This window comes from Carcharhinus amblyrhynchos, chromosome 10 (genome assembly GCF_965287045.1).
Source record: "Carcharhinus amblyrhynchos chromosome 10, sCarAmb.v2.hapA, whole genome shotgun sequence".
Lineage (NCBI taxonomy): Eukaryota > Metazoa > Chordata > Chondrichthyes > Carcharhiniformes > Carcharhinidae > Carcharhinus > Carcharhinus amblyrhynchos.
Genome location: NC_137333.1, coordinates 37,973,814 through 38,117,992, shown reverse-complemented (window position 1 = coordinate 38,117,992; position 144,179 = coordinate 37,973,814). Strand labels below are relative to the sequence as shown.

At 42.6% G+C, this 144,179-nt stretch overlaps 1 protein-coding gene across 1 annotated transcript; it reads right to left on the bottom strand.

Annotated features, from left to right (window-relative positions):
* Positions 1-26,425: 26,425 nt before the first annotated feature.
* On the bottom strand, positions 26,426-98,081 carry LOC145349484 (uncharacterized). Its single transcript, XM_080198020.1, has 5 exons — positions 97,955-98,081; positions 35,866-35,989; positions 35,725-35,782; positions 34,969-35,652; positions 26,426-26,774 (listed from the first exon to the last, which is right to left on the bottom strand). Exons 1-5 carry the CDS (start codon positions 98,079-98,081, stop codon positions 26,760-26,762), a joined length of 1,008 nt encoding a protein of 335 aa, XP_080054146.1. The 3' UTR covers positions 26,426-26,759.
* Positions 98,082-144,179: the final 46,098 nt, after the last annotated feature.

Below are 144,179 nucleotides of genomic sequence, written 5' to 3'. Positions count from 1 at the left end.
TCATGATTCTGTCACTCGTTTCATTTGTCAATTTATGGAATAATTGAGAACAATTAAACCACAAATGCCGGGGTTTCCCTGACTCAGGTACCTTCAGCTAGTCACAGTATAATGTGATTCTGGAGCATTTTGGTGTTGTGCAAAACTGTAAAACAGGGAATAACAGATCCACAACCCATTTGATATCTCTCCCAGTTTTTAGTTCTATTGAAACCAACATAAATTAAAGTCAGAGGAAATGTAAAACAGGCTGTCAATTCACAATGGTAAACATCTCACAAAAAGTCAAATAATCTCAACCTTTTCTTCAAGATATACTCCAAAAAAAAATTAAGTATCTCTCCCAGTGGTAACATATGTCTAACCAGAGGGTTGAACTTATGAAAAGTCCTGTTTTCATAAGCTCAAGAGGAGTTATCTAACTTCACTCAATGGGGTTTTATAATTGGCTTCAGCACAGAGACTACGGAAAAGAAAGTCACTCCTTTTTCTCTCCCAGTCATTATCCATCAACACTTGAAAGGACAAGTGCGAGGACTTTGAACAAAAACAGGAATTGGCCCAGCTCAGTCAAGTTGCCATTGACAAATACTGTCTGGACTCAAGCAAGGACAGTGGTCAGTTGTATGAGATATAGAGGGCTAGTGAAACCCAATCCCTGAAAAAATGGGAAATGAAAAATACTAATGAGAGAGAATAAACGTGTTTCTTGAGGCTAACATACATTGGTGGCAACTGACTGACTTTGCAGCCTCTGTAGTGCACTGTTCTGTTAACATTACACACCCAAACTTATTTTTAACAATGGAAACAGAAAATGCTGGAAACATTCAGCAGGTAAGCAGCACCTGTAGAAAGAATTAGAGTTAATGGGCCTGATTTTACCATTTTGATTGTAAGTGCTGAATCTGGGAGTCTTTCAGATCTGAATTTTAGACCTGTTCTCAGGCACCCTCGTATGCACTCTGAATCATGCTGCAGAAGCCTGCGGGCGGGGCTTATTGCACCTAAAACACTGCTGCTCTGATTGGAGTCTCAAATGCGCATGCTCAGTAAAAAAATAGAAAAGTGCTCCCCTGCCACATCGCTCCTCAGCCCAATAAAGCCTCTCCTTGGTCCCCACAGACATGGCCCCACCCCACATCATAACTGTTCCCCTTATCCCCCCTCCCTGCTACCCAGACTGACCACAGCTCCCTGCCCCCCTTTGCCACCCTGCCCCTCTCCCCACCAGAGAGCCATCTGACCTGCCTCCTTCCCTCCTCACCAAAGAACCATCTGACCCATCTCCCTCTTCCCCCACCCTAACCAGACAGCCATCTGACCTGCTTCAGTTGAAGTCTTGCATTCAGTTTCGTGTGCCACACTTTGGGAAAGATGTGAAGACATTAGAGAGAGTGCAGAAAAAATTCACAAGAATAGTTCCTGGCATGAGGAACTTCAGTTATGAAGGTGTATTGACAAAGTTAGGACTGTAGTCCTTGAGTTGAGAGGAGACTTGATGAAAGTATTCCAAAATCATGAGGAGTCTGGACAGAGTAGATATTGAGAGCCTGTCCTCATTTGTTAAAGGATGGAGAATGAGAGGGCACAGATTTAAAGTAATTAGTAAAAGAAGGGAAAACCTTTCCATACAGCGAGTGGCTAAGGTCTGGAATACTCTGCCTGAGGTTGTGGTAGAGGTAGTTCAACTGAAGTACTGAGAAGAGAATTAGACTGTTATCTGAAAGGAGAGAATATGTAGGATTATGAGGAGAAGGTAGGAGAATGGAATAAGGTGTGCTGTGCTAATGGCCTCCTTCTGTGCCAGAACAATTCCGTGGATATGGAATCAATCATTCCATATGTCATAATTTGGCCATAAAGGCATTTCTGAATGTTACTGGCTCTTCTATTCTTGATGTGGAGATGTCAGCGTTGGACTGGGGTAAACACAGTAAAAAGTCTCACAACACCAGATTAAAGTCCAACACGTTTATTTGGTAGCAAAAGCCACTAGCTTTCGGAGTGCTGCTCCTTCGTCAGGTAAGTGGGAGTTCTGTTCACAAACAGGGCATATAAAGACACAAACTCAATTTACAAAATAATGGTTGGAATGCAAATCTTTATAGGTAATAAAGTCTTAAAGGTACAGACAATGTGAGTGGAGACAGCGTTAAGCACAGGTTAAAGAAATGTGTATTGTCTCCAGACAGTTAGTGAGATTTTGCAAGCCCAGGCAAGTAGTGGGAGTTACAGATAGTGTGACATGAACCCAAGATCCCGGTTGAGGCTGTTTTCATGCGTTCGAACTTGGCTATCAGTCTCTGCTCAGTGACTCTGCGCTGTCGTGTGTCATGAAGGCCGCCTTGGAGAACACTTACCCGAAGGTCAGAGGCCGAATGCCCATGACCGCTGAAGTGTTCCACAATGTACATTGACATGTCATTGATGAAACAAACATCTTGCCAAGGCCATCTCCACACCCCCACTTCTTGCCTTCAAACAACTGCACAACCTCAAACAGACCATTGTCCGCAGCAAACTACCCAGCCTTCAGGAGAACAGTGACCATGACACCACACAACCCTGCCACAGCAACCTCTGCAAGACATGCCTGATCATCGACGCGGATGCCATCCTCTCACGTGAGAACACCGTTCACCAAGTACAGGGTACATACTATTGCAACTCGGCCAATGTTGTTTACCTGATACGCAGCAGGAAAGAATGCCCTGAGGCATGGTACATTGGGAAAACCTTGCAGACACTATGACAACGGATGAATGAACACCACTCGACAATCACCAGGCAAGACTGTTCTCTTCCTGTTAGGGAGCACTTCAGCAGTCACGGGCATTTGACCTCTGATCTTCAGGTAAGTATTCTCCAAGATGGCCTTCAAGACACACGACAGCGCAAAGTCACTGAGCAGAGATTGATAGCCAAGTTCCACACACATGAGAATGGCCTCAACCGGATCTTGAGCTCATGTCACACTATCTGTAACCCCCAAGACTTGCCTGGGCTTGCAAAATCTCACTATCTGTCCTGTCTGGAGACAATACACATCTCTTTAACCTGTGCTTACTGCTCTCTCCACTCACATTGTCTGTACCTTTAAGACTTGATTACCTATAAAGATTCACATTCCAACCATTATTTTGTAAATTGAGTTTGTGTCTTTATATGCCCTGTTTGTGAACAGAATTCCCACTTACCTGATGAAGGAGCAGCACTCCAAAAGCTAGCAGATTTTGCTACCAAATAAACCTGTTGGATTTTAACCTGGTGTTGTGAGACTTCTTACTGTCTTGTGTTCCTGACAGGCACATGGACATCTGGTTTAACTACATATTAGCAAGTCTTGCACTGATCATTATCATTGGCTGCCTTGTCACATCCTTTTGATAAGTTGTGGTTTGGACCTGGCCACCATCATCAAATTCACTGATCGACAATTTTTCCACAATTCTGAATGTAAGGAAGAAAAATCTTTTTTTTCTCTGCTCCCAGCAAAACAAAAATATATTATTTCAAGACTGACTCGATTTGTCTTTGCAAAATCTTGACAACTGGAATGAAGCTTAATGAACAGTTTCAATTCTTCAGCCAGATCTTCCAGAGAAGGCTCTTTAAGTGGTTTGATGTCCAGTGCCATCCTTCGGGAATCAATTTTCATAACCCGCCCTCACGCATTCCTACCTCCACCTGCAATGACAATCCAGTCCATGGTCATTGCTGTAGTGCAGTTGATCTTGCTTTATCTTCATCATCAGCTTTGTCTACTCTTGCCTCTTCTTCTTTCAGAGGATCATCATCAGATTTAGTTTTAGGTCAACCCAGTCCTTTGCATTCTCAGCCTGTTCTCCACATGCATTTTCCTTAGCTGTTTCACTGTGCCAGAGACCCAGGTTCAATGTCCAGTTTGGGTCACTGTCTGTGTGGAGTTTGCACATCCTCTAGGTGCTCTGGTTTCCTCCCACAGTCCGAAAGACATGCTAGCTTGGTGCACTAGCCATGCTAAATTCTCCCTTAGTATACCCAAACAGGCGTTGGAGTGTGGCAACTCAGGAATTTTCACAGTAACTGCATTGCAGTGTTAATGTAAGCCTACTTGTGTCACTAATAAATAAATGAATTTGGATCAGGGGTTTTTGAAAATTATTTTGTTCCTCTTTGGCTGCTTCTCTGGCCTTTGTAGTATGGTCACAATTCCTTTGTTTTTTACTAACTCCAGCATATTGTATACAGGTACTGATATATGTGATTACATCATTCATTATGCTGGGCTACAAATTGTTTTGGTTCATGTAACATAATTTTTGCAGATAAATGCAATCTACCCATTCTTTCATGGATGTCCTTTAATAGCTCTTCGCATCTACTTTTGGGAGGAGTAGTCTGTATGTCTCCAGTTGATGCAATAAGTCGTGTGTCCATGTAGTTGATGTTGCGTAGTGATTAATTTGTTTATCACCTTATGCTTTCAGCTGTCACTGCAATCTAGTTGCAGTACAGCTATCATGAAAGGGAAGTCCAGTGATTAAGCCTCTCCTGCCAGTGTGTAATCTCTTCATCAGCAACCTCTATGTTGTGTGTCTCATGGTGACATATGGTTTCTCAAGAGCCCAGGATAAGTTAGAGGTGACTTGGAGGAGCTCTAGGATCCCAGACATGTTGCATATAAGCCCATTGGTCTCATTATGCGTAGGTGGTCACACACCAGACCCTCCCCCATCCCCACCCATGGATAAATAGCCCCCTGCCTTGTGGGTGTCTCAGGAGAGAAGAAGGCTAAGAGAGTAAACCCCTGCAGAAAACCTGGAGTGGATTCCCATAACTGGTAATTTGTCATCCAACATGTAGCCTTCTGGCAACTTCTGCTGCAGAGGTGGTATTAAACAGTAATGGTTTTATCCTTTCTTTTGGACAATATATGAAAAGCTAAGAGGGGGACCCTATTGCTTGTGCAATTCAGGGTTTCTGTTAGATTTGCCCAGGCCTGTATCCTGGAAAGGACACACCAGCTTTGTGGATTACATTGGCAAAACATGGAAAGAAACAGTTACTGGTTATAAGATCTTGCTCAACTGGCATTGAACATGAGTACCAGGGGTTTCTGCAGATGGTGGAGAGATCATCACCCCTCATTGCTGCCTGCCTCAAGACAACCAGTCAGTTTGCTGCTGTTCCCCCACAATCTACTTCCTTCAATGTGTGCTTGGAGCTTAGAGTCTCTTTTTGACAGGCAGGTTGTTAATCTCTGCGTTAGCAAGACAAACTCAACAAAGAAGACACAGATCTTTTACATTGCAAGCTGGAATGTAAGGACCATACAAAGTAGTCCCACCAATGATCTTCTGCAGGTTGATGCTGCACGCAAGACAACGATGATCAATGAGCTTACATGGCTCAATGTGGACAATGCTGTACTGCAAGAAACCAACTCACTCATAGATTCCTCAGAGAGAAACACTACACGTTCTTCTAACAACAGAAAACCCAAGAGGCATTTGAGGATGGAGTGGGTTTGCAGTAAAAAAAAATTCACAATGATTGAACAAACAGCTCATTGCTTGTCAACACATGCAGGCCCCGTTAATCTCATATATGTAAACCCTGACACCTACTTCCATCCCAGATGTGAAGGATCATGAAGTATTGATTGTTCCTTCAGCACCAAGGGACAATACATAGCTAGGGGACTTCAAAGCAAATATGGGTACTGACTACACAACTTGACCAACATACATAGGGCACCAGGAAATCGGCAATGAAAATGGACAGAGGTTGCTGGAGCTAGGCTTGTTAGCATGAACTCTGTGTGATGAACAGCTACTCCCAAATCAAGCCATGTCACAAGGCATCCTGGAGACATCCAAGGTCATGACACTGGCACCAGCTAGTTATCATCGCCAGATGTACCACCCTCAATAATGTCCTCACCACTCATAGCTATCACAGTGGTGTAACAAGGTCAAGTTTTAGCCAATGAAACCATACCATTCCTTGCTGCACCACTGACCCAGAAAGGACCCAAGAGTTCTTCAACATTTCTGATCAGACTCTTTCAGACAACAATGCCCAAGGCTGGAGTACAGTGTCAAAGTGTCACCACACCATCTACAATTCTGCACTCACTGCATATAGGAAAAGAGATCAGAGGAATGCAAACTGGTTTTAGGCTTTATGGATTGAAATTGAGCCTCAATCACAGGGAGAGCCTTCATGAACCAGAAGCAAGTCCCCAGCTGACTAGATGCTCTCAGAACTGTTTGGCACTGCACAAATTAATACTGCTTGAAGCTCTGCAACAGCACACAATCTGCTGCTGAATCCAAGAGTGCAAGAGGTACGAAGGAATCAAGGAGGCAACAGATCCAGCAGCAATCAGATCAGTCCCCTTGAGGACAAAAAATATGATAATCACTGAACCTAGCAAGCAAGTGGAAAGGTAGGTGGAGGACTACCTCAAACTCTACACAGTGGAAAATATTGTCACTGAAGAAATTCTCAGTACCATTGATGGAGTGGTTGGGTAGAGAGTCCACCGCAGTAGAGTTCAACAAGGCCATTGACTGTCTTGCCAGTGTTAAAGCTCCCCTAAAGTATGGCATTCCACCGGAATTCCTCAGAAGCGGAAAACCAGCATTGCTGCAGCATCTCCATATGTTTGCTGAAAGAGAAAGTTTGTGCCTCAAGACATGGTAATGCCAGAAATAGTCACCTTATACGAAAAGCAAATAGGATCACAGTGAATATAACAATTACTGAGGCTTCTCCTTGTTAAATATTGAGGGGACAGTCTTTGATTGCATTGCTCTGAGCAGACTGCAGATGCCGGCATCACGCATCTACCTTGTGTCTCAGTGCAGCTTCAGAACTAGCAGATGTACAGCTGTAAAGATTTTCTCACTTAGCAGTTATAGAAGTATTACGAACAGCGAGACCACTATACCTTGTCTTCATAGACCTCACCAAGGCCTTTGACTTTGTCAGTTGAGGTGAACTCTTTAAACTGCTGTGGGGAATAGGCTGTATTCCTGGACTCCAGAGCGTCACATTGTCTTTCCATAAGAACATGCATAGATTCATCAGTTACAAGAGTGTATCATTGGAGGCTTTCACAATCAGCAACATGATAAAGCAGGGGGGCATCCTTGCATCAACTCTCTTTGGCATATTTTTTCCATGCTGCTATCGTACACTTCCAGCAACTCAAATGAGGATGTCCACATTCTTTAAAAGTTTTATTTATTAGTCACAAGTAAGTTTACATTAACACTGCAAGAAGTTACTGTGAAAATCCCAGAGTCACCACGCTGTGGCACCTGTTTGGGTACACTGAGGGTGAATTTAGCATGGCTAATGAACCTAGCCAACATGTCTTTCGGATTGTGGGAGGAAACCAGAGCACCCAGAGGAAACCCACAAAAACAGAGGGAGAACATGCAGATTCCACACTGACGGTGACCCAAGCTGGGACTCGAACTTGGATCGCTGGTTCCATGAGGCAGCAGTGCTAACCACTGTGCCACCACACTATCTAATTCATGCCAGACATGATGGCAAGTGTTCAACTTGGTAAGACCGTGCACCAAAACACAGTGCATAAATCATGAGTTGCTGTGTGCTGATGAGACCACACTGGCATCTGACACAGAAGTTCACATGCAACAGCTTGTAGATCCAGGATCTGCAAGGAATTTGCATTGACAAACAGCATCAGGAAGATGTCAGGAGATTATGGGGCAGGTGATAAATATTCCACTAATATTGACAACCTCACTCCGGAGAACATCAACAGCTATTAAATATCAATTACCAGAAACCTGTCACTTAATGCCACAATCAGCATCAGGGTTGCCAAGACCACAGTTGAGGAACTGTGTGTGGACCAACAGCAAACTACCCAAAAATACAAAGCTCCTGTGTATCAGACTTGTGTTCTCTGCAGCCTTCTTTATAGCAGTGAGTTTTGGACAACTTACACAAACCAATAGAGTGGCTGTACAGCTTCCACCTCTAATGCCTCAAATGAATTTTGGGCATCTCCTAGCAAGATGGGGAGGTGATGGCCTAGTGGCTAGACTATTAATCCAGAAACTCACCTAATGTTCTGGGGACCCAGGTTCAAATCCCATCATGGCAGACAGTAGAATTTAAATTCCACAAAAATGTCTGGGATTAAGAATTTACAGATGACCATGAAACTATTGTCAATTGTCAGAAAAGAACATCTGGTTCACTAATGTCCTTTAGGGAAGGAAATCTGCCCTCCTTACCTGGTCTGACCAAACTGACTCCAAACCCACAGCAATGTGGTTGACTCTCAACTGCTCTCGTGCAGCTACGGGTGGGCAATAAATGTTGGCCCAGCCAGCAATGACCATGTCCCATGAATGAATAAAATTAAAAAAAGAGAGTGCTGAATATGGAAGTACACAAGTGTGCAGGGATCCCCAGAATGTTTGTCTTCCTGAGTCAGTAATGAGTCTGTTGATTGGGTCATGTGAGCCAAATGGATGACAACTCCAACCCCAAAGACACATTCTCGACTTGCTCTCAACCAACAGATCACCCAAGTCTGTGATACAAGGATACTCTGCAACTTAACCATGATCGAGTTGATGCAAGAGAAGTTCTTGCTGCTGATTAGAGTGCCTGGAGACAAGCAGTCAGGTAGGGCATGGAAGGAGCAGAGGGCAAAGGAATGACCAGATGACGGCAAAGAGATTCACCAGAAGGAAAACCCCAGTTGACTTGGGGTCAACCCTGTTCATCTGTCCCAGCGTGGGAAGGGCTATCGCTCACAAATCAGTTTCTACACACACCCAAATTGACAGTGATCCATATAGAAGTGACATGCACCTTGGGTGTAATCCATCATCTCCCAAAATTGGCAGTTGTCTTTTTAAAATATGTTTTAGCCTGTTCTGATTGTGTATAACCTTCTGTTGGTAATTAATTTATAAGGATTCTCCTTCCAACAGCTTTCTATTTGTCCATGTTGCCACTTTGGATTTGGTGCCAAACCTGTAGTAATTCGATGTCTCCTTCACATTTAATTGGCTCCTGTGGGTCTGAGTATGTCATGGGCCTATTATCTCTCCCTGATCTTGCCACAGTCATACATTCTATCCTTCTGGCTATCTGAGATTCTATATTATGTGCTCTATCTTCTTGTTTGGTATTCCTTTTTTCTTTTCCTGATCCTCTGGTGTTTGTTTCATTGTAAATGTCTTCAATAAGTGCCCTATGTATGTCCATTGTGTGCAGGATTTTATAAGCTTCCCTTTGGCATTAGTTATTTATAAGGGCTGTACAATCTCTGCAACTGACACTACCATCTGTATCTTTAATGTGGCACTGTTGTTATCTCTGACTGAACTAATTCTTACTTACTCTATTGGAGAGGAACTAAGCAATTCACAAGCATATGATTTTCCTGGTGGATGGATAGTTCTACTCTTCTTTTGTTTCTTAGTGAAGAGTAGTTTATTGTATCTTTCTTATACACCCCTTACCTTTTGTTAATTATCTGACTGAAGTTTTACTTGTTTGCAGAATGCATACTATTCTTTAGTTACCCAGACACCACTTTAAGGTCATATTTAATTTTCTAAATCAAAATTGTATAAATATATAATCTCTCTTTAGCCAATGAGAAAAATGAGTATTTGTTCCCAAATCCTTTTTTATTTATCTAATGCTTTTAACAATTAGCCTATATCATTTTAGATAATCAATTAAATATGGTGGCTTGATAGGTATAGAACACATTATTAGACTATATAAGACTCACAAACCCGCAACAATGAGTAGGTTTTCAGTTGCTGCTGTTCTCTTTTTTGCACCACAATTTCTCTTTTATCTTGCTCCTCTCTTTTACCCTGTCTTCCTCCACATGAGCTCATTTATTTTACATTGTATCCCACCCCCTTGAGATCCTCCTGCTTCTTTATATCTCCCCCCTTTTCTTTGAGATCTCTCCCAAGTTCCCTGGACCATAGCTGTTCTCATCCCTCTGCCTCAGATCCCATGTCCGACCTGATCCCTGCTGACTGCTTCTTCACCACAAGCAAGAAAATGGGGTCCAGACCTGCTGTGCGACCCATCACTCATTCACTTTTCCCATCAGCCCAATCCATGTGACATCTCTATGCAACGTAGCCACCATGTGCCATTTGCCAAAGTATTTAACTGTGCGTGCAGAGTCATTAAAAGATACATTTTAATTACAATGAGCACTGTTGGTCTCATTGTTATTCTTACAGACGATTATAGCCCTATATCTTCTGAAATTTTAATGTTAAATAGAATAATCTAACAAAGCTATATTGGTTGTTTTGTGGATCATGTATTTAATCATATATATTTTCTCTTGACTTTATCTCTTCACTCTCACACAACTGATATAGGATGATATTGCATGTACTTTTGGACCACCAGAGTAATGTTTCTTGGATAGTCCTGGTCTCCTATTCTTTATCTTAATAAAGTGCTTTATTATATCTCCCTGTAGCCCTTTTATTAATGAGCAATATAGAGTTAAAAAAGAACAAATCTGAACTGCATCTAAATGATACTGCATCACTGCTCTTAAAAAATTGTTTACCAACCCAATGTCACAGTAAGCTCTCATGCAATGATGATAAATCAAGGGATTTAATTACAAAATGTTTTCTACTCAACATTCATCTTACATGAAAACAGAAAATGTTGGAAATACTCAGGAGGTTAGGCAGACTCTTTGGAATGAGAAACAGAATTAAGGTTCCAGGTCAATGACCTTTTCCCAAAATTGGAAAATTTAGAGATGTAAAAGATCTCAAGTAACAACAGAGACTGGGGCGGTTCTGGTATCTGCAGGTTTTCTCCTTGGAGGTTCTATTTGCATTTCTCATCCGCACATATCTTCAATCGCATTAATATACATTACATCATTTGTTCTTTTCTGATTCTTTATTGCTTACCAGACTTTACTTATCAGATTCCTGAAAAATAATAAACACCTTTCTGATGGGTTAACATGGGTCCATATCTCTCCAATAGTTTTCAACACACAAAGTAAGTAGACAGCCATAATGACTATTCCCATCAATTTCACATAGAAACATAGAGATTGAAAATTAATTTATGGAGGAACTATCAAAAAGAGGTAAGTCTTATAACATAATTCATTTTCCAATACAGTATTGGCTATCCGAACCTTCCTCCAGAAATGTGGTTTTATTCCCATCCATTCTTAGCAGATGTTCAGTGCATTCTTACACACTGATTCTTTGAATTGAGCGAACGCAGACATAACTTAATATTTACTCCTGCCATGCAAATGGCTAGTCCACAATAACTGTAAATAAACACAAATAGTAACATCTTAACATTAATTTACTCATCATTCAAATATGGTGGCTAGCGATTTACTAACTTAGTGCCAAGTTTTAGGATTTGTGTTATTTTCTTTGTTCGTATGTTAAATAACAGATTTTGTTAGTGAATGTTTAGTTAATTTTGAGGTAATTATTTTCTCAGGAAATAAACTTCCCTGTTTGCAAGTGTCTAGACTGCTAGTAATTATTAAATATTTTTAACAGCAGTTGAGAACTAACCTGATCCTTAACAAGCTGTGAATTCTGTTTGAGAGATTGTCTGGCAATTTCTTGTTAATGTTCTAACGGCCTTGGCTCAAGAGGAACCCCTTCACCTTTGAGTCAGATGTGGGATGAAATCTTACCAAAGAAAATAACAGAGTGTTGTTTCCGGCAAGAAAACCAGCATGTTTCTCTCCAGAGAAACCAGTTGGTTTTCTCTCCAGATCTTACAACAATCTGCCAAGAAAATCAAAGTGTTGTGTTTCAGTAATTATGCAGGGGAATGGGCCCTCAGCGCACCAGCAAAACCCCTCTTCTCAGAGATTGGATCAGAACCTGAGTAAACCTGCCCCGTAGCCCATCACAGAGGTTTCGGGGACTCCCCTGCCTACAGCCATGATCTTCGACCTCTTCCCCCCACCAATCATCAGCACTTTCCCACTTCTCCCATTCCCCCTCAACAGCCTGAACCTGCAGCTAACTCTCTGCTCCTTCTCCCTCATCCCTACCCCATGAATATTTCTGACATCCCCAATCCTCCATCCCACTGGGGCCTGCCCCTGGTAGGTTGGCACTACCAGGTTGGCATGGTGCCAACCTGTGCCAAGGGGCAATGCCAGGGTGCATTGCTAGGCCGCCATGTCCCTCTCCCTGGCGACTAGACTTACCTTTATGATTCCATGTCTGGGTGAGTCTGGTGTCATGTCAGCACCCACTGAACATCCAGTGGTGCAGGAAGTCCCAGTGAGAGCACTGACTAATGACATGTAATGTTTTACAATGAGCTTTCAGTCTTTCTTTCAGGGAGTTAATTACCAGCTTGGCAGCATTGTAAGCTCTGAGCAAGGTCAACATGTATTTATATAGTGCCCTCAACATCATAAAACACCCCAAATCATTTCATAGGATGTTATAAAATAAAATTACCCACTGAGACATATAAGGGGATCTTAGAGCAGATGGCTAAAAGCTTGGCCAAACAAGAGAACCTTAAAGAAAGCATAGGGAGGCACAGAGGTACAGAGAGAGAATTCCAAAGTTTAGGACCCAGACAGCTCAAGGCACAGCCACCAATGATACAAGAATTAAAATCAAGGATATTCAAGAGGTCAGTGTTAGCTGAGTATAGATATTTGAACAGTTGTGGGTTTGTAGGAGATTACATAGGTAGGGATGGGCAAGGCCATGGAAGGATTTGTTAACAATTTTTAAATTATAGCATTGTTTGACTAGAAACCAACGTTGGTCAATGAACACAGATGTTAGGTGGATGGGGCTAGGTGCAAATGAGGACATGGACAGCAGAGTTTTGGATGGCCTCAAGTTTACAAAGGATAGAATATGGAACACCAGCCAGATCTACATTAGAATAGTCAAGTCTAGAGGTAATAAAGGCATGAATAGAGATTCAGGCAAGTGAAATAAAGCAATCATAAATCTGGGCGATGTTACGGAAGTCAAAATTGGCCATCTTGGTGATGGCAAAGATATGAGGAAACTCATCTTGGGATCAAATCTGACACCAAGTTTGCAAAATATTTGGTTTAATCTCAGACTGTTGTTAAGGAAAGGGATTGAGTTTGTAGCTTACAAACAGAGTTTGGAGTGGGAACTGAAAACAATGGTTTCAGTCTTCCCAAAATTTATGTTAGTTAGGCAGTTGCATAATTTAGCAATAGAGCAGGAATCAAGAGAGGTGATGGTGAGGTAGAGCGAGAATAGAAACATGGTAGGATGATTCAAGCATAGAGTTTCAGGGAAGGTGAGCATGGATTTAAGAGGAAACAACTCATTCAAAGATTTAGGAGCAAAAAAGGGGCTTGGAAATCAAATAGTAGTTTGCAAGAACAGTGGGGTCAGCCATTGGTTTCATGAGACAAGGGTTAATGATGCAAATTTAAAGGAGGGAGGGTAACACCTGAAGAGAGGGAAAACCATCATTAGCCAACATGGGCACCAGATGGGGAAGTTGAATGGCCACCAATTTAGTGGATATAAGTTTCAGAAGGTCCTGCATTACATTTGAGCATGGCAGAAGTGAATATTAAGTTATGTTTGCATTAGCTCAGTGCATAAGAATGCACTTAACTCATACCCCGGAGACAACAGCACATAATCAATGTTAATACTTCAGGGCTACACTGTCAGAAGTGCCTTCTTTCATATGAAACCTTAATCCAAGGTTCCATCAACCTTGTCATATGGATATATAAGAACACCCAAGGCAGTATTAAAAGAAGAGTGTTCTCCCCAGAGTCATGACCAGCACTTTTCTCTCAACTAACATCACCAAAAGAACAGAATAACTAGCCATTTATCACAATGTTGTCTCTTTGGCCTTGCTACAGTAAGTTTCAAAATAATTCAAAGGATACAAAAGACACAGTCTAAATGTAGATTCTTACATTTTTTATATGTTTAAACAGCTTGCACAAAGTCCGTAATTTGCGCTGAATATCTGCAACAAACTCATACTTCTATTTTACAACTATACCTATCTAAAAAAGCAGATTTCCAGATATTCCGTAATACATCACTGGGTGGATATATCAACCTTACACCAATCTGCTCCTACCTTTCTTCTTTTTAGATTTATGTATTATTAACTAAATGTATTCACCACTGAGGGCATATCAGAATTTCATTAAATCAGTGTCACTTATAACAAGGAAATTTGTGCTTGCATATACATAAGGCAGTTATACAAAATTTTTGCATGTAAATGTTCTAATTTTCAACAAGAAAAGTCCCAGATGGATTATATAACATGTAGTGGTACAGCTCTCCAGATAGTGCTGTCGTTAGTGCTGAATACATATTTAGAGGTGGATTGTTCCACAGATGGTCCAAAAAAAGTGAAAGAAAATTCCCAGAAAGAATCCCAGAACAGGCAGCTGCCAAAGGAGGCATCATTCAGATGAAGGTATCTTAGGTTATTAATCTATTACCACTTAACATGAGTTCAAAAGTGGAAGTATAACTTAGAAGCCTGATTAGCAATCTGACTCCTGAGTACATTATATCCAGAATGATAGAAATACTTCCAATGATTTTTTTTTTGCCATCAACAGGACTACCTTCGATCAAATGCGTACTTAATATATCCTATCCAAGAACTATTTAAGCTAAGCCCATCAAAAGACTGGCAACTTCCCAAAAATCCAATACTTTTACAGTGAGCTATTTCTCTTATGAACTTCATTTGGATAACGTTTAAGTAATTGCTGTATTCAGGAATGTTTGGAAGAATAAATTAACAGATTACTACTACTGTTAGCTGTCAGTTTTCTAATTCTAAACTTTTAAATATATAACTAATATAAAATGGAATCTATGATAAATGGGTTATTCGCCGATCTGTCAATCTTCATCTTTAACAGTGGACTACTGAACATCTTTAGAATTTTGACAAGAATTAAAATAAGTTCTGCTGAAGATTCTTTTTAACAGTATTTGTTGTACAAGTCTAAAAGAAGCACAAGCAAGATTAGTGGTAAGCGTTCTTTAGAATTGTGCATTATGTCCAAGACTTCTCAGAAACCCATGAATAGGAATGGTCTCCAGATATTAGAGGTACAAAGTAGTATCTTGACCTCACTTTCAGAGTCACGATTATTAGAAGCAACACTGCACTGACATGAAAAGAACAGTATCTCAGTGAGCAGCTAAGGCCTCCTGTGTGCTCTCTGCTGGCAGCGGGAGAGTTTTCCCACCTTATTGGGGTTCCCACATCATTGGGAATGTCATTATAGCAAAGTTTACCCTGTACAGATCACTGGCATTGTACATGTTTTCAAATCTTTCTTGAACGGCCTTTTCTTTGCAATGATGGCATGACTGATACTTTGGAAAGCACTGTACAGCTACATTATTTGTGAGACTGCTTTTTTGCCTGTATGGAGGACTGCACAAGGGTTTTAATTAATAACAACAGCTTATACTTATATAATACCATAGCAAAATGACCATAGTTGCTTTATTGGATCCTAATCAGACAGAAATTGAAACTGAGCCAAAGAAGGAGGCATTAAAGAAATGTTTGGTCAAGGAGGTGGGTTTTAAGATGCACCTTAAAGGAGGAGATAGAATTGAAAAGATTTAGAGATGGAATTCCACAGCTGGATGCCTATACAGCTAAAGGCACAGTTACTAGTAGTGGAACAAAAGAACTAGGGTTGCACAGCAGGACAGAATTGGAAGAATGCAGCATTCTTGTGTGGAGTTTTAGGGCCAGAGAAGGTTGTAGGTTTAAACACAAGGATAAGAATTTTAAATTTGAGGCCCTGATGAACTAGGAGGCAAATAACATAGGCCAGAGTGCATAGGGGTAATGGGTGAATAGGAATAAGTGTGACTTAGACTTTGGCCATCGCATCACTCACTAAGGTCAGTTTTGCCTTATCCTGACATTAACTGATTGGTAAAGGTCTAAAAATGGAGTTAGTAACCTATGACTCCATTAACACTGACTTTGCAGCCTGCATCATTTTGAAAACTCTGCTGTCACAAGTCCAAAATGTGGAGATGCCAGCGTTGGACTGGGGTAAACTTCTTACAAGTCCAAAATACCCACCTGTTTTAGATGACAGATGTATTAATATGGAAATTTGGGGTCTGTGATGTAGATAATTCTACAGGGCTTTCAAAAATAATCTTGGCTGATGCAGCTCCAGAACCTTCCCTTACTTTATTGGCAGCCACACCTTGAATGCTCAATTCAGTGAACTGCTTGTCTGACCCTCACTTGTTGTTTTAAATGAGTTCTAGGCCTCAAAAGCTGTAGGGACCTCTTTAGTTTTAGGATAGCCATCCAGTGCACACAAAGTCAAAATTCACCCCACTGTGTGCCAGATTTGATTTTCCGCTTTCTAAATTACTGTCATACTTATCCTGCAGTCAATCACCTGAAACAGGTGGTTATTTTTGGGCACCAACAGTAGGCTGTTTCCAAATTAGAGTTGGCTGAAAAGTCAGTGTTCACAGGCAATCAACCCCATTTTGATGCTGTTACCAGTGGTAGTTTTAAAGCAAGTGGAGTCAGACTCCAATGGATATAACCATCTTCTGAAATACTTCTGCGCTATAAAAGTGCACTTAGTCAAATGAAAATAACACACTCAGTTGGACCAGAAGACTACTTCTAGCAGACGATAGCTGTTTCATTTTCTAAATGATTTTGTCAAATAAAATTTTCTCAGAGCAACTGTATTCCTTACTTTGTGTAGCTTTCAATATGTCCATGACCCTGTTAATAGAAAAGTAACAAGGGTGGGGGAAAGCTTTTTTTCTTGATGAGTATGTGCAACAATACATTAATGGACTTGAAATGAACAAGGGTACAAGGACATCAAGTTGTATAACTACAATAAGATTGCACTGTACCCTGAAACAATTTCAAATCAACATGTTTTTCTGGCAGGTTAGAAACAATTACATGAGTTTTTATTTACTTCTGTCATTACCATGAATAACATGAAGAAAGGGGTATTTGAATTTGAAGTGACATAAGAGCAATGTACAAGTCATTTTCTTAAAAAGAATTATCTATATCCTCAGCACCCAGAGAGTTGTACAAGTTCTCATTGTCTGCTAGAACAGATCTCTGCAGTTAAAACCATCTTCTGTTAATATAATTATTGCAAAGCTGCAAGTATACAGCTAATTACGCATCAGTATAAGCCATGTTGACTATGCATTATTGAGCATTATAAATCTGGTATTTGGTGCAAGAATGCACTAAAACCAAGAGGTGTACAAATTTCACAGAAGGGCAAATCCACACCAAGTTGAGTTTGCATTGGTAGCAGCTGTGCAAAATTGTATTTTAATATTACTCAAATGTGAACTTTTACAGAACTGAAACATTCATATGTTATGAACATTCAGTGTTCTCACATTTAAAAAAACCTATGTTCAGAGGCAGACATCTGCCCATGCAAGAACTCATTTGTAATGAATTAAATTACAAGGACAGATTGTATGAATCTGGCTTGATTTCTTGAGTATAGAAGGTTGATTTGTGATATTATTAAGGTGTTAGGGTGACAAAATGATTTGATATATAGTTAAAAAGAAACAATATTCTCTTGTGGAGATCCCCTTAATCACAGGGCACAGTCTTAACATTAGATTTAAGCCATTCAGGAGTGAAATCAAGATGTATATTTTCACACAAAGGGCAGAGAAAATCTGAAAATCTCTCCACTGAATCTTTCTGGATATGTACATATGAGAACAAATGGTAGAAAAAAAAGTTGGTATCTGAGCAGCAGCCATGAAAATTCTGGGAGTGGGAAAATAACTCAACAAATCTCCAAGACAAATAAAGTAAAATAAAAGCTTGAAAATTCCACTTCAATCTCTGCAGGATTGAAGCAGGTGTCAGAGGTCCAATTAAACATGCATATGTTAACTGTTAAACCACTTAAGAACATAAGAACATAAGAAATAGGAGCAGGAGTAGGCCATCTAGCCCTTTGAGCCTGCCCTGCCATTCAATAAGATCATGGCTGATCTGTCGCGGCTCAGTTCCACCTTCCCGCCCTCTCCCCATAACCCTTAATCCCCTTTCTTATCAAAAACCCATCAACCCGCGTCTTAAAAATATTGAGCGAGGCAGCCTCCACCACTTCAACGGGCAGAGAATTCCAGAGATTCACCACCCTTTGAGTGAAGAAGTTCCTCCTCAACTCCGTTCTAAACCGCCCCCCCTTTATCCTGAGGCTGTGCCCTCTAGTCCACTGAGCGGGAAGAGCCTCTCCACCTCTATCCTATCCATCCCATTCAACATCTTATACGTCTCAATGAGATCTCCCCTCATTCTTCTAAACTCCAACGAGTACAAGCCTAGTTTATTCAGCCTCTCCTCATAGTTCAACCCCCTCAACTCCGGAATCAGCCTAGTAAACCTCCTCTGCACTCCCTCCAAGGCCAAAATATCCTTGCGTAAGTGCGGTGATCAAAACTGCACACAGTACTCCAGCTGCGGCCTCACCAGTGCCCTATACAGCTGCAGCAAGACCTTCCTACTTTTATATTCAATCCCCTTCGCTATGAAGGCCAGCATCCCATTCGCCTTCCTGACCACCTGCTGCACCTGCAGGCTGGGTTTTTGCGACTCATGCACAAGGACCCCGAGGTCCCTCTGCACCGTCGCATGCTGCAGTTTTTCGCCACGTAAGTAATAGTCCTTCCTACCATTATTCCTACCAAAGTGGACCACCTCACATTTGCCAACATTAAATTCCATTTGCCAGTTCCCGGACCATTCGCCCAGCCTATCTCAATCCTTCTGCAGACTCTCCACACCCTCCGCACAATTTGCCGTTCCACCAATCTTGGTGTCATCAGCAAATTTCGACACCATACACTTGGTTCCCTCCTCCAGACCATCTATATAAATGGTGAATAGCTGAGGGCCCAGCACCGACCCCTGGGGCACTCCACTAGTCACCAACCGCCAATCCGAATAGCACCCATTGACCCCACTCTCTGCCTCCTATTTGACAGCCAATCCTCTATCCACGCTAACACCCTACCCCCAACTCCATGCCCCCTGACCTTGTCAAACGCCTTCTGAAAATCAAGAAAGACCACATCCACCGGCTCTCCTCTAAACACCGCCCTAGACACATCCTCATAGAACTCCAATAAATTCGTCAAACACAACTTCCCCTTAACGAAACCGTGCTGCATCCGCTCTACCAAACAATTCTCCTCAAGATGCCTCGCTATTTTCTCCTTGATCACAGATTCTAACATTTTTCCTACAACAGACGTTAAACTAACCGGCCTATAATTCCCCGCCTTTTGCCTGCCACCCTTCTTAAACAACAGTGTAATATTAGCCATTTTCCAATCTTCTAGCACTTCCCTGGAATCCAGCGACGTTTGGAAAATAATCACCCAGGCATCCACTATCACCTCCGCCATTTCCTTCAGAACCCTTGGATGCATTCCATCCGGTCCTGGGGACTTGTCCACAATCAGCCCCTCCAGTCTGTTAAGCACCGCCTCTCTAGTAACAGTAATGTCATTCAGGCCCGCCACTCCTACCATCTTTCCATCGCTAACACCCGGCAAATTACTCACGTCCTCCTCCGTGAAGACCGAAACAAAAAAGTTATTCAGGGCCTCAGCCATTTCCCCATCCCCTACCACTAAGTCCCCCCTCTCATCCTCTAAGGGTCCAACGTTCTTTCATGTGAAATTAAAACAGAAAATGCTTAGGCTTCATGTCAATGACCTGTCATCAGGAAAACTGTGACTGTCAAAAGTCTCTATCATTTGGCATCTAAGTGCACTAAGGATAGGTTTCATCAACCTGAAAATTAACCCACTTCTTCTCTCCACAGATTTCTCTTGACCTGCTGAGTATTTCCAACATTTTCTGTTTCTGTTTAAGATTTCAAGCATCCACAGTATTTTGCTTTTGGTACCTTTTATATAATTTGATCCCTATTAAGAACTGATTGAGTTCCAATTGGAAGGTGTGCAAAGATAGAACACACCACACAAGTCAGTAACATGTGCCAAAAGTTCAATTTTCTTTGGCAAAAGGAAAACAACCTAACGTGTAGTCTAACTGTGCAGTTTAAATGTGAACCACCTGGTCCCCCCTAGTTAAAATAATCTATCAAATAATCAAGGTAATTTTGTTTTATTATTTTATTATTCATAAGCCTTAGCATACCAGAAGCTTTCCAGATTTTTATAACTGACTTGACGTTGAGCTTGGCAGGAGAGCCACTGAGAGGATGGTTCCCTTTTTGTAGGAAATCTAGAAAGTGGAGACACAGTTTCAAAATAAGGGACTACCCACTCATTTAGACTGGAATTTCTCCACTCAAAGAGTTGTGAATCTTTGGAATTCTATACCTCAGAAGGTTCTGGATATATGAAAACCTAATAGGCGTGATTTTTCAGCCAAGCTCGCCATGGAACAGGAAAATCCTGCTCAATAGACCTTTCCATGGTCTGCCTTTCACCCACTACAATTCCCATGGCGGGCGGAACGAGAAAATTTATCCCAATATATTTAAGACTGAGATAGATAGAAAATCAAGGAATGTGGAGAGCAGTTAGAGGAAATAGAGTTCAGGCTTAAGATCAGCCAGGATCATACTGAATGCCAGAGCAGGCTCAAGGCACCATATGGTCTACCTTAGCAGGTCTGCCAGCATCTGTAGACAAAAAAAGCAGAGTTAATGTTTAACTAATGACTTCAGCTCTGAAGAAGAGTCATCCTGGATTGAACATTCTGTTTTTTTGCCCACTGATGCCGCCAGACCTGCTGAATTTTTCCAGCATTTTCTGCTTTTATTTCAGATTTCTAATGTCCACTGTATTTTGTTTTTGTTTATCATATGGTCTATTCCTGCTTCTATTTCTTATGTTCTTATGTTAAATAAAATGTGTGTATAATATAATCCCAGCTCACCAAGAAAAATACTACATCTTGGAAATCTGAAACGAAAATAGGAGATGCTGGGAATACTCATCAAGTTAGGTAGCATCTGATTTCTGATGAAAGGTCACAGACCTGAAATGTTAACTGTGTGGGCGCGCACCAAGACCAGAAATTCCTACCTGAGGTCAACAGACCTTTAAATAACCCGTTGAATTTTCTGTCCCTCCTGCTACAATTCCCATAGCGGACTGGGTGGTAAAGTTCCACTGTGTTTCTCTATTCACAGAGGCTGAAATTTGAGTATTTCAAATACTTTGTTTTAGTATCATTCTAGACTTCTATGTAGGCATGAACTTTGCAGACCTATGCAACTCCGATAATAGCAACATTGAAAGGAGGTGCCGTGGGTAACATCCCTACCCCTGAGCAAAAGGCTTTGGGTTGAAGTGCCATCCTCGGACTTGATGGCAGTGAAAGTTGTATTTGTGGCATGGCCAAGCAGGTTGATTGTTAACCTGTATAGCTCCAGTACACTTGTATCAGGCATTAAAAGTGGGGACATGTCTCTGGTTAGCCACCACAGCTCTGAGACAAGTATCATCCTTGCTTCAATGGATGCAGAGAAAAAGTAGTAACCTTGAACAAACAATAATGTACAAGTGTTCCATTTGAAGACTTTTTAGGAGTCTGCTGCCTTTTGATTAGTACAGTATCTGTCAAATTGGGTATAATAAAAATGAAAAACATTTCCTTACCTCTTGATAAGACTTCAGCCCAAAGACAACTGTTAACTAGATGAGCAGCTTTCTTAGACTCTAGACATGGTAGTTAGTGATGCAGTTCATGACACAAACAAGTGAAATTTTTTTAAGATTTTGTAATTCTATTAAGACTTCAGTCTAGATTACACGAAAATCTTTTTATTGGAGTATCATCCAATATACATAGGATCCCTCAATTTGATAGTACGGGATTATAAGTAACTTGCAGCATCCAGATTGAGCCAGTACATTAAAAAAACCTACACTAGAGGGGGTGGTGGTTGATCTAATTTTAGGGAATGAAGCTGGTCAGGACGTCAAGGGATCAGTGGGGGAGCATTTCAGTGATACTGACCGTAAGTTGGTAAGATTTAAGGTAGTTATGGAAAAGGACAAAGGCAGACTGGAAATAAGGTTTCAGAACTGGGGGAAGGCTGATTTTAATAGGATAAGACAGAATCTGGTCGGAGTGGACTGGGAGCAGCTTCTTTTAGGAAGATCCAAGTTTAAAGCAGTGGGAGTCAAAGCCAACATGGTCCCCTAAAGCTAAAGGGTGGGACCAGAAAGTGCAGAGTAACCTGGATGACGAGGGATATACAACAGATGAGGATCATGATTTAATTTTTTGAGGAGGTGACTAGGTGTGTAGATGAGGGCAATCAGTTATTATTCAGTAAGGCTTTTGACAAGGATCTAGGGCAATTTAGCAAATTGTATTGGTGGCAGGAGGCAGAGGATAATGGCCAAAGATTGTTTTTGTAACTGGAAGCTTGTGTCCAATAGTGTACTGCAGGAATTAATGCTGGGTCCCTTGCTGTTTATAGTGTACATTAAAGCTCTAGATGCGAATGTGAGGGTACGTTCAGTAAATTTGCAGATGACATGAAAATTGATGGTGTGATAATTAACAAGTAGGAAAGCCTTAGATTACAGGATGATATAGACGAGTTGGTTAGATGGGCAAAACTGTGGCAAATGGAATTTAACCCTGAAAAGTACGAGGTAATGCATTTTGGGGGGGCCCACAAGGCAAGGGGAGTAAAAATGAACAGTGCTAGGAAGTACAGAGAACCAGAGGGACATTGGGGTGCATGTCCAAAGATCCCCTAAAGCAGCAGCACAGGTAGATAAGCTGGTTAAGAAGGCATACAGGATACTTGTCATTAGCCAAAGCACAGGATATAAGAGCAGAAAAAATGGAGCTATATACAGTTGTTAGGTCACAGCTAAAGTACTGTGTGCAGTTTTGGTCACTACATGAGAGAAAGAATGTGGTGGCATTAGAAGGGGTGCAGAGGAGATTCACCAGGATGTACCCTTGGCTAGAGCATTTTAGCTATGAAGACAAGCTGGTTAGGCTGGGGTTGTTTTCCTTAAGAACAAAGAAGGCCGAAGGGGCACCTCATCAATGTGTACAAAATTATGAGGGATATAGATAGGATAGATCAGAAGAAACTTTTCCCCTTGGTAGAGGTGTCAATAACCAGGGAGGCACAGATTTAAGGTGAGGAGCAATAGATTTAGCAGGATTGAGGAAAACCTTCTTCATTCAGAAGATGGTGGGAATCTGGAACTCACGGCCAAACAAAAAAATAGAGGTGGGAGCCCTCGCAACATTTAAGAAGCATTTAGATGAGCACTTACAAGGCTATGGATCAAGTTCTGGAAGGTGGGATTAGAACAGATAGGTGCTTGATGGCCAACACAGGCATGATGGGCCCAAGGGCATCTTTCTGTCAATCTCTATGACTATGATACGTGTATGCCTTAACACTATTGTTGGTTAAATAAATATTAAGCAGATTCCAATCCTTAGAGATACACGGCTCCCTTAAGTAATTTAAAAACAGTAAGTGTTGTAAATACTCAGCAGGTCTGGCGGCAGCATTTGTGGAGAGAAACAGAGTTGACATTTCCAGTCAACTATAAGTCGTGCTCTGTTCTGGGCTCAGTGTTTCTAGCACCTTCGGTTTTTATTTCAGATTTCCAGCATCCGGTATTTTGCTTTTAAGTGATATATTTGCGTAAATATTTTCCAACAACTTAGGTTTAGGTCCTAAATGTGAAATATGTTCTTAAAATATTAAATATTTTATTCTTTGATATAATTGACTAGGTGGGAGGTACTTTGGTTGCTTCCCGCAGCTGTGCGCATATCGAACAAGAAAACTTCTCGATTAAAATATGACGATGCTAATTTTACAAACAAACACAAACAAATAAAGCATCACAAATCGTCAGTTATCATAAACCTGTGTCGTCAATGGTAATGTCTTTTTACAATGTGTGATGAGCTCTGCCTTTTATAGGGTTCGATGTATGGGATCTGAGTGAAAAAACATCTCAAATTGTCTCCACTTATTCACTTTCCCATCATGTGAAGACGTTAGGGGTTTTGTTCTATTTCTCGCCAATCTGTGCAGAGGCTCCTGCCAGATTTCTAATGACTTTTCAATGATGATTTAAGGAGGATTTGAGACGCCTTTCTTGGACCCTGAATGTGCCCACGATTCGTAGGTCCCCAGCTCTCTCACCGCCAACCCTATTCACACGTACACACCTTTTGTTCACTTAGCGCTTCATAGCTTACATTGACTTGAATCAGTATGTCAGAATGCTGGTTGGGGTCACCAGATCAACTTGTTTCAGAAAGTGCTCACAATTCTATTCTCACATTTCATACAATAAATGTAAGGGGTTTTTTAAGTCAATGTCTCCGGTGTGCTAGTGACAGTGTAGAAATGCACTCATTACATTACGCTTCAGTCTGAAGAGGTGGTCTTTATGTTGCAGCCTATTTTGATTCACGATTCCGCAGTCAGACTGACGACTAAAGCAAGTAACTGTCAGGAAGTCGTATTAGATTTCAGACGTCTAAGTATATGGGCTCCGGCCTTTCCAATGAAATAATGAATGATTAGCAGTCGATGGAGAAACTTTCATTTTTTTACTGGGGATAACGTTTCAAAGACTAATAACTAAAATATAGCTTTTAATATTTAAAAGACGTTTTGAATCTTGAAATAGGTAAACATGGATTGTCGTTTGTCGTAAACCACTGCTGCTATTTCTGTGCATGCAAGTGCCTAGACAGCATAGCTAAAGGGGTTACATAATGGGAAATAATACACATCCTGACCCACCAGTTTCCAGCATCGTTTTTGTTGTATTGTTTAATAGAGCGAGTGATGCATCAGTGATAAGTAAATCCAAGATTTCGCAGGAGCCCTAAGGCGACTGTCATAGCGCGAATCCTTGGGTGATCTTACTATTCAGTTATCTCCGAACTGGAAAAACATTTAACACATATGGAGTGATTTATTTTAGTGAGCCAGAATGTTGACAGATGATTGCTGGAACACATTATAGTTCATTTGGGGCGAGGGACGTGGCGATAACATGCTTACTGTATAGGCTCTTTATGTAGGTTAACAAAAACAAAAGAAGGCCTCACAAAACCCAGATCAACGAAATATAAACAATCTGCGTTCCCCAGAACTTCATCTGTACAGCCTGGCTCGACTCAGACAAAAAAAAGCTAATTTAAATAAACTGCTTAGGGAAAGAAATAAACCGATTAGTTTAACAAATCCCCGGGTATTTTTCTTTTATTGTGCTTTATTTAAGTAATTAAATTTTGTCAGGTTGACCTGCAATTATAAACTGCTAAAAAAGAAAGTTATCTTTAAATCGGCAGCAAAGTCCTGTTCGTCACGTGATTTCATTTCAAGCTCGCTGTCTGCACGCGTTTTGCACAATACCAGTATTAGACACAGTCCGACTAAATCCAACTTTTTGGCATCTAGCATTTGCTTTTTCTGAAAGAAATGGGCCTATTGTGTCCGTGTTTGCTCTCGTGATCACTGGGCAGTTGTCTGCTAAGTTACTTGGAAAATGAGTCTTTGAGATGGCTCCCCTCTCTTTTGATATGATAACGAGACGATTAAGCCGTTCTTTGTCCTTTCGACAAGTGATCGGCAAAAGTTTTCGCTGCAGGGATTCGGGCTTTTCACATACCCGTCTACATAATCCTCGGTCCATCCCTGGGAAACTCAAACCATTTCCAACAATCCAGTCTCGTTCCACTCGCGTGGCCTCACTCCAGTTAATTACTTTAAACGCAATTTCGATAATACTTAAACACTTTTAAATATTACAATAAATACTATATGTCGTACATTACATTGGAATTTGCAGGTGTTTATTTATCAGTGTCACAAATAGGCTTACATTAATACTGCAATGAAGTTACAGTGAAAGTCCCCTAGTCGCCACACTCCAACGCCTGTTCGGGTACACCGAAGGAGAATTTTGCATGGCCAACGTACATCTTTTGGACTGTGGGAGGAAACAGGAGGAAATCCAGTGGGGAGAAATTGCAAACTGCACAGTGACCCAAATGAACCGGGGTCCCTGGCGCTGTGAGGCAGCAGTGCCAAACACTGTGGCGTGTTAAGATTCCAGCCTGACCCACAACTAAAATATATGTTCTACTTTTTCCAGAAAGTTAAAGCGATTCTTGGAATCATTAACCAACTTTCCCTACTGTCATAAGTTCTTCAAACTTTCCCTGGATGATATTGTGTGGTGGATTGTGTTGGTCATATTCCAACATGTTAATTTGTTTCCGTAAGTAATTGGGACTCCGACCCAAACTGACATCAATTATAGGCAAATACTGTTCTTTCAAAAATATTTTGATATTTATTATTGGTAATATTTAACCAATGGATGTATTTACATCCGACAAATATTTCAAATAATTCATGATGCAAATGTAGAATACATATTCATACAAAGCGTGCTTTGCATTCGATTACATAAATTCAAGACTCCTACATTCTGAAAGGCACAATCAAAGCTTCCCAGATACCGAAGCTCCAAGCATTTCATGCCGCTAAATTGTGCTTAATATACAGTTGCAACACAAATACTATCACGCGACCCGTTTCCTGATTCTTTAGCTATTGTGGCAGATGGTTTCATTCCCTCGGGTTGAACAATCCGAACCGCCTACTGATGTTTTGTCTGTATGTAAAAAAAAGAGCCAAGTATTAGCGTGCACGAAAGGTGGGAAATAAAGTCCCGAGATAGGCGTAACAGGCATATCTGTGGGGTGGATCACTAAATGTATTTTAATATCCAACGCAATTGTATTCAATTCAGCACACATCATCGTTTAGTCAAAGAGTTAGGGCGGTTGATTGTGTCTGCTTAGAAATACAGAATGGATACATGTGGCGATTGCTCATTATATTAAACTTAGCGCGGGTCCTCTGTGGAAATTGTCGAGTATCCTTTTGGTTTGCGGCATTGAAATAAAACAGACATTGATGCCTCAAATGGGGTGCCCTGCCAAGCTATTATAAACGTACTGCTAACGAGACTTTCATAAGCGATTGAACTAATCTGACCATTGAAACCTCGCTAAATCTGCTAATGCTTAAACTAAATCCCATTAGAAACGGTTGTTCTTCACCTGCCACTATTTTCTATTCAGGCGACTTGGGCCAAAGAGATCGGCTAGAGAAGTGATATACACGAACACAAAATAACAAAGAAGTATTGAAGCGAAATTCAGCATTTCTCACAAACTAAATTAGCGCATGCAAACCACCCTCCTCCTCCTCCACTCCCCCACCGCCCCCAAATAAAGCTGAAGTTCGATATGAGGCTGGTTTGTAAAATAAACGTTCCAACCCGGTTAAATAATCTAGTTTTAATCTGGACTTTAAAAATGTGAAATTCTTACATAATTCAATTAGGCGATGTGGTTTACCACTTTAACAAGTGAAATTAACCACTCAGTTCTATCAAGCTCTTACGAAAATGTCCCAAAAATCAAACTGGATGGATTGACGGAAACTACCTGAGCAACATGGCAAAAATACAACCAGTCAACTTAACCTGGTAAAGTCTTCCTCATTAACATCTGGAAACTTCTGCCAAAATTGGGACAGCTGTTCCACAGAATCACCAAGCAACATTCTGACACAATCATACTCTCAGATTCATTTTTTCAACCCAGACTCCTCCATCACCATTCCCGGGGGTTATGGGATCAGGTGGGAGCGTCCTTACAGATGTTAACATTAACTCCGGTCACCATGATGTCGCATGCCATCAGGTTAAAGATAGTAATGAAATCTATTGATTACGTCCGATAGCTGGCCTGCAGATGATGCATCAGTATTCCTGCACGTTGAACGACACTTGCAAGAACCACGAAGGGCTGCAAGGGCACAAGCTGGGCAAGCGACTTTTAAAATCCAACACGCAAGATGGCTCAGTAGCACCATGGCTGGCCGAGCTGGTCAAGTCCCAGGGACATATTTGCCACACTGGGCCTCTGACTGGTGGTGAAAAATCTTGAGTAAAAAACATTCTTGACCTCGTTCCTATCAAGCTACCTGTCACAGATGCATCAGTCCATAACAGTTAGTAGACATGCTGTTTACTCTTGATCAACCTTCTCAATTCTTGGACGAGGTGATGCACCTGCACCGGAAGGAGCATTGCCGGCACCCTGGTGGTCCACCAGCACGCTGACAGAGCTTTGTGATGATATGGTTGCTGATTTTCTCCAACTCCTTCTGTTAGTGCTCATATTCATCCTTTTCAGCAGTCTGGTTCTTATCTAGCCAGCTGATAACTTCATTATATTTGTCCAAAATCTTCTGTTTATTATCTCCAACTTTTCCTTTCAGCTTCTCCTCCTCAAATGTAGCTTTAATGTTGAAAGCATAAGGTTTAGCACAACCCTTGTGCAAGTTCCCATCTTCACACCAAGGACAACCTTCATCATGTTGTGAAGCAGACCACTGTGCTAAATCTGATAAATTCAGTACATGGGCCAAGCAGCTCAATGCTTTGGGTCATCAGTATCAAAACTGTATTCCACCACAATCAGTAACCTCATGGCTGGCAACAGCTCTCACTCTACCATTAATATCAAGCCAGGGGACGAACTCAAGCTCAACGAGAGATCCAACTGCAACAAGATATACCTAAAAATGAAGTATCAACCTGGGGAATGCTTAATATAGAACTGTATGCCTGCTTAACTGAAGAAGCAGCATGCCATTGACAGAGTAAACAATCTCACAACCATCTGCTCAGATCAAAGCTATGCAGTCCGGAATGGCAGTGGACAATTTAACTAACGGGAGGAGATGGCTCCATGAACATCCTCAGCCTCAATGATGGTGGAAACCATCAAATAGTACAAAGGACCACATTAAATTGTGTGCAACCATCTACAACGAGAAGTCCAGATGAACAATCCACCATGGTCCCCTCCAGAGCTGCCTACCATCTCAAACATCAGCCAATTAGATTCACTCCATGTGTTATCCAGAAAAGGCCAAATGCACTGGATAGTGCAAAGGCTATGGACTCTAACATCCCAGCTATAGCACTGAAGAATTATCCTCTACAAGGAACTGAACCTCAAGCCAGTACAGCTACAGCACTAACTAGCATGTACCTAACACAGCAGATAATTGTCCATAAAAAAGAACAATCCAATCCAGCCAATTACCATCCTAGCTTGTCTAATACCTACCACAGCAAAGTAACAGAAGATGCCATCTACTGTGCAATCAAACTGCACTTACCAATATCCGGCCCAAAAAAGAACAGTAGATGCACAGAAACACCTACCACCTCAGAAGCTCCAATTAGTCACCCACCATCCTGACTTGAAGATGCTCTCATCATCATCATTGGCACTTCCTACGTAACTGCACTAGGAGGTACTTTCACCACACAAGACGCAGCAATTGAAGAAGGCAGTTCACCATTAGTGATCCCTCTAAGCTGTGTCAATATAAGCCATATAGCAATTAGGAAAATGCCAGGGGGGCAAGCAGGTCATCACAGCAGCCATTACTTCAAAATACGTATGCACCACCATGTCAGCAGTCTTAAACAAGACCATACATTGCAACAGAGAGACCGCCATAGTGAAGTTAGAAGAAACATTGTTCATCATATTCTTAGGGCAATTACGGGTGGGCAGTATATGTTAACCTTGCCAGTTAGCCCATATTCCATGAAAGAATAAAAAAAGTTACATATATTAGTGAACATTACTTATAGCTTGAACAATAGCAACTACTTCCATTCATCCACTGTCTTTAATATCACAAGTAAATATCCTAATGCGCTAGATGAAGATAGATTATTGAATAAAATTTGATACCAAGGAACATCAGGAGATACTGGGATAGCTGATCAAAGAGGTATGTTTTGACGTGTGGCTTAAACAAGGAGTGCCAGTGACGTTTAGGAAGGTAATTCCACTGCTCAGAGCTTAAGTAGCTGAAGGCAGTCATCAATGGTAGACCAATATTAATGGTAGAGCAATGGAAACTGGGGATATAAAAGAAACCAGAATTTGTAAACTGATCTTAGAGTTATAGGTCCAGAGGAGATTAAAGAGTTAGGGAAGGGAGAGACCAAGGAAGGATTTGAAAACAAGAATTAACATTTAAAGCATTGTCAGGTGGATTGCAAGCCAACATGTCAAGGAGATGGGTGAAAGGGACTTGTAATAAGATAGAATGTTTTGAATGAACTCACCTTTAGCAGAGCGCAAAGTTGGTGACAGGCTAGTAGGACATCGGAATATTCAAATTTTCAGCTTCAGAGGTAAAAGAATGGATGAAAATTTCTGAAAGAGGCATGGAGACAGGTGATATTACTGAGGTCTACATAAGGAGTCTTGCTGCTGGAAAGGATATATTGTCAAAATCTCAGCTGTGGTTCAAATTGGATGCTAAGGTAACAAATAATCTAGTTTACCCTCAAACTGTAATGGATTTGTAGGGGACTGATCTTCCCAAACTTGGGAAGATTTCTGCTCATCCAACCTTGAATGCAAGAAAATAAAGGGATAGCTGAATTGAGATTGAAAACTGACCATGATTTTATTAAATGGTAGAGCAGGCTCAAAGAGCTAAATAATCTACTCCTGCTTCTATTTCTTACAGATGCCAGACAGACAGTGACACAGAGAGGATGATGGTCAGGTAAAGTTGGATGACATCAGCACACATATGGAAGCTGACATGTTTTTGATTGACATCACCAAAGTTGCAACATGTAATTGAGAAATGTGGTTTCGAGAAATGGGTAGTGTGAAATTCGAGCTGTGCATTTTAGTGGACATGGCTTACTGCTTTAACGTGTGAAAATAGGTTATGAACATTAGTGTAGGTTTACAGTTTAATATGGAAAACCAGGGTTATGTACAATAGTATTTTTGATTTGCAGCATTAATATGTAAAACTCTTTTAAACTTATTCTGTGATTAAAATAAGACAGCATGGTGGCACAGTATTGCCTCACATCGCCAGCGACCCAGGTTCGATTCCCAGCTTGGGGCACTGTCTGTGCAGAGTCTAAATGGGTTTCCTCCAGGCACTCAGGTTTCCTCCCACAGTGCGAAAAATGTGCTGGTTAGGTGCATTGGCTAAGCTAAATTTTCCCTCAGTGTGCCCAAACAGGCGCCAGAGTGTGGTGACTAGGGGATTTTCACAGTAACTTCATTGTCATGTTAATGTAAGCCTACTTATGACACTAATAAATAAACAAGTTTGGCTAATTGGTATCTTAACTGCATCTAGGGCAGCACAGTGGCAGTGGAGTTAGCACTGCTGCCTCTCAGCACCAGGAACCCAGGTTCAAATTCAGTCTTGGGTGACTGTGTAGAATTTGCACATTCTCCCTGGGAGTGCATGGGTTTGCTCCAGTTTCCTCCCACAATGCAAAACGGTGCAAGTTAGGTGGACTGTCAATGCTAAATTGCCCCTTATTGTCCAAGATCTGTAGGTGTCTTCAACATTAAAATTTTAAATTCACCTAACCAAAAGTTTTTTGTGGTGGGGGGGGGGTGGGGAAAAGTTCCAAATTTCCACTGCCTGAGCAGGAGCAAATACTTCTTGACATCACCCCTAATGACCTCGCTCTAATTTTAAGGTTATGTACCCATATGCTCGACTTCCTCCAGTGGAGAAAATAGTTTTCTCTTGCTCAATTCCATTAACAATTTTAAACATAAGCACATTAGTCAGATCACTTCCAAACTCAAGAGAATACAGTCTATGCAACTTGTCCTCATAGTTCAACCCTTCCAGCTCCCTTATCATTCTGATGAACCTGTACTGCACTTCCTTCATGGCCAATATATATCTTTCCTGAAGTTTAATTGCTAAAACTTGAAATGTGTGCTTGAAATGAGCTTTATATAACTTGTGACCACTATGAGGAAAGGAAAGGCTGGACAGGCATGGTTTGTATCCATTGCGGTTTAGAAGAGTAACAGACAACTTGATTGAAACATTTAAGATCCTGCGGGGACCTGAAGAGTGGATGTGGAATGGATGTTTTGTTTTATGGGAGAATCTCAAACTCAGGATCATTGCTTCAAAACAAAGGGTCAGCCCTTTAAAACAGAGATGGAGAAAAATAATTCTCTCAGGGTTGTACGGCTTTGGAACTCTTCTTCAAAAGTAGTGGTAAGTAATTGGTTCTGATCATCAGCAAACACAAATACACCAAATATGTAAAACTTAGGCAGTCCTGACAGTTGAATATTTTTAAGGCAGAGTTAGGTAGATTTTTAATAAGCAAGGGGATGAAAGGTTATTGGGGTAAGCAGGAGTGTGGAGTCAAGATTAAAATCAAACCAACCACGATCTTATTGAGTAGTGGTGCAGGCTCAAAGAACTGAGAGGCCAGTTCCTAATTTGTATATTGGGCAAGCAGCATAACAGATTAGAGGGATTGGATCACAAGTGGTGGTGGTGAACTGGTGTCAGCAGTGGACATTTTTAATTGCGTGTGTTTTCAAATGATGTTGCATGAAGCCACATGTAAACGATGAGCAGAAAACTAGGAGTGATCCATAACAAAGTCCAGAGATTAATATGGGAACAGCAAGAGAAGCTAGGGCAGGGATTCTCTGGCTGTAACTCGATAAGAATGAACCAAGGGAGAGAAGTCCAACTCAACTGGACAAGGAAGGTGGTGGTGTTGGCAGTCAGATCAAGGAGGATGAGCAGTGATAGTGCACAACTTTAATATATGAAACTAGTTACACAGGTTAGTGTTCATGATTTATAGCATTAACATGTGAAAGCAATAAGGCATCAGTTGATACATTTACAGCTTTAATATGTGAAACTATTTATGTATATTAATGCTGTTTAAAACGACGAATGAATTTATATTAAAAATGAACCCACTTCCAAATGTTAATTCTAACCAGTATTGTCTTTTTTACAATTTAAACATGCTTCTAACTTCCCTAAGTGATGAATATGTACACTTATTTTTGTTGGGACATTACAAAAAAGCACAATAATATTTTGCACATATTTGGTTCCTAATTTTCCCAGGTTTGGTCGATTGGATATCTTCATCCTCAGTCAGGAAAACTGTTTGCCCAATCTCGCGCGCGAAATATGATTGGCTGTCCACTATCAAATTTACATACACTTGTCAATAAAAAGCTCGGGGTCCCGAGAAAACTCCACACTGGAAATTCAATGTATTTGGGCAGATAGTTTGAACTTGAGCAGTAAAAATACATATAAGGTACTCCGAGCAAGGAAAAGGAAGGGGAGCAAATTCTTAGACTTGTCACTTTCAAAACGAATTTCAATAAAAGTGAATATAATAACGAAGTCAAAAAATGACTTCGGAAAGAAACAGAGGCAAGTTTGCAGCTCCAGTCTGCAGTCACTTTCTCCACCTCTGCTCCCTGCTTCTTGTACTTTTTGCTCCGACGAGCGAGAGCAAGACAGCCAAGTATTCCACCTACGAGGAAGAATTGCCCGGCACTGTGATCGGAAACCTGGCTGCAGATTTGCAGCTAAACGCGGCCGCTGGCGGCCCGAGCGGCTTCCGATTGATGCAAAAGTCCAACAGGTCCCTGGTACAAGTTGGGGAAAGGGACGGAGAGCTGACGGTCGGGGGGCGCATTGACCGAGAGCAGCTGTGCCAACAGCAGCAGCCCTGTCTGCTCGTCTTCGACGTGGTGAACTTCTCCCGGGAGAAGTTCCTGCTCATCCATGTGGAGATCGAGGTGAAGGACATCAACGACAACGCCCCCGAGTTCCCGCAGCCGGAGATGGAGGTGGAAATCTCCGAGAGCTCGCCGCTGGGGACCCGGCTGCCCCTGGAGCCGGCGCTCGATGCCGACGTGGGCGCCAACTACCTGCAACTTTACCAAGTGTCGGCCAACAGTCACTTCGAGCTGGAGGTGCAGAGCCGGGCGGACGGAGTGAAATGTGCCCAGCTGGTGCTGCTCCGCCAGCTGGACCGGGAGACGGAGAGCGAGTTGAGGCTGGAGCTGAGAGCTCAGGATGGAGGCAGGCCGCCCCGGACAGGGAGAGCCGAGCTCCGGGTACGCGTGCTGGACGCCAACGACAACCGGCCGGCCTTCGAGCAGAGCTCCTTGGTGGTGGAGCTGGATGAAGACGCGCCGCCGGGCTCGCTGCTACTGCAGCTGGAGGCCGTGGACCCGGACGAAGGGCCGAACGGCGAGGTGCTGTACGGCTTGGGGCCCGCGGTGCCCGCCGACGTGCGGCGCCTCTTCCGCCTGGACGCGCAATCCGGCCGCTTGACCCTGGAAGGGCCGCTGGACCACGAGAGCCGCCAGAGCTTCGAGCTGGACGTGGAGGCTCAGGACCTGGGAGCCAAGCCGAGCCGGAGCGGCTGCAAGGTCACCGTCCGCGTCCTCGACATCAACGACAACGCGCCCGAGATCAGCATCACCCCCATGGCCTCCAGCGGCTCCGGCCTCGCCGCCTACATCACCGAGGCGGCGGCCAAGGGCAGCTTCGTGGCGCTGGTCAGCACCTCGGACCGGGACTCGGGCGCCAATGGGCGCCTCTCCTGCACCCTGTCCGGACACCCGCACTTCGAGCTGCGGCCGGCCTACGGCAGCTCGCACATGATCGTGACGGCGGCGGCGCTGGACCGCGAGCAGGAGGCCGAGTACAACCTGACGCTGGTGGCCGAGGATCAGGGCCCGGCGCCGCTCAAAACCGTCCGGCCCTACACCATCCGGGTGAGCGACGAGAACGACAACGCGCCCTCCTTCTCCCGCAGCGTGTACCGGGTGTCGCTGCTGGAGAACAACCCGCCCGGGGCCTACATCACCACCGTGCTGGCCCGCGACCCCGACCTGGGCGCCAATGGCCGCCTCACCTACCGTCTGCTGGAGCCGCCCTCCGCCCGCGGGCTGGCCACCGTGGACCCGGCCAGCGGAGCCATCTACGCGCTGCGCTCCTTCGACCGCGAGTGTGTGCGGGAGGCCGAGCTGCGGGTGGAGGCGAGCGATGGCGGCTCCCCGGCGCTCAGCAGCTCGGCCACCGTCAGCCTGAGGATCGGCGACCGCAACGACAACGCGCCGCGCGTGACGCAACCGCTGCCTGGCAACGGCTCGGCCGCCGACGTCATCGCACTGCCCGCCCGCGCGCCCGCCGGCTACCTGGCAACGCGCGTGCGCGCCAGCGACCCGGACCAAGGCCTGAACGCCCGGCTGAGCTACCGGATCGTCAGCGAGGAGCAGGCCGGGCTCTTCAGCATCCGACCGGACACCGGAGACCTCTACCTGGGCCGCCCGCTCGCTGCCGCTGCCACCGGGCCCCTGCGCCTCATCGTGGCCGTGAGTGACAGCGGCCGCCCGCCTCTCTCCGCCACCGTCTCTCTCAGCTTCACAGCGGCGGCAGAGGCCGAGCCTCCCGGTGATGGCGCTTTGCTGGGCCCGGGGAAGCGGAGCTGGGACACGTCTTTCATCATCATCGTGGTGCTGGCGGGCGGCTGCGTCGCCTTGCTGATGGCCATCATCACCATCGCCACCGCCTGCGGCAAGGGCAAGGAGCTGGACGGCTGGCTAGAAGCCTCGGAGCCGGCGGCCAGAGAAAACCAGGACAGCTTCCCTGCCAGTCTGGGCGTTCAGCGGTACCCTGGCGGCGTCTCTCCCATGTGTGGCTCGGAAGGTGCTGAAACCGCGGCGTCGGCAGCTGGCGGAGAGATAGCGGGCGTTTACCTGTCAGGGGAGAACCGCAGAGCAGCCAAACCGGAGGTGAGGAACACTCTCACTTACTGCTCACTGATTAGACTGGAGACAATGTGCATTATTCCCCCGAACTCACACTTTTGTTTCTGCTTTTCCAGTGTTTCCCCACTGTCTCTGGTTTTGGTAATCAAACTCTTCATCCCATCGCAATCTGGCAAGGAAAACAATTTGCTTTAAACAAAAGGTAAGGACTTTAATTCAGAGAAGGTTCACTAGGTTGATTCCTGGGATTGAATAGATTGTCTTATGAGGAAAGGTTGAGCAGGTTGCCCCATATTCATTGGAGCCTAGAAGCCTGTGAGGTGATCTTATTGGAACATATAAGGTTCTGAAGGGGCTTGATAGGGTCGTTGCTGAAAGAATGGCCCAGATCTTTCAATGGCAAACATTGAGATCTTCCCCATGGTTACACTTCGAGACTTGTGCACTATTTAACTGGGAAGTTTAAACTTCTGCTGGGCAGAACACTGCTGCCTGGATCCCCAGTCCCCCTGAGAATGTCTCAAACACCTGACCCTGGCATTGGGCTTGATGCCCTTTACTTGCATATAAATTTAATCCCTGCATCCTCTGGTTGTTAATCACAAGCATAAGATTTCTGTTGACGTGAGTAACGATGTGGATATGCCTGCGTTGGACTGGAGTAAACACAGTAAAAAGTCTGACAACACCAGGTTTCAGTCCAACCGATTTATTTGATAGTAAACTCACTAGCTTTCGGGTTAGCCCCTTCGTCAGGTGAATTACTATCAAATAAATCGGTTGGACTGAAACCTGGTGTTGTCAGACTTTTGACGTGAGTAACAGCAGGAGTTGTATTGGGAGGTCTAAAAACTCAGTTAAAACTAAACCTGAAGCATTATCACCCGTTCCTGCCCGCCCCAAGTCTTTAAAATATTAGAAATGGTGAAAAGAAAACACTTCAGCACATTAAAAAAACTCACTATAAAACTGCAAAAGTGCTGATCTTTTTTAAATTTTCAACTCAATCCTTAAAGTTACAAAGCCAATGCTGTGAGTGGACCGGACAAACCCAAATTATTTCCTTGCTTGCTTCCAAAACCAAATTCAAAATCCAATTGAATCCAATTCATGGTCTCCACAAAAGAGGCAAAGGAAATCTAAGCTGACAAGATAAAGCATTGTAGCTCATCTTGGGCTTGAGCCAATGCTGGGTCTTAGTCAAAAGGCCTGACCTTAAGGGAGTTATCTGAGCTGATGACATTAAAATAAGAACATAAGAAATCGGAGCAGGAGTAGGCCATCTAGCCCCTTGAGCCTGCCCCGCCATTCAATAAGATCATGGCTGATCTGTCGTGTCTCAGTTCCACATTCCTGCCCTCTCCCCATAACCCTTAATTCCCTTGCCTATCAAAAACCTATCAACCCGTGTCTTAAAAATATTTAGCGAGGCAGCCTCCACCACTTCAACGGGCAGAGAATTCCAGAGATTCACCACCCTTTGAGTGAAGAAGTTCCTCCTCAACTCCGTTCTAAACCGCCCCCCCTTTATCCTGAGGCTGTGCCCTCTAGTCCTGCTGTCCTTTCTGAGTGGGAAGAGCCTCTCCACCTCTATCCCATCCATCCCATTCATCATCTTATATGTGTCGAGTATAGGGCTAACGGGAGGACTCTGAATTGTGTGGATGAACAGAGGGATCTAGGTGTATGTGTACACAGATCCCTGAAAGTTGGGAATCAAGTAGATAAGGTTGTTAAGGCATACGGTGTCTTGGCGTTTATTGGTAGGGGGATTGAATTTGGGAGTCGCAGCGTCATGTTGCAACTGTACACAACTCTGGTGCGGCCGCACTTGGAGTATTGTGTGCAGTTCTGGTCCCCACATTATAGGAAGGATGTGGAGGCTTTGGAGAGGGTGCAGAGGAGGTTTACCAGGATGTTGCCTGGTATGGAGGGGAGGTCCTATGAGGAGAGACTGAGGGATTTGGGGTTGTTTTCGCCAGAAAGAAGGCGGCTAAGAGGGGATCTTATTGAAACATATAAGATGATTAGAGGTTTAGATAGGGTGGATAGTGATAGCCTTTTTCCTCGGATGGAGAAAGCTAGCACGAGGGGGCATGGCTTTAAATTAAGGGGGGGTAGTTATAGGACGGATGTCAGGGGTAGGTTCTTTACCCAGAGGGTGGTGAGGGATTGGAATGCCCTGCCTGCTGCAGTTGTAAATGCGCCTAGTTTGGAGGCGTTTAAGAGATCCGTGGATAGGTTTATGGATGAAAAGGGATTGGTTTAGGTTAGAGGGTCATTGTTTTTTAACTGGTCGGCGTGACATCGTGGGCCGAAGGGCCTGTTCTGCGCTGTAATGTTCTATGTTCTATGTCTCAATGAGATCTCCCCTCATTCTTGTAAACTCTAACGAGTACAAGCCTAGTTTATTCAGCCTCTCCTCGTAGTTCAACCCCCTCAACTCCGGTATCAGCCTAGTAAACCTCCTCTGCACTCCCTCCAAGGCCAAAATATCCTTGCGTAAGTGCGGCGACCAAAACTGCACACAGTACTCCAGCTGCGGCCTCACCAGTGCCCTATACAGCTGCAGCAAGACCTCCCTACTTTTATATTCAATCCCCCTCGCTATGAAGGCCAGCATCCCATTTGCCTTCCTGACCACCTGCTGCACCCGCAGGCTGGGTTTTTGCGACTCATGCACAAGGACTCCGAGGTCCCTCTGCACCGTCGCATGCTGCAGTTTTTCGCCATAAAAGGGATATGGCCTTGCCGCTTCTCCTAATTAGTGGATCCCTACCATGATGACTCACTCTGGGATTGTAATGCCTATTTGGAAGGATGAAAAAGGTGAGTGCACATCGTCATTCGAAGTCGACGGCAACCCCAGTGATATTGTCACTGTAAGAAGTCTCACAACATGAGGTTAAAGTCCAACAAGTTAATTTAGTAGTACAAGCCACAAGCTTTCGGAGTGCTGCCCCTTCATCAAGTGAGTAGGAGTTCTGTTCACATAAAGACACAAACTGAATTTTTACCCCAGTCCAATGCCGGCATCTCCACATTGTCGCCGACCAGAAGATCTGGGCCAATGTTTTCCCTCATGGGAGAATCTAGAATTAGGAGGCTTAAGTGCAGAAATGAGGAGGGATTTCTTTTCAGTGGCTTGTTAATTTTTGTAGTTTTCTGGCCAGATATAGTGGAGACTAATTTATTGAATATATTCAAGGCTGTGCTAGACAGAATTTTGATCTGTAAGGGAGTCAAAGGTTACAGGGGGCAGACAGAACAGTGGCCTCTTAAGTCTCTTTTACAGTCAAACCAAATAAACAAACTCAAGTTAAATCAGGACAAAGTAAAAGGAGCAGCTTCCCAAAAGGAAGGGGAACAGCCTGAACAAAATCAAAGTACAAAGGAAACTTAAAAATGTCAAATTAAAATGTGCAGACAGGACAGTGGAGTTAAGGCCACAATCAGATCAGCCACGGTCTTATTGAATCGTGAAGCAAGCTAAAGAGGCCAAATAGGTGAATTCTGCTCCAGCTGGCTTGGGTCACTGTATGTGTGGAGTTTGTATATTCACCCTGTGTCTGCATGGATTTCCTCCAGGTGCTTCGGTTTACCCCACAGTCCAAAAGACGTGCTAGCTCGATGCATTGGCCATGCTAAATTCTCGCTCAGTATACCCAAACAGGCACTGGAGTGTGGTGACTGGGGGGTTTTTACAGTAACTTCATTGCAGAATTAATGTAATGTGACATTAATAAATAAACTTAACTATTTGTTATGTAAATGTCCAAATTATTGTTCATTAGATTTAAGTAGTATATCCTTTTGAACAGTAGAGAAATAATTGCCAAACCTATGTGATTTCTTTTCAGTGAACTTACACATCAAACTCAGGACAGATTCAGCGGGAAGGACAGTGGTAAAGGCGACAGCGACTTTAATGATAGTGACTCTGATATCAGTGGTATCGGTCTGAACAAAAGAAGTGTCCTTAGTCAAAAGCACAATGGTGAGCTAACAATTTCTACCACAATTTTGATTAATAAATCTCTGGGAGAGCCCACAGAAGTAAATTATGGCCTGGTTGTATTGAGAGCTTTCAATGTAATACAAAAATTGAAATATAATTTGAATAAAGTAACATTGAGGAAAACTGTTGAAAACCTTGAAGCGATAGTTTCACACTGCTTCTTGTTTATATTGGCTTGATCGTTATAACCATTGTGGCCATGAAGAATTTTAAACTTTATTCTTAATACCTTCATAGAACCATAGTTCATTACAGCACAGAAACAGGCCTTTTGACCCTCCTTGGCTGTGCCGAACCATTTTTCTGCCTAGTCCCACTGACCTGCACCTGGACCATATCCGTCCACACCCCTCTCATCCATGTACCTGTCCAAGTTTTTCATAAATGTTAAAAGTGAGCCTGCATTCACCACTTCATCTGGCAGCTCATTCTACACTCCCACCACTCTGTGTGAAGAAGCCCCTCCTAATCTTCTCTTTAAACTTTTCCCTCTTCACCCTTAACCCTTAACCCATGTCCTCTAGTCTTTTTCTCCCCTAGCCTCATTGGAAAAAGCCTGCTTGCATTCACTCTGTCTACACCCATCATAATTTTATACACCTCTATCAAATCTCCCATCATTCTCTTATGCTCCAGGGAATAAAGTCCCAACCTAACATAGAACAGTACAGCACAATACAGGCCCTTGATGTTGTGCCAAGCTATGTCCAAACCCAAGATCAAGCTATCCCACACCCTATCATTTTGGTGTGCTCCATGTGCCTATCCAATAATCGCTTGAAAGTTTGACTCCACTATCACAGCAGGTAGTGCATTCCATACCCCAACCACTCTCTGAGTAAAGAATCTACCTTGGACATCCCTCCTATATCTCCCACCATGAACCTTATAGCTATGCCCCCTAGTAACAGCTACATCCACCCGAGGACATAGTCTCTGCACGTCCACTCTATCTATCCCCCTCATCATCTTTTAAATCTCTATTAAGTTGCCTCTCATCCTCCTCTGCTTAAAGAGAAAAGCCCCAGCTCCCACAACCTATCCTCCAAACCAGGCAGTATCCTGATAAATCTCCTCTGCACTTTCTCCAATGCTTCCACATCCTTCTTATAGTGAGGTGACCAGAACTGCACACAATATTCCAAATGTGGTCTCACCAAGGTCCAGTATAATTGCAGCATAACCCCATGGCTCTTAAACTCAAACCCCCTGTTAATAAACGCTAACACACTATAAGCCTTCTTCACGGCTCAATCCACTTGAGTGGTAACGATCAGAGATCTGTGGATATGAACCTCAAGATCTCTCTGCTCCTCCACATTCCTCAGAACCCTGCTGTTGACCCTGTAATCCGCATTCAAGTTTGTTCTACCAAAATGAATCACCTCGCACTCCACTGCCGCTTTTCTGCTCAGCTCTGCATTCCATCAATGTCTCTTTGCAGCCTACAAGAGCCCTCCACCTCATCCACTACTCCACCAATCTTGGTGTCATCAGCAAATTTACTAACCCACCTTTCAGCCCCCTCTTCCAAGTCATTGATAAAAGTCACAAATAGCAGAGGACCCCGCACTGATCCCTGTGGTACACAGCTGGTAACTGGCCTCCAGTCTGAAAATTTTCCCTCCACCACCACGCTCTGTCTTCTATGAGATGGCCAGTCACTTATCCAATCAGCCAAACTTCCTTCTATCCCACATCTCATTACTTTCTTCATGAGCCTTCCATGGGGAACCTTATCACACCCCTTACTAAAATCCAAGTATACGACATCAACTGCTCTACCTTCATCTACACACTTAGTTACCTCCTCAAAGAATTCAATCAAATTTGTGAGGCAGGACTTACCCCTCACGAAACTGTGCTGACTATCCCAGATTAAACTGCATCTTTGGTTATAAATCCTGTCTCTCAGGACCCTTTCCATTAACTTAGCGACCACCGAAGTAAGACTAACTGGCCTATAATTACCAGGTAATTAATAGGTTATATATAATTCCTATTCAACCTTTCTCTATCTCAGTTTTTCAAGTCCCGGCAACATCTTGTAAATCTTCTCTGCACTCTTTCAACCTTATTAATGTGCTTCCTGTAATTAGGTGACCAAAACTGCATACAGTACTCTAAATTCAGCTTCACCAATGTTTTATACAATCTCACCATAACATTCCAACTCTTATACTCAATACTTTGATTTGTAAAGGCCAATGTACCAAAGCATTCTTTACGACCCTATCTACCTGTGACACCACTTTTAGGGAATTATCTGTAATCTCAAATCCCTCTGTTCTACTGCTCTCTTCAGTGTCCTACCATTTACCTTGTATGTTCTACTTTGGTTTGTCCTTCCAAAGTGCAATACTTCACAATTGTCTGCATTACACTCCATCTGCCATTTTTCAGCCCATGTTAAAAGATTTCTGCTAATATTTAAAAGTAGTATTTGTATTTGGATCTTGCAGAGGTGTGTATATAGAATCATAGAAGTTGGTCATTTGCCCAACAAGTCTGCACCAACCACAATCCCACCCGGCCCTATCCCCATAACCCCATGCATTTACCTTTGCTACTCCTTCTCACACTAAGGGGCAATTTAGCGTGGCCAATCCACCTAATGCACAACAACGGGAGGAAACCGGAGCACCTGGAGGAAGCCCACGCAGACATAGGGAGAATGTGGAAACTCCACGTAGTGTCCCAAGCCAGGAATCAAACCCAGGTCCTTGGCACTGTGAGGCAATAGTGTTAACCATTGTACCACCATGCCACTCCACAGTAGGTTCTAGTTAAATCATAAAAACATGCAGCATAGGAGGAGGCCATTTCGCCCAGCTTTTTGTGTTATGTAATTGATCCAACTCCCCTGCTCTTTCCCCATAACTCTGCAAAATTTTCCCCCGGTTCTTTTGATTTCTTAAATGTATTTCCCATGTATTTCTTAAATGTATTTCAACTCCCCTGCCAGCGGAACAGTTTTTCTTTATCTATTCCATCCTTAATAATTTTTTAAAATCCTTCAACTTTCTCCAAGGCTTCCGGTGATTGTTGTTTTTTTGTAAAAGGAAAACTTTAGATTAGGAGGAAAAAGGACAAACTAAAATTAAATCAGAATTTTTCTTTATTTGGAGCTTTGCTTAACTCCCTGGCAAGCTCATCCCTTCCGGCCTGAATGACCTGATAAAACTATGAGTTAAGTGTGAATTGTAAAACATTTAATGATTTTAATTCAATGTTTTCCATATCATACCAATTTTTTTCCCTCACGTTTGAACTTGGCTATCTCAGGTTTACACATTATCCTGGTCCCTGAATATCTGAATTGTAGCACTGAGAAAGTAAAGGGCGCTTTTCATAATTTGATTTCACGTTCAGGTTGAATGGGTACTGTACCCACTGCAATCTGATGTGAAATGACCTCTGTCAAAAGCTAAACTTCAGTGAAGACATGCATCAGTTTGGCACCTGACTTCCTAATTATACTGCCATTTTGCATTGATGCACATCCAAAAGCTTTTCACATTATTGTGAAAATGGCAATACAACTTTATCTAGCAGGGCACCACAATATGATGTGCGTATGTGCTGTGAGTTTGCATTGGAAGGAATAAATAAAAGTGAGTTGCAGTTTGAGACAGAATAAAACTGCAAATGCTATGCACATTTATTGATGAATTTGAATGCAGATGGATTTATCCAGGATCACCCTATTAGCCAAACAAAGATAAGCGTGCTCTTTATTCTTCCCTCATCTTAGGAAGTATTACAGAAAACAGATGGCACCCATCACACTACCTCACTACTGCAGGATAATTAGAATTTTACAAAATATTCGGTGGAGTTTTAATTATAACCATCAACGCTTGAGGGAGTTAACATTGTAATTAATGTGAGTTCCAGTAAACTGCACTGAACAATTCATTTTGCAGTTAAAATAATAATGAAAAGTATTGATTACTTCTCTTGGACAGGCTTATGGTCCTGCACCAGTGAATGCAAGGTCCTTGGCCATTCAGATCGCTGTTGGAGTCCATCTTCTCAAGGGCCAAATACCTATTCTTCCACAAGTACTTCTCAGCACCTTACTACTTTGGGAAAAAGCACTTCACTCCCCCGAGACCTACTCCGGAAAGACACCTACTATCAAGCACTTTTACCAAAAACAGCGGGCCTGCAAAGTGTATATCAGAAGATTGCCTGTAACTAATCTGAAACAAATTCCTATTATTGTACCATCATGCCATTCTGTGGGGTCTACAGGCCACACCCTGCCAAGACTCACTAATCAATATATCAGCACATATTCTTAATTCTGAGCTGGTAACCACAATGTTTTTAAAGTGCTAAAATAGTGCAATTTTTTCATTCTGTATATAATAGTAACAGTTTATTTTTATATTAAATGCTTTGTGAACTCTAATTGGTCCCGTTTGAAAATCTCTTTCAAATAAAATGTATAGATGATACAGAATACGTAAATATCAAATAAGGCAACATTAAAAATGGTAATTTTCTCTATTGTATTTGGTGGTATTTACAAATTTGATTTTATTATTGTGTTCTATTTTCTATTTTAGTGTATAATTTAATGGTTTGTAAGTAAATATGAAAATATGTAAATAAAATTTTCTTTTATATATACATGTTCCATATTTTCTGAATGAATTCCTTTTTATGACATGAGTTCCTCCTCTGACACTGAATGTTGTGGTATAATACCAGATTTAATAGAAGAACACAAAGGATGTGAGTGATAAATTACACAAAATTTTTATGGGATATACTGTGATTTATCAACTAGTGATTTAATACCATTGGAAAATGTATTTACTCAACTTTGGCAGCAATCTAAGTATGGAGAAAATATGTTGGAAGGAAAAAAACAATGTCAGGTTCACAGATCAGGTTAAAATGTTAGCTCTGACTCATGGTAATGCTCTCTCTTTGGAGTCAGAAGGTTGCAGGTTCAAATACCATCCAGAAAACTGAACAGAAAATGTGGCATTTAATATCCCTTGTTGCAAGTTTGGTGGCAGGGAGAACGTTTAAATCAGGAGGGTCTGTTGCCTTCTTACCTGAATCCTGATTAAGTCCATGGTGGAAAGGCCTTCCTGCCTCATTGGCAATTGAAAGTCTTAAGTGGGCAATTACTATGCTCTCTAGGCCCCATCTGCCACTCTCCGCCCACTAGGAAGGGAGCACAACAAACAAAGCCTGTGTGGTAATTGAGACCTTTAAGTGGGCAATTACTACACACTCTAAGCCCCATCTGCCATTCTCTGCCCACCAGGAAGGGACCACAACAAACAAAACCTATTAGTAATTGAGACCCTTAAATGGACAATTACTACACACTCTAGGCCCCATCTGCCATTCTCCACCCACCAGGAAGGGAGCACAACAAACAAAGCCTGTGTGGTTGCTTACAGTCTCCTGGATGGGGGAATGGGGTCTCTCATTCAAGGGCACCCAGTGACTGAGATCCACCTACCTCCTGCTCTTGCTGCAAACCCCGTCCATCCCATCTCTCACCTGTGGCCTGTTCAATAGACCCTCTGATTTATTCAGCAATTTTTACTCTTGATCCCACAGATGGCCTGCTGCTGTCCAGGTAAATTCCTGAGTGGCACATAATTTAGCAGGTCTTCCCTAAAAGGGGTGACCCTTGGCTTTTACCAATACTCCAGCCAGCAGGCAAGACTACCATTTCCTTTGTTGAATCCCTCCCAGATTTTTGGTTGCCACTGGCATTCAGGGAATGTTGCATTGTTAGAGGCAGTTTCTTGCAGAAGAGATGTTTAAACAGAGAACCCATCATGTATTAACAGACACTACTGACAAATCCAGCATAGCCAGCACAGTAGAGCCAAGGACCTGGGTTTGACTCCTGGCTTGGGTCACTGTCTGTATATACACTGACTGTATGTACTGCAAACAACAGAGGTCCCAGCACTGATCCCTGAGGAACACTATTAGCTACAGATCTCCATTTGGAAAAACACCTTTCCACCGTTACTCTCTATCTTCTACAACCAAACCAATTCTGTACCTGTCTAGCCAACCCACCTCACGTTCCATGTGTTTCTAGTTTTTGTACCAATCTGCCATATGGGATCTTGTTAAACACCTTACTAAAGTCCATATAAACTACATCCACAGCCCTTCCCTCATCAATTTCCTTTGTCCCCTTTTCAAAAAACACAATCAATTTGTGAAACATGACCTTTCCTGTACAAAACCATGCTGTCAGTTAAATCATCCATTTTCCTCCAAATGTACATACAATCTGTCCCTCAGTATCTTCTCCAAAAGCTTCACCACCACTGATGTCAGGCTTACTGGCCTATAATTTGCTGGATTATCCCTGCTTCCTTCCTTAAACAAGGGAACAACATTGGCCATTGTCCTCTGAAACCTCACCTGTGGTCAAAGAGGATGTGAAGATATCTGTTACATACAAGATATACAAAGTCAAGTATGTTTTCCCTTTTTGTTATTTCCTTCCCCAAAGGGCATCAATGAACATTATATGACATATATAAGGTTACCACTACTGATGCCAGCATATACTAGATAAATTTATTAACAGGATTTAAATTTCCCAACTGCAGTAGTGGGATTTCAATGCATGGGCTAAACAATATGGGTACTGGAGTGAGTCAAGGGCACACCACCCCCGAAAAACAACATTGGCATAGGGTCAACATGCTCCACGCTGACATGCCCTGCAGCCATACGATGCTGCAGGAAGGATTAATGACAGCCGAATGGGATTTCTGCATCTCACTGAGGTGGATTTCTTTCTTTGGAGCTGCCAGCTAATCAGATTGACTGGTAGCTCCATTAGTCTGCAGCTTCAGGAAGCACTCAGTGGCAGCTGCCTACTTTATAGGAGAAGTAGAAAAGCAAGGCCTAAGGATCTCTGGAGCAGTTAATCTAGTCTTGGGCTGGGAATGTCTAAGTAGGTTAGGAAGAGGGACAGTGAGAGGAGTTGAATTTAAGAGAGGATGCAGGTAGGAAGGAAGGTGGGGTTCAGCCTATGGAGGCCCACCCTGCGATTGGTAAAGTGCAGCCCCCAAAAGAGTGATCCCCCATCCCACTTAGCCTTTAATCATTTGAATTTTAAAAACCAGGCTTCCTGCTTCCCCTTGACTGTCCATGACATGTGTTTTATAATCTTTTAAATATAACAAATGAACAATTGAACCAAATTGAATAAATTAACATGATAAATAAAGAGGATAGTCCCTAAAGGAACACTAACAAAACAAAATGACAAAGGAAACCTTCAAAATTTCTATTTAAAATGTGATTATAGGGGTCACTAAAGGTCCCCAGGCCCTGCAGTGCTCAATCTTGCAAGTGGGCACTGCATTTTCCATCTCCAGCCGTAGAGGAGGGTAAAACAGTCGGGATTGATGGCCCGCTCAATCACCTATTGCCTGGACCTGTTGATGGCAAGTTTGACAAGGCTCAGGAGCAGGCTCATAATGAGTCTCCTCCCTTTTCGTCCTCTTCCACAGTTGGTGCCCAAAAATCAGAAGTGTGGGGCTAAAATGCAATCAAAAATTAAGTGATACATTACTTAGAAAACTGAAAAGGGAGTGCAACCTACCAAGTTATGTACAATGGTCCACCAAAGGTTTTATGTTGTGGGGAGCATATTATCAGGTCAATAGGCTTGATAAGAAGCTTTGATTATTCATTTCAATATGGGAAATGGGCAGCTGATTGCGCCTCTTCTTTTTTTGGCAGATTTGGTGACGGTCTTGCAAAAGGTCCAAATTGCATTTTACATCAGCAGAAAGTGTCATCGCAATTGTCAACTGCAACAACTCCCCACCTCCCCTGTCCCCATACACCTTCTCTGCCACCCTCACCCCTGCCAGTGATGTAATGGGAATCCGCATGTTGAATGCTGGAAATACTATTATAATAAATTTGAATCTCATTATTAGACTTGTATGTCTGCTTATTCTCCCCATTAGATAACCCATTCACATTGGCGTGAGGATATGCCAGCGTGGATTACAACTGATCCCCCACAGTGTGCACCTGGCAGGCAGACCTCTCATAGGAATGCATGTGAGTGCATCGCTCAAGGGGGGCGGAGATGGTCATGTCTGGGCAGTACCAGGCAGTACCCTGGCATTGACAATGTGCAGACAATGACTCTGGCCCTGGGCAATGCCAGTGGGCAACGCTGGAGTGGACTATGGGGGGAAGGGGTTCCATTTCAGCAGGGTGGGCTCTGTGGGATATCCTTGGACTTGTCCCTTGAAGCTTTGTGAACTATGTTCCTAACAACATGATGGAGAAAGCTCTGTTGGTGCCAACAGCTTCAACACTGCTTTTCCTGCCAGCCACCAGGAAAAAAAAGGTAAAATTCTGCCCAATGTTTTTTGTCTTCCCATTATTTATTTGATGGAAAACTCCGCTAATCTGAAACTGGATGTTGGAAAAGTAACAGAACAAACAGGATGTGGTGATGATAGTGAGGGAGTGCTTACTGTCATCAATATACATTGTTATAGAGGTATGTTGATGTCAAATATTAAATTTCAATTTCATCTGTTGGACTCATTTATGAAACTTTTTTAAAAAGATTATTTCAACTGTTGGAACAAAGACACTGACTTAGAATGGCTGTCAGGCGTTTACAACTGCAAGTTGGTCAAGCTACTGGAAGTTTCCAATGTGTATTACATGTCTGACATGCTCAGACAACCACTTATGGAATTTCACATCTATTAATGTTAAGAATAACCTCAAGGGTGAACTGTAACTTCAAACTGTCACCACAATTATCATCACTATATTGTTGGGGTGGCATGGTAATACAGTGGTTAGCACGGCTGCCTCACAACACCCGGTCTGATTCCCAGCTTGGGTCACTGCCTGTGCGGAGTCTGCCCATTCTCCCTGTATCTGCGTGGGTTTCCTTCGGCTGCCGGGACCAGTATGTCTTTCGGATTTGTGGGACATGGGTATCGCTGGCTGGCCAGCATTTATTGCCCATCCCTAGTTGCCCAAGAGTTAACAACACTGCTGAGGTTCTGGAGTCACATGTAGACCAGACCAGATAATGATGGCAGATTTCCTTCCCTAAAGGACATTAGTGAACCAGATGGGTTTTTCTGACAGTCGACAATGGTTTCGTGGTCAACAGTAGATTCTTAATTCCAGATAATTTTTATTGAATTCAAATTCCACCATCTGCCATGGCAGGATTCAAACCAGGGTCCCAAGAATATTGGTTGAGTTTCTGGATTAATATTCTAGCCATAGTACCACTCAGTCATCACTTAGTTGCATTTATTTGTGCTACGGAACTGGGGGAGAACTTCTTGAGTATGTGCAGTGTCAGTCGCAGTAAATCACTCTGTGACTTTATCATTCCCAAGTAGACAGACATCCTAAATTAAGTTTTGAAATACAAACTGAAACCTGATTAGGGAGTAAATTAAAATATAATCACGTTAGGATTGACTGCTCCCTGAAATGTTCTGTTCATTTGTCAGTCATTATTATTAAAATTCTCATCAGAAATACATCAGGGTATTGCATTTTTAATCACACTTCTTGCAGATGCTATCAGGAGAATCTATTCTATATTCTACAAATGAAGGGATTCTTTGGTAAATAAGTAATAAATAAACAATATTAAATTTTAAAAAATATCACTCCAGTGTGGGGTTTGAGACCATAACTCTGCATCGCATAACTCCATTAGTTACTGATTGACCTTGCCAGTAATATCCTCAATAGGCCCATTCCAGCTTGCTTCAGGAGACTGTTACTCAAAACTGCAATCATAATTTCCTTATTTTGTATCTGTGCATTGCAAATTCAGCAGGCTTATCCACAATAATAAATCTGAAGTGAGACTTGATAGTCTGAACTGTGTGTGTGCCTCAGATGCTGAATGGACAAGCGTCAGGACCAGTGAGGCAACTGCAGCATGGACCAAGTATGCACGCAAAAGTAAAAAGTAAAGTTTATTTATTAGTCACAAGTAGGCTTACATTCACACTGCAGTGAAGTTACTGTGAAAATCCCCTACCATGCATAACCATTCCTGATGCCTTTCCAGTCAACGGCATGAGTTACAGCAACTGATGCTTAGTTTGGGTTCCATCAGGGCCGCTGGACTCCAATCCTCATTACAGCCATGCTCCAATCATGGACAAAATAAGTGAGGTGAGAGTGACTGCCCTTGAAATCAAGCAAGTTTTGAGGTTGGACTGACAGAGGACATGTCACATCCCAAAAACGTGCTCTTAGGCTGATTGGTGTAACGAATTGTCCCCAAATTAGTCTTCCCTCAATCTTCCCCAATAGGTGTAGACAAAGGTCATGGGTAGAGGAGAGCACTCAATGTTAAAATGGCGGTGCGGGCTCGTTGGGCCGAAGGGTCTGTTTCCTGTGCTGTGTTGTTCTTTGTTCTATGTCCCCTTTTCCTCTTGCTCTGCCACTTTTCATTCAACTCACATCCAATTCTTCTTTCCCCTTGTGATGCCTTACTCTTATATTGTGGCTTATTGCCTTCTTGTCCTCTGGAGCTTTTCCAAGTTTACACATATTAGTCTTTTTTGTGCAGAGTGGTGGACGGGACTGGAGGGGCATTTGTCGGGGGTGGGTGTGGTGGGGGAGAAAAGCAGGGTTCTTTTGTTCAACGGGTACATGTCGGTGGGGCGGGGGGGGCGGGGTTCTGGTGCAGTTGACTCAGGGCGCATGGAGCTGTAGGAAAATCAAAGTTAGTGAGAATCCAGGGGAAACTCACCACAGGCTGGAGTCATACCAAACATAAAGGAAGATGGTGTGGCTGCTGGAGGCTTATCATTTGAGCCACAGGACATCGCTGCAGGAATTACTTGGAACTGTGTCATAGCCCAAACCATTTTCATCTGCATCATTGATAGACTTCCCCCCATCATAAAATCAGAAGTGACAATATTTGTTTTGCTAATGAGATGATTGCGTAATGTCAATTTTGGATACTTTTTAGATTTTGTTTCAAGGTTATAACTTTGCATTTTGTGCCTTGATCTCAATTTCCTTCTCCATCATCATTTTACTTTATAACACTAGTCATAACTTTTCTCTGTGGAAAGCACTTTTTTTTGATCCAAGGTGGCAACTGAGTGAGGTGACTTCCTGCAAGCTGTGCCCAGCATACATTCTAATTCTATCTTTTACTCTCATTCTATGCTTCTAATACTTTATTCTAACTACAACCAGCTCTTACTGTAAGACTATATTCTCCACTCTCTCCTGTCCTTCTTTATGCATGCTTTGTATGTATAGTGTGCAAGAAACAATACTTTTCACTGTATACTAATATATGTGACACTAATAAATCAAATCAATTACATCAAATCAAATTCAAAAACAATTTTTAGTTCTATTTGCAATTCCTCAGGTGAATGAAAGACTCGGTGGACTGCATATAGCAAAACGTGAACATTGTGAACAAGTAAAATTCATGCCAAGTTATGGTTACTGTCTAAAAGAGAGGGTCTAATCTTCTCAGCGTGGTATACAACAACATTACTATCATCGAATCTCTGACCATCAACACCCTGGGTGACTTCAGTGACCAGAAACTTCGTGGACCAGCCATATACTGTGGCTACAAGAGCAGGTTAGAAGCTATGTGGTGAATTAATCATCTCCTATCCCCCCATCCTTTCCACCTTCTGCACGAGTCAGAATTGAGATGGAATACCCTTCACTTGCCTAAAACCAGCAATAATTGTGACATTCAACATTATGCAAGACAAATTATTCCATCTGATTAGCCCCACATTCACCAGCTTAAATAGTCACTCCATCCACCTCTGGCAGAGTATTGCTCCAGTGTATACCGTCTGCAGGAGACAGTGCAATATCTCACCAAGACTTTTATGATAACAATTTGCAAATTTATCTCTATCAGCGAGAAGGACAAGGGCAATGGGCACATTGGAACACCATCATGTCCAAAATCCACTCCAAATCATGTATCATTCCAACTTGGAAATATATCCCAGTTACTTCATTGTCACTCAGTAAAAATTATGGAACTTTTGACCTAACAATACCATAGCAAAACCTTCACTGCATGGGCTGTTGCGGTTCAAGAAGACAGCTCACCAGCAGCAAGTAGTTAGGGTTGGATTTTGACCTTTCCAGCAATATCCACATCCCATGTTCAAATAAATAAGCAAATAAAAAGTTTAATTAACTCGACATTTGCTGTTTGTGAAAAATTGCTGCTCACAAATTGATGATTCCGTTCACCTACATAACAAAAAAAAATGCTTCAAAGAAATGCAGTTAATTGGGTTGGAACTGCAATGTGACCTAATGATAAAGTTGTATACAAATGAAAATATGTTTCTTTCCACCAATAATTCTCTCTCCCTTCCTCTGCCCTTTGTATTTTATTCCATTCTGTTAAGGGATTTGGTTGAGAAAGGTTCCATTTGTAAGCTGCCTTTTAGAAGATGATTAATCAACACAGCATTTTGAACTTATTTTGTATTTATTCAGCAACAATCACTCATTCAAGGAATCTTGCTGTCTTCATCTTCTGGTAAATTTGGGGAAGTTTTTGAAAATAAACACACACACACACACACACACACACACACACACACACACACACACACACACACACACACACACACACACACACACACACACACACACATTCACACTTACACACACACAGTGCCAACTTTACCTGCATTTCCCCCTCTACCATCATGTTCGCCCAACCAGATTCAGCATGAAACAGACACGCTTGGCAAAGGTCTGTTTTGGGTGTTCCAGCTTCTGAAGAGGTAAGTTCAGAGCTACCATTGGCTCTCTGACTCAGATCAGCGGTGGGGAGGAGGGCGGGGTGGGCGGGGTAGGGGGAACGTAGGCCAGATCATTCTCTGGTGGGTGGGTGCGGAGAAGGGAGGTCAGATGGTTCTCTGATGGGGGGATGGGTAGGGAGGAAGGAGGCCCGATCATTTCTGGTGGGGGGGTGGGGGGGCTGGTGGGGGAGGAGGAAGGCCCGATCATTGTCTGGTAGGGCCGGGGGGGAAGAGAGGAGGGGGGCCTGATTGTTCTTTGGTCGATGGGGGAGGGAGGCTAGATGGATGCCTGGTGGGGGGGTGGCGGGATGGACTGCTGCCACTCTGCGGGCAATTGGTGCAGGGGGAGTGGGGCAGAAGGTTGCGATCAGTCTGAATAGTGGGGGAGGATAGATAAAGGGGACAGTTATATTTTGGGGCTTTTTGCTCCTCAGTCGCTTTATCTGCTTTTTGCAGCCCTGGAACAATGTTATGTTTTTCAATTTTATTTTCACTGCGCATGCACAGTTCAAAGCTCCAATCAGAGCTGCAGCGATTCGGACATGATAAGCCGTACCCACAGCATGATTCAAACCTGCCATTTTTTTCAGGCTGAGTGCATATGGAGGCACCTGAGAGCAGTTTCCAAAGTTGGATCTGAATTGTGCCCAGATTCAGCACTTAGAATCAAAATGGTAAAACTGGGCCCACACACATTTCACACTTACACACACAAACACACATTTCATGCATATTTCATATATCGTACTCACAGTCATAAATATATAGACACAGAGTCAAATAGTCAGACATACATTCGTATAGGTAGAAGTACATAGTATAAAAATGCTTCAATAGACACACAGATGCTCACAATCAGAAATGTACATAGACATAGACAACAACACATATGCAAATACACATAGTCAGGTGTACATTTAAACACATAATGTTAGGCAAGCAAATAAATACACACATATGCTAGACATGCTCACATAAATAAACAAACATATTAATATACGCACAATTTCCCATTGGCAACCTTTCTATATCATTATTGGGAAGGGGTTATATAGTAGCAACAATTTATGACATTAAACATAACATCAAGAGTTCTGAAATATCTATTTAACGCTGCTGACTCACACTATATTTTGGAACATTTTGTAATCTTGGGTGTAATTTTTAACATCCAAAACTGTACCTTTCTGTAAATTTTGTTATGGTACAAATTTCTTCAATACAAATGATAATACTTATTACTTCATATGACTATACTTATCAGTTCAGTGCCCATCAATTTTGGCCAGAGCTTCCTGAGACACCTTTAATTTATATCATTGTCATTTAACATCTTTTCAAATTCTAGACTTCCATTCTGCTGCTCTGAGCATCAATATCTTTGTCAATGACATCCACGCTTTCATTTACTGCGGCCACAAGGTTTGTCATGTTACAGCAACCGATATAAATGTAAATTGCAGTAATCCCCCAAAATTAATATTGGAAAATGTATTATTCCAATTAATTGGCAAACTTCCATTTGTCAGCCTCAATTATTGGATATTTCTCAGCACGTAACCTAACCAGCAAAATAAGGGCGATGCATTCAGCCACTCATGATTCTTTCATGCTGAGGAAAGGAAAGGGCTTGTAGTCACACCACCATTACCTCATGATGTTCCAAAACATACAGCCAATGACGTACTTGTTGAAGGTGCAAATGCTGCAAACAGTTTGCAACCAGAAGGCCCCACAAACCACAATGAAATACATGACCAGATGATCTTCGTAGAAATTCTAGTTGAGGGCATTTTAACATAGAACATAGAACACTACAGCACAGTACAGGCCCTTCAGCCCTCGATGTTGCGCCGACCAGTGAAACAATCTAATGACCCTCTAACCTAAACTATTCCAATATTATCCATATGCCGATCCAATGACCATTTGAATGCCCTTAAATTTGGCGAGTCCACTACTACTGCAGGCAGGGCATTCCATGCCCTTACTACCCTCTGAGTAAAGAACCTACCTCTGACATCCATCCTATAATTACCACCCCTCAATTTAAAGCTATGTCCCCTCATGTTAGTCATCACTCATCCGAGGAAAAAGCTCTCACTGTCCACCCTATCTAATCCTCTGATCATCTTGTATGCCTCACTTAGGTCACCTCTTAACCTTCTTCTCTTTAACGAAAACAACTCAAGTCCCTCAGCCTTTCCTCATTAGACCTTCCCACCATACCAGGCAACATCCTGGTAAACCTCCTCCGCGCCCTTTCCAATGCTTCCACATCCTTCTTATAATATGGCGACCAGAACTGTATGCAATACTCCAAGTGTGGCCACACCAGAGTTTTGTATGGCTGCAACATGATCTCACAGCTCCGAAATTCAATCCCTCTACCAATAAAAGCTAACACACCGAACATCTTCTTAACAACCTTATCAACCTGAGTGCCAACTTTCAGGGATCTATGCACATGTACACCGAGATCTCTCTGCTCATCCACACTACCAAGAGTCTTTCCATTAGCCCAATATTCTGTACTCCTGTTACTCTTTCCAAAGTGAATCACCTCATACTTTTCCGCATTAAACTCCATTTGCCACCCCTCAGCCCAGCTCTGCAGCTTATCTATGTCCCTCTGCAAACTGTAACATCCATCCTCGCTGTCTACAACTCCCCCGAGTTGACCAGGACATTGACCAGGACGATTTTGACCAGGACATTGGTACATTTCCCCTGCTTTAACTCAAATAGTGCCAGAGGATCTTTTACATCCACCTAAGATGATAAATGGGCCTATTGGTGCCCCATTTATAGAGTTAGGGATATACTGTTATGCACAGATATATCTAGAATCATCTCCTTCTTCTCTGGCAGCCCTCAGTGTCGCCATGACTTGCATCCACTTTGCAGAGATGGATTCTGTAATAGTTGAAGAGTCCAACCCTGGAGCAGCGGACTCTGCCACAGGCTTGGCAGGTGGCATTTGATGAGGAGGGTGGGATGCTCTGGATCCCGCACTCACTTTGCACTGTTTACACTCGGCCTGCTCCATGCTTGAGGTGATTGCTACTGTACCTCTCACCCTGCTGCTGCTCCTCTCATCTCCGCTGCTGTTCCTCTCTCCCCTGCTGCTGTTCCTCTCTTCCCCGCTGCTGTCCCTCTCTCCTCTCGCTGCTGACCCTCTCTCTCCCGCTGCTGTTCCTCTCTCTCCCGCTGCTGTTCCCCTCTCTCCTGCTGCTGTCCCCCTCTCTCTCCCGCTGCTGTTCCCCTCTCTCCTGCTGCTGCTCCTCTCTCCCCTCACCGCTACTCCTCTCTCACTGCTGCTCCTCTCTACTTGTTGCTGTTCCTCTCTCCCCCCACAGCTGCTCCTTTCTTCCCTCGCTGCTGTTCCTCTCTCTCCCACTGCTGTTCCTCTCTCCCGCTGCTGTTCCTCTCTCTCCCACTGCTGTTCCTCTCTCCCGCTGCTGTTCCTCTCTCCCCACTGCTGTTCCTCTCTCCTGCTGCTGTTCCTCTCTCTCCCACTGCTGCTCCTCTCTCTCCTGCTGCTGCTCCTCTCTCTCCCATTGCTGTTCCTCTCACCACATCTAGACACTTAAGGCCACACATCTAGAATGTCACATCACTCACTAACTCACTGCAATCATTTGCCAAGTAATAATGTATCAATCTACTCATGGTGTGATCTGTAAAATACATTTGCAGTAAGCTTTGGCATTTTGTGTTTTAAAATGTGACTATTTTGATCATCTGGGAATCATAAAGCGCAACATGTTGGCCACAAATGTCTGAATAAAACTGAAGCATTTAAATGGATTTAAAGCTGAATTGGATTGTGAAAAGTCAACCCAAATTGGTGCCACACAGAGAGAGAAATAAAAGCTGAATAAATTGCAAAAAACAAAATGGTCGCCACTGCTGTAGTAATCACACAGCTTCAGCTCAGCATGATTTGAGAGGCTGATGTTATTGGAGAGGCATTTGAGAAGCTTAAACAATAGCACGGACTGACATTCAGTTTTTTTTGAAAGGCACCAGTGAAAAAGGGCTAGCTACATACTTTTAAGGGCAGGAGAGGAAGGTTTAAATGTGTTTAATAGCTTGGAGATTAGTGAGCATGACAATAAAACCCCAGACAGATTTTCTTTTGAGAAATTTACTGCACATTTCTAGCTGAAGTTGTATTATGGAATCCATAAAGTCACTGAGTCATTAACAACACAGAAGGAGGCCATTCAGCCTATTGAATTCCTGCAGAACAATCCAGTCAGTCTCTCTGCGCTCCATTCCAATGGTCTTGCAAGTTAATTTATCTCAAATTTCTTCCTTTTGAAATCATTGATTATTTTTATTTCTACCACTCTAATGGGCAACAAAGTTCCAGGACATTATCACTCAATGCCAAAAAAGTTTAAATTCCCCCTGTGCCTCTTCCCCAAAAGCTGAAATCTTTATCTCCTTGTCCCTATATGGAACAAGTTAATGGGAAAAGATTTTCTTTGTCTGCCTGTCTTAATCTTAAACACATTATCAAATCTCTCCTCACTCTCCTTTGCTCTAAGGAAAATTACTTCAGCCTTTCTAGTTAACCTCGAAACTAAAAACCTTATCCCTGGATACACTCTGATAAATCTCCTTTACATCCTCTCAAGGACCTGAAAACGAAGGCAGCATATGTTAATCCAAGGAAACAAGTAAAACGCCGGTGGAGCAACTCTCATCTGCACACTCTGAAGTCCAAAAAGATCGAATTGGAAAGGATAAGCTCGTAACACAGGCTGTAGATTCTGCCAGAACACATGAAGTAGCCAGACTATCCAAATGGCCAGCCTTCAGTTAAATCAGTAGGAAGACAGTAAGTTTAATGGAATGAAATAGCAACAAAATAATGCACACCAGGCAGAGAGAAAGATGAGCTCACTGACAGAAGGAAGTATCCTACATATGGATCAAACCCTAGTGTGCATGTGGAAAGCCAATCACTGAGAAAAGGTTTGCAGAACAAAGAAAGAAAGTGGTAAAGGGGAGTCACCAGAGACAAACTAACACGTGAATGAGAATCAAAACTATACTCCATGGAAGATGACAATTAGTTTGAGGATAGCATGGAGTGTGGTATGGTGGCCCAGTGATTAGCACTGTTGCCTCACAGCACCAGGGACCTGAGATCGATTTCAGCCTTTGGTGTGGCATTTGCACATTCTCCCATGTCTGTGTGGGTTTCTTCTGGGTTCTTCAGTTTCCTCCCACATCCAAAGATGTGTAGAGTAGGTAGACCAGCCACAGTAAATGCACCAGTAAATGGGTTACAGGGATAGGTTGGAGGGGAAGGTTTGGATGGGATGCTTTTTGGAGAGTTCATGCAGACTTGATGGGTCAAATGGCCTATTTTTGTACTGCAGGGATTCTATGGTTCTATGGACAGAACAGACACCGGAACCTTACAACAGCACAAAATATTTGGATGTGCCAGTTCCCAGAGAAAAGAAATTCACACGGCCATCCAGATCAGGATGGAAGTGAGAAATAAACCCACAACCATAAATGCGAAACTGAAGCTTGATATCAGAGCACAGATTAAGTCATCCCCCGCAGGTTATTCCAGAAAATCTACCTGAAAATGATTACCCAAAGAAAGATATTCTGAAAACATGCAACATGGTGTTGATAGCATTTGGTGGAATTGGGATTCAACAGCTCATCTCAGTAAAGCATGAGATGAAGGAAATCTTACTGGGGATTAAAGGTAGTACATCCATTGAAAAGCACTTTCTAATCAGAAGCAAGAAAGATTCAGTTCAAATTCATCCATCACATCACTATTGACCTAGAGAAGAAACCAGTGGTTTATGCTCCAAGTGAAATGCCAATAGAATTAAAAGAAAAATTTGAACAAGAGCTCCAAGAGATGAAAGAAAGGAAAGTCTTTGCCTGAGTCTACGGATGTGACAGAGTTGTTATTGTGAGACAGAAGCCAAATGGGCAGCTATGAATTTGCCTGGATCATGAAGATCTTAAGCAAGCAATTAAGAGTGATTCCTATCCCATTCCAACACTGGAAGAGATTGCTGGTAAGGGCAAAATATTTCAGGAAACCTGATGCCAGAAATGGAAGATGAAGCTTGATGAGAAATTGTCGCTGTGAACCACATACAACACACCCATTGGATGATACAAATTTCTGTATCTACCTCATGACCTTAAAGTGAATGAGAATATGTTCCAGCAGAAAGTAGACGAGACATACAGAGATGTATAGGATCAGTTATCATTACTGATGACATCTGGATCTATGGTGTAGATGGAAAAAAGCATGTGTACGACCTACCTGAAGCCATGGGAGAACCAGGAATGCTGTGATCAAATTAAGCACAGACAAATGTACGACAAAGGTTGAATGCCAATTCTTTGTAATAGTGTATGCACCAAACAGAGACAAATTGAATTCAGAAAAAGACAGTTACCTCAGAGATGGAAGCACAAAGAGATAAGAAAGAGCAGAGAAGTTTCCTGGGATTAAATCAATTCATGAGTTCTTTCATAACTCACATATCAGAACATACAGCAGACCTATGAGAGAGAATGCAATTGGTGAGTACCAGTGGTCAGAGTCACCTGAGAGGAGTTTCAACAAAGTCAAATGAATAGAATGCAAAAAGTCAATTCTGTAATAGTGCAACAGAGAGAAACCTGCCATTCTTCAAGTAGATGTTTCTTCAAAGGTGCCAGAAACAGAAACAAAGTCAAAAACTGATAGCATTTGCAACATTAATTGAGATCAGATATGCCAACATAGAAAGAGAGGTTTTAGCAATTATGTATGGATGTGAGTAATTCTATATATATGTTCATGGGAGAAGGTTGATAGCAGAGAGTGATCATTGTCCACAAGAGAAGATCTACAAGACAAATCTCTGTAGAGCATCAGAAAAACTCCAGAGGTTACTCTGTAGTAACAATTACATTCTGAAATACAAGACAAGAAGAAAAATTGTATTAGCAAATGCCCAATCTCTGTTATTTCCATAGGAGAAACATAAGATTTTTAAAAATCTAGTTACAAAAACCAATCACCAAGTGAATGTAGCACCATCAAAACTGAGTCAGATTAGAGATGGAACCATACAAGGTTGAAGACTTATAGATGCTATAACAAGTAATCCAGTGATGGTCTAATAAGATACAGCAAGCACAGTCAGCAATACGGCATATTGGTCTGTTGGAGCTGATGAGAAATGGTGATCTGCTGGCCAGAATAATTGCACCCAAAGCAATGCAGGGAGAACTTCTCAAGAGGATACATGAAGGCCACATAGGAATTGAGAAGTGTAAGCTCAGAACCCGATAGCTATGTGCCAGATAGACATCAACGAAGATATTGACAGAAAGTTATTTACATGCAGTGTAGGAATACACATCAGAAAGAGGAGATCATAATCACTGAAGTATCTCCCAGCCATTTCATACTTCGGCAGCAAAATTACTCACATACAATCAAGAATGGCATCTCATAATAACAGACTTTTATCATAATTCCCTTTTATCGGAAAGGTGAAAAATTTTAGAGCTTCAACAATCATTTCAGCTGTACAAATTCTGTTTGTGGAGCAAGTAATTACTGAAAGGTTAATATGTGATACTACAACCCAATTCGCCAGCAGAGAGTTTAAGGAATTAGTTGAACAGTGTAAGTTCAATATCACTACATTACCCCAGAGGACTCATAGGCATGTCCAAATGATCAAAAGAATCACCACGAAATGCCGAGAGACAAAGGAAAACCCATACCTTGCCTTATTGGCACTCTGAGCTAAATCTCGCAAGACTGACATGAAATCAGTTGTACAGCTATTTAATGGCAGAAAGTGCAAGAAAACTTTGCCAAGCAAGTTACACTGTCCAAATTACCAGAAGGAAGTAAGAAAACAACTCACTGATGCATAGGTAGATGCACAGCAGATCAACACTTCAACAAGCATGCCAAATCCCTGCCTGAGTTGTTGATAGAATAAACTGTACATGTCCAGGATCCAAACATGAAAACCTGGACCCTAGCAAAAGTTGTTGGAATAGCTGAGACTCAAAGGTTGTACTTCATCAAGATTGAAAATGAGAAGGGCAGGGTCCATATTTGACCTACACCTGATCTGAAGGAGCAGAAAAAGTCATCAGCAACATTTTTCAAATGATTAACAAGCAAGACATCAGCAGCAACACCAATATGTAATGCAATATCAATAACAAGTGACACAGCATCAGCAATAGCACACACAACTTTCCCAACACTGGGCAGAACATTACCAGTACATTGTACCAACTCATCTTAGAGCAGGATGAATGTTCAATCCACAATTTCTACCACCGAAGTGATACTGTGAATAATGCTTTTGAGAAAAGAAAATGAACTATAAAAGACCGTTAATATAGACAGTTTAATTCTAAAGCTAAGATTGTTAATCTTCTTCAATTTAGATAAAATATACAATTATGTTATGATTGGAGTCATTATGGTGATATACAGAGGCATGTTTAGTTAACAGAAGTGCAATGTTATAACGTTATGTTAGGAACTATTGTTACGCACATGTATATCCAGAATACCACATCACTGACGATTACATTTAAGGTCAGATGCTGAGCAACTAAGTATCATTCTCCAGCATTAAAAGTGTTAAAAATCATGCACGTTCAAAAATCACATAAGCTACAAGCTGAACCTCAGTCACACAGAGAAAACTATGTGCAAATGACAAGTTTTGATTAAAATAAGCCCAGATAAGGTTTAAGGACTATCTAATTGAATGATGTGCAGCTGCAGTTCATGTCTGCCCATTAGAACAAGGAACAATAGAAAGGAAGGATGAGATACCATTGGTCAGAGATACAGCTATCATTCTCTAGATGATATAACACGGACAAGTTTTAATTGGATATTATATCTTTATGTATGCATGATGTAACCATAACTATGATTGGATATAGATAATTCCTATTCTGTCATTGGTATATGCTAATTACATGTAATCAAACTGAGTCTTCAATTATCTTTGTATTTCTGAATTTTTCATTCCCTGAATGGATATTCAGGATCCTGTAGCTGACTATAGTAAAGTTAATCCTGGAATCACTTTGTTATTTTGTTTTGCTACTTGAGGGAAATGATAGTTTTTAAATACAACAAGAAAATCTTTGTAACAACCCCTAAGGCACATAGTGTGATCTGTAAAATATATTCAAAGTGAGCTCCAGCATCTTGTTTCTAAATATTTAATTATTTCTAACCTCTATAAATCATTAGATCATGATATCTCGGAGAATTGGGCATGGTCTGGGCCCATTGAGGGATTTTGGAGATCTTGGGAATATTGGGAATGCAATTTAAGGTTCTATGAGCTACTAATTCACTGTGCAGGGGAAGTTCCGGTATCTGACAGGACAGAGAAGCAAGAGGTTCATTGCATCTGGATGAGGTTTACTAGGATTTGGTAGAAGAAAGCATTGACTCTCACAGCCCAATGGAAAGATCAGGAGATAAGGATGGTGGCATTCAAACTGTCATTGGTCTCTTTTTAACTATCAGACTCTAACTTCCTTCATGTTGTTTGCTTTCAGTACCTCCTCTGAAGACTCTAGAGGCCTTTTTTCATATTTAGATGGTCCCTCCACCTTTTGCTCCACTGTCAGCTCCCTTGTGCTGTCTTTATATCACTGATGTAATGAATTTAAATACACAATTTCTGTTTCTCAAAATGAATGGCAGGAAGATTATGGTGTAGGAATGGATAATTTCCTGACATATTCTTGTGCAGAACATTAGTGCATTAATTTGACCAATTTGAACAGTATTTATTAATCATACATTTCATAACCAGATACAAATTATCTCATAAACTGTTCAGCTGTGTATTATTTATTCAGTTTCCACATTTCTATATAAAAATTCTCTGAAAAATTCCAACAGTTGCCCAATCTTTGTAATAATCTTTGTATTTTTTGACATACTCTCAATAATGATGAAAATTTAAGTTCCAAAAAGGGAACTTAAAATAGGTTGAAAAGAAACCAGTTGGAAGAAACAGCCCTAGCAATAATTTTTCCCTTGTAGAGTTTTCTTCATAAAGTTTCTTTATTAGCACAAGGATGACAGTGCACAGATTTAAGTTTTGGGCGACAGTTTCAGGGGAGTGTGAGGAAGAACATTTTGACACTGTGGCCGGAATATTCCGGCCATTCATTAGAATGGGATCATCTAGCCCATTGACAGTGCACCCCTGCTGCGGCTTACCCAGCAGCGAGGCATGCATTCAATGGGAAACCCTGTGACAATGATGGGGTCAATAGATCCTGCCATGGGCTAATGGCGAGCCATCTCTGCCACCACAAAATATGTATTGGCTGCGTGGAAATACCTGCCCTGAGAGTGGGATTGACCTGCAACCTGCTACCCACCATAATGGTGCATCGGTGATTTCGAAAGTAATTCAGGTGAGTACTTGAAGGAAATAAACTTACAAGGTTAAGAGGATGGAGCTAGGGCAATGGCACTGTCTGGATTGCCCTATGGAAAGTCATTACAAACTCAGTGGACTGAATGGCTCGATCAGCGTGATTTTCTAGCCCTTACCAGCAGGAGGCATCATGGTGAGTGGGACCAGAAAATTTGACTGCGGTCAGAAGTCAGTTCCCCTCCAGTGTAAATATAGTTCAAAATTTTCCATTCCCAAGGTTGGGTTGCCCAACTCATCATGTCAAAAACCTCATTTCATGAATACTCATTAAAAATGCAGCTCACTTGAATCACAGCCCCCCTCAGATCAAATGGCCACACCAGTGACTTACTAAACTGGCAGGATTTGCAATTGTATATAAGTGACATGCACCTGGCAATTAGCATGTCACTTGCAACCCCGTGATATGTGTGTACAGCACTCACCTACTTTTACAATTGAAACAATTCCCCAACTCATGCCAAGTCTGCTCAGGCAAGACCAGGGGAAGGTAAGGGGGACTCAGCCTTGGCTTCTGAGGCGAAACCAGCAGGAACCGGCATGGTGGAGTTGAAAGGCAAAGGCTTAATTCGGAGAGTGTGGCGGGGAGGGGAGATGTGGTGGGGACAGGGTGTTACACAAGTCAGAGGCAAGGGAAGGCAAAGGCTTGATTGAGGAGCTGTGTGCAAATGGAGCCTGGGGTAAAGAAAAGGGAGCGCCACCAGATAGCCATGACTGGGAGTTTGTGGGGGGGTGGCTGGGAATGACTGGGGGAGAGAGCACAGAGACAATGACTGTAGGTAGGGGGAGGAGGTTACATAGTACATAGAACACTACAGCACTAACAGGCCCTTCGGCCCACAAGTTGTGCCGATCACATCTATACCTACCAAGCCATAGAACTATCTGTAACTCCCAATCCCATTAGATCCCACATACTCATCCAGAAGTCTTTTAAAAGACCCCAGCGAATTAGCCTCCACCACCACCGATGGCAGCCGATTCCCCTCACTCACCACCCTCTGAGTGAAAAACTTACCCCTAACATCTCCTCTGTACTTGCTTCCCAGCACCTTAAACCTGTGTCCTCTCGTAGTGACCATTTCAGCCCTGGGAAATAGCCTCTGAGAATCCACCCTATCTATTCCTCTCAACATTTTTTAAACCTCTATCAGGTTGGGGCGGGGCAGAGGCGGTTGAAGTAGCAGTGATGTAGAGAGTATAGATCAATTTAGCCGTGATCTTACTGAGTGGCAAAGGCTGGTTGGAAATGCCGAATAGACTACTCCTGGTTATACTTCTTATGATCAACTTATGATCTGTGGATGGAATCTTATTTCCCACCCCCATTCAGAGTCCTAGGGGATAGGATGGGGGAGAGGGCCTACATAGGATGCTCTGTCAGAGAGTCAGTGCAGACTCAACAGGCTGAATGACCTCTTCTGCACTGTATGGTATTCTATGATTCAGTGTTTAGGGTGGCTACCAATACAAACCTTGTGCCCAAAATCAGTTGAGGAATTGGCTGGGAAGAGACAGTATTAACTAACATTTCACATTCAACATTAACAAGAGTGATAACTTGATGGCAGCTATAAGACAAGAAAAACACTCTTATTTATATATACTAATAACTTATCTTAACCAGTTTGATTGATTGCAGAAGATATTTTTGAAAATATTGAATTTAAACTTTCCAAAGAATTTGGATTGCAGGATGTAGTTTTATTCCCCCAGAAGCTTTCTTGTATAAGCATCAGAGCTAAAGTTTTTCAAATTGTGGACCTTCTGCTAAATAGCATTTCCAGCGCTGATGCTTATATATTTCACTCACCACTGTCTGGTGGCTGATAGCCCCAAATTTAATTTTCACACAAAAAAAGATTTCCCAAAGATTATTTGTCTTCATTTGAAATTTCAAGAAGATTTATTACCATACGAAGATTTCAAACTTAATTTTAGAAATGTATGCAATTCATCATAACACCACTCTAACTGTGAATTAATATCCTCCGTGACCCTACATGTGAGCACCTCAAGCAAGTCACACTAAGAGTGTTAGAAACATAATTTAGCTTTTTCAGTAATAAAGCAATTCATTTCCTGCTTAGGCTCTCTTCAATTTAGTTCATGTTAACCTGATAGAGCAAGAAACATATTTGTTTCCTCTCATTTTTTTATTGCAATGTCTCATCTTTCCACTTTTCTTCTTATCACTTAATAAACAGCTTTACATACATTCTAAATAATTGTACCATTCATTCCTTGACTTTAAGATCCTCTTCAGACAAGTTTTGTTTGGCCATTTGATTACCTCTGGCAATTATTTCAATTGCTAATGAAAGCTCCAGTCACACCGGGATGTGCTGTGGTCTGTTAATCAAATTTGTTTGTGTTGTGCCAAGAGGGAAAGGAACATTATTTTTGATATTAATATGACATGTTACCCTGAGTAGCAACATTTTGAAACTGAATATAATGAATAAACAGTGACTCAGGATAACACAGTTTGGTAAACAGCTATCAGGTTTCTCCCATTGTTCCTCACAGAATGGATTTTCTGGAAGCATGTAAATATTCCCAGCTCTCAAGCATTCTGGAAGTAAATTATGATTGATTTTTTCACATGGTCATCAATCTCATGACAAAAAATGCAGCCAGGAATGTGCTTGAGACGGAGTGGGCAAAACCTTTTAAACCCACAGCTGGTACCATCAAGAAGGACATGAACAGCAGATACTTGGGAACACCACTGCCTGGTGATTCCCCTCAAAGCCACTCACCATCCTGACTTGAAAATATATCACTGCTCCTTCAGTGTCGCTGGGTCAAAATCCTGCAACTCCGCCACCATCCCCCCACCCCCACCCCCCAACCCCCCTCCTCCCCAACAGTACTGTGGGTTTAATTACACTAGATGAACTGTAACGGTTCAAGATGGTGGCTCACCACCACCTTCTCAAAGGGCAATTAGGATGAGCAATAAATGCTGGCCGAGCCAGCGATGTCCACTTCCCATGAATTAATAAAAATAAATAAATAAACAGTTGACTTCTGTTTCTTGCTTAGCTCCTACGCATGCATTCTTCATCCTCGATTTTGAAGGCATCCCCCAAGCTCAATTGGAAATGTTTTATGGAAAGAAATGGAAGCTATCCTTGAGTGCAGCAAGCAACCTTATCCACCCAGTTTCAATTCCCTTCAATCTGAGATACGTAACAACAGTACATATAACATCGGCACTTGAAAAAACCATGAAAATCTCAAAGTATGTTGTATAGTTTTACTCATCAACATGATCAGTGTATGAAAAGTAAAAGAGTGAAATCAAGACCCAAAGATGTTGTACAGTCATTGAAATTAAGCAATTTGATTGAAGTAATGCAACAGAAGGACATTATAGGAATACTAAAATATGGGAGAGAAAAAGCTATTGAAATGCACATGATCAAAACTTAAAGTTCAGTCATATCAGAAAACGTTGAATCGGTTCTATTGATAAAACATCAACCACAAAATTATCATCCTTTTCAATGTGGAGAAAAGCTCCATCAGAATGCTCTGGTAAATTGTTAGCTCCTTCCTCGGCAATCACACAGCAATCAATTGGACGTCCATGGTGTGGACTAATTTACCATCATCTACTCCATGGACCTTCTTGCTTGGATCTTTTCCTTATTCTTACTTCTACTTACTTTCAGAATCAACAATCCAAGCATCAGGGCTTCTTTGTTAACACCAGAAAGGGGTTGAAATCACATAAATGCTGGTGGCCTTGTGTTTATCAGAGGATTAGAGTCGTCAATCGGTGCTTGAGTGGGATTCTTGGCTCAGATGTAGTTGCTTACTCCACTGGTGAGATCAACTTCCAGCAGGCAATGGATTTTACTTACTGTTCCAAAGGTGAATAGATCATGTGGATTGTACGCAGAAGATGCAATATTAATTTTCTTTTATTCATTCGTGGGACATGGGTGTCACTGGCTGGCCAGCATTTATTGCTCATCCCTAGTTGCCCTTGAGAAGGTGGTGGTGAGCTGCTTTCTTGAATCGCTGCAGTCCATGTTCGTATGTTAACCCAAAATGCCATTAGGGAGGGAATTCCAGGATTTTGACCCAGTAACTGGGAAGGAATGGCAGTATATTTCCAAGTCACAATGGGAGTGGCTTGGAGGGGAATTTGCAGGTGGTGATGATCCCATGTATCTGCTGTCCTTGTCCTTCTAGTCAGAAATGGTTGTGGGTTTGGAAGGTGCTGAATAACGATTTATGGTGAATTTCTGCAGTGCATCTTGTAGATATCGGTGTTGGATGGATTGAATATTTGTAGGTGTCCTGCCAATCAAGCGGGCTGCTTTGCCCTGGTTGGTGCCAAGTTTCTTGAGTGTTGATGGAGCTGCACCCATCCAGACAAGTAGGGAGTATTCCATCACACTCCTGACCTGTACCTTATAGATGGTGGATAGGCTCTGGGGAGTCAGGAGGTGAGCTACTTGCCACAGTATTCCAAGCCTCTGACCTGCTCTTGTAGCCACTCTGTTTACGTGGTGAGTTCAACTGAGTTTCTGGTCAATGGTAACCCCAAGGATATTGGTGGCAGAGTGATTAACACTGTTGCCTCACAATCCCAGGTCCCTCTGTTCTTGCACACACTCTTTAGTTTCATAATACCCCTCCCTATTCCTTCTGCCAAAGTATATCATCTCACATTCACTAAATTACATCTGTGACTTATATGTCCATTCTGTTAGCCTATCTATATACTGTTGCAATCAATTGTATCATCCTCACCATTTGCCACAGCAAGCTTGGTATAATTGACAAATTTTAAAACTTTACTCTCGATTCCAATATCCAAGTTACTTATATACATCAAAAAATACAGTAGTCTTAATTCGGAACCTTGAGGGTCACCACTGTCTACCATCTTCCAGATTGAAAAATTACCATGTATCGTAATTCACTGTTTTCTGTCATTGTTTCATTCAGCTGACATGAGCTCTATGTTTTTGTGAGGCTCAGTTCTGTGAACTAGCCTTTATGTGGTACTTTGTCAAGTGTGTTCTTACAATCCATATAGTCAATGCCCATTGCATTTACTTCATCGATCATTTCTGTCACTTCATCCAAAAATTTAATTAGTCAGGTACAATCTGCTTTTTATGCTCCCTTATCTAACAAAAACCTCTCTAACTCAGCCTTGCATAAATTTAAAGACCCAGCCTATTCCAATTATCCTTAATTACTTCAAATCTCTCCAAGTATCTGTTGATATTTTTTCATAATGATATTGTTTCTAACACCCATCATTCATGATAAAGTAACTGGTTTGCAATTATTAGAACTGGCCTTAACCCAGTTATTGAATAAGAGTGTTATATCTGTCATTCTAAAATCCTCTGGCATCTTTGCTCGCTCGAGAGATTAAAAGCCCTTCTGCAATGACCACACTCATCTCCTTTGGCAATCTGGGATGCATGCCATCCAGACTGGACAACTTATTCACTCTAAACATAGCCAGTTTTTCCAGTTCCATCTGCTTCTCAGTTTCCAATTTATCTATAACATCTACCATCTCATCCTCAACTGACATTTTGTCAACTTCCTCTTCTCTCATAAGTACTGATACGAAGAACGGGATTTACCATGTAACCAGCCACATGTTTTGCAGTGGCGGGAGGTGGCCCACTGTTGGTTGTCAATGGAATCTTTTGGCTCTGCCATTGTGAACGGGGTTTCCCATTGAACATATCCCATGCCACGATGAAGCATGTGGCAAGGATGTGCCATTGGCAGAACCAAAAGATCACACCAGAGTGAACGGTTGGGAAGTTCTGGCCTACGTGTTGGTGGCAGTTTTCCATTTTATATGACGATACTTTGCATTCTGTGTTCGAATTCTGTGTTAACCTTGGCCAGGTGTGTCTTAGGAGCCCCATTCTGCCATGGCAAGCTCTCCCATATTTGCTTTAGAAGAGGAGAGTGAGCTGAGAAGGTGCATGAATCATTGGCCTCTGTTTTCCTTGCTGTCTCTTCTCGGCTAGCTGAGCTTTTCATTTCTGTTGTCTCTTCCAGTGTTCTTCCAAACAGTCAGCCTTCAGAGACCAATGACTGTCAGTGACTGCCTCGCTGTTGTCAGTTTTAATGACTCCATCTTTCTATGTTGCTTGCAGATGTCCTTGTAGCAGAGATATGGACAGTCAGCAGCTTGAGACCCAATGACCAATTCACCACATAACATATTTGGGTGTACAGCCATCACCAGTCTGATGAGTGTGGCCAAGCCAGTGCAGACACCGTTGACTTAGCAATGGATGCATACTGATGCCCCTATGGAATTAGCAGATTTCAAGATCTCTGACAGATGCTGTCAGACCTGCTGAGATTTTCCAGCATCTTCTCTTTGGGTTCAAGATTTTTGAGTTGGTGATCTTGTCCTACTAAGGGGTGCTGAGGGTACATCTGAGACAACAAAGGCGGAAGCTATCGAGTTTTTCTCCAGCCTAGAAGATGTTGTTCATACTTCACTACTGTAGAAATACTGTAGTGCATGAGGATACAGATTTGGTTGAGTCTCACTTTGGTTTTATCAGGTTGCTGCTGCATCACACTTACTTACATTTGTACATAACAGCTACATTTGGGTCCATATATGTGAAGCTATCAACAGCCTCCAGCACCACATTATAAATGCTGCAAGATGGCACCATTATAAGGACCATGGCCTTTTTCTTCCTAATGCTGAAGATCAAACCAATTTTTTTAAAGGAGTGAGAAGGTCTATTCACTTGTCAGTTCAGGAGTCCCTCAATTTGGAGTGTTAGTACATAGGAGCATAGATCTGAGAATCAGGAGTAGGCCATTCAGCCCTTTGCGTCGACACCACTATTCAGTAAGATCATGGCTGATCTGGTTGTGGCCTCAACTCGACTTTTCTGTCTGCCCCCATAACCCTTGACCTCCTTGCCTAACAAAAATCCATCTAACTCAGCCTTAAATAAATTTAAAGACCCAGCCTCCACCACCTTCTCGGGAAGAGAATTTCACGTTCTAATAACCCTCTGAGAGAAAAACCATCTCCTCAACTCTGTCTTAAAACGGAGAACTCTTATTCTTAAACTATGTCCCTGAGTTCTGTTTTCCTCTACAAGAGGAAACATCATTCTGGTATTCACCCTGTACGGAGGTCTTAGGATCTTATATGTTTCAATAAGATCACCTTTCATTCTTCTAAACACCATTGGATATGGGCCAACCTGCTGACTCTTTCTTCATAAGATAAGCCCCTTCATCCCAACAACAATTCCATGGTCTGAACTACTTCTAGAGCAATTATGACCACGATTCTTCCAAAAACTCGAGTGCCGAATTTGCATAAAAATGGTAGTAACTCCCATTGGTTTTTTAAGTGGGCTTTTCAAAATGAATCTCCCACACTCTGTGCACTGCAGACTGCCTCAGAGAGATTAATGCTAAAAATCTGGAGGCTGGGCCTATTCTCACTGGAGATGCCTGTCAGAGTGGAGATCGGAGCATGCGCAATAGCCCCGGGCTGCTGGACTCCCAATCACTGGCCAACCCAATCACTGGCTGCAACACTGCCCCTTTGATCCTTCCACTCCATGATCACTGGACTTCTCCCAATGTCCACACCCCCCATCTCCGCCAGCCCTGATCTTCCCAACCCCTGGCAATCCTGATCTCCCTGACCCACCTCCCCAGCAGTCCTGAACCTTCTGGCAGTGCCCCCCCCCCCCACTTCCCCCACAATGATGGCTTGCCTCGATCAGCCTCTTCCCTCTCTCTGCCACCGCCATAGGCCCCACCTCTCATTTGCCCCTCCGGCCCCAGCCCTTGACATTGCCCAATGCCCAGTGGACAGTGCCAAGGTGCCCCTCTAGTAGTGTGAGGGGACCAGGTGACACTGCCATGCTGGCAATGCCCAGGGTGCACCCCCCCTTACCCCAACTTCCTAGGGGGCCTCCATGACATCCCTTCACTCCAGTAGGGTTAGGCTCCCCATTAGTGGGAAGCTGTTGTAAAACGCATGGAGGCCATTGTGCCCATCAGGAAGTCTGCTAAACAGCCTCCGCTGATGTCTCCTGGCCCGTTGCACTACTAAAGCAGCTCAGCTTGCTGGGAGAATCACCCTTATATCTTTTATCAAATAAGGAGATCAAAACTGTACCCAGTGCTCCAGATGTAGGCACACCAATGGCATGTATAGTTGCAGTAAGACTTCCTAACTTTACTATTCCATTTGTCTTGCAATAAATGCCAGTATTCCATTTGCCTTCCTAATGACTTACTGTAACTGTATATTAATTTATGTGATTCATATACCAGGACATCCAGATCCCTCCGTATCACTGACTTCTGCAACCTCTCTCAATTTAAGCAGTAGACTGTTTCTATTCATCCTGAGTTCACGTTTACTGATATTATACTAGCATTTGCCAAATTTTTGCTTACTCACTTAATCTGTCTATATTCCTCACCAGGCTCTCTGCCTCCTTTTGATAACTTGCTTTCCTATCTGTCTTGGTATCATCGAAAAATTTAGCTACCGTACGTTTGCTCTCTTCATGCAAAATTGGCACAGTGTTTAGTACTCCTGCCTCAAAGCGCCAGGGACACAGGTTTAATTCCCGGCTTGGGTCACTGTCTGTGTAGAGTCTGAACGTTCTCCATGTGTCTGCATGGATTTCCTCTGGTTGCTCCAATTTCCTCCCACAGTCTAAAAGATGTGCTGGTTAGGTGCATTAGCCATGCTAAATTCTCCCTCAGTGTACCCGAACAGGCACTGGAATGTGGTGACTGGGGGACTTTCACAGTAACTTCATTGCAGTAGTAATGTAAGCCTACTTGTGACACTAAAAAATAAACTTTAAAATTTAAAATGCAAGTCATTGACATAGGTTAAAAATAGTGGAGGACATAGTGCTGATCCAGTAGCACTCCAATAATTACCACTTGCCAATCTGAAAAATAAAACATTTTCCCATTTAGTGCAGCATTTTCAGTGAAGAGCAACTCCCTGATTAGGATTTGGCACATCTTTGTTTTGAATCACAGGTGAAAGGTTGGATAGCTTCTGTCAGTTCCAGGATATTAGTAGACACCCTAGCTGGAATCTTAGCTCCATTCACGCCAGTGGGATTTTCTGGTCCCAATGCAGTGAACAGAGATTTGGCTGGGCTCTCTTTAAATGACCTAAAAGCATGTGACAGCAGCAAAGAGAATAATCTGCTAAATAGTTAATTTGCTAAGGCTAAAGTGTGTCAAATATGGTGACAGAACACAATCCTGTTTGACCCTATTGAGGATCTCAAAGGGTTCCAATGTTTTCTCATCAATGCTGACCTTACCCATCATGCTGCCACGGAAAGAGGAGATCACATTGAGCAGCTTTGGCAGGCAGTCAATTTTCTCCAGAAGCCTCTGCTTGCATGATTCATTTACTTTGCTGAGATCAATGAAGGTGATATGCAGGGATCTCCTTTGTTTCTGGCATTTCTCTTGCAGCTGCCAGACTGAGATGCCAATTGTAGATTATCCAGGTATCATCAATGCAGTCAATGTTAGAGATATGTATGAAGAGCTACAAAGTATTAATTAAACATTCCAGTCTTACCCTGCATCTGAATATAACCCATTCCTTCCCTAACAGAACCATTCCGCTTCTTACCTGCTGATAATTTTTTACACGCAATATCTCATGGATTTGTTTTCCCATGTATATGATTAATACAAAGTAAACTGAAGTAATGGACTATCTTGCTCCTAGAAAGCCTCACCTTGAGCCAAAGGTTTCAGTGAATGACCAGAACCTGTCAACAGTAGATATGCCCAATTATCTCAGCAGCTCACTCTCTCTTGAGCTGTCTAGATTGACAACAAGGCACATACAAGGATTACCAAAGCAAGTGTAGCCTCAGTCTGAGAATAAAGAGGAGAATGTCTAGCTACCAAACTGAAAGTCTATGGAGCGACAGTCCTGCCCACCCAACTCTACACAAGCAGCTGCTGAGAGGTGCAAGAGGATCATGTAGCATGTCATGCCATGAAGCCCAACCACTTTCACTAGACCTACGTTCAGGAGCTTCTGAAGATCAGCACCAGGACAAAATACCCGACACTGAGGAACTCACCTGTGCTGGCATGCCAATATCCATACCATATGCAGAGCCACAACTGAGTTGGGCCGGTCACTTAACAAAGCAAACCATCTGTGGAGCGTTTGAGTCAGGGTTATGCTGTCATGGTGGTCAAATGAAACATTTCTAGGACAGTCCGACAGCTTCATTTAGGGGCTTGGAGGTCATCCAGGGTCATTGTACCTGATGCAGCCAAATAAAAAAGGGTGTGGGCTCCTTTGAAAGCAGAATACCAGAGGGAGAGAGGAAATCCTGAACTCCTATAGAACACTTGGGCATTTGGTCTTCATTGCAGTAGAACATTCTGGCTGCAGATCGGCCCCAGCAGTTAGTTACATACCCAGTGGAACACTCTCAAACTCTGCAGATGATGAATGTGGTCAACATCACCTCAAAGGATAGACAAGAAGAGAGAAGACATGCCAACCGAAGATTTTGGGATTCCCTTTTATGTTAACTCCCATCCCATTTCCATATTCTCCCATTGCCAGTCTTAATTTCCTCTTTACTCCTCTTCCCAACTTATTGTTCTGGGCTAGTTATTGTTCATCTGACAAACATCACACACCCTTTTTTATTGTTGACTTGTTTAACTATTATGGGTATAACCTGGCAAGACAATATCGTGAATGCAGTGGTTCTTTCAAAGGCAGTGCTCCCAGATGGTTGGCACTCATGAAGCAGTGCTGGCTTTGTTGGCTTGGGCACATTTACAGGATGGAGGATGGTTATATACCCAAGGGCTTTCTGTATGGTGATGTACCTGAGCCAGATAACCAATAGACCATCCACTCCTCATGTTCTTCTACAAGTCCATTCTTGGGTCTCAGTTAATCCTGAGTCATTCCTCTCACTCTCCCATAAGTTAGCCTCAGGCCTGGGTTAATCCTGGGTCATACCTCTCCCTCTCCCACAGGCCAGTCTCGGGCCTTGGTTTATCCAGATTCACTCCTCTCACTCTTCCAAAGGTCAGTTTCGGGCTTGATTTAATCCTGGGTCATTTCACTCACTCTCCCATAGGTCATTCTCAGGCCTGGGTTAATCCTGGGCCGCACATCTCACTCTCCTGTTTTTTAGGGAGTTTAGTGGACGTAACAAAGCATTCTAACTTAGTAGTTAGTTGCCATCACCACATATCTGCACAGGCTTTAATCTCACAGAATATATTTTTGCATCTATTGCATGTTACCTTTGAAAAATCTGTGTGTTCAATTCCAAACTTTATTCATTCTGGCGCTCCATTCTATACATTTCCCTGCATTTGGATTTTTCTGTAAATATACCGTTCATTATTTTCAACCTATCAGATTGCCTCCAAGTGCCCACTGCGGTAAATAGACCCAGATCCTTAAACCTATCTGAGTAACTAGGATTCTTGAAGTTTTTTATTAATGTCACTCCTCATGTTAGCCTGTGAATGTTGAGCACCCTAATATAGGTGGTTTCCCTAGTAACTCCATGGTTACAAAAGGCCAGAGAAACAAAGCGATCCCACAGAGTATAGAGGGTACAGGAGTAGAGTTAAGAGAGAAATCAAGAGGGCAAAAAAGGGACACAAAATTGTTTTGGCATATAAGGCAAAAGAGAATCCAAAGAGTTTCTACAAATATATAAAGGGGAAAAGAGTAACAAGGGAGAGAGTAGGGCCTCTTAAGGATCAACAAGATCATCTATGTGCAGATCAACAAGAGATGGGTGAGATCCTAAGTGAATATTTCTCATCTGTGTTTACTGCTGAGAAAAGCATGGATGTTAGGGAACTTGGGGAAATAAATAATGATGTCTTGAGGGCATATATATTCCAGAGAAGAAGGTGCTGGAAGTCTTAAAGTGCATCAAGGTAGATAAATCCCTGGGACCTGATGAAGTATATCTCAGGACATTGTGGGAGGCTAGGAAAGAAATTGCGGGTCCCCTAGCCGAGATATTTGAATCATCGACATTCACAGGTGAGGTCCCTGAAGATTGGAGAGTGGCAAATGTTGTATCTTTGTTTAAGAAGGGCTGCAGGGAAAAGCCTGGGGACTACAGGCCAGTGAGCCTCACATCTGTGATGGGTAAATTCTTAGAAGGTATTTTGAGAAACAGGATCTACAGGTATTTAGAGATGCAAGGACTGATTAGGGATAGTCAGCATGGCTTTGTGAGTGGAAAATCATGTCTCACAAATTTAATTGAGTCTTTTGAAGGGGTAATCAAGAAGGTACATGAGGGCAGTGCAGTTGATGATGTATACATGGATTTTGGCAAGGCGTTTAACAAGGTACCGCATGTAGGTTGGTGCATAAAGTTAAATCTCATGGGATCCAGGGTGAGGTACCTAAGTGGATACAAAATTGGCTTCATGACAGAAGCCAGAGGGTGGTTGCAGAGAATTGTTTTTCCAAATGGAGGCCTGTGACCAGCGATGTGCCTCAGGGATCAATGTTGGGCCCACTGTTACTTGTCCTTTATATTAATGATTTGGATGAGAATATGGGGGCACGGTTAGTGAGTTTGTAGATGACACCAAGATTGATGGCATAGTGGACGGTGAAGAAAGTTATCTCCAATTGCAACAGGATCTTGATCAATTGGGCCAGTGAGCTGACGAATGGCAGATGGAGTTTAATTTAGATAAATGCGAGGTGATGCATTTTGGGAGATTGAACCAGGGCGGGACTTACTCAGTTGATGCTAGGGTGTTGGGGAGAGTGACAGAACAAAGAGATCTAGGGGTACATTTTCATAGCTGTTTGAAAGTGGAGTCACGGTGGAGACAGAATGGTGAAGAAGGCATTCTCATGCTTGGTTTCATCGGTCAGAATATTGAATACATGAGTTGGGACGTCTTGTTGAAGTTATACAAGACATTGGGAAGGCCACACTTGGAATACTGTGTGCAATTCTGGTCACCCTATTATCAAAAGGATATTATTAAAATAGAAAGAGTGCAGAAAAGATTTTCTAAGATGCTACTGGGACTTGATGGATTGAGTTATAAGGAGAGGCTGAATAGACTGGGACTTTTTTCTCTGGAGCATAGGAGACTGAGGGGGTGACCTTATAGAGGTCTATAAAATAATGAGGGGCATAGACAAAGTAGATAGTCAATATCTTTTCCCAAAGGTCGGGGAGTCTAAAACTAGAGGGCATAGGTTTAAGGTGAGAAGGAGAGATACAAAAGTGACCAGAGGGGCATTTTTTTCACACAGAGGGTGATGAGTATCTGGAACAAACTGCCAGAGGTAGTAGTAGAGGCGGGTACAATTTTATCTTTTAAAAAGCATTTAGATAGTTACATGGGTACGATGGGTATAGAGGGATATGGGCCAAATGCGGGAATTGGGATTAGCTTAGGGGTTTTAAAAAAGGGCAGCATGGACAAGTTGGGCCTTAGGGTCTGTTTCCACGCTGCAAACTTCTATGACTCTATGACACTCTGTGTGGGCAAACATAGAAACCAGAAGAAAGTGCCGAAGAGACAACTAAATGGAGAAAATAACCAAGCATTATGACTTACATAAGCTAACCAACTGTCTCATCACATCAACACACTGTAATAAAATCCAAATTATGGGAATCTCAGTATAATTTGTTTAAATATGTAGAGCTCGTCGTTTTAAACTGCTTTTTCTGTCCAAACCCGGGCAGCTTATTCAATTCAGTGACAGAAATGTTCAATAAAAGCCAGTTAATGGATTCACAGCACAGCACAGTCTTCTCATCTCAGAAGAGCAGCTGCAATTAGTTTTGAAGGAGCTAATGCTCTCATGTAAATTTTTAAAACCTCTATTTGAGCTGTTAATTTATTATATATAACTCAGTTGGGAACCGACACTAAACAAAAACATCTATAATTGCAATTCATAGAGACCATCAGCTTAGCTTGAAACTGCTTTCACTGAAGTTTTGTAGAATCTGCAGTGAGAAAAGTGGATGTATTGTTTAAGTGAGAAATGTGTATTGATTCTAACATCCTTCAATACTCCTTTCTACTGATTTGTCGGTTCATATCAACCACGTCCAATCTCAATGAAAAGAGTTGATTTTTCACCTGGAAATCTGTAATGGGTCTCAGTTTTAATTTCAGAATGTCCTGCAAGCCAGGCTACAGGCTGTGTGAAATTTGGAAGTAAGCACAATGTAATGACTTCAATCAGGCCATTGAGGTTGGCCTATTGGAGCATGAACTTCCTGATTAAGGATCCAATAGATGGGTCAATCAGAGGGTCTTTGCCTTGTACTTAACTGGCAGTGTCAGTTCCTCTGATACCCCAGGAGGTAGACTGCTAATTTCTGTGCACTGCTGTTAGAGTTTGGAAATAAAGGGATTTTGATGAAGAGACTCCTGCCTCCGAAGACTTATTACACGCAGTGTCTGGCAGGGGAAGATCACTCGCCTCATCGTCATTTCAGTTCTTTATTTCACAGCCAATCATAGGCAGCAGGCATGGTGTGGACCTCACTGGACACACTCTTCCAGTTTTTTCATTCTTTGTTGTTGGAGATAAGAGACAAGAAGTTCCCATCTCACACTGCTCACATATAAGGCATTGCATATTAAATTGGTTTTAATGAATGAAATATGATCATCTTCATTATGCTTAAGTTATAACATATCCCTGACCTTATCCAATGCATGTTCTTTTCACTTCCATGGGTGCATCACACACGTAGCATCATCCGGAAGAGTTCAGTACAATGATTCTCCAGAGATTCTGAGTCCTTCTGAGAGCACATTTCAGGACTCATGCACCAGCTCAGATGCTCACATTTCAGTGGGACCAGTAAAATCGATAGTTGGGTTTTCACCCGGTAGCTCATACTTCACAAGTGAACAAGAGTAGACTGTTGCAGGAACAGTCATGGAGAATTTAGTGTCGGTTGTAGAGTCTTCTTCAAGCTCTGGTGGACACTGATACTGCACCCCGGGAGCCATGGATAATGCTGCTCATTGAGCAGCAGCAGACAACGTGTAATAAACTGACCGGCCTTCAAAATGGAACCATGACAGTTGTGGATGGATTGGAGGAGTCCACCTCAAACACAGGTCACTGAGATGACATCTTATTCCGTGGATAGCATGGCCACTGCCATGGTCAGTTACCCTTAAGGTGGTCAAGGGGCAAATTTCTACTCACTGCTGAAAAATTGGCAGAGGGCAAAACCCTCATAATACTTTAAAAACTACTTGGATCCACAGACAAAGTCCCAAAACCTGTAGGGACCAAGTGCCTGAGATTGTGATTAGGCTGGATTGTTCTACGATGGACCAAATGGCCTCCTTCCATGCTCTAATTTGTATGATTGTATCAGGAGTCCATGTACTCCTTCAAACCATCATAAAGACCTTTGCTGCCAACACATCAGCCACCTTAAATGGGTTGACAGATATCCTTAGTCTTGGTCATGCAGTCCTGCACTGATCTGCAATAGAGAATTGAAATGTCTCATAAGGGGAGCAGAGTTTTAATGAGATACTGGGGCAACAATGGTCACTGACATCTGATTTGATTTGATTTGAAATTATTTGATTTATTATTATCACGTATTGGGATACAGCGAAAAGTGAAGTTTCTTGCACATTACACAGACAAAATATACCATTGGTAGAGTATATAGGGGAAAAGGAAAGGAGAGGGTGCAGAATATAGTGTTGCAGTTAGCGATAGGATGTAGAGAATGATCAGCTTAATATATGTTAGGTCCTTTCAAAAGTCTGATGGGAGCAGGGAAGAAGCTGTTCTTGAGTTGACTGGTACATTTTCTCAAACTTTTGTATCTTTTTCCTGACAGAAGAAGGTGGAAGAGAGAATGTCCAGGATGCATGGGGTCTTTGGTTGCGCTGGCTACTTTTCTGTGGCAACAAGGAGTGTAGACGGGATCAGTGAATGGGAGACTGGTTGGATTGGGTGGGTTGTTGAGAAATCCATGGGATCATATCTGATATTTAATTGTAATATGGTATATCTGACCCTGGATTGCCTGTTAATTCATATTAACTCATGTTAATTCTGTATATTGGAGTATAAAATAGATATTGTAGATTGTTTTACTTTTCTGATTTTGTGTAGTAAAGTTGATCTATATGTTTAAAACCGTGGAATCTTCTGCATTTATTCTTCTAGCAAGTTACTGGAATTTCAAAATTTGTCTACTTTAATCAAACAGATCGTAAAAAGAAGATCTTAGCTCTTTGACTTGTTCTTTCTATAGGTCCAAGCCTCGCTGATGTGCAGATTATAGCTCTCGCTACCATTCTGGAGATCCTGGCTAATGTGCACTGAAGGGGTCTCCAGTTTGTCCAGGTACCTAAAGCACATTTTCTGTATGACAATGGTGTGTTCAATCAGACATCTGATGATGATCTGGGATTCATTGTAGCTCTGTAAAGGAATCAAGGGTTTGGGGAATAAAATGAAAAAGTGGAGTTGGGTATTATCGTATTATATCAGTCAGAAAAACCCAGAAAAAGTGAATTTTAAAAATGGATAACTTGTCTCTCCCAAAGGTGTTCTGCACATGCAGTTTAATGCACTCAATTCAAATGTGAAAATCAGTAGGTTGCACGCACTGTTAATTTTGGCAGTTTTGCGAGTTTTGGCAGTTCCACATATGAATTCCAAAGTACAAACATACAATATTGACAGGCAGGAAAATACCAGCTGGTCTCAAACCTGCCTTGCTTCATGATATTTGGAGCATCATGAATAAACACTTTGTTGTTCCTTCCATCTCATTTTCCTTTGGGAAAAGAAGAACTATCTAACATTTTATCTAAACAAACTGTCTAAACCGACTATGGCAAGGTCTGCAAGACATTACAGACTACAAGATGAAGTCATATAAAATCGCCAGCTCCAACGCACCCCCTCCCTGATGAGCTGAATGCATTCTATGCTCGTTTTGAGCAATAGGTCAGCGAGAGCATGCCCTCCATCCTGGAAGTCCTGGATGAACCTGTATCTGGGGTCACCATTGCAAATGTCAGAGCAGTTTTCTTGAAGGTCAACCCATGGAAAGCAACTGGCCCGGATTGCGTACCCGGACGTGCATTCAGGTCCTGTGCGGATCAGTTGGCGGAGGTATTCACAGACATCTTCAACCTCTCTTTACAACAATCTGTGGTCCCCATCTGCTTCAAGAAGATGACCATCATTCCAGCACCCAAGAAAAACCAAGCAGTGTGCCTTAATGACTATCGGCTGGTGGCTCTGACATCCATCATTATGAAGTGCTTCGAAAGGCTAGTCCTGGCACGAATCAATTCCAGCCTCCCAGACTATCTGGATCCGCTATAGTTTGCCTACTGCCGCTATAAGTCCACAGCAGATGCCATTTCCCTGGCCCTGCAGTCAACCCTGGAACACCTAGATTACAGGGACACCTATGTCAGACTTCTATTTATTGACTACAGCTCAGCCTCCAACACTATTATTCCAACAAAACTCACTTCCAAACTCTGTGGTCTGGGCCTCGACGCCTCCCACTACGACTGGATCCTGGATGTCCTAACTCACAGACCACAATCAGTAAGCATAGTCAACAACACTTCCTCCATAATCATCCTCAACACCGATGCCCCACAAGACTGTGTTCTCAGCCCCTGACTATACTCCTTATACACTTATGATTGTGTGGCCAAATTCATCTCCAATTCAATTTTCAAGTTTGCTGACGACACCACCATAGTGGATCGGATCTCAAATAATGATGAGACAGAATACAGAAATGAAATAGAGAATCTGGTGAGCTGGTGCAGCAACAATAATCTCTCCCTCAATGTCACCAAAATGAAGGAGATTGTCATCGAATTCAGGAAGCGTAAAGGAGAACATGCCCCTGTCTATATCGATGGGCACAAAGTAGAAAGGATTGGGAGCTTCAAAGTTTTAGGTGTCCAGATCACCAACAACCTGTCCTGGACCTCCATGCCAACACTTCAGTTAAAAAAAGCACACCAATGCCACTACTTCCTCAGAAGAATAATGACATTTGGCATGTCAGCTACGACTCTCACCAACTCTTACAGATGCACCACAGAAAGCATTCTTTCTGGTTGTATCACAACTTTGTTTGGCTCCTGCTCTGCCCAAGACTATAAGAAACTACAAAAAGCCCAATGTAGCCCAATCCATCATGCAACTCAGACTGCCATCCATTAACTCTGTCTAGACTTCCTGCTGCCTCGGCAAAGCAGCCAACGTAATTAGGGACCCCACGCACCCCATTCATTCTCTTTCCCACCTTCTTCCTTTGGGAAAAAGATACAAAAGTCTGAGGTCACGTACCAACTGATTCAAGAACAGCTTTTTCCTTGCCGCTTTCAGACTTTTCAAAGGACTTACCTTGCATTAAGTTGATCTTTCTCCACACTCTAGCTATGACTGTGACACTACATTCTGCACTCTCTCACTTCCTTCTCTATGTTCAGTATGTTTGGTCTGTATAGCGTGCAAGAACAATATTTTTCACTGTACGCTAATAGATGTGACAATAATAAATCAAATCAAAATAAAATCATTAAGTTTATTCCTATATCAATAGTTTAAACTAATGTTCCCAGGTCGTAACTGAATCCATACATAAAAGCAAGATTTAGTGTTAGATCTTGTGATGCCAAGGCATATAAGGCTATGGACTAAGAATAGATTGGAGAGGTTGGGACTGTTCTTGAGAGAACTGTTGGAGAGAAGAAAGCTGAGAGGAGATTTGATAGAGATGTTCAAAATCATGAGGGGGCTGGACAGAGTAGATAGGGTGAAACCACTTGTAAAAGGATCAAGAATGAGAGGGAGCAACTTTAAAATAATATCAAAAGAAGCAGATGTGATGTGAGAAAATAATTTTCACAGGAGTGCTTTGGGTCTGAACACACTGTCTGGAAATGTGGTGGAGGCAGGTTCAATCGAGGCATTATGAGGGCATTTGATGATTATTTGAATAGAAATAATGTGCAGCGTTATGGGGAAAAGACAAGCGAATGACACTCATGAGAACTAGTGGAGACATGATGGGCCACATGGCCTCCTTCTGCAGCATAACAATTCTGTGATTCTTTGATTGTTTCATCTCATTCTAGGATGACACATTTACTGTTGTAAAATCACAATTGCATTATCACTGTTAATTATTAACTTATTCTTCAATAGCTTAATATTTTTAACGTACAGCAAGTCCTTGTTTTACTAGCTTCAAAAACTATGAATCTTACTGAAGTATACGGTATGTCAATTGTCAGGGGAAAATGAAAGCAATCCCCAAGACAGAGAGAATTCTCTGTTGGCAGAAGTTCAGTAAAGCAGCAGTTCCCTTCAGCAACCTGAAAGGCAAGAATTTGGCTCAGCTGCGGTACACACCACACATAGTGGTAGTGCATCGCAGGTGCATAAGATAAAGCATGTAATTCAGTACACTAACCCCTTAATGAGCAATTAAGCAATTATGCTGGCAAGAACTGTCACAAAATTACTAAGCACTGCGCAACACCATCACAGCAATTTCGACCAGTTGGAAAACAAACGGTAGGTGAGCACTTTGTTTGCATTGCAAGCCATTATTGTGCATTTGCCACTGGCTTTATACCAACTGCAGTTTATAGGCTGTAATTCTTTGGACCCAATGTATGGTTCCGAGAGTGAGTTTAACTGAAGGTATTCATTTTGCTGTCCCAGAAGGAAAACACAGTTTACACCAGTATTCTTATTTCTCCGTTTTACCAGTGTTCCATTTTGAAGTATACAAGACCAGTTCAGACCAGTATTATTTCCCTGTTTTACTATTTCTTCCTCCTGGGTTATTAACCTTTAATTGTTTTCAGCAAAAAAAGTTAATTTTTAGCATCACATTATTTCAGATCATATCCTGGCTTGTATCTGTATGAACACATGGCAATAATAAAATTAATTGATATAGTTCAAGTTACCCCATAATAGTTGCCATTGTGCCAATCTTACTGAGCAACAATGGCCGGAATCTTATCACTGTTCATTCTGGCTGAATGTTCCCATCCCAGCACTGCCGTGGGACCGTGGCATGAACAGCAGGTAAGATCACGCCCAATATCTTGGATTTATATAATGGCCAGAACTTTCCATCTGTTCATGCCAGTGGGATCTTCTGGTCCCGCCAACCACATATCCCCACCACGGGTGTCACAGTGGTGAGAGTGTTTTCAATGGGAAACCCCATTGGCAACGGTGGGACAAGCAGATTCCGCCATTGGCCAATGACGGGCTGTCTCAGTTGTATGGATAACCTTGCCCAATGTCTTTAATGTGATACAACACTCGAAGTCCTTCACAGGAGTATTATCAAATAAAATTTGACAGTGGGTCACATAAGGAGATATTCGGACATCTGGCCAAAAGCTTAGCCAAAAAGGTAGGTTTTAAGGGGAATTTTAAGTGCACATAGAATAGTAGAGAGACAGGAGTTTTAACAGGAATAAAAAATGGTGTGATAATCACAGTACACAATTATCTAGATCCTTTAACGTCATGCAGTCAACACTTGAAATTTGTGTCGCCTGCACGTTATAATGGTTTCTACATACAGCCAATGCTAATTGCTCATTAGCTGTAGACATTGACAGGAAACCAAATGTGGTTACTTCTTAATGTTCACCACCATTGTTTAAAGCTCATCAGCAACTCTTAAAGGGAAGGTGCATTGTGCTGGAGGTGCTGGATTATTGGGAATACAGTTCTGTGCAACAATTAATAATGGGTGACCAAGGCAGGGCGCTTCCATGAAGAATTTAAGAGGCTGTGCTGTAGGTCTTTGTGGAGAAGCTAAAAAGGAGAAATGCCGTGTAAACACACTGGGCCAGGAAGCCTTCCAGACACACACTGAGAAGGCAATGGAAACAATATAGCCACTAATCCCAGGAGTTTAATCCCCAAGAACCTGGATACACTGCTGCAAGAAATTTAATGGCCTCACATGAGTGTTAACAACTAAATGCATATTCAACGGTCTGGAAGCATAATGGTAGTGGATGAACAGGACCTGGTGCAAGTTAGTACTTTTAAAAAGATGTGTAGGGCTAAAGGGTGAGACTGATTCTACATGGTTGTTGTGCAAATAAGAATGATCTGTTTGAAAGTCTGGATTTGATATTAGATTCTAAGACTAATGATGATTATCAAGACATAGAAGTGTCTTCAGGCAGTGAAACTGACAACTGAAGGTTTAATACTCAAATTCTCCTTAGATGCAATTTTCCTAGAGTGTATATATAGACTGCATTCATCCATTTCCACTGAAGGTATGGAATGCAGTGGCTTTGAGTGGAAGGACTAAAAAGAGGCACCTATTTTCTCTGATGTGGGATTGGGAGTTTGGTGCAAAAGGTGGTGAGGAATGGAGGTATTGTACTCTTCTAGCAAGGGAAGGAGAACAGAGAGGCAATTGAGGTCACAGAGTCAGGAAACCTGATCTAAGCAGTTGGCGATGGTGCTACAAGAAATATAATAAAGTCATAGCAGTGGTCAAGGTAAAATCCATTGCATAGAAACATTTTTCTTTTAGCTATAGTCCAAACACAAACTGACATTCATACCCTTCACACTAGTCCATCTGTGACAACCTTTGACCTGGAAGCAGTACAATAAGGAATTTACATGAAATGTCTGTGGTATCTGTAATAAACAATTAAAACATTAAGAATATTTGAAAGGCATTTTTAAGAGGTTGCATCAGTTGTAAAGAGATCAATTATGCCTTTTTAAACAATAAGAAATGTTGGTCCAAATTAAGAAAGAAGCTGTGAGGCTATTTCCCTTATGGGGAGAAGGCAGGAAAATAGAAATGAGGAGCATATCAGTCATGATCGAATGGCGGAGCGGACTTGATTGGCCGAATGGTCTAATTTTGCTCCTATATCTTATAAACTTATGAACTTATGACTGGCAGACACAAAGGAGAGCTGCTGACACAGAGCCATGCTGCAGTTGGATACAGATATCAAACTCCTGGTTTGTAGAGGAGTAAGCTGAGTTCTCTACAGAAAAACAGTTTTCTGTTTGACATTAAGAAGAATAAAATTCGAGAAAATCTTGCAAGTTATGTGCAGCTGGACTAAAATAGTCTGAATCCTAAAATTGGGATGAATAGCTCAGGTAGGCAAAAAATCTGAGAGTTTATATCAGAGGACCAGATCGTGAACTGGTGTTGTTGATTGGCCAATTGAAGAGAAACTCTGGAAAATGACGCCATCAGCACTGACATGAGCCAAGTGAGAGATGGATCGTAGACCTGTACCTCATCGGTGTTAACCATAATCCGGGATCTTGGAATATAGCTGTCAGTGAATTGAATCACAGCCAAATTGATTGAGCAGGAAAGTAAGAGATCCTATGTACCAGAGGCTGAGAACTTTGGAACTGAACATGATGCCGCACGTGTGCCAGGACTGTTATAAGGTGCTTGTGGTTTTGTAAAACATATCCTTGCTGTATCAATTACAGCAACATTTACCTTTTTATTTGAAGCATTGTTTTCCTGTTCTTGTTTTACAATTCATTCATGAGATGTGACATCACTGGCTAGGCCAGCATTTATTGCCCATCCCTAATTTCTCCCGAGAAAAATGGTGGTGAGCTGCCTTCTTGAACCGCTCTGTCTCTGCAGTAAGGTGTACCCACATTGCTGTAAGGAAGGGAGTTCCAAAATGTTGACCTGGCAACAGTGAAGGAATGACAAGGTATTTCCAAGTCAACATGGTGAATGGCTTGGAGGGGAACATCCAGGTGGCTGTGTGCTCGTGTGTCTGCTGCCTTTCCAGATGGAGTAGTAATGTGATTTCGAAAGTGTTGTCTAAGGAACCTTGGTGAGTTCCTGAAGTGGACCTTGTAGATGGTGCACACTGCTGCCAGAGTGTTTTGGTGATGAAGGGAGTGAATATTTGTGGAGGGGTTGCTAATCAGGCAAGTTGCTTTGTCCTGGATGATGTTAAGCTTCTTGAGTGTTGAGGTATCGATGGTGGGGAATTCAGTGTTAGTAATGCCATTGAATGTCAAGGGGTGATGGTTAGATTTTCTCTTGTTGGAGGTGATCATTGCCTCGCACTTGTGTAGTGCACATATTACCTGCCACTTGTCATCCCAAGTCTGAATTTTGTCCAGGTCTTGCTGCATTTGGATATAGTCCACTTCAGTATCTGGAGGATCATAGGTGTTGTTGAACATTGTGCAATTCAAAGTAAACATCCCCATTTTCCACCTTATGATGGAAGGTCATTGATGAAGAAACCAAAGATGGATGGAACTCCTGTAGTTATGTTCTGGAGCTGAGATGATTGACCTCCAGCAACCAAAACCATCTTCTGTGGTGCCAGATATGACTCCAACCAGTGGAATCTTATTGGTAATTTCTTAAATAGGGAACATTCAGTGACTTTTTATTTTGGTTTATGGAGTTTGTAACAAATCCTTCACAGACAATGTTCCTAGGTTTTGCTACATGTGAAGTGGCTTCAACTTTCTGAGGTTACATTCTCTAAGACTTTGTGGACATGCATGTCAGTATGTAGCAAGTTCAATTTCAGTGTGACCATAGATCAGGATATTACCAGAGTCCTTGAAGCTCAGATTGGGTCAATCTCTGCTGTTGAGTTCACTTCAGAATTGATCCTCTTGTATTAAAAATTCCATTGTGAGTGGAGAATACCAAAAGATACCTTGATTATTCTGCAAGCTCAATTTGATGGTAATCTGCATTGATGGCAAGTTTTGCTAAGTATTTAGCACCATTCATTTTCTCCATGATATCATTAATTATCAGTGTCAAGTGTCTTTTGCATTTTACTGCTTGGCTTGGTAATCACATATCAATGCAGATTTTCGGCTGGTTTCTGCTCTTGGATTTATCGATGGGTGAGACTGAAGGAATAGGCTCATCCCTAACTCTCCCACTAACCGCACAGTCAAGTACTGAAATTCATCCTCTATCAGCTTTCTTCTTGAATGGTATTCATCTGTGTGCTTGCATGACTGAAGACATGTTAGGTCCACAACATCTTGCAGTTTGCCAGTAACAGTGAAGTGGTCAGCAATCAACTCGAGAATATTGCTGAGTAAGAACTGTGTAAGTGATTGTAATCATGTGTAAACCTTATGCTGTGTGGAAATTGATAAACATGTTACTTTCTCCAGATATAACACAGAATACAACATTCATTCTGGTGTCTTTGAATGAGACTGGTATTTCAAAACTCTGAAGAATTTTCAGTATTTTGTCATTGTCACCTCTATTTTCTTAGGAAGCTATGGAAATTCAGCTTGCCCACTATGACTCTCACCAATTTTTGCAAATGCATCATAGAAAACACCCTTTCTGGATGTATCACAGCTTGGTATGACTCCTGCTCCAACCAAGGCCAGAAGAAGTTACAAAACGTTGTGAACATAGTCCATCAAGGACCCCACGCGTCCTGGACATCCTCTCTTCTACCTTCTTCCCTCAGGAAAAGGATACAAAAGCCTGAGGTCACATAACAACTGACTCAAGCACAGCTTCTTCCTTGCTGCGATCAGACTTTTGAATAGACCGAGCTTACATTAAGTTAATCTTTCTCTACATCCTAGTTATGACCGTAACACTGCATTCTACATTCTCTCCTTTCCTTCTCCCCTATGTCCTCTATGAACAATATGCTCTGTCAGTATGTTAGTATACATGCTAACACTGTATACTAATTCATGTGACAATAATAAATCAAATCAAATCAAATTAAATTAAATCATTATCCTAAGTAAGAAAATTTCTATTTTGCAAAGAATGGGGCATCCCTGAAGTTCGTTGAATGTTTTGTCTCCCATGGCATTGATGCTCCTGTATCTAAGCATTTTCTTCCCAGAAGCCAATGGTCACTGTTACACGTGGTTGGTTGCTGTGTCCAAAAGAGAGAACACAAGTATACTCAGGGCCATCCACCTATACATTGGTTACATTCCTTGTCCTTTTCTTATGGGGCATATAAGGGGCACCCTTCTGATTGTATTTGTCTTTGTCATTGATCTCACTGAGTGATAAAGACAAACTAAAGTACTTGAGCTTTCCACATTTAAGGGCATTCAAATGGTCATTGGATAGACATATGGATAATATTGGAATAGTTTAGGTTAGAGGGGCATTAGATTGGTTCCACTGGTCGGCGCAACATCGAGGGCCGAAGGGCCTGTACTGCGCTGTAATGTTCTATGTTTTATGTTCTACGTGCTTTGCATTGTTGGCCAGTATCAGGACATTCTTCTGGTGTTGGTAAGTACTGCCACAGAGGAATTCTTTGGACAAGTCACAACTCTGTAAGACTTGTTGTTTTGCAGGCAATTTCCTAGAAATGCAGTAATGAACAGTGTTCGCAGGAGTTGAACTTGGAATGCAGTGCTTACTGTCATCAGCCTTAACTTCAGTAGCTCTGAACTCTGAAAGCTATAGTGATCTTGCTAACTCATGCAGCTCTAACAGTTTTCTACCTTTCTCGAGGGTTTTCAGCATAGTTGACTACAGGGACAATCTTTGATTATTTGTGTTTTGATTTCCCATTTGACATGTTCAACATCACTGAAGTCACATTTGTTTGCTAGTTGCCTCAATCACATGGAATATTGATGAATTGTCTCATGTGTTCCTTGCTTAGTGCGCAGAACACAATTGTTTTGTCTATTGTCATGTTCTTGGACATGAAATAGATTGTTAGCATAATTTTTGCTGAGGTGTAGTCATTTTCATCTTGCCCGACTGGTGACTCAACAATATTTCCCAATTCTCCCATAGTGGAGAGGTCATGTGTGATTGCCAAACTTGTCATTACAGCTTTGAAACATCACAGACACATTTGCCAAATGGGAATACAGATGAAAGCTTTGAGTGCATTTTAAATGTGGTGGTTTGAACATAACCAACACAACCTAGGGTGGCACAGTGGCACATTGGTTAACATTGCTGTCTCACAGTGCCAGGAGCCTGGATTCGATTCCTGGCTTGGGCCACTGTCTGTGTGGAATTTGCATGTTCTCCCTGTGTCTGTGTGGGTTTCCTCCTGATGCTCCAGTTTCCTCCTACAGTGCAAATGATGTGCTGGTTAGGTCATTGGCTACGCTAAATTCTTTCACAGTGTACCTGAACAGGCGCCGGAGCGTGGTGACTAGGGAATTTTCACAGTAAGTTCATTGCAGTATTAATATAAACCTACTTGTGACACTAATAAATAAACAAACTTTAACCTTGATGAGCAGTGAAGTGATAGTGTGATCAAACATCCGCAATCACATTCCTTTCAAAGAAACCTTCAGTGTAATGATTTGGGACTTTCTTTTCTCTGTTTAGTTGGCTATTCTGGCCAGATCAGTGTGTAGCTACACTATGCAGGTCTCCTTGTTGCTAATTCTGAGCTGCAGTGTCATGTGTGTGTGTGTGTGTGTGTGTGTCTAACCACAGGCTATAGCAGTAGCATGTTCTCTAAATCTCTCAATAAATGATATCTCCAGAAAGTAGACAAATGCCTTCTAAGTTTCATACTGAAAGTGATGCTTTGTATTTCACCATCTTCATTGTCATTGTGAATTTCCTGAGAAGAAACAGTAAGATTTTGTAAGAAACAGAACTGCATGGGCTGCCAGAACAATAGATTCTTTCATTCTCTTTCCAGGCTACATCTACTGGTACAAGTATATGGCAGCCTTAAGTTGATAATGTGAACAATGCAATTCTCAAAACACCACAATGACCATTTTGTACTATTAGACCTCCTCCATGGAACTGACAGAGATGCATTGTGGGTTCTCCAATCGATGGCAAGATTCCCATTGCGCCAACTAACTCCAACTCACTATATTAAATGTGGAATCCCTAAGAATTGACTGCTATGGTAATGGCAAATGGTTAACATCATTTGACCGATAGTGGCAGCTGTCTGTGATACATGATACACTGATAGCCAAGTTCCGTACACATGAGGACGGTCTCAACAGGGATCTTGGGTTCATGTCGCACTATCTGTAACCCCCGTGACTTGCCTGGGTTTGCAAAACCTCACTTACTGTACTGTCTGGAGACAATACACATCTCTTTAACCTGTGATCAGTGCTCCTTCCACTCACACTGTCAGCCACTTCAGGTCTTGAACAGCAGGTTAGGTGTAAGGATCCACATTCTAATCAATAATCTCTAAACTGTCTGTGCTTTATATGCTCTGTCTGAGGCCAGAACTCTCCATTCACCTGATGAAGGGGCTAACCCCAAAAGCTTGTGAGTCTATTATCAAATAAATTGGTTGGACTAAAGCCTGGTGTTGTCAGACTTTTTACTGTGTTTACGCCAGTCCAACGCCGGCATACCCACATCATGTAATACATGTGGACAGATTACAAAATCAGGTAGATTGTACTTAAAATGGGCACTTTACTGATTAATTCTATTTAGATTATTTGGAGGCAAGTGAGGAGGATAAAAGGAACAGCTGGACTGTACATATCCACCCTTGTCCAGTCATGTTTACAGATGCAGAGAAAATATGCCTGGGACTTTTATCTTTAGAGTGAGGATAAAAGCTACCTCAGTTTGTCAAGAATTTAGTCTGCCTGCTGAATTCCAACCAGCAGATAAACAATTCTCCACAGGGAAGCCAGTGCCACTGTTAATTAAAGAAAACACAGCCCTGAGGTTTTATGCATCAGACTAATTGCAAGCTACATCAGAGATCACAAGATCAATCAGTGTATATTGCATAGATATCTCAAGCCTGTTATTGATCTATTGTCATGGATGAAACCTTGATCTAAATGTCTGATCTTCCAGTAGACTGACATTTGAGTGAACACACACTCTACAAAATGGTTCAATATGCTTTCGTCTAGTTTCCTTCACTAATTCAACTCTGATGGCTGCCCACTCTTTAGAGTTTCAGCAACTGTTGAATTTTGCTTTTGCACTCTTGGAGCTGCTTGCTCTAGTCCTTTAAACTTAAAGACAAACAAAATAAAGTACAACTGAATTTAATACTTTGAAGCTGTGAATGTATGTGTTGTGTATGCTGTGAAACAGTGGTTAAAGGCAAAATATTGTGGATACTGGAATCTGAAACAAAAACAAAATGCTGGAGAAACTCAACAGGTCTGACAGCATCTCTGGAGATTGAATAAGGCCAATATTTCAAATCTGAATGACCTTTCATCAAAGTATTGTGTTGTTGGATTTAGGCTCTACAGCTCCATTTACTTGAGCTGCTTCATTTCCTTTCTATAGGGAAGAATCATGGAATCATAGAGTTATACAGTGCAAAAGGAGGCCATTTGGCCCAACAGATCTGCGCCGACCACAATCCTACCCAGGCCTTATCTCCATAATGCAATGCATTTACCCTAACTAGTCGCTCTAATACTAAGGGGCAATTTAGCACGGCCAATCCATATAATCTGCACATCTTTAGCGTGGGAGGAAACGGGAGCACCCGGAGGAAACACAGGGAGACATGGGGAGAATGTGCAACTCCACACAAACAGTGACCCAAGCCAGGAATTGAACTCAGGTCCCTGCTTATCACTGTGCCACTGTGTCGCCCCAAACATGGAGGTTGTGGTAACTGTCCCTTTAAGGGCAACACAGCAGAATAAGGGTCACCTGGCTTGTGTGACCAATTGGGATTCAGAGTGGATAATCATCTGGGGGGAGGGGGTTGGAGTCCTCTTAGGCACGGAGATATGTAGGGAGCTAAGGACAGTCGTGAGGCTTTCATTTGATTTGATTTGATTTATTATTGCCACATATAGTGGTATACAGTGAAAAGTATTGTTTCTTGCATGCTATACAAACAAAACATACTGTTCATAGAGAAGGAAAGGAGCGTGTACAATAATGTTACAGTCAAAGCTTGGGTGTGGAGTATGATCAACTTAGTGCGATGTAGGTCCATTCAAAAGTCTGATGGCAGCAGGGAAGAAGCTGTTCTTGAGTTGGTTCATACATGATCTCAGACTTATGTTTCTTTTTCCTGACAGAAGAAGGTAGAAGACAGTATATCCTTAATTATGCTGGCTGTTTTTCCGAGGCAGCGGGGATTGTAGACAGAGTCAATAGATGGGAGGCTGGTTTGCATGATGGACTGGGCTACATTCATGACCCTTTGTAGTTTCTTGCGGGCTTGCGCAGAGCAGGCTGATGTTTTCTTATTAATAAATGCTCTTTGTATTTACAAAGTCTGTGAAGTGCAGTATTAGAGAGGAATTTTCCATAATATATCCAAAGTAAAGGTAGGAAATGTTAGGACTAGTATGAAGAGGTAACCAGAAAATCTTTGTTCTCATTTGCCTTAATATGTTAATCATAGTTGGCAGCATATTAACTGAGGTACAGTTTGGAACACCGCGCCCAGGTTTTGGAAGCAAATAGTAAAGGCAAGTTGATTTATTTATTTCTAATCAGTTTTTATTCCATTATGATCAACATATTATGAACATCTAAGAATGAATAGGCACTTATGCAACACATTTTGCCATCTTAGGATGTCTGAATGCGCTTTACAGCCAATTAAAATCTCTTTGACGTAAAGTCAGTGTTTTAATGCAGGAAACAGGCAGTCAATTTCTTCACTGCAAGGACCCCACGCACACCAGTGAGATAAATGTCCAGATCGTCTGTTTTAGACTTGTAGGCTGAAGGATAAATAATGGCAAGACACGAGGGAGGACGCCACTGCTCTTTCATCAAAGAGATCTTTGATAGCCACTTAAAAAGAATTGCATTTATATACCGCCATTCGCGACTTCAGCATTTCACAGCAACTAGAGTGTTTTTTAAAGTGAGGTGGCTATTGTAGTGTAGGAATCATTGGGAGCTAATGTCTACACCACAAGCTCGCACAAATGTAAGTGATGACCGTCTGTTTTTGTGACTTTAATTGAGGGGTAAGTATTGGCAGGACAATGGGATAACGCCTTTGAATTTTTCAAAATAGTGTCATAAGATCTTTAACATCCAGCTTCAGAGAGTAAATGGGGCCTCTGTTTAACATCTCCTTCAAAAGACATTTCCTCTGACAAAAGAAGACTGGCACCTGACTGTAGGGCAACCTAGAGTTGCAATTCTTTTACCAAGTTTCTCTTATCAGTAAATACCTTTTGTTCTTAGCAAGGCCTGAGATCTCTTGACAATGCCAGAGTGCCGCAACATAACATAAACAACACATAAAGAGTGGCCTCCTTAATACCACTACAAGCAGCGTTGCACTAAACAATTCTGTGCCCAAAGTATTCATTTCACTCGTTTTTTATTTAATTCTTCATAAAACCAGGTTAAAGTCCAACAGGTTTAATTGGTAGCACGAGCTTTCAGGGCGCTGCTCCTTCATCAGGTAGTCACCTGATGAAGGAGCAGCACTCTGAAAGCTGGTGCTACCAAATAAACCTGTTGTACTTTAACCTGGTGTTGTGACACTACTTACTGTGCCTACGCAAGTCCAACGCCAGCAACTCCATATCATAAAACCAAGACGTTTGTATGTGCACATTCAGGGAATTATCATTCTGGCAAGGGGTTCATTCTTTATTTTGTGCAAACCTGTTCAGAGACAATTGGATTGGTTCTGGGCAGACGTCAGATTCTATGCACCATTGATTTCACAGGGGCCAAAAACCAGCTTCCAGCCCATTCACACTAAACACAGTTTGCTAAAACCAAGCTCTGAGTCTAGTATGGCTTATTCCATTGTATTCTGATAACCTGTGATGGGGTTTCAGAGGTCTCATAGTGATATACAACCAGTGCTCCTGACCAGCAGAGGACATTTACTGTGGCTCCACAGATGTAGAACTATTTCAGCCACATCTTAACTGATGGTCATTTTTCAAGCAGATCCAAAAAAGTAAAATACTGCAGATACTGGTAAAATGAGACAAAAATGGAAATGCTAGAGACACCTAATAAGCTAGAGAGCCTCTGTATAGAGAACTGAGTTAGCATTTTGGACACAGACCCCGTAACTACAGGAACATTGAGGTAGACTCTTCTCGATGGTAACAATAGAAGATCCATCTTGAGGGTACGACTTGTCAGTATCATCCAAGGGACTGCAGGCAGATTTGAAGTATCGTCTGGGATAGCTCAACAGCTGTGGAATGCTGTAGTTTCAGGCTTGAGGCTGGTTTTGTTGCTCTCAGCCCCACAACAATGATAAAGTAGAAAACTTTGTGCTTCATTTTAGCCAGACTGTGAGCTGTTACTAGAAGGAGGGTGGACAAAGCACTCTTCAGCCAGCTTTTAAAATGGCATTGGGGTCATGCTGATGCTATAGAACCAAGATTTAAATCTAAATTAGCTCACCATCTTTTTCAGATACTCATCTGGTCTGCCTATGTGGAAAATCCTGACCAAGTGGAAACAGTTACAATGACAGTCAATGCACTAATGAGCAAAGAGTTCTTCCATAGTATCTCCCGAGTGCTTTTGCCTACTTCTGTGGGACAGGACATCTTAAAATTCAGGCACTGCATTTTTAAAAAATCTTTTCACAGAAACTGCCTGATCTGCAGACTGTTTTCTTCATTAATCCTCATTTTGCAATACTCTGTGCAATGAGGCTTTCTGGTTTCCTTTGGGTTTTCTCCTGGTGTTCTGCTTTCCTCCCACAGTCCAAAAGATGTGCTGGTTAGGTGCATTGGCCATGCTAAATTCTTCTTGGGGATTTTCACAGTAACTTCATTGCAGTGTTATGACACTAATAAATAAACTTTAACTTATCCTATTGCCCCAGCATGATGTAACCAAGCAAAAGAGCTGCCTTGGTACCAATAAGTGCAAAAACTTCGATTTGAAATTGGGAAAAATTTCCCACTCTTCTTCAAATATTGTGCTATAGGATCTTTTCTGACCACCTGAGAGAGCAGGTGGAATCTTGGTTTAACATCTCATCCCAAAGGTGTGATCTCCAACAGAGCAGTATTCCCTCGTTACCGATTTTGTGCTCAAATCCCTGGATTGAAATTTGACCCTGAATTCTGAGTCAGATGAAGGAGTGCTCCTTCTGAGTCATGCCAACCACCAATGCACTGCTGCAGCCGACAAAATTAACTTGCCTTGTAGAGGTGCCCCTCTGCAGATTTCACTTCCACTATCTCTCCCCTGAGATCAATTCAGTAAGTCTCCATTGATAAACCAAATCAAGTCCAAATTCAATGAATATGCAATAGGGACAATTGTTCCCAACTTTTGGAAGCTCAATACCAAGTATGCAACAGTCCCTCAGCCTCAGCTTCAGCAGGACCAGAAATGAATCTGAAATATCTTCTGAAAAGGTTTCAAATTAATGATTAGTTACCTGGAATTTCTTGTACAGATATACATCAGGCAGAATATGTGCAGCAGTTGGTTTATGGTAATTGTTAGTAACTGTTTACTAACAAACAATACTTTGAGAATGAGAAAGCATGGGTGCTTGTATGTGTGCTTTATGTAAAAATTTGGCAAACATTTCAGTACAAGGTGATTCTTCTAAAACGTTTACTATTGATATTAAATCCCATACTCTGGAGGAAAAGGAATTCAGGAAAACCTTACTTACTCAGAGAGATGTGAGAATGGGAAACTTACTACGACAAGAAGTGTTTGAAGCAAAGTGCATAGGTTCCTTTTCAGAGGAGATTGGATAAGTTCATGAGGGGAAAAGAAATAGAATATGTGTTGACATGAAAAGATAAATTAAGGTGGGAGTAAGCTGCCTAGCTTCTAAGCTTAGGCAAGTACCTGCTGGGAAGAATGACCTGTTTTTGTGCTGCAAAATTCTACGTAAAATCCAATTAGTGTTTCAATTATCTCTTAGCTCTCCAAAACTCTCACTAAAGAGCTAAATACTTTTCAAAGGATATGAATAAACCTTAATGGTTACTTACATGAGTTGTAGGTAAAATCTTTATGGAGTTTAACAGAGGATGGAAATTGCTTTCCAAAATCCATATATTGAGTGAGTTTTAAGAGGTTGTACAAAGGCGTGGCAGTTCATGCAACAGGTACTGTGTCTCAAAAAAGGCAAAACACGATGCCATTAGTTGAATTTTTCTTCACCTACCATGAGGGCTTTTAAGGCCATTCCCACCACCTCTATATCAAACCTGTGCCCTGATGCGGCACTACTCATATTATCCATAATTAAGGCAAAGGATGCCATATAAAGCAATCTTTAATTATAATTGTCAGGATTACAATCCAAAAAAAGGATAAATATCGCACAACTCTGATGCCATAGAACCACTCCAGAATGCTCCCCAATAGGATGGTGACACAGTAGTGCCTCACAGTGCCGGAGACCCAGGTTCAATTCCGGCCTTGGGTCACTGTCTATGTGGAGTTTGCACGTTCTCCCTTTGCCAGTGTGGGTTTCCTCCGGGTGCTCCCATTTCCTCGCACAGTCCAACGATGTGCAGGTTACCTTGATTGGCCGTGCTGAATTGACCCTTAGTATCAGGGGAGTTCAGGGTAAAGACATGCAGTTAGGGGGATAGGGGCCAGATGGGATTGTTGTCGGTAGGCCGAATGGCCTCCTTCTCTACTGTAGTGAATCTGTGAGAGTGAAGGTGACCCATAACCAGTCCCTAAGCATAGGAAATACCCCTGTAATAGGAATTTGAATATGACACATGGCTAGATCCACCCCGCTCCCCCAGAAACATGTGGGAAAACAACACTCTTTAAACCAAAGGCCAGAATTTTTCCACCGCCATGAGAATTGGAGCAATAAAGGGGCTGACCATGGAAAGGTCTGTTGATCTTGGGTGGGATTTTATGGTTTGGGGATTAGCAGGGCCATAAAATCCTGCCCATAGCCTCCCTTGTTCCACTGCCATAGCATACAAGTGGATAAATTCCATTGTAAATAAATGGATATTCCTGCTCTCAAAGAATCACAGAATAACAGACGACATACACCTCATTGCTCATATATCAAATACTCTTGTCAAGATAAAAGACAATATCACCAAATCAAATTGTCATCACAAGGGGAGCAGTTCAGGATTAATAATGGATAATACAGCCATCCATGGAGCTTGAACAGGCCAAAGCCTTGACACATAAAAGCAAAGCACTGTGGATGCTGGAATCTGAAACCAAAAGAGAAAATGTGGAAACTTGCAGCAGGTCTGGCAGCATCTGTAAGGAGAGAAAAGAGCTGACGTTTCAAGTCCAGGTGACCTCTTGTCAAAGTCTTGACAGGATGGTCTAACACTGTTGAGGATCTATCCATAGCTTCAGCAAGACCTCTGTACCTCCATCATGTCGTAGCCCAGAAGCCCCAGCAGAGAGACCTACACCAGGGCAGGTGGTGCGATCCCATCATATCTGGCCACCTTCAGCCCTTCGCAATGAACGCCAAGGCCAAGATAACATAAGACCAGTGATTAGGGATATAACTGACCCCAAAACTCAAAGACCAGATTCCGTATACTTCTATGAACTAGATACGCCCAGCCTTCCAATCAAGATTATGAAAAGTTCTCAAATTCAGTTGGGAATTATCCTCAGCTCCCGTTGGAAAATCAGCTGCATGGACACTCCTTCTCTGGCCCATTCCACCAATTAACCAGCGTATCCGACATACCATTTAGCAGAATTTCCAAGTATTCAAGGTGAGGCTCCACTGAGGAAAATACCCTCTTGACTGACAGGTTCTTTCCTCCGCTTCATCCATTTTCTTCTGGATATCTTGCGGTTCATCAATGTGATCACCAATGACTTGTGCCATGGAGCCAAGACCGTCATCCACAAATTTACCTGCAATGACATCCATCATCTCGATGCCTACAACATCGACAGAGCATGAGCCCACTCACCAACCAAACTGCCAATGCAAATGAGGACCCACCGTGGTGTCTCTGATTCCCTTGATTAAACAAGGATTTTGTTGACTTTGTTCAGCTCCATGCCACCCAAGCTTAACCAGGATCTTCCAGGAATATAACACGGAATATACACTCCAGAATTGTATAATTATGGGTGTGCATCAGGAAAAGTAAAAGAATTAAAAGATGAGTAAGCCAGAGCTCGCAAAAATGCGGCCGTTCCCATTCTTACATCACATGGCCTGCCCCAGAAAACATTACTTAATGGTATCAATGACTGGGGGAGCATCTCTCTACTCCTCAAGTGGTTCTTTTTTTATGAACAATCCATCCCTCCATGTATATGTAGTACAACAAGTGCTCACTCTTAAAGACAATAATATCGGGGATCGAACTTGATCACTCCCAAAATTGCACATGATGTATTTAATATGGGTTTTTTATGTTGCAGTGGTGATGCCTATTAATGAAATCTTGGGGCCTGTGTGTTTAAACATAAACATTTTTATTGGTCGGCTTTAACTATCTACATTTCCAAAAATGGTCTTCCATACAGGCTTGCTGCTTACCGAGTTCTGTTCTAGACTGTTCTCTGACCATGTGACTACATACTTCACTCTGTGGACAGTGCCATTCCCCAGTCCCATATCGAGTCTTGTTCTGCTGAGCACTTTACATGGCAATGTGTGCAATGTACGGGTGGCATGTTGGCACAGTGGTTAACACTGCTGCCTCACAGCGCCAGGGACCTGGATTCAATTCCAATCTTGGGTCACTGTCTGTGTGGAATTTGCATGTTCTCCCCGTGTCTGTGTGGGTTTCCTCTGAGTGCTCCAGTTTCCTCCCGAAGTCCAAAGATGTGCTGGTTAGGTTGATTGCCACGCTCAATTGACCCTAGTATCAGGGGGATTAACTGGGTAAATGAGGGTTATGGGAATAGGGCCTGGGTGGGATTATGGTTGGTACAGACTCAATGGGCCAAACGGTCCCCTTCTGTACTGTAAGGATTCTATGAATATCATCACAATACAATACAGTCTTACATCTTGACGGTTCATTCACATGTACTCTGTTTCTGGTACTTAGGTTGTGTGGTAAAGTTTCTTCTGTTTCAAGCATTTTAATTCAGCTTCTTTTTCACTGACCATTTCATCATATTGGTTCTTGTGGTTTTCCACATGCTGCGTCGAATGACATATGCAAAATCTATCCTACGGAAAATCAATAGTGTCAACTTTGGATCAGTGATAACAAGCTTGCCATTGCATCCAAATGCTGGAGGTTCAACCCTGCTCCTAGAGGCCGGAATAAAAAATCTCAATGTACTCCTAAAGAGAGGGGAGCTGTGCTGCTGGAGGCGCCATCTTTTGGATGAGATGTTCAACTGAGGCTACATCTGCTCCCTCAGGTGAAAAAGTAATAAGGTAGTGCCTGAAGAAGACTAGGGGCATTTTCTTGGTGTCCTGGTCAGCATTTATCCTTCATACATTGTACAAATTATCTGGTCATTCATTCCTCTGGTTGTACTGCTGTACACAGATTGTAATCTAATTGTTGTGTTTCCCTACATTATAACAAAATGAATACACTTTGAACGTACTTTATTTCTTTTAAGTTCATTCATTCTTTTCATTATTTACATAGACAGCCTGCCTGAATTCCATGTTGCTGTATACAATCCAATTCTGTGTTACAACCAGAATGCTGTAATAAGCAGCCTTCTCATCAATTAAATGCTGTTAACTGCTTCACAGCAGGGATTACCTGATTTAACAATAGGAGAAATGTTGCATACTATAACAGGAACTGTTCTGACAGGATTGTCTCACCTTTGGCTCAAGGGGCTGAATGGCCAACAGTTGATCCTACCTTGCTTTGAGACTAATTTTGAATCAGATGAAAACTGTCATCAGTAGTGCCATCAAGTGACACTTACTAATAACCTGCTCAGTGATGTTCAGTTTAGATTTTACCAAGACCCCTTAAGTTCAGGATTCATTGCAACCTTGGTCCAAACATGGACAAATGAGCTGAATTCCAGACGTGTGCTAAGAGAGTGACTGCTCTTTGACACCAAGGCAGCATTTAGTTAAATGCGGCATTAAGAAGTCCTAACAAAATTAAAGTGAATGGGATTCAAGAGAAAAGCTCTCCACCGGTTGGAGTCATGCAGAGCACAGAGGGAGATAGTTATGTTTTTTGGAGGTCAAGAGGACATTGTTGTTGGAGTCCCTCAGGGAAACGTCATAGGCTCACCAGCTGCAGCTAAAAGGGTTTTTCTTCTCACATAAAATAAGAAGTGGGGACGTTCACTGATAATTGCGCAGTATCCAGTGTCACTCACAACTCCTCAGATGCTGAGGCAGTCTGTGCCCAAATGCAGCAAGACCTAAACAACATTTAGGCCTTGGGCTTATAAGTGTCAAGCAACATTTGCTGCGATTATGAAGTACACGTGCCCATAAGAGACCTTATCTTTTATTGCTGTCAATTACTGCCACTTTGACACAGGATGTGATGTAATAAACCCATAATTCAAACTAATTATATAAGCTGCAGCAATCGAGGTAAAATACGTGTGCACTCTCTGAAGAAGAGTCTATGGACTCGAAACTTTACTCTGTTTCTCTCCTGATTGGTGCTGGCAGACCTGTTGAGTTTTTCCAGCATCCTCTGTTCTTGATGGTGGGTGGTGAATCTTTGGAACTCATTGATACAGAAGGCCATGGGGGTCAGGTCATTGAGCATATTTAAGACAGAAGTAGGTAATTTTTTGATTGGCAAAGGGGTCAAAGGTTACAAGGAAAAGCTAGGAGAATGGGGTTGAGAAATTTATCAGCCATGATCAACTGGCCAAATTTCCTAATTCTGCTCCTATACCTTGTTTGAGATTCCAGCATCCAGGATTCCAGCAAGGATGTGATTGCTTTAGACAGTGCACAGGAGATTCACCAGGGTGCTGCCTGGGATGAAATATTTAAGATATGAAGAGAGGTAGGGTAGGTTTGGGTTGTTTTCATTGGAGCAGAGTAGACTGAGGGGTGACCTGATCAAGGTGTACAAGATTATGAGGGGCTTGGACAGAGTGGTTAAGAAACAGCTGTTTCCCTGAGTTGAAGGGTCTGTCACGAGGGGAAATAGGTTCAAGGTGAGGAACAGGAGGTTTAAAAGGGATGTGAGCTAAAACGTTTTTACCCAGAGGTTGGTGACGGTCTGGAATGTACTTCCTTGGAGGGCAGTACAGGCAGGTTGCCTCTGATCCTTTAAAAACTATCTGGATGAGCACTTGGCACATCATAACATTCAGGGCTATGGGCCAGGTGCTGGCAGATGGGATTAGATGGGAGTTCAAGTGTTTCTAATGTGTCGGTGTAGACTTGATGAACCAAAGGGCCTCCTCTGCACTGTATGATTCTATGATTCAAATTATTTTGCTTATTTTATGCATGTACAGTCCCTCAGTTAACATTGAGTGTGTATAGTCTTCTCTTCAAATAAAGAACCCAGATAACTGCATTACCAATCCTTTTTGTATGATTAGTATGTTTATTCAACATACTATTATGCAACAATATTCATGTAACACAAGTTCTAGGCAATAACCATCTCCCACAGGAGTATGTGTGGTGGGATTACCAGTAATCTGAAATGAAGTGGACCAGCCAATTAACTGTGGTTTCTAGAGCAGGTCAGAAATTTGATATTCTGGAACAAATGTCTGCCCACTATCTCCTCAAAGTCTCTCTACCACCTCCAAGTCACAAGTCAGGAATATGATGGAATACACTCCACTTCCATGCATGCTTCCATGTAGCTTCAACAAGACTCACAAAATGTGACACTCTCCGAATTATAGCGGACATTTGATCGGCACTGCACCAACTTGCTTAAATATCCATTATACCATTATTGTAATGTTTACCATCTATAGGGTATATTGCACTAACTCATCAATCCCAATCCCACAACCTCCACCACCCATTAGGAAATGCAGAGTGAAGACACGGGAACACTTTAATTTTCAAGTTCCACTCCAAATCACAAAGAACTCTGGCCTGGACGTACTTCACTGTTCCTTCATCATTGCTCGGTCAGAATCTGCCCCCCCGCTTTGTAATTGAATTGTGGGTATGTGCTTTCACTGCATGGATAGTAGCATTTCAAGACAATGGCTCAACATCGCCATCTCAAGGACAACTAGTGCTGAGCCAGCCAATTCTGGCACCCAAAAATTAAAATATAAACGAAGCCCGGGCCTGAAGGAGAGGAGAGCAGGTCTGTGTGTGAGAATTCCTGGAGATAATGCTATGACACCATGGTTGATTTTATCACTAAGTTCTATTTTCTTTCAGAATTCTGTTATTTTTAATACTCCAAATAGAATGCATAAAGATTTCAGGTGGAAATAAAATTAAAATGGTAACTGAAAATAATCTTAAAAAATAATTTGAGTAATGTTGTCAACTTATGCTAGTTATTCAACAATACCTTTTAAAAATGCTATTTAAATAATATTGTGCCTGCTTTCCCAGTCCTGCTCAGTCGTGTTTTGTTCCAATGAAGATTTGGAAAAATTAGCATGGTTAACTGAAGATGAAGTGACTATTGGAGTCATTTGGAAACATGTGACCATTAGTTATTTGTCACTACCTTCATAGTTTTGTATTGTTGTGTTGGTAATTAGCTGGGAGTTGAAAGACAATCTGTAGGAGTAAAATCTGATCAGCAGATGTGAAGAATGTTGTAGCCCTGAATCTACATGGGCCTCAGCTCTTGACTATATATATCAATGACTTAGCAGAAGGAACGCAGAACCATGCATCCACATTTGCAGATGATACTTTGTCGGAAAATTATTTCAATCAGGTGAAGAGGAGTTGAATGGCTCCCACTTTTCCCACTCCTTGTGTGACTGCAACAGGGCACTTTAAAAGAGATGCTTGCCAATTCTGTAAATGCTCTAATTATTAAATACAAAAAGAGAGAGCAATATTTATTGTACTCAACTCAGCCTATGAAAAATAATGAAAGGACTCCAACTTTCACATACACACTCAAAGACTCATATACACCAAATAGATTAAAGAGTTGGAGAATTGATTAGGCAATTTAAAGTCCAGTCAAGTTGAAGGGGCTTATTACTCTTGAAGTTTGGTGACTTAGCTGCTGGCTTCACGCTGAAAACGGTGGTTCTTCTGGGTCGGCATTCTGCTTAGACAAACAATTTACCTGCTCCTTTGAAGATAGCAGCTGCATAGTTGAGCTCCTTTTTAAAAACTCTCTCTGTGACAAATGGAGAATCAAAAACCAGCAGACTGTATTCAAAACCTACAAGTTGCTTGGAGAGAGAAAGAATGACCTACACAAGGATCTTGCTTCTTCAGTGTCTCATGTGTTTGTGCAGTCCTGCAGAGAAAGCAGATGTTTAAATGTACAAAGCAATAGCTGACTTGTCACATGACTCTCCAACTGCCCAACGGCCGAAATACGCTCCTGATTAACGTAACTTGGTTAGATTATGGTTGGGAATTCCTCTCTTTGGCAGTGTCCCTTCTCTGAAGTTATTGTGGTTAATGCTGGTTCCCCACCCAGTTTAATCTGGATATGGGGACAGGAGATATGGTTCATTCACATTCTTCTAAGTTAAGTGCCTTTGATGGCTCTTCCAGACAGGTAGACTCTAATTAATGGCCATGGAATGTAGAAGGTACAGTGATGCAAATATACAACCATTTTTGATTGTAATTTCAAATTACTGGAATGTGGCTTTAGTCTTTCTTAAAATTCTGTTAGTGATTTCCAGCCAGTAAATTTGCAGTTTTTTTATATGAAGTATGGTGTAACAATAAGTTCCAGGAGCAGGAAGCTACAAAGGGAACTAAACAGATTCATCTATAATACATTTTTATGTCTATACAGAGACACAACTAATATTGGGCCTCAGCTCCCACCATCATCAATAATAACATCACTAATAGTGGCAAGCATTGATCTGTTTCTTTAATGTTGTGCTATTAAACAAGATTTGCCACAGAGGCTAGGATCTTCTGGACTGCACAGCATGTTTTTCAGCAGCGGAGACAATTTGCATTGGCTGGATCTTTTGGCCCCACTGTAGTCAAAGGCCACATGCGTCGCTTGCCAGTCATGCCACTGGCGAACCCACCGCGGGGGGAAGGGGTCTCTTTGGTAGGATCTGAAGATCCCGCCTGCGAGAGGGGCTGGAAAATCCCAGCAAAAGTCACATTATAATTATGAGAACAAAGAACCAAAAATGTGCTCAAAGAGGAAGGTTTTAAGGTAAATCTTGAAGGAGCAAAAAAAGGAAAAAAGGCAGAGGGGTTTAGAAAGGAAATTTCTTTATGTATGCGTTTGGTTATAGATTATTAAGTGTTCACATTTGTGTGTGGTCACAGATTATTTATTAAGTGTTTGTGTGCGAAAATGAGGATATTGATTCTTGAAGATGTATTCTTGAATAAGAGACAGCAATAGCGATTAAGGATGCTCAGATGTGTGAGAATACTTAGTGGTTGGGGATGATTACATTTTGCACAATAAACCACTTTTCCACTGAGCACATTAATCATTCAGTCCTTCATTGTCATGTGTGCAGGTTGTAACCATGCCAGGTACATCTCCCTCATTTATTGCTGTGATTGTTGCTATAGCAGCCATTCGTTCATGCTTAACTCCTTTATTTCCTTGTCAATTACAATTTGAGGTGTTTTGGACATTCAGAAGCATGGAGTTGCTAGCAAATGTGGCAGTATCCTAAAATATTGTGTAAACAGTTGATAATAGGTTCAACGTTTTATTTTTTATGCAACATATTGCTACTTAAAAGTTAGAAAATCAGAAATACAACATAAATAACAAGGCTAGGAAAGCTTAAAGGCTGTTGCATGAATCAACTTTTCTGTCTCCATCTTTTACATAAATCTCCATAATTCAGACACAGATGAAATTTTAAAGCTCGTTCTTACAAGTTAACATACAATTTGATTTTTTAATGCCTATTAATGGAGAGTTAACTTTAATTCTTCAGTAGGTTATCGAATAAAGGAGAGCAATCCAGTAAATACATTATTGAGGGAAAATGCTAAATGAGCTCCAGTGTATGGGCTAAAAGCTGGATTGCCCCATTATTCACATGCAGGGCTCATGATTCATGACCTGCCTGCACCAATTCCAGCAGAGGTGGGGACCATGCAACTTTGAGGCTGCCACACCATTAATCTGATAGAATAGACCTGACCTCTCGGCACATTGCTGGCTGCCTCTGTGCACAACATGAGTCAGACAGTGTTATGTACAGAAATCACATGGTGCAGCTAGCCTTCTGACTTGAAAAACAGTCTGTCCTACTTAAAAGGAAGCTGCACTGACTGACAAGTGCTGATTTATTGACACAATACTAAACAGGGAAAATGTAATGCCAGGACACAGAGAAGTGGGTTCAGGGTCACAGATACATTGCTAAATGTCTTAGTGTTGGAGGTGGAAAGGAGGAAAAACAATATGGTTCTGCAAAGGGCCAAGAGACACTCAAGGACGACTCTCCGAAGGCATTGGGATCAGGTGATGAAGGGAGGTCAATTCCCAGCATCTGAACCTGAAGACTGGTGGCTGCATATTCTCATGTATCTGAGCATCCTTAATTCTATTACTATCTCTTATTCAAGAATACATTTTCAGGAATCAATATCCTCATTTTCACATACAAACACTTCATAAATAACCTGTGACCACACACACAAATGTGAACACTTAATAATCTGTAACCAAACACATACACAAAGGAATTTCCTTCCTAAACCCAATGTAATGATCTCGCACGGGTGATCAAGGTTCGTGAATGCAAGTTCATATGACACCTCTTAACCACCACTCCACCAACCTCTCATGTGGCTTAATGCAGCACCCATCCTCTTCCCCATTATTCACCTAACAGTAGTTGCTGACACCTAGCACTCAAGCCTAACAAACTAGCACCCCTCCTCACCCTCACATACCAGCCAGTCTTCAGTGTCATACCCAGAGCACAGTGCCTCCACATTCTGCCAGCTACAGCTGGTACATCGCCCAAACACAAGTGCTACACAAACACTGAGCTTCGTCCCTCTATCTTGTAGGATAATGTGGCATGAAATAGATAGGAACAGAGCAGAGCCAGAGGAGACAAGGCTGCCTATATCTGCAGAATTCCATAGAGGACATTGTTCTTCAGATCATAAAGTTGCATCAGATCCTGTGTAAGTCAGCTTCACTGAGAACATTCAGGATGATGGTATGCCTTATGCTTCTTTTCAACTCCTAGCACGAGAAGCAAGCTACTGATAGTGTGACCATGGATCTCTTGCTTCTCAACACCACCCAGCTTCCTTCATCTTCTGATTTTCTACTTTGAGACACACATGGACTGTCACCTGCCCAACTACAGCAGTGCCAGGAGGAGAGAGAGAGAGGGAGAGAGAGAGCACTATCACATCACTGATGCCAAAGCAAAATCACTTGATCAGACACTCACAGCAGCAGCTAGGTATTGGCACTGCATATATATTAAATGCCGGTGTGGAGCTGCTAACAGCACTTGATGAGTCACCAGTCACAAATGGCCTGGAACATGCCCATGGTAAAGGATGGTACATGTGCCAGTTTAGCAAAGACAAATTCTGCTGCACTGGACTCAGATAAGAACCTGAATGAAGCAACATACAAGAGAATACTGATGGCAATGCATTGGCTGACCTGTCAGATAGCTTCTTGTCACTGTAAAGGGGCAAGGAGGAGTCTGGCTCCAGGTTGGCAGGGGACATTATGTAAAACTGACCCTTTCAGCTGCCTCTGCTCTATTCCCCTGTCCTAATGCAGATCCAGAAACACTCAAACTGCAGCTTCTGTACCTGAACAGTCTATCTACTCCTCTGTCATTCGCATGTGAATATAGCAAGGCACCCTGCTAAAAGAATGCTCTAGAATGCATCCAGACACTCAGCAATGCAGAAATTCTTCAAGATTAATTTTTCTGCAGATTGACTCTTGACCCTTTAAATGATGCTTGTGGACTGTCCATTTTGCAACTGAATTTTTGATCTGTGACTGATGTTGAAGGGACCTGCATGGAACAATTTGGTAGGCAGACACCGTACCAGCTAGTAAGGCTCTGTGATGTCAGGATAGGATGCATTCAGATGCAGCCATCACTTAACAAGGGATGAGTATGTGAGTGTCCTTCTCCAGGAGCAGCTAGTGGCACACTATGCATGAACAAATGGGTGCTTGGTTTGATGTGGCATTGCAGAAGCAAAATTTGTGCTCTATGTGTCTTGTCAGTAGTATGGAAAACTATGTTAAGATGAGAGATCATTAAAGAATCTGCGTGAAAAGAAAGCAAGCAATTCATTGTTTTTTTTGTTATTCACGGACACCAGAATACTTTCTATCTCTTCATATCAACGTTATTTAAGATATTTTTATTGTGCCAAGCATCTATTCTTTCCCAATGCAAACACACACACACCCCACCCCACAGGGTCATCCATCGCTTGTTCTTCAGCTTGTTTTCAGAGCACCAATCTTTGTTCTTCTATTAACACATTCTGTCATCTTACTTTTTGCCACTATCAGGACCTTCTTTAGTCCGTAATGCTGCCATTAACACTCCCTTTGTCTTGTGTCCATAACATCATTGGCAATCGTCCACTCTGCCCCACCACCTCTACCTATCCTGCACAACGTTGCACAGCAGCAGGGAGACCAACTGGAAAGGAGGAGGAGGATTGATGACAGGCCGAACCTGTCATATGAGGAGCCAGAGGATAGAGAACAGGTGGCAATGCCAGGTGCCCGGCAGGACAGGACGCCTCCTCGTGAACCTGTTCTTGGGCCTGGCTTAACTTGCCATCAAAAGGTCCAGGCAGTGAACAACTGAGGGGATCATCCGACCCGACTGTCTGCACTTCTACCGCAGCTATATTCATGACTAGGTGTCCCTGGAGAAGGAGCATGTGGTGAATGAGTGTACAGTGGAGGCTGTTGGTCACCGCAGGAGCTGGGGTGTATTATTGGCCCCTTTAATCGCATTCTAGTTTGATGTTTTAAGTTTCCTTCCTGTTTTGTCTTTGGTTTTGGGCGGTACCCTTCTTGTTTGGGGACTGCCCTTTTTAATTTGTCCCTCAGTTAATTCGATTTAGTTAACTTGCTTAACCAAAAAAGATTGATGACTGGTGACTCTGCAACTTTTTAATTTTGTGTGGCCTACAGCTTCATCTGGGTGCTCCCCCAGGATGCACATCAGAAGTGGAGGGATCCGACTGTGATCCGCACCCCATCGCCTGTGATGCCCTTGGCTGCCGTCCCCTGGGGACCATAACCTGGAGGCTGATGACACTGATGTTTCTGAGCCACTTTATTCATCCACTTGGCCCTGAGGTGACCCGGTGTGAGGAAGGGGGGGGGGATTCGAAAGGTCTCGGGGTGTCTGGAGTCTCTTGGATGGAAGGCCCTGGCACGGGCTGTAGCCCTTTCTCCTCCCTTGGGTTGCCCAGTGGCCCTGGGGGCACACCATGGGACACTAGGGTAGCTGGACTGAGCTCCAGAAGCCCAGCATCATCCGACTCTGCCAGTCCTGGAAGCCCAGATGCTTCTGCCCCATGGTCTGTGATCCCTCAGCCCTGGCCATCTGAGACTTGGCCAAGTCTTGGAGCACCTCCACTACAGCATTCTGTGAATGATCCCCTCAGTAACTCATCCTTGCTGCCCAAAGAAGGTTGTTCAGTTTCTTGTGGTACCGAGGGGTCAGGATCCTGGCATTAACTGCGGGTGCCACCACTTCCCACAATGCATCTGCTGTGCGACCTCAGGCGATGGCCCTGAGTGGGGAACATTAACTGGCACCATTCCTCCACTGCAGCAGTGGGGCAGATGACTGAGAGGCTGCAAGTGAGCTGCAGCACAACAGTCTGACTCCTGGTTACAAGTGAAATCTTTTTCAATTGTTCTTAATGAAAGATTTGAGGCTAAATCATACCAATTATCCCAAGTCTGTTGAAGGGAAGGTGGGGCAAACCAAGAAAGCCCTGTGTCAGTAAAACATCACTAATACTTGACAATAACATCAAAAGATATTGAAACCCAGTGGCAGCACTGAAGCCACCATTTAGCAAACTGCAGCCACAGTTCAGTGACTCACAAGTGATGACCAATGACAGAAGAAAATTGACTTTGTAGTGAATAGGATCGGACCTGAAAATGACTGCGATGAGGGGATAGTGAAAGACGCACAGTCACCATCCACTGAGCGGCCACTTCCCCTTCCACAGTCTTTCTCATTCATCAAAGGTCCACAGCAAAGACACTGATGGAATCACTGGAAAAGAGAGTTCAAAAGGTACAAACAGCATTGGGGTTCTAAGGAAAACCTCAGATTTTCAGGAAAATCTAGGCCTGTACATTTTTATATGTTGTGGGAGCCATAGCTGATGATGTCCTTACATAGCAAAGAATTGAGGAAGCCTTAGCATCATACGAAGAAGTGATGGAAGCCTTTTAGAAATAATTCAGCCCCAAAAGATTTTGGTTATAGATAAAGAAACATTTAATCAGAGAATCAATCGAGTCCTTCAGTAATGGTCTATATTGGTTAGCAAGTATCGGTGATTACAGATCTTTAAAACATGAACTGATTAGAGATCACATTGACGTTGGCATTCTCAACAATGCACTGTCTGACTTGTTGCAATCAGAATAGTATCTGACCCTAGAGAAGGTTAAACAGATCGTCAGGCAGGCCAAGTTGAGATGCCAAACTCAAGAAGTAATTCAAGGTGATATCAAGGCTCAAGAGGAGTCAGTCCAGTACATATGCACCAGATTGGAGTTTCACCCACCAAAAAACCTGAGAAAAAGTCCTCCAAAACCAGTGAGCGGGCAGGGACAATACCTTCCATATACAGTCAGGAGCTCCAAATGTGGCATGAATTGAACAGCACCATTGTGAAAACTGCCCAGAGGGAGTTAAGTGTGTTCTCTGGAGCTGGACTGGTGGTTTTAAACAGTTTTGTCAATCAAGAACAATATTCAAGGGAAGAAAATTAGAACATGTTCCCATCCAATTTGGAGTCAAGAATTAGGAAAAATACAACCTGATGATTTCCTACCAGAGATCAAAGGAGCCAATAAACAGTTCTGATCCATGGAGTTGGGAGTTCAGAAGCCACAGAATGGAATTTAAACTTGGCACCAACAAGCAGATTGCATTGCCTTAAAGAAGTCAATATTCAATAGTTGATAACTCTGAGTTCAGTTTAAATGTGATAGATTGAACATAGCCAACACAACCTAAGGTGGCAGAGTGGCACAGTGGTTAGCACTGCTGCCTCCCAGTGCCAGGGACCCGGGTTTGATTCCTGGCTTGGGTCATTGTCTGTGTGGAGTTTACCCGTTCTCCCCGTGTTTGCATGGGTTTCCTCCGGATGCTTTGGTTTCTTCCCACAGTCCAAAAGATGTGCAGGTTAGGTGCATTGGCCATGCTAAATTCTCCCTCAGTGTGAAGGCACTGGAGTGTAGTGACTAGGGGATTTTCACAATAACTTAATTGCAGTGTTAATGTAAGCCTACTTGTGACAATAATAAATAAATAATACTTATGCAAAAGCTTAATGAGATATCAGTAAAGCATAGTGAGGTGCCATTCAGGGAGGAATTGCCAGTGTTAGTTAAAGCAGTGACAAATTTTGACTCAGCAGCAGCATGTGAACTTTGTTCATTATGCACTGAGCCATTCTTTGTTGTGGCAGCAGCAGCATTCACTTGGCCCCAGGAGGAGATTGCAGATCTCTCAATTCTTTTTTGCAGGCTGTCTAGAACACATGGGAATCGAAGGCACTGGAGAAGATGGTGACCATCCGAAGCAGGAGCTTCTAGATCTATGTTGGTTCTTTCCTGACAAAGGTCATGAGAGGGATGCTGTTAAAGATTCAGGTGATCCATTGGCAGACAAGGTGCTACCAGGCTTTGTTGTCTTTTTTGAGGAGTCAGCTGTGTTTGCAGCTGAAGAGCTGAATTTGTACCCCTGTCCCATTGAACCCACCAATGAGACTCATAGCAAACCATTAGCTAAGCCATTGCAGGAGAAGGAAATGCTTGATTCCAAGCTGGATCAAACTAATAGAGGAAATGCAAAGCCAACTATTTTGTGCGAAAGTAAGTTGCAGTCCACACTTCAATTTCATCAGAAAATCACAGAATCATAGAAGCCCCTCCAGTGCAGAAGGAAGCCATTTGGCCCATCAAGTCTGCACCGACAACAATCCCACCCAGGCCCTATTCCCATAACCCCACATATTTACCCTGTTAATCCCCTGACACTAAGGGACTATTTAGCACAGCCAATTAACCTAACGCGCACATCTTTGGACTATGGGAGGAAACCAGAGCAGCCAGAAGAAACCACAAAGACACAGAGGGAACATACAAGCTCCACACAGAAAGTCACTTGAGACCGGAATTGAACCTGGGTCCCTGGCACTGTAAAGCAGCAGTCCTAACCACTGTGCCATTGTTCTGCCCATGCTAAGTCATGCTAACACTGAATTTTGTCCATCAATGCAGAAGCAGACGCCAAAACCACAGAGGTTCTGCAACTGAAGAGTATTATAAAGGAATTTCTTCCAGATCCAGATCTGGAGTTCATTTCACTGTTGAAGATGATGTTGTCTGACCTTCTTGTGCTGACACCGACATCCCATTGCCTCAGGGGAGGAGCTTCACACTGAAACAAGCGTGGCAGTGTTACCATACCTATAAAATCCACATAGTATTCGAAATGTCAAAGGGAAGTCATATTTTCTTCATATCCCACAATGTCTACAGGATTTTCATTAGTCTCCTTTTGTCTTCCAGATTTTAATTTTTTTTTATTTTCCATGCTGCTGTGAATGATAAAATAAGTTGTGAAATTCTTTGTTAAAGGTGTAGATGCTTCATAGTATAGTGTAGGAGTTGGATAGAATCTGTAACAGTTGACAGATAGTGGGAAGATTTAACAAAAGAATGTAATAATTTGAGATTTTACTTGGGGGGAGATGTAGAGCAATGGGTTAATGAATGTATTAATGAGACCAGGATGATATTAATGTGGCATCAGTAGTTAGATGACCTGAGACTTCAAGAGAACTGGGAGCAGAATAGTCTGTCTCCTGATTACCATGTGCTTAATCTGAGGTCTTTGTAAATAGTCCTTAATAGAAGGTTTTAAATTATACCATACCAATTATCTCAAGTCTGAAAAAGGTAAGCAAAGCGTCATCAATGTTCGGTAAGACTGGAAAGCATGCTATTAGTAAAATACCACAGTATCAAAATAGCAGAGCCTCCCACACAATGTAAAGTTCTGCCCATATCTCTGTTGTACTGTAAATAGTTCAAGATTGAGAGGGACCTCTGTCTCCTCTGCTGGCACATTGTGGAGTTCATTATGGTCTGGGTGTGAAATTACCATACATGTTGTAATTTCTGTAAATTAGACATATGCATCTCTTGGCTGGGCATTGTTGATTGCTAAACTAGAACAGCTTGTGAACATAGCGAGAGACAAGATTTATCAGGAGCCTGGAAATGGCTACATAACACAATATTCTCAAAATTACATTGACTTTATCGTGCAATCTCAGCAAATCATTAACACTTCAGTTTAAGTGTTCAATGTACCTTTTGATTAATGCTTGATGGAACTGGTAATAGACCAACTTAAAAAAATACATACTGCTGGTTCGTGATGTGTTTGGTAATGCTGTTGTACATTTAGCAGTATTTTTGATACATTGCCTTTAATGGTCCAGTAAAAAAAAATGACTGATACCTTTACATGGCCCTCAATTATTAAAGGGAAAGTCTCATTTAAATAAACCTTCCTTCAGGGTACTAAAGTTAAAAGCTGACTTTAAAAGCTTTGTGTTTTACCTTGAGACTTCCTCACTTGATCTGCGATGCTTTCTTCCTAAATATAAAGTTACTGTAAAGCTTCAACTATTGAGGGTTTTATTATTACTCACCCAGAAGATCTTAATTAATAGTTGATTTTTCAAAGGCTACAACACAGATTAACTTTCTGATTTTAGGGAGAAGTTGCAATGTTAATATATTTTGACATTTCATACAATATAAATTTTCTTTTATAACAGATTCCTTGCAAGCTGTTCACCAGAAGGGCTATAAGGCCCAATTTAGGGCTACCGTTGCATAGCATTTATAGAATAAAATCATAGAATACCTACAGTGCAGAAGGAGGCTATTCAGCCCACCGAGCCTGCACAGACAAGAATCCTACTTAGGCCCTATCCCCTCACCCCACATATTTGCCCTACTAATCCCCCAGCATCCCCCTAATACTAAGGAGCAACTTAGCATGGCCAATCAACATAATGCGCACATTTTCTTTTGAACTGTGGGAGGAAATCAGAATACCTGAAGGAAACCCACGCAGACATGGGGAGAATATGCAAACTCCACACAGACAGTGACCCCAAACCAGGAATCAAACCCACATCCCCAATGCTCTGAGGCATCAGTGCTAATGACCCGCCAACATGCTGTTTATATGAATGTAGCCTAATCCATTATGCGAACCAGCTTCCCATTCATTGACTCTGTCTACGTTTCCCGCTGCCTCAGCAAAGCAGCCAGCATAATTAAGGACTCCATGCACCCTGGACATTCACTCTTCCACCTTATTCCCTCGGGAAAAAAATACAAAGTCTGAGGTCACATACCAACCGCTTCTGCCCTTCTCCTGGCAGACTTCTGAATGGATTTACCTTGCATTAAGTTGATCTTTCTCTAAACCCTAGATATGACTGTTACATTCTGCACTCTCTCGTTTTCTTCTCTAGGAACGGTATGTTTTGTTTGTATAGAGCGCAAGAAATAATATTTTTCACTGTATGTTAATATATGAGACAATAATAAATCAATCAAATCAAATCAAAGAATGACTAATTCAAAAACCTTGACTAATCGACCAACAAAGCAACTCAAGGGTTTGACTCAATTTTACTTTGCAAAGGACAGGATGGAAGGGTACTTATGTAGCACAATTGCTTCCAGATCCAGTTCTTAAATGAACTATTTAAATAAAGGAATTTATATGTGCTTCAGTGCTTGTGAGGTAGGAGCTGTATATTCATTTGAAATTTTAATAACATCTTGATTCAATTTTACCCTCCCTTTAATCTTCCATTCAATACTTCCCTGTTACTGAGCTAAATTTGTTTGTCTTTCTTTGTTACTATATGATTGTTATATGTTACATATTTTTAACCTAATTACTTAGTCTTCATATGAATTTTTCGATGTAAGTTGCACTGCAATTCACCCTTCAGCTGCTAGCACGTTTTTTTTTGAAAATACCATTATTGATATTTGTTTTATTTATTAATCTCACACAGCAGCTGGAGAATTTAAATTCAGTTAATTAAATATATATGGAATATAAAGCTGGTATCAATAATGGTGACCTTGAAACTATTGGATTGTTATAAAAACCCATTTGGTTCATTAAAACCTTTCACTGCAGGGAGATTGTCACCTTTACCCATTCTGGCTGATATGTGACTCCAGATTCATGGCATTGTGCTAATTCCTAACTGCATTCTGAAATGACTGAACAAGCCATTCAGCTGAATGAAGACCACCTCCCAAATGCTATTAGGGGTGGGTAATAAATGCTGGCCTTTTCAGTGATGCCAGCATCCCGTGAAGGATTTTGCTTTAAATTGTTCAGGTTTGGATATTCTGAACAAGAGAGTGTGTCATTGTGTAGTACAGTCATGGAATCATAGAATCCCTACAATGCAGAAGGAGGCCATTCAGCCTATCAAGTCCACACTGACTCCCTGACAGAGCATCCCACCCAGATCCACCCTCCGCCCTGCCCTGTAACCCAAAATTTACACTGCTAATCCCTCCAACCTACACATCATGAGAGTCTAGGGAGAAATTTAGCATGACCAATCCACCTAACTTGCACATCTTTGGTCTGTGGGAGGAAACTGGAGCACCTGGAGGAAACCCATGCAGACACGGGGAGAATATGCAAACTCCACACAGACAGTCACCCAAGACTGGAATCGAACCCAGATCCCTGGTTCTGTGAAGCAGCAGTGCTAACCATTGTGCCATTATGCCACCCACAGTGTACAGCCTCACTGAGATAAGCAATTGTTCATAAGTATTGTGGCCTTTTAGGGAAGGGAAGAGGTGAAAGCTCCTGATTTTTTTTGCTGTAGCTGGTATTCAAATTCGCAACCTCCCATGAGTTAGACAGTGGAGAATCCTGGAGTGGAAAATCTGTCAGTCACGCAGTTCTTTACAGTTATGTTTTGCTCTTCAGATACAATTGCAACCACTTGTACTACACGTGTTTATGTCAACACGATTTTCCCTTTATATTGCATAAATGGTATGCAGCCAACATATTTTTAAAAAGATATAAAATCTCACCGAGCTTCTCATTGTTTGCAGTTCCATTCTAAATTATCGCTGGAATTCTACTGCCCCAGCTGCCACAGGAATGGATAAGAGGTGGGCAATGAGAATCCATTAACTTGGGTGGGATTTTCCCATCTCAGGTTGAGCGAGGCCATAAAATGCAATCCGTTATCATTGAAATAATCGCACTCAAATGAGCTGCAAAAATCTTGGACTCAACATGGCTTTCTAAATTCATATGTTCGAAGTAAAATACTTATCGGTGGCATGTAATTAGCAGCACCTTTGCAACCAGCTCCTATGGTGATAGCAATGGTTGGTACTATTTTCCTGGTCTATGTGTCTGCCTGCGATAAGACAATATGATGTCTATTGATAGTGCACCAATCCAACTCCTCAAAATCATCCAAGTCATCTTCCTCCTCATCAAAGAATCATAAAATCATCATAGAATCCTAACAGTGCAGAAGGAGGCTATTCAGCCCATTAAGGCTGCACCAAGAACAATCTCACCCAGGCCCTATCCCCGTAACCCCAGGTATTTACCCTGCTAATCCTCCTGATACTAAGGGGCAACTTATCATGGCCAATCCACCTAACCCACACATCATCATCAGAAATAGGAATGGAATCGCTGATGCAATGTAGATGCGATATCTGCCAACAGACAAATGTTGGATTTATGCATTACAACTTCCAACATACATCATTCTACCTCTTTTAAAGAAGAGGAGTGTGATGGAATACTCCCCATTTGCCTGGATGGATGCAGCTCCAACAACACTCAAGAAGCTTGATACCAACAAGGACAAAGAAGATGACTTGATTGGCACCACATCTATGAACGTTTAATCCCTCCACCACCAATGCTCAGTAGCAGCAGTACATACAATCTACAAGATGTACTGCAGCAATTCACCAAAGACCCTTAGACAGCAGCTTTCAAGCCCATCTAGAAGGACAAGGCAGCAGATAATAGGGGACACCACCACCTGCCAGTTCCCCTCCAAGTCACTCACCATTCTGACTTGGAAATATATCACTGTTCCCTTGCAATCACTGGGTTAAAATCCTGGTAAATCCCTCTCTAACGGCCTTGTGAGTCAACCCACAGGACATGGATTGCAGCGTTTCATGAAGACAGCTCACCACTACCACCCCAAGGGCAATAAATTCTGGCCACCCAGCGACACCCATGTCCCCGACTGAATAAAAAAGAGAATTTGGGGTGATTTTCACCAACTACTTTAGACCCTAAAAAGCCTTGGAATTGGCAAAGGTCAGATCTTAATCTGCGATGCCAGTTTAACTTGCAGTTTGTCCAAAATACCACCTTGGTAAAGGAGTTGAAGTGTAGGTTGGCAATGGCCAAAGGCTTGTTAAACAGCTGATTGCCACTTAAAATGCCAGTTAGCGCTCATTAAGAAGGCTGCCACAAAGACAAATACCATAGAGCATTTCAGTTTATGCTAGATAAGTAAATGAGGGAAGAAGAAATATAAGCATCTGTCGAAGTAGGGCTGAGGAAGATTCATGTAGAACATAAGTGTTAACATTAAAGGCACAGAATTTGCTGGTAATTTTTTTGTGATAAATTGACTTAATGCATGCAATCTTTTTCAAGTAACATGTCATTCCTTCCTGCTACTGTGAGTTTGGATACTATTTTCTGCATAATTGTCTGTCTGCTATGAACTAAACTCATTAGAAATGGTCTGGTGACTCATTAACAGGTATTAAAATGGTAAGTTAATATAGCTTCATTTCATTTAATTGGTAGTTTAACTTACCAGTATTAAATTATCCTGCCAGTATATGGACAATGTTGAACTTGTGTGCAGCCCTCAATAGCAAAGCTATTGAAATCAATTTTAGCTTCAATATTTTTAAAAAGTCCAATAAATTAAATTAACTGACTTCAAACGAAATGCTTATTCCATGAAATGTGATTCAGAAGCGCCCAGCTTTTCAGCACAAGTGTCATTTTGCCTACAAAATGGCAGGTCTGGTGCACACTCACACCTCAGTGTGAATAACACCAGACATTTTGGTGAGTGCTGGTTTGACACTGGTTATCACTGTTTTGGAGCTCAACAATCCATTTGTTGCCATCACTTAAACTCACATAGCTAGACATGCAGTGAAGATCCCTGGCAGCAGTATTTACCATCAGGCTAGTTGATAATGGATTTCTACTCACTCATGCTGTGATTGCAAAAGTGTTTGATGGTTTCTTGAGTTCTTTAGAGTAGCAGAAGTCTACACGAAGTGCAGTAACACACGCTGAAGGACTTTGTCCTGACTTCAAGGATGTTGCATTAACTACTTACCCCGTGACATGTGGTAGTATGAAATCCTATTCATACTATGATTGGGGGAATAAGCAGCCACAAATCAGAACATACTGCTAAAAAAGGGGGAAAAGCAGGAAGGGGAGAAGGGCTCTTTGCAGAACTGTATCTATTAAGAGTGTTCAGGGAGAACATCTTCATTGTTCCCCTATGCCCTATGCCATCTTGGAGCCCCTCTAAGCAACACAAATTGCCCCATACCAACTTAATGCCAGTTTATGCCAACCCATGCCTCCCATCTACCACTTTGATGCCAAGTTACCTAGCATCAAAAAGTAAAAGTGAAGTTTATTTATTAGTTACAAGTGGCTTACATTAACACTGCAATGAAGTTACTGTGAATATTCCCTAGTCGCCATACCTCGGTGCCTGTTTTGGTACACTGAGAGAAATTTAGCATGGCCAATGCACCTAAGCAGCACATCTTTCGGACTGTGGGAGGAAACTGGAGCATCTGGAGGAAACCCACACAGACACGGGGAGATTGTGCAAACTCCACAGAGTGACCCAAACCAGGAATCAAACCTGGGTCCCTGGTGCTGTGAGGCAGTAGTGCTAACCACTGTACCACCGTGCTGCCGTGATCACTGGATAGTTCCTTGAGAGCTTTGACATTTCCTGAATAGTTTTCACAGCTTTGATACTTCCTGGACAACTTTGACAGGTTTAACAGCTTTGACATTTGCTGGATAGCTTTGACAGCTTTGGTGGCTGGTCAACCCTTTAACAGGCCCACGAGATCTGCACAGTTCCTTGACATCTGGAATGTTCCTTGACAGGTGGAGAGTTCCTTAACAACTGAATAGTTCTTTAACAGTTCCTTGACAGCTAAGCATTTCCTTGATAGCTGGACAGTTCTAATGATTTTGTGTATGTAAAGTGCATAATCATGTTTACATCTAACAGTCCCAAAGGGTATCTGATCTCTCCTAAATGGTGCATTAACTCTCCTGAACCTGTCCTGAGACCCTATCCAAAGGGGTACCTTATCTCTCCAAAGGTTGTGCTAGTTATCCAAATAAACCCACCAGGTTCCAAGTTCCTCTTCCTTGTTCTATTCTGTATGCTCCAAATTCCACAATCCTGTTCTTCCACTCTCCCTGTTCAATGAAAGGCGCAGGAGGGCATGCCAGGAATATTATGAAGCATTCTTAAAAATTAGGTGTCATCCTAGTGAAGCTACCAAACAGAAGTACTTGCATGTCAAATGGCATAAACAGCAAGTGATAGACAGAGCTAAGCTATTTCACAACCAGCAAATCAGATTCAAGCCACACCAGTTGTGAATGTTGGACAGTTAAACCACTTACTGGAGGAGGAGGAGGTTCCACAAATATTCCCAATCTCAATGATGGGGGAGCCCAGCACATCAATACAAAAGATAAAGCATTTGCAACAATCTTCAGCTAGAAGTGCCAAGTGGGTGATCTCAGCCCCCTCCCAATATCCCCAGCACCACAGAGTGCCTGACTTTAGCCAATTCTACTCACTCTGCATGACGTCAAGAAATGGCTGAATGCACTGGATACTGCAAAGGCTATGGACCCCAACAACATTCCAGCAATACTACTGAAGACTTGTGCTCCAGAACTTGCTGTGCTCCTCGCCAAGCTATCCCAGTTTAACTAAAACATTGGCACCTATGTTGCAATGTGGAAAATTGTCCTGTAAACATAAAGCAGGACAAATCCAACCCGGCTAATTACCGCCCCATCCATCTACTCTCAATCATCAATAAAGTGATGGAAGGGGTCATCAAGCAGCACTTGCACAGTCTTAACTTGCTTATTGACACTCAGATTGGATTCTGCCAGGTTCATTCAGCTCCTGACCTCATTACAGCTTTGGTTCAAACATAGACAAAAGAGCTGAATGTCAGAGGTGAGGTGAAAGTGACTGCCCTCGATTTCACATGTGACCGAGTGTGAACTGGAGCCAATGGGAATCGGGGAAATATCTCCTCTGGTTGGAACCACAAAGGAAGATGGTTGTGATCGTTGGAGGTCAATCATCTCAGTTTCAGGACTTCACTGCAGATAGTGTCCTAGGCCCAACCATCTTCAACTGCTTCAAGAATGATCTTCCTTCCATCATATGGTCAGATGTGGGGGTGTTCACTGACGATTGCACAATGTTCGGTACCATTCACGATTCCTCAGATACTGAAGCAGTCCATACCCAATGAAATAAGACTTATACAATATCCAAGTTTGGGCTGACAACACAAGTGACAGGCAATGACCATCTTCAACAAGACAGAATCTAACTATCACCCCTTAACATTCAATGGTATTATTATCACAGAATCCCCCACAATCAACACCCTTAGGGTTGCCGTTGACCAGAAACTCAACTGAATTACATTTAAAAATGCCATGGCGACAAGAGCAGGTCAGAGGCTGGGAATGGTGTGGCGAGTAACTCCCCTCCTGATTCCCCAAAACCTGTCCAGAACCTACAAGGTCCAAATCAGGAGTATGTTGGAATATTCTCCCCTTGCCTGGATGACTGCAGTTCCAATAACACTCACAAAGTTTGACACCATTCAGAACAAAGCAGCCTGCTTGATTGGCAACCCATCCCCAAAAAATTACCCCCTTCTCCACTGAAGCACAATGATAGCAGTGTGTACCATCTGCAAGGTGCACTACAGGAACTCAATAAAGTCCTGAGACAGCACTACCCAAACTCACGATCTCTACCGTCTAGAAGCACAAGAACAGCAGCTAACTGGGAACACCACCATCTGAAAGATCGCCCTCCAAGCCCGTCACTATTCTGACATGGAAATATATCATCATTCTCTGCTGTGCAGAAGGACCTGGGTGTCCTTGTGCCAGAACCACAAGGAGTTGGTTTGCAGGTACAGCAGGTAATTAAGAAAGCAAATAGAATTTTGTCCTTCATTGCTAGAGGGATGGAGTTTAAAAACAGCGAGGTTATGTTGCAACTGTATAAGGTGCTGGTGAGGCCACACCTGGAGTACTGTGTACAGTTTTGATCTCCTTATTTGAGAAAGGATATACTGGCACTGGAGGGGTGCAGAGAAGATTCGCTAGGTTGATTCCGGAGTTGAGAGGGTTGGCTTATGAGGAGAGACTGAGTAGACTGGGGCTACTGCAGCAGGCGACGGTGCAGAGGGACCTCGGGGTCCTTGTGCATGAGTCGCAAAAACCCAGCCTGCAGGTGCAGCAGGTGGTCAGGAAGGCGAATGGGATGCTGGCCTTCATAGCGAGGGGGATTGAATATAAAAGTAGGGAGGTCTTGCTGCGGCTGTATAGGGCATTGGTGAGGCCGCAGCTGGAGTACTGTGTGCAGTTTTGGGCGCCGTACTTACGCAAGGATATTTTGGCCTTGGAGGGAGTGCAGAGGAGGTTTACTAGGCTGATGCCGGAGTTGAGGGGGTTGAGCTATGAGGAGAGGCTGAATAAACTAGGCTTGTACTCGTTAGAGTTTAGAAGAATGAGGGGAGATCTCATTGAGACGTATAAGATGATGAATGGGATGGATAGGATAGAGGTGGAGAGACTCTTCCCGCTCAGAAAGGATAGTAGGACTAGGGGGCACAGCCTCAAGATAAAGGGGGGGCGGTTTAGAACGGAGTTGAGGAGGAACTACTTCACTCAAAGGGTGGTGAATCTCTGGAATTCTCTGCCCGTTGAAGTGGTGGAGGCTACCTCGCTAAATATTTTTAAGACGCGGGTTGATGGGTTTTTGATAAGAGAGGGGATTAAGGGTTATGGGGAGAGGGCGGGAATGTGGAACTGAGCCACGACAGATCAGCCATGATCTTATTGAATGGCGGGGCAGGCTCGAAGGGCTAGATGGCCTACTCCTGCTCCTATTTCTTATGTTCTTATGTTCTTATATTCATTGGAATTCAGAAGAATGAGGGGAGATCTTATAGAAACATATAAGATTATGAAAGGAATAGATAAAATAGAAGCAGGGAAGTTGTTTCCACAGGCAGGTCAAACTAGAACTAGGTGGTATGGCTGCAAAATAAGGGGGCGCAGATTTAGGACTGATTTGAAGAGAAACTTCTTTGCACAAAGGGATGTGAATCTGTGGAATTCCCTGCCCAGTGAAGCAGTTGAGGCTACCTCATTGAATGTTTTTAAGGCAAGGATAGATAAATTTTTGAACAGTAAAGGAATTAAGGGTTATGGTCAGCGGGCAGGTAAGTGGAGCTGAATTCATGAAAAGATCAGCCATGATCTTATTGAATGGCAGAGCAGGCTCAAGGGACCAGATGGCCTATTCCTGCTCCTAGTTCTTATGTTCTTATGTTCTTTCACTGTTGCTGAATCAAATCCTGGAACTCCTTCACTAACCAGCAGTGTGGGTATATCTACACCACATGGACTGTAGCAGTTTATGAAGGCAGCTCACCACCTCTCAAGGGCAATTCAGGATGGGCAATAAATGCTGGTCTAGCCAGTGAAGCTCACAGCCCTTGAACAAATAATGAAAAAAATCTACTGCAGTGGGGGCAGCTGGTGATTTAAATGGCTGGCAGCTTATGTGATTACGGCTGGCCGGACTCCACTCCTACCCCTGCGAAGAAAGGAATTGTGGGGTTCGGGGGTGGGAACTTTGTATGTTTGCCCATTTCCATGAGTTTTACCACAACAGAGAGGTGAAAACCAGGACCTATGTCTTTATTCATTGGCAGTCCGCCGTGTAATCTGCATTTAAGCCACTGAATAAATTAGTAGGTGGTTTCTGAGCAACAAAGGTTAAAGAAAAACAGGAAGGAAGATTTGCATTTATATAGTGCTTCCTTTGACCACCAGATATCGCAAATCATTTAAAGTCAATGAAGTACTTATGTTAAGTGTAGTCATTATTATAATGTAGGAAACACAGAAGCCACCTTACGCCCAGCAAAATTCCACAAACAGTAATGTATTACCGACCAGATAAATTGTTTTTTTTGTTATGTTGATTGAGGGATAAATTATTGGCCAGGGGACCTGGGCCAGGAGACTTTTCCTTTTCATTAAAATAATGCCGTGGGACCTTTAAGATCCACCTGAGGAGGCAGACTCATTTTAAAACCTCATCTGAAGGCCAGCTCCATGCACAACGTAACGCTCCCTCAGTACTGCAATGTCAACCTTGATTTTTGTACTCAAGCTCTGGAGTGGAACTTGAAACACAAATCTTGTAATTCAGAGGCAGTTGTATTACCAACTGACAGCTTGACAGGTTCTCTTTTGATGACATAACTCATTAATCCAGTACGCAGCCTATACATATGTGCACAGTCCAATTTCATTGCTGTGAACATTGTGTATACTTAGGGCTAATTGTACCTTACTTTCTCCACACAGTGCAGTTTCAACCCTAAATTCCACGTAACTTTCCACAGGGATTTCACAATTACAAATTCATAAATACGTTTTTCATACATGCTTTTACAATTTATTACAAATGGTGAAAGGAGATGGGGAAGGGGATTCTTTCCTTCTTAGTCACCTGGAGCATTAAATATGGTTTTGCTGAACTGGATACTGTGTATGTGTTTTTACCCCTGTGTGCTCTAATGCGGTTGAATTTTCTCTTGAGATTGTTACACCAATGCTTTTGAATGCTTGAATCCCCTAATTTTGTTGCAAATAACCATGATTCAAACAACACACACTAAGATAAATTTGGTCTCTGGCAACAATACAAAATGAGCAGAACAGCCTCTTCCTGCATAAGTTTGGAAAATATTTATAAGGCCGGTAGAAATGAAAATTGAGCAATGCCAAACAGGCTGCCATTTTGCTATCACTCATTATCCGTTATCACTCACGCCTAGTTTCATACTGAACATATTTTTAAGAATAGGATACTTATCTAAGACATACAGAAGCTGGACACCGTGAACAGTTTCCAGTTGGTTATGTGTTTGTTCCATAGAAAGACATTTGCTCTAAAGGACTGACAGGCAGCGAAACACAGTGGGATCCACTCTAGTTACCTCTCACTCCGACACTTCCAAATCCATATCAAGGTCAGCTTGAAGCACTAACTCTGAAATGAATGGAACTGCTCCAAGATACATAGAACTGTCCTGTAGTATAAATCACTGGAGTGAGTCAGGATGCAAGCAGAAGCCCTAAGTATTGGATCTCCAGGGATAGAAAATATGCTAATGAAACTTAGACATCTCTGAACAGATAGGAGATAAATTCATGAAAAAAATACAAATAGGGGAATACTTTGTACAGCGAGTGCTCCTGCTATCTTTCTCTTTTCCTTTAGGGAACGCCATTATGGATGTGTGTGCCAATTACTGCAGTTTGAGTAATGACTCATTCACACTGACAGATTCTGGCCGAGGTAGGTGGTTTTAGGGAATAGAAGTGGTTGGTGCTGGCTGCTAGGTAGCTAACTATTCTAGGATGGCTCCTTAATTCTGTCTGTATTCCTTGCAATTATAATGCAATTCATTGGTATAAAGCCATGAATTTTATGCTAAATCAACTAACTTGAGTCACAGAGGGAGAAAGAGAAATGGGAGCAAGCTTACCCACTTAACAGGAACAGGCTATACCCTTGTGATCCTTGCAGTATATTTTTGTTTTAAATTTTACAGGGGAAAGGTTATAACACAACCTTAATAGGATTTGTGAATATTTACAGCTCATGATAACAATTCCTTGCTTCGCTAGCATCCTAAATACAAGGAGGAAAATTAGCAATCCTGGAATGCCACCTTCCTGTTAAACACTGGTAGCAGAGAGGCAGTTGTTCCTTCAGCTCTTTCTGCAACCTTCTCATTTTAATATGCATTTATAGTCTTGTAATATTTACAGTGCCATGAGTCATGAAGCTGGAATTTTAAATTATCCCCATGACAAATCATTAAAATATACCATTTGTGCAGGACTGACTGAAGTAGATCTGGAGACTGAGTGAAGAATGGAGAAGGAATTCAATTCCTGCAATTTAATAAATTACAACAGTGAATAACAACAATAAAAAATTGAACCATCTTTCTCCCCATGGTTGCTATCCATTTATAATAGAGAAAGCTGTTTTACCATCATCATGATAGAAGTGTAGTATTTCTATTGAGCTGTCGATACAGAACTGTCTATGAATGTTTTGTAATATGTAGAATGTGTTATTAATTTGGAGTAAGTGCTAGTGATGAATCATATCATGCGACATTTGGTGCTTATCACCTAAAAGTGCTCTATTTATCCTAAACCATGTCTAATGCTTGTTTAATGTTCCAGTTTAAATGCGTACTTTTATGTTAAAATTAGATTCTTTGACTGATAACGTACATACACCAGAATGAGATGGTATTAAATTTGCTTGTGCGCTAATGGAGGTGTTAAACTATTTAAAATGAGGAAGTTAATAGCTCTAATAAAATAGCAGGGAAGAAATTCCACATTAACATTCAAAATAGCTAAGTTCAAAACAGAAGTGTCAGCATGCTAGATTCTCTAGTCTTCAGTTGCATCAAAAACTTGCTTATATATCTCGGGCGATCTTACCTTCTCGCTCCACCCATTCATTCATTCATAGAATCCCTACAGTGCAAAATGAGACCATTTGGCCCTTCGAGTCTGCACTGACAACAATTCCAGGTCAAATATCTCAGTTCCAGGACAGCAGTGCAGGGGTTTCTCAGGATAGTGTCCTTTCTTGCCTTTTGTGATCTCACCAGCACCAGATGTGGCGAGATCAGCCTTGCGCCTGAAAAGGGCCTAAGGCTGATTGTAATATTCAAATTCTATGACAAGTGGAATTTTAATATTACAAGTGAGCCCAGGATGCAATTGTCTGCGCTCACTGGCCTTAATCGCCTCACCGGTCAAGGTTGTCATTGACGAGAATCACATATGCCCCCCATCAGCCGGGACCTGTCATGATGGCCTCACCAGCGGGACTGGAAACTATTGAGCCCCCCACCCCCCCACCCCCGTGGAATGTCAGGGGCAGAAGAGTGCACTGTGGGTAGTGCCAACCTTGCAATGTCAACCTGGCACCCTGGCAATTCCAGCCTGGCACCATGACACTGCCCATCAGGCACCCTGGCACTGCCCATCAGGCATCCTGGCACTGTCCATCAGGCATCCTGGCACTGCCCACCAGGCACCTGGCAGTGCCAAGGATGTGATACCTGACAGGAAGGGGCCCAAGGGGAGGAGGTGGGGTCTGAAAGGGGTGATGCCTAAGGGAAGGCATGTGATTGGACACTGCATACCCTGCAACTGGGATCGGGGTGAAGATGCTGCACACTCTGGAACTGGGATCGGGTGGGGGAGTGGCGCTGTGCACACTGCAACTGGAACAGAGAGACCTGTGCATGTGGAATGGTATGCTCGCTGTAAGCTCCCAGCTTTCGGGCAATCTTACACTCGACCTCCTCCCCTTGCTGGCAGAAACAGATCTTGCTTCATTTTTTCCTTAGAGTTGGTGAGATTCAATTTTAACTCACCCAAAAAATCGACACGATTCTCTCCCACCTTTGTGTTCATTTGGCACTTAGATTTGTAAGATTGCCCTCCACATCTTTAAAATAAAGAACATACCGAGACATTTTATAGATACAAAGAACAAAGAACAACACAGCACGGGAAACAGGCCCTTTGGCCCAACGAGCCCACGCCGCCACCTTAACAAAGCATTTTTCCTACAGCTACCTTGACCCATGTCTACGCTTATGGTACCCCCATTGGAAACCAGATTCAGGGGAGAATAGTTTAGGGACAATTTGTTACACCAATCAGCCTAACAGCACATCTTGGGTTGAACTAGGATGGGTGAAAGGGGAGATCTGAGGCGCCTTTAATGGAGGAGACTTAGAAGGGTTAGGGGTTAGAATGCCAGTGAGTAGCACTGAGGAATCTAAAGGTTCTGCCATCTGTGTTGCGGTGAAGGAAAGTGGAGAAGCACCAAAGATCAAAAGCAGAGCAGCAGGGTATTGAGGGGTGGCTGAATTTCATTAAGGAATTGAAAGATGAAAGGAAGAGACGTCAGTTTAGTCCAGGTAAAGTGGGGGGACCATGTAAGGTGGACAGTTAGGTTCATTGCTAGAGAAATGGCAGGAGCACAAGTGGCAGGGGCATATGGAAGTATATCTCTGGGCAATTTTCCAATATCTGATCCAGATCCACTGAAAAATTAGCCAAAGCTAGTAGGAAATCTCGGTAAATAAAAATAGAATACTGCAGATGCTGGAAATCTGAAATAAAAGCAGAAAATGCTGGGTGAACCCAGCAGGTCTGGCAGCAGCAGTGGAGAATGAAACAAATTTGACCCTTCTACAAAACTGGAAGTCTAGGTTATCCTCTTCACTTAAAGAGAGCAAATTACTCCAGAGGTACAAAAGCAATTAAGGTATTTTAAAATAGTAAGAATGTAAGGGATTCTGGAAAGTGGGTGGGAATTTGATTAAGGTGAAGAGATGCTTTGTTTAGCAAAATACCTTGCTCCAGCTGCGATGAAACTTTGATATATTATGACTTGATTTGCTTTTCCCAGGGAATTTCATGGCAATGGGTAAGGTAGTGAACCTATCTATTGTGATGTGCAAGGCATCAGAAGTGGATGGTTTGGGTCAAATAAACTGTCCTGTGCATCATTTTTCTTTTGCTTGGATTAGCAAGCAATCATCATTAAGTCACCTACTGGCACTGATGTTTTAATCTAACGACACTTGCTGCAGAAAAATCAGATTCTCCAATTTTCCTGGTTCTTCTTCCTGAAGATCAGCCTGTATTTTTATTTCTTGGATGAATCCAGAGCTTCTCAGTGTTTGTTTAGTTGGCTGTCAGAAAGGTTTGCACTGATTGCAAACTTTACCAATGTTTTTAAGGAACATTTCTTTGTTTTCTGCTCACTGGTCAAGGCTGCTGATTTACAGACAGCTGGTGCATCCACTTTCCTTCCATGGACACTTGCTGTTTGGCAAACACTTCTGTTAGGTGTCAGCTGTGGCTTTTGGCGCCACTCCCAATTCTGAGTCAAAAGGTCATGGTTTCCAGCCCCACTGCAGGGAATCATTTCAAAAGGTAATTCATTGACTATGAAGCACGATGAGACATCGTGAGGTTGTGAAAAGCTTTCAGCTTTTGTGCAGATGGCTCTCATTCCCTTCAATTCAAAATTTTGATGAACTAAGATGAAGTAAAGACCTAGGTACCTTTATGGACAAGGGGGACAGGCAAACTGAACTCCTTTATTTTCCTCACTGTCTGTCTGTGAGCAGACGTGTTTTGATTTCTGAAATAGTCTGTGGCGTGTTTCCTTAAACCCTTTGCTTGTGAAGTAAATTTTAAAGTGACCCGCAGCGAACTCTCTTTACAGTTAAATCAGAAATATCGTTTATTCATACATTCAAACCTGAAGGGTGGTTGCCACAACTGCATACGCACACCCAAGCACACAGGTCGGAAATAGGAAAGAAAAGAGTTTTACAATCGGAGCCAGATTTTTATGTTTCTTGGTGTGCGCCCCACCTGGATGTGTGTGAAATCATGCAAGTAGATGTAGGACGCACATCCCAATGTCATCGCACACGTACGTGACATTTCAGTCAGTGGGCACAAGTGGGAGTCAGCTGTGTGTCTGCAAACCATTAAGCAGCCAGTTAAGGGGATTAAAAGCTTGGACTTTTACACTGCCCGTTTGGTTTTTAGCTCAGTGCACAGGTCACAGGTGGCCATCCCAATTTTTTCTATTTTTCCCATCCAAGGACTGGCTAAAAGGGCTGGAGCACTGGCAGTGTGAGTTGTTAAGACTTCAAATAAGAGATTGTTGGCGTCTTATTGCTGAAATTTCAGACCTTTTCCTCTGGTTTCTTGTGACGTATTTCCCTTGTTAACCTTGTTCTGTGCACTCTTTTGTTCTAGTAATTCTGTTGAAGCATTTCTGCCCATTGCAGCTTTCAGTGCACAGGGCAGTGCCATCTGGATATGGTGAGTGTTACTCTGCTGGGGATACCTCCTCTGAGGAGAAAGAAAGGGGCAGAAAGGAGTCGAGGCCATGTGTCCCTCTGTGCAGGGAGAAACTTTTGGGAGAAGAGGCGCAGGAATAGGAGGTGCAGAGCCAGCAGGGTGGGCAAGGAGGTTGGGCCAGCAGAAACATGTACAGGCAGTGATCTGGCCACCTCAACATGTCTGAGGTCCAGTGCTGCAGGAGGCTCTGCCTCTCTAGGGAATCCACAACATCATCATGCCACACGTTAAGCCAGAGACTGCCTCCAGCAGGGTGGATGGCCACCGAATGCCAATAGCTCTGAAGGCCACAGCTGTTCTCAAATGTTATGCACTTAGATCTTTCCAGGGGTCAGAGGGGGATCTGTGCTGAGTAACAAAGGGTATCCATTGAAAGGGTGGCTCATGACGCCGCTCCAGCATCCTAGGACAGGGGCAGAAGGGGTACAATCGGTGTCCGTAAGGGTGGTGGTCGAGAGGACAATGGGGCTATTGAAGATGAGGTTCCACTGCCTGAACTATTCCCTTGCAACATCCCCCCGAGTGAGTGCCGCTTATCATTCAGATTCTCTGCACTCTGCATAATCTGACACTGGCAACGGGGGTCTCACCTGAGGATGAGACATCTCCATTGGTCTCAAAGGAAGAGTCTACAGATGGATCTGATGAGAAGCCTGAACAGGCAGATGCTGAGGATGAGGAGACAGGCTTGATAAACCTTCAGGGAGGTAAGGACACCAGGAGGAATGGACTCAATGCTCCATCAGCTCAGGTGCTGAGACTGGGCTTCTGTCTCAGTCCAAAGACACCGCCTCTTTCACACACATTTTGGAAACAGCAATGCCTCAACCCCTATGTCAACTCACAATCTCTCTGATAAAATTTGCTGTTCCTGCCAGCCAACAATAGGGCGCTGATGAGGCCTGTTCCCATGGAAAACATGAAGGACTCTCAGGTCATTGCAACACAATATCATTCCTATATTCAAGAAAAGAAATAGGGATAGCCCAGGAAATTACCGACTGGTGAGTCTAACCTCAGTGGTTGGTAAGTTGATGGAGAAGATTCTGAGGTGTAGGATTTATGAACATTTAGAGAAGTTTAGCATACTCAATATTAGTCAGCACAGCTTTGTCAAAGGCAGATCGTGCCTTACGAGTTCTTTGAAAATGTGACTAAATACATTGACGAAGGAAGAGCGGTAGATGTGATTTATATAGACTTCAGCAAGGCATTCGATAAGGTCCTCCATGCAAGACTTCTTGAAAAAGTGAGGGGGCATGGGATCCAAGGGGCTGTTGCCTTGTGGACCCAGAACTGGCTTGCCTGCAGAAGGCAGAGAATGGTTGTAGATGAGTCTTTTTCTGCATGGAGGTTGGTCACCAGCAGAGTACTCCAGGGATCTGGTCTGGGACCCTTGCTGTTTGTAATTTTCAGAAATGACCTGGATGAGGAAGAGGAGGGATGGTTTGGTGGTGTTGTGGATAGTTTGGAGAGATGTCAGAAGTTTCAGCGTGACATAGATAGGATGCAAGGCTGGGCAGAGAAGTGGCAGATGGACTTCAACCCGGATAAATGTGTAGTGGTCCATTTTGGCAGGTCAGATGGGGTGAATGAGTATAATATCAAGGGTAAGACTCTTAACAGTGGGCCCTTGGGGTCCGGGTCCATGGGACTCTTAAATCGGCCTCGCAGGTAGAGGATGTGGTTAACAAGGCATATGGTGTACTCGCCTTCATCAATCGAGGGATTGAGTTTAGGAGTCGGGAGATAATGTTGCAGCTTTATAAGACCCTAGTCAGACCTCTCTTGGAATACTGTGCTCAGTTCTGGTTGCCTCATTACAGGAAGGATGTGGAAGCTATTGAAAGGGTGCACAGGAGATTTACAAGGATGTTGCCTGGATTGGGCGGCATGCCTTATGAGGATAGGTTGAGGGAGCTCGGTCTTTTCTCCTTAGAGAGACGAAGGATGAGAGGTGACCTGATAGAAGTGTATAAGATGTTGAGCAGTATAGATCTGGTGGATTCTCAGAGGCTTTTCCCAAGGGCTGGAATGGTTGCTACGAGAGGACACAGGTTTAGGGTGCTGGGGAGTAGGTACAGAGGAGATGTCAGGGGTAAGTTTTTCACTCAGAGGGTGGTGGGTGAGTGGAATCGGCTGCCGTAGGTGGTGGTGGAGGCAAATTCAATAGGGTCTTTCAAGAGACTTCTAGATGAGTACATGGGACTTAATAGAATTGAGGGTTATAGATAAGCCTAGTAGGTATGGATATCATCGGCGCAACTTGTGGGCCAAAGGGCCTGTTTGTGCTGTAGTTTTTCTATGTTCTATGTTCACAATACTTATTTATATCTTTAACAGACTTGCAAACAAGGAACAGAACATAAAATAATTAGCACGGTTATACAGAAACAAAATATTGCTTTGACGCAATGAGCAAAAGTAATTTGTGAAAGCCCATCCTGTGCTTCCCTTTGCGAGTACTATGACTTGTCCTGCCCACTCTCGCTGACAGCAGCAATGGAGGCAGATTGAGGACTCTGTTGTATAGTTGGTCCTAATGACCTTGGCAGACATCCTCTGGATGGTGGTGCCCAAGTAGACTTGGCTAGGTACTCCTCACTCATTGCAGTCTCAGAAGTTGCCACAGTCAGTGGCAGAGAGGTGGAAGAACTGCCACCCTTTTCTGGAGCACTGCGGGAAGAGTCAACATAGATGACAGACAGTTTCTCCACCAGCGTCTGGCCCTCGCTGCTCAATATTGATGGGTGAACACCTAGCAGAGAGACGCTATCCCATCATATCTCACACTGGCAATGAGCTCCTGAGGTGCTGGGGTGTGGGCTTGCAGATCCAAGCATAACCCTAGAAATCCTTCATCCTGTCCCTGGAGCAATCTCTTAAAAGGAGTCACCACTCTTTCAATGGATGAGGCTGTCTCTTGCTCCGCATGGACTCCTCTGTGACAGTGACCGTGGCATGCAAAATCTCCAGGATCTCTGCTTCTATATATGTCTATAGAGACGTATAAGATGATGAAGGGGATGGATAGGGTAGAGATAGAAAGATTCTTCCCGCTCAGAAAGGACAGCAGGACTAGAGAGTACAGCCTCAAGATAAGTGGGGGGGTGCAGTTTAGAACGGAGTTGAGGAGGAACTTCTTCACTCAAAGGGTGGTGAATCTCTGGAATTCTCTGCCCGTTGAAGTGGTGGAGGCTACCTCGCTAAATATTTTTAAGACACAGGTAGATAGGTTTTTGGTAGGCAAGGGGATCAAGGGTTATGGGGAGAAAGCGGGAAAGTGGAACTGATCCACTTCAGATCAGCCATGATCTTATTGAATGGCGGGGCAGGCTCGAAGGGCTAGATGGCCTACTCCTGCTCCTATTTCTTATGTTCTTAGAAGGGGAAGTGCGGGGGGGAGAAAAGGGAAGGGAAGGGGGATGAAGTAGGGGGAAAGAATGGAGGGGGACGAAAAATGAAGAAAGACAATAAAGAAATAACAGTAACAAAAAATTAAATAAAATAGCTCAAAACAAAGGGGTCGAGGTGGGGTAAAGCAAATCATCTGAAGTTGTTGAATTTGATGTTGAGACCAGAAGGCCTAGCAGGAAGATGAGATGCTGTTCCTCCAGTTTGCATCGAGCTTCACTGGAACATTGCAGCAGGCCAAGGACAGACATGTGGGCGTAGGAGCAGGATCATGTGTTAAAACAGCAAACAACCAGAAGGTCAGGGTCCTGACTGCGCACAGACCAAAAGTGCTCAGCAAAGTGACTAAAGACATGCTCGGTCTCTCCGATATAGAGAAAACCACATTGGGAGCAGCAAATGCAATGCACCAAGTTGAAAGAGAATCATAGAACCACACAGCCCTACAGTGCAACAAGAGGCCCATCGAGTCTGCACCGACCACAATCCCACCCAGGCCCTACCCCCATATCCCTACATATTTTAACTGCTAATTTCCCTAACCTAAGCATCCAAGTACACTAAGGGGCAATTTTTTTTAGCGTGGCCAATCATCCTAACCCACACATCTTTGGACTGTGGGAGGAAACCAGAGCACCCAAAGGAAACCCACGCAGGCACGAGGAGAATGTGCAAACTCCACACAGACAGTGACCCAAGCCAGGAATTGAACCCAGGTCCCTGGAGCTGTGAAGCAGCAGTGCTAACCACTGTGCTACCATGACACCCCTGTGCCAAGGTGCAAGTGAAAACTGCTTAACCTGGAATGAATTTTGGACCTTGGATAGTAAACATAGAAGAGGTAAAGGGACAGGTGTTACAGCTTCTGTGGTTACATGGGAAGGTGCCATGAATGACAGGAGAGGTGTTGGGTATAATGGAGGAGTGGACTAGGTTATCCCGGAGGGAACATTCTCTGTGGAATGCTGACAGAGGGAGTGAAGGGAAGATGTGTTTGGTGGTGGCATCATGCTGGAGGTGGTGAAAACGGTGGAGGGTTATGCTTTGCATGCGGAGGCTGGCGGGGTGAAATGTGAGAACAAGGGAGGCTCTATCCTTGTTCTGGGAGGGAGGGGAGGGGGTGAGGGTCATCATGCAGGAGATGGACTGCATTGTAGGGGGCCCTATCTACAACTGTAGATAGGAATCCATGGATTGACGGAGCAGAAACACATAGTAGATGCACCTCTTTGGAAAGTGCATCATCAGAATAAATGCAACAGAGGCGAAGGAGCTAAAAGGAAGGGATGGATTCCTTACAGGATTTAGTCCAAATAGCTGTGAGAGTCATTGGGCTTGTAATGGATATTGGTAAATAGTCTATTGCCAGAAATGGAGACAGAAAGATCAAGGAAGGGGAAGGAAGTGTCTGAGATGGACCAGGAGAAGGTGATGGAGGGATGGAAACTGGAAGCGAAGTTGATGAATTTTTCAAAGTCTAGAGGAAAGCATGAAGCGACACCAAAATGATCATCGATGTATCAGTAGTGGAGTTGTGGGAGGAGACCTGGAACAAGGAATGTTGCACATTCCCCATAAAGAGACAAGTGTAGCTAGGACTATGCTGGTACCCATTGCTACTCCTTTGATTTGGAGAAAGTGGGGCAAGTTAAAAGAGATGTTATTGAGAAATAGAATGAGTTCAGCCAGGCAGAGGAGAATGGTGGTGGATGGGAGTTGTTCAGGCCTCTTTTTAAGGAAGAAATGAAGAGCTCTCAGGCCATCCTGAGGTGGGTTGGAGGTGTAGAGAGTTTGCACATCCATGGTGAATAGGAGGCAGGTAGGGCCTGTGAACTGGAAGCTGTCAATATGACGCAAGGCAGCAGAGGAATACTGGATGTAGGTGGAGAGGGAATGGGCCAGGGGAGTAAGGATGGAGTCACAGTAAGAGGAAATAAGTTCAGTGGTGCAGGAGCATGCTGATACAATGAGCCTACCAAAACAATCCTTTTTGTGAATTTTGGAAAGTAGGTAGAAGCTGGCTGTCTGGGGTTGGGAGATTATAGATTGGAAGCTGTGGGGGGAAGGCATCCAGAGGAAGTGAGGTTGGTGACAGTGTTGGAGATAATGGCTTAATGTTCAGTGGTGTGGTTATGGTCCAGGGGAGCTAGGAGGAAGTACCTGAGAGCTGGAGATCAGCCTCTGCGAGATAGAGGTCAGTACGCTAGATGACAACAGCACCCTCTTTGTTGATAGGTTTGATGACAATGTCGGGGTTGGACCTGAGGGAACTGTCGTCGGGACAGAAAAATTGAGGTGGCTAATGTCCCGACGACAGATCCCGATGAAAATATCGAGGACACGTCACTTTCTGGAAGAACAAAGGAATCCAACTTTCCAATTTTCAGTTTGCCTGACATATCAATGTTAACAAAGTAGCCAAGCTCTGAAAATGATTCTCTCTGCTGGGAATTTGTCAGTTAAATTTGTTAAACATGACCTCCTATGTATAATGGAAGATTAGGAAATGTAATTACACAATGAGTTCTTGCATGTAGCTGCCTGCAGTAAACCCCAAGCATAAGGGCCATTCCCTTAAAAGACAATTATTAATAGACTTATAGGTTTCAATCTGCCATTGAATTGCCTCATGGAGAATTTTGTCAATTGGTTGCTGAGAACGCAATTCCTCAAACTTGTACACTGTTTTGAAAGAATATATAATTGAGTTATTTGACTAAAGCATTGCTTGGTTTGCTTATGTCATTGTGAACCTTACCTTGATTAAATAACCAGCACATCATTATAGACATGTCACAGTTGTGTTAAAATATGCTTGCATACTAATAGGACATTTTTAGCAATAATAACATCTGTCTTAATGGTATCACATTGGTTATTACTTGCAGCTGTTTCTATGTCTCATAATAGTTTACCATTACTTTATTTAAAAAAGATGCAGAAAGCATCTTATAATATTTTTAATGGGATTTGATGCAAATAAATGACACAGTGTAACCAAAAATTAATATACTGGTCCCAATTTCCATTTGCAGCCCAGTTAACAATGGTGGAGGATGTTTCACAAGGGCTGTAGTGCGTTCAAAACATACCATGAAAATACAAAGCAAAGATTACGAAGTGCACTCAATTGTTCACACTCCATGAACATTTATTCTTGAACAGTCATCAAAATATATTTTTTTCTAGTAACTTGTACATATTTTGTTAACCTTCAAGCACAATGAATTCCAAGCCACAGTACCATTACACCAGTCACTCATACCCACTGATCCACCTTCCTCCTTTGACTGCATCCATCAGCGAAGGGGAGATCGCAACATGACTTATATGTCATGTTTTCTACCAGTGCACAGGATTCTCATTGTTGCTTCAGTGTGTGACTCAAGAAATGCCTCAACTCATCTGTTCCTTGGTGTTTAAAATTTGATGTAGAGATGAATGTCCCATAACTTTTTAGTTATGTGTGCCTATGTGAATGTAATGTAAATCCATGGACCGCATCTTCTGATGGAATAGCAATGGTGGCCAATTGTCACTCCATTCAAAATTTCTTACTTAAGTTCCAGATGATCCTCTCTCATCTGGCCTTCCAATGCAGATCAGGCATGACCTGAGGAGTGCAGCACATCCCTGGGACCTGGAGGCAAAAGGCTATAGAGTCAAGAGTAAGTCTTGTCTGCCTTTCTATGTCACTAGTTGTAAACCAGGTATGTTCACCAGTCTTTGACTGTGAAAGAGTGGGTATGGGTTTTAGGGGGATGGTCAGGTTGGGTCAGGCCTCTGTGGTTAGGAGGGTAGTGGGAGGTGTCATGATAACAGATTTAAACCCAAATTACTGACGGACATATTGAACTTTTAAGCAAGACATACAAGAAAAATTTGGTTCAGACTGTAATCACTTCTTATGTGGGTTACACTTGACCAAACTATCCCGAGATAATAGAATGTCACACCTTTTTCAGACAGAGATACTTCAAACAAAGAAGTGCAATGCAAAAACTGAACGGCAATCTCCTGCAGAGATAATGGAGGCTGATTACCATCTCAGCAGAAACCATCTCCTGTGAGTTATATCCCAGAGTGATGTGAGTTGAAAGAAAACATCCATCAATACGAAGTGCTTTGAAAGGTTTGTCATTGCATAAATCAATTCCAGCCTCCCAGACTACCTGGATCCACAATAGTTTGCCTATCACCGTAACAGGTCCACAGCAGATGCCATCTCCCCGGCCCTGCATTCAACCTTGGAACACCTAGATAACAAATACACCTATCTCAGACTACAGCTCAGACTTCAACATCGTGATCCCGACAAAACTGATCTCCAAACTCCATGGCCTGGGGTTCAGCTCCTCCCCCTGCAGCTGGATCCTAGAATTCCAAACTCACAGACCACAATCAGTAAGGATAGGGAACAACAGCTCCTCCACAATCATACTCAACACCGGTGTCCCACAAGGCTGTGTCCTTACCCCTTACTATACTCTTTATACACCTAAGAGTGCGTGGCCAAATTCCTCTCCAACTCGAGTTTCAAGTTTGCGGATGACAGCAACATAGCGGGTCAGATCTCAAACAATGATTAGATTGAGTACAGGAATGAGATAGAGAATCTGGTGAACTGGCACAGCGACAATAATCTCTCCTCAATGTCAGCAAAACAAAGGAGATAGTCATCATCTTCAGGAAGCATAATGGAGAACATGTCCCTGTGTATAACAATGGGGCAATCAGGACTCTCTCTCCCCCCACCATCCCCCCCAACAACGATCTGGCCTCACACCCCCTACCACCTCCAGGGAATGGTCTGGCCTCATTCACCCCTCCCCACACCCCCAACATGGCCTCACTCATTACCCCCCCCCAAACCCCAGAGGAACATCTGACCCGCCTCCTCCTCCTTCCCCACCAGACAATGATCACCCCTCCACCCCCCCACCAGAGATACATCTGACCTGCTTCCTCCTCCTCCTCTCCACCCCCAACCAGACAATAATCTGGCCTCACTCCCCCCTCCCTCCCCCAAACTCAGAATGATCTGACCCGCCTCCCCCCCACCTCCAGCACCCGATTCAGATTTTTATTTAGCAGGTCCATTACAGCACTGTTCCAGTTTGGCAAACACGGTGGTAAAGGGGGAAATGCTGATAAAGGTGGGCGGGCAGTTCATTAATTCAATTTAAATGCAAGCAAATGCATTTAAATCACCATTGTGCCTGTTTTGGGTGCGAATCGAATCGCCGTTATTCCCGGTTTCAGTAAAGTGGCAATCTGGCAGATGCTGGCACGGATTGCGTTAATGGCCTCACACCCGACATTACCGTGTTTTCACAATGGTAAAATTGGGCCAAGTGTCTCCACTTCCTGCTGATTCGGCAAAGCAGCCAGCATAATCAAGGATATAGTCTCTTCCACCTTTTCTCGTCGAGATAAAGATACAAAACTCTGAGGTCACACACCAACCAACTCAAGAACAGTTTCTTCCCTGCTGCCATCAGACTTTTAAATGGACCTACCTCATATTAAGTTGATCTTTCTCTACACCTTAGCTATGATTGTATCACTACATTCTGCACTGTCTCCTTTCCTTCTCTGTGTACGGTATGCTTAGTTTGTATTATTGGGAATCAGAGGGGGGAGAGGTTTCTGGGGAGCTGCATCAGGTCTCAGGGTGGATCTCAAGTTAGGCCTGGTTGGGGGACAGAGAGGGAGAGCATGAGAGTCTGACTTGGAGAGTACAGGGAGGGGTCGGCAGACCTCCTGTGGGAGCAGTGGGAATCCAGCAAGTTGGAGAGTTCCCTTCATGGGTTGGGGGTGCCCTGTTGGGGGAGGATGTCATTGGGATGGGGCATGGGGAATCCCTTGTGGGGTAGTCAGGGGAGGGGAGAAGGGAACCCCTGAGAGCTCATGGGGCAGAGGGGAGTTGGTGGAGGAGCCTCAAGGAAGAAAGTAGTCTGGAGTGGAGGGAGTCCCATGGGGGCTTAGGGAAGAGAGGTTGGTGGGGGTTAGGTATGGATCTGCAAAATGGTTACCCAGAAGTTAGAAGTGGTTTTAATGACTCTAACCTTTTCTAGGTAACTATTAATATAACAAAGTCAGGATCTTTCAAAGTTTGCAATTTAAATTACATTGGTGTATGATTCCCAGTGTGGGCAATTGCCCAGGAGAGGTTTCACATTTCTGGGCATTGGCCGTATAAACCTTACCTGTCAATTTTATGGGAGGTAGTTGAGGGGATGGGAGAGGGGGGTGGTTTCGGGGAAGCGGTTATCTTTCAGGTACTTTTCCCCAATATTACATCTTTAACTTCAGGAGTTATGGCTCATTGTTTTCTGACGTATCCAGATAAATACTTCATAGGGTCACAGAGAGAAAGAGTAGGATTTTCCAGCTGCACTTGTCCCAAAATCAGAAAATCCCACTTGAGGTCAACGAACCTTTGTATGGATCGCCCCACCCATTACGATTCTTGTGGCAGGCAGGACAGGAAACTTCAACCCATGGAGTTGTACAGAAAGAAGCCTGTAGGCCAATCATTTTTTATGTGCAGTCATCAAGTACCTATCCATTCTAATCTTATTTTGCAGCACTTGGTTCTTAGCCTTGTATGTTGTGGCAATTCAAGTGCTCATCTAATACTTCTTATATGTTGTGAGATTTCCCATCTCTTCCATTCTTTCAGGCAGTGAGTTCCAGATTCACACAACCTTCTGGGTGAAAAGATTTTTCCTCAGATCCCCTCTATATACCTTGCCCCTGATCTCAAATCAGTGCCGGTGGCTATTGACCCCTCTACTAAGAGGAAATGTTTCTTCCTATTTACCCTATTTATCTCTCATAATTTGATGCACCTCAATCAGGTCTCCCTTTCAGCCATCTCTGCTCCAAGGAAAACAACCCCAACCTAACCAGCCTCTCTTCACAGCTGAAAACCTCCAGCCCAGGTAACATCCTGGTGAATCTCCTCTGCACCCTCTCTAGTGCAATCAGATCCTTCCTATACTGTGATGACCAGAACTACACATTGGACTCTAGCTGTGGCCGAATGAACATTTTATACAACTCCATTAGCACCTCTTTGCTCTTATATTCTATGCCTCAGTTGAAAAAGCTAGTATATTGTATGCCCTATTTGCCATCTTATCTACCTGCCCTGGTGCCTTCAGGGGTCTTGGACATGCACACCAAGATACCTCTGGTCCTCTGCACTTCCTAGCATCCTACTGCTTATCGTGTATTGTTTGTCCTCCCAAAGGTGCTGGGAAATTGGCACACCATTCAGGAGCACCATGTTCAAAGCTTCCGGTATGCTTAGGCTTCCATGGGCAGTTGACAATCCAGGAGCAGGTGTCCAAGTTTTAGGATAAGGAGTCGCCAAGTCACTACTGTGGTGAGGAGAAACTTCTTCATTCAGAGGATTGTGAATGATTAAATTCTCTACTCTGATGGGCTATGGATGCACAATCATGAGTATATGCAAGATGGAGACCAATAGATTTTTGGGAATGAAGAGAGAGGTTGGGAATTGGAGTTGATGCATTGATTTAGCAATAATCTTACTGAATGATGGAAAAAACTCGCTGAATCATTTAACCTACTGCTGCTTCTAATTCTTCTCTTCTTAAAGGGCTTTTGCACAACCTGCAAGGTGCTATACAAATATGAATTTCTTCATTTGAGTTAGCAACTGACAAATCGCTTTGTGTTACAGTTCTAGTGAACAAGATCATCAAGACCTTCCCTTTTGCAAAGCGTTACTTAGCAACACACTACTCCTTGCTTAATAATGCAATATTTTGCCACCTGCAGTGCCATCCATAACTTCAAAAGGCTTGCAAGCAAACTGCTATTTGGGTTGTACAAAATGAAAACTTTGATCAGAGACTTATGGCAATGATACTTTACAACCCACTTCAAAGGCGCAACGCAGAATAGGATTGCCAAATTGGGGAGAGTGCAGACTGGCAACAACATTTTCTAAAATACTTCATTGTGTTATCAAAGAAGACCCCTCCCCCACTGTTCCACTGCATGGGTGCCTCTAATCTCATCTGCCTTCCTGTTATCATTTATAAAACCATTGTGTACATGTTTTACGTACAGCAATTAGTTTTCTGCTAATTTAGAGTGCTCTACTTGGAGTACATCAAGCTGTTTGAGAATTTGATGAATTTTGGAGCTTTGAAAAGACCACATGCTCCATATAATTATCACATTCTTCTGTGATTAAGAGGAAATGTGTTGGATAACACAAAGATGGTATATCAAAACAGTCATTATTTCACTCATTTATCAGATGAACCCACCACCAATTAGCAAGAATGCCATCTGTCCAGGTGTATCCTATTACACACACCAGCATTGAGAAGTAATGATTTGCAGATGTTTTATGCAGAATATTATACAGAATTAGAAAATAGGTTGGCCTAGAAATTAGTCACAATGCACATATCTAATTAGGCCAGTGGCACAATCTAAAATGATTGGTTTAGCCAAAGTGTGAATGCAATTTGAAGTGCCAGGTTGCTTCTGTGGGACTGGGAAAGGGAAAGGGAGGTGTTAGACGGGCGAACAAATGATAGTAACACCAGAGGAGAACTTACAATGAAACACACTGTGCTGAGGCACAGAGCCCCAACCAATGGCAGGGTGGTGTCTGAGGACACCAATTGGCAAGTAAAACCACAAGGGAGATAGTGAGTGAGCCAGCTAGCCAGTCGGGATAGTCATTGTTTAGCAATGAGGGGAGCAGGAACGAATTGACCCCCAGGGCTGAGAAGGGCATAAAATGTCTGCACTCTCAAAAAATTCATATTAATTAAAATCAAGAAAGATATGTTAATATGAAGCAGCATTATCAACTTGGCAGTCAAAAGCATAGAAATTGAAAAGAAAGCAAGAGGACAAAGCGAGGCAAAGAGACTGTTTGTTGTTTTACATTAGAAGTTCAAAGTATTGAACAGTCACAAACTGCACATTCATCCTCATTTATCAAAAGTATGAACGAATAAGCTGATGACTTAGACTTGCCAATTTCTGGAGAAAACACATCGCCTAAAAAGGTTGACCAAGAAGTGGAATCTGAAATGGCAATGGAATTACAAGGTATTTCTTCTGTTGAAGTGATGGAAGAAATCTACTCTAAAAACATTGCTTTATAACTAAAATCTCTTCCACTGAATATGATAGAACATTTTGTATTAAATCATCCAGAAAACATAGGTAATATGGAAAATTTGAAAAAAGAATTTGAGGTTGGAGGCCGAAAGCAGGTTAGAAGTCTTCGTAAGTCCCATTTTCTGAGAATGAAGAAAAATGGAATGACAGAAATTAGAAATTGTTTGATTCATTTGGAAACCTCGAAGGCAATCTACTGTTACGTTTGCAAATTATTCCCTGACACTAGTGAAAGGAAACATGCATTTGTCGATGGATACTCTATCTGGAGAAACGTTGGAAGAGATATTGCTGCTCATGAAACTTTCAAAGCTCATATTAAAGCTATGTGTACGCTCATTCAAAGATGTAAATTATCTGGAAGCATTGAATCTGCATTATCGGCTCAATTTGAAAAGCAGTGTTCATTGGAGGAAATTGCTGACCCGTGTTGTTGTTGCAGTCAAGCTTTGTGATTGTGACTAAGAAGACATGATGAGTCATCAATGTCAACTGAAAGACATAATTTTTTAGCCTGCCTTGAATACCTCAGTGAATTTGACAAGCTCCTCAAATAGCATTTGAAAAGCTATCAGTGTTATGGCTCAGGGAAGACCAACTTTTAAACGCACAGAATTTACAAAGACTTCTTCACTATAATGGCAGAACGGCTCAGAAACCAATTCACTAATGAAGGGAAAAATGCCAAATGCTGTTCCGTGATAGTTGATCCCACACCAAGGTGAGTCATGTGGACCAATTCACATTAATGTTAAGCTTGTGGCTTGCAATGGCGAAGTTGTAGAATGATTTATATGTTTTGGCTAGCAACTGTCCCACACTTCCGTGTGTCTGGAAACAACAGTTTTGAAAATTATTGCAAACTTAGGCTTGACCATCAAAAATTGTCAAGGGCAGATGCAGCACAATCCATTGTGCCTTTTGTTAATCAAGGTTCTCAGTGTTATCTTGGGGAAGGAGACAATCAGGAAGTGGGTAAATGGTTACTGGGGAATTGATTAGGACACTCCTGCCCTTCTGAGCTCCAAGTATGTGAAATTAAAAAAAAACGCACCTTGGGCTATGACCTCTGGCGATTCTTTTAAAAATTGTACTGTTTGACCAATTTATCCTCCCTCGGATTAACCTGATAAAGTGCTAGCAAAGAGAGAAGACAAAGGAAAGAGATCATTCGACAACAGCTTTCATGTTCTCAGAATGTTTCAAAGAGCTTCATGGCCAATTGTTAACTTCTGAAGTGTGGCCATTGTTGTTTTACGGGCAAATAGGCCATCCAATTCCACCATGCAAAATTGAGTAAACAGCAAAGAGATGAATGATCATTTAATCTGTTTCGAAGATTGATTAATGAATGTGAGCCCAGACACTGGGAGAGCCTTGGGAGCAGTTTTCTAACGTTGCTTCAATTCTGGAAAATAGCATGCGGGCCTAAAAATCGGCTTTGCACCCTGTGCCAAACAGTATGCAATCATCACAGTGCTTTTCGAATGGCACAAATCGGATCTCACTCAAAAAGGGCACAAAGCTGAGTAGCATATTTAAAATAGTATTTGAATAAGTATGGCCAGTGTGACACCGGGTTTGCCCAGCTCCCTGCATCTTCCGACCTTCAGACATAGTACAAAATCGGTGAGAATCATTACTAGTCTTCACTGGCGAAGACCAGGCTTGACGGCCACACCAGGGGGCATGGAAGCCATTGAAGCCCCCAGGTGTTGGGGACATGGTTGGGGTAGTACCCATCTGGCAATGCCCACCTGGAGATGGCCACGTAACACCCCAGCTGTGCTCACGTGGCACCCTGGTAGTGCCCAACTAGCATCCTTGCAGCGTCCATCTGGCAAGTGCCAGTTGGGCACTGCCAGTGTGCTGGGACAGTATCAAGGGGGTGTGTCCTGAGTAGGAGCGATGATAGGGGGGCTATGATGGAGGGCTATGATGGGTGGGTTATGCAGGACGGTTCGTGCAGGGTGACTCATGCAGGTGGAACGTGAAAAGAGGGATGTGTGGAGATGGAGCCTGAAGGGCAGTCATTCAGGTGTGGAGCATGAAAGGGGGACATGTCAGGGGTCATGAAGGGGAATCCATTGGGAGGGCCCCAATGCCCTGATGCCAGTGATCCATGTCAGGGAAGGGATGGTGAAGCATGCTGCCATTGAGGGGGAGAGTACTGAGGGGGGAGAGTGGGGGTCTCCCAGTGCACTGTGAGATCAGAGAGCCCTTTTAGAACCGAACCCAACTGCTTTGCAACGTGGATCACAGGCATGTTTAAACCCAGCACCCCCCCATCGCCCCAGTCCTGGGGCACAAGTCACCACTCTCCCAAAAAATGACTGAGTGTGGGAAAATTGTGGTCCACACCATGCTAGACAGACTGGCGCAGATTGCTCCGGTATTCTCACTGTTACGAAACCCGGGAAAATCGCGGTCCTCCTCTTCCTCAGAAGAGTGCCTTACGGATCCTTTACATCTATCACAGACAGGCAGTTTAGCCACAGGCACGGGTAAACATATCAACTTCCAGTTTATTTTCTCCATTCTACAAATATTAAAACAAAGAATGACTACAGCATGTCCATGTCCATATTTCTATTAGACAAACAAGAGGGCAGAGTGACTTTGACACATGCACACTCGCACTCAA

Coding starts and splice junctions, on each gene's coding strand:
- LOC145349484 (XM_080198020.1), bottom strand. CDS start 98,081: ATGATGGATGTCATTGCAGGTAAATTTGTGGATGACGGTCTTGGCTCC. Junction 35,990..97,954: donor TGAAGCGGAGGAAAGAACCT/GTCAGTCAAGAG, acceptor TTTCCTTGCCAG/ATTGCGATGGGATGAAGAGT. Junction 35,783..35,865: donor TCCAGTCTAATCAGTGAGCA/GTAAGTGAGAGT, acceptor TCTCTCCGCCAG/CTGCCGACGCCGCGGTTTCA.